At 43.4% G+C, this 121069-nt stretch overlaps 2 protein-coding genes and 2 long non-coding RNA genes across 7 annotated transcripts; 1 reads left to right on the top strand and 3 right to left on the bottom strand.

Moving 5' to 3' along the window:
- Positions 1-6883: 6883 nt before the first annotated feature.
- On the bottom strand, positions 6884-14140 carry LOC122098250. Its single transcript, XR_006145701.1, has 3 exons — positions 13904-14140; positions 11112-11286; positions 6884-6969 (listed from the first exon to the last, which is right to left on the bottom strand). It is a non-coding gene; the product is annotated as an uncharacterized LOC122098250 (long non-coding RNA).
- Positions 14141-70104: 55964 nt separating this feature from the next.
- Rtp2 (receptor transporter protein 2) lies at positions 70105-74455 on the bottom strand. The gene is made up of 2 exons (XM_042669916.1): positions 74292-74455; positions 70105-70615 (listed from the first exon to the last, which is right to left on the bottom strand). The coding sequence occupies exons 1-2, from the start codon at positions 74453-74455 to the stop codon at positions 70105-70107; spliced, it is 675 nt and encodes a 224-aa protein (XP_042525850.1).
- Positions 74456-86004: 11549 nt separating this feature from the next.
- Positions 86005-111318, bottom strand: Bcl6 (BCL6 transcription repressor). Of its 4 annotated transcripts, none has more exons than XM_042667756.1 (10): positions 111146-111318; positions 99919-99957; positions 98676-98847; positions 96518-96739; positions 93134-94105; positions 92321-92505; positions 90829-90996; positions 89201-89331; positions 88947-89084; positions 86005-86402 (listed from the first exon to the last, which is right to left on the bottom strand). In XM_042667756.1, exons 3-10 carry the CDS (start codon positions 98834-98836, stop codon positions 86259-86261), a joined length of 2121 nt encoding a protein of 706 aa, XP_042523690.1. In that variant the 5' UTR covers positions 98837-98847; positions 99919-99957; positions 111146-111318; the 3' UTR covers positions 86005-86258. The 4 variants fall into 4 exon arrangements, with proteins under 4 accessions (XP_042523690.1, XP_042523686.1, XP_042523688.1 ...); XM_042667752.1 differs by having other exon boundaries at positions 86132-86402; positions 93134-94108; positions 111146-111214; XM_042667754.1 differs by lacking the exon at positions 111146-111318 and adding an exon at positions 102525-102888 and having other exon boundaries at positions 86132-86402; positions 93134-94108.
- On the top strand, positions 93367-97488 carry LOC122097302. Its single transcript, XR_006145524.1, has 2 exons — positions 93367-93458; positions 96613-97488. It is a non-coding gene; the product is annotated as an uncharacterized LOC122097302 (long non-coding RNA).
- Positions 111319-121069: the final 9751 nt, after the last annotated feature.

Here is a 121069-nt window from a genome sequence, read left to right as displayed (position 1 = left end):
CATGTGTGATGGAGCAAGGCTGGAGTCTGGACAAGTCTGTGGCATCTGTTGCACTTCCTGGTTACCTGCAAAAATTTCTACATATACTGGTTAAAGACCTACTTTACACTGGTTTTGCAGGCTGGTGCCACTGGTTTCACTCTGGTCCCTTGATTTTAAAGAGAGTTGATGGATGCATGGGGAGAAAAAGGAAAATTAAAACCTTAACCTTAGTTTACTAGCCATAGTCAGAGGTACAATATTTAACTCTTTGCATAGATGGACATAAGAATGACATAAATCAAAGCCAACTTAATTACCAATTTCATTTACTTTGAAAAGGAATGCATCTTTTCTAACTGCTTTCCCAAGGCCTTTTAAAACTGCATGTTTTGTTTTGTTCGTTTGGATTTTTTTGGTTTGGCTTATACTCAGGTCACAAAGTTTTAAAGCAAGTTGGATTCAATCACAGCTTCCATTGACAAAGATTTTTAGTAAGCAGAGTACTTGGTAACCTTGAAACCATACTCATTTACATATAGACAAATAGACGTGTTTTGCACAGATTATAGAGTGCGCTTAGATTTAAAAATCGGCCATTTAAGGTTTTCTGGAATTTTACTTTGCCTAATTATGATGGAACCACGTGGTCAGTTTAAAACACACAACTTTGCCAACAAGAAGTAACTTTTAGTAAAGAAGAGACAAGGCACAGACACATGGCATGATATAATTGACACTGCTGGTTAGGTCAGGAGGTGGGGTTGGGGGAAGTCACAGAATCAAGTTGAGTTGGCATGAAATAGCAGCTGAGCTTCCATGATGCCAAGATGGCGCATCCGCCACATGGTCAATGCTAAAGAGGGCTGAAGATTCTGATAGTGAGGGTACATTGCTTCTGGTACACATGGAGCTTCAGGTTCCACCCCCCCCCCCCCACACACACACACTATAAAGGCAGAGGATGGGTCCTGCAGAAGAAGGGGTGCCTCGCAGGGAGGCTGCAGAGAAGGGGGTGCCTCATAGAAGAGGGGGACTCACAGGGGAGGGGGTCCTCAGAGGAGGAGTTTAAACTTAAACTCATCCATACTTTTACCTTCAGTTGGAAGGGAGAGGTTAAGACAGAATGAGAGTGAGTTCTACCTGCCTGAGCACTTACATAAGTGGAGTTTTAAATTTGGGGCCAACTTTGATTGTAAGGAAATTTAGTTCTGTCTTTTTTTATGGTAAGTGACTCTTCACTTAACTGGACTTAATTAGCTGGTGTTGGGCAGCCGGTAGAGTGCTCGGTCAGGAGAAAATTACCTGGTTGCCCTCTGACGATAGGAGTGTAGGATCTCAGGCTAGGTAGGTCCTGGGAAGCTGGGCAGACCCCCAACCAAAGTGGAGGCAGGGCTCAGTTCCACCAGGGAACCTATTCCCTAGAGCCACCAATGAAAGGATCTGTCACATCCATCCCAGGGGACCACCCGGAGGCAGGCAGGCACAGGAGAAAGATTATTTCAAGCTTTGCTAGAGGAACCATATTTCCCCCAGAAAGAGAGCACATGGCAGCCTCTGCTATTTAGGTAGCAGCAGGGTCTGGAGTAGGAAGTGAGGTAGATGGGAGTTTGGGTAGGTCTGGGCAGAGAGAGGGAGGGGGCCAGCTGTAAAGTGGGAACTCCAGGGCAGGGAGAAGCTCAGGTCTTGGTAGATCTGAGGACCAAAAGGTGGGCATAATGCTTACACTGAGTGCTTTTCCTCAGCTCTCCAGCTTCACTCTGCCACTTTGGGCTCCAAGGCAATTCTGCCTGCTTTTTTGATACTGCTGGCTGATTAGAAATGACAGTCTCACAGGGCTCTTTTTCTGCCTGGGCTTCCTTTGAACTGCAGTTTGCAAATCACAGGTCAATCAGTAGAAAAGGCCACTTACTCTAATAAAAACAACAAGGTGGTCAACATAGAAGTAGCTTTTTAAGCATGCTCTTACCGGAGCTTATTAAAAGCCAAAGTTATACCTCACAAACCTCTAAGACTTCTCTATTCTTTTCTGTAGGCCTGCTAGAACCTGTTACAGAAATCCTAGAAGAGCAAACTAAACTGACAATTAAGCAATCATTTTGGTAGCCTTAACTTTTCTTTTGCTAAAGACTATTTTACTTTCAAATTTTATATCCAGGAATACATTCTTTGTTTTTAAAAAGCTTTTTACTTTAAGCTTTAAGACTTTATATACTTCAGTTTTAATTTTCATTTGAATGACCCTTTAAAATCTTAAGGCACTAAGCACACTCCCTAGAAAACAAATCTTTAGGAAATTTTGAAACCAAATAGCAGTTTTCCTTAATGCAAGAACTGAAAATGCCAAAACTGTACCAAGAATCCAAACTTAACATCCTTTTGTCTTTTAAAACATACCCAATTGTAAAAAAGCATTAAAACCGAATTATATCACACATGTAAATATTTAGCAATGCTGATACATCATCATACCACTCACTTTACCAACGGGTTTCCAGCATTCAGCTGCAAGCAGAAGAAACAGGACAAAGGCCATTTAGCCCCTCCTGTGGAATAGCCTGATATTTATTATACTCCTTAGAGATAGATCAGTTGCCTTTGTGCCAGCTTGTTTCCTCCCACCATGCATGTGCTGCTGAGCTGCACTTCTGTTACCCCTCACCTCCAAAGATAGGTTTTTTTAATTGGCTGGAAGCTTTCCTTTCCTTTTCTCTTGGTTTTAAACTGAGATACCCAAGCAGCTGTAGTGGGGAGGGGCAGTGAGACCACTCAGTACGCAGTGAAAATATAAAAGATTTTATTGAGCGAAAAGTGCTGATGTGCCACTGCGCCTGGAGTTGGGATCCCAGGAAACAGCCCTGAGTGCCAGCCCATATGGGCTTTTAAGCATTTTGGGCTAGGGTGGGGAAAGGAGGAGGCTGGGTGTTGGTTTTAGCCAATGATTGTTACAAGAAATGCACACCTTAAGTTTAAATTTCCCGCCAAGGTTTTGCTTGTGGGAAGCAGGAGAATAGAACAAAGGGCGGTGATGGTTCCACTGGGTTAGGTCTCCCATTGCTCAGGAAACAGCAGAAGCAGAGTTACAGAGTTAGAGGGTTATGGAGTTAGAGTTACAATTACAGTTACTAGCTAAAGTAATGAGTTACCAGGGAAGTCTTATCCATAACACGCTTACATTTATATCTTAAAATAATGCATTATCCATTTTACACAATCCAAGTCAAATATCATATTCCATCTTTATATCTTCCACCATATCATTCCCCCCTTTTTTTTGTCAGGGGTCAAATCCTTGACCTCTGAGTATCCTTAGCTAGGGGCATATATTGGGAACGCAGGGCCATGAGTTTTACAGAACTATTACGATCATGGATATATTCAGTTATGCATTTTAGTGTACAAAGTCCTTTACATAGTTATTTATTTGGTACCAGTTCTGGGGCTTGAACTCGGGGCCTGAGTGCAGTCCCCGAGCTTTTACCTTCATGGCTAGTGCTCTATCACTTGAGCCACAGCACTACTTTCAGCTTTTTCTGCTTATGTGGTGCTGAGGAATCGAACCCAGGGCCTCATGCATGCAAGGCTAATTACCACTGAGCCACCTTCTCCGCCCCCCTATTTTTTTTTTTCCTTTTTATATCAGTGTATATACCAGGCATGGTCCCACTGTCCAGACTATTAAAAAAGCTTTGATAAATTTGAGGATCATCACTGGTTGTCCTCACTGGCACACAGGTCCTCTCTTACTTTGGCTAAAGTATCTCTAATTATATCAGATGGGTTTGTATAAAAGCAGCAGACCTTTCCTAAGGCCATGTATAAACCTTGTTCCATGAAAAGGAAGTCTAGTCCCTGGCCATTTTAGAGGATTACCTCTGCCAATGAGACGACCTGGCTTTTTAGCCAAGAGGGTCTTTGAATGCTTCTAAGACTACCTCAGTGCTTAGTTCTCTGAGGTTGTTATATCCAACTATCAGGGCAGGCATTCCCCATGCTGTGGATCTTGCAATTCCTACTCTCACCAGCAGTTGACCTAAAAGCGGGGGCTGCTCGGTGAACTAAACCAGCATCTAAGTTGAAATGGGCCCATCCCACCATACAGATAGACATAAAGAATAGTTTCACATCAGTGCACCAATCCTGACTCTCTGTATATAAGCTCCATTTTAAGAAATACTCATACCATTTGCTATGTACTTAAACTTTCTGGGGTTTGTCTTCTTCCCTTAATAAGCATTTCAGGACAATCCTTAATTTTAAAATACTTTATTATTTAAAGGAAACCATTTTGTTTTATTAAAAATTCTTTTCCAAGGCTTTCTTTACTACTCTCTTTCTTTACAATTCCTTGAGCTTCTTTGTGGCTAGAGTTTAAAACTGCCCATTTCTCCATTGGCTCGTGGAACCAAGCTATCTCAGAGCTGCCTCAAGTTATCACTGGAGTGGAGAAGCTTGCTAGCTTTTAAGGCTGAGTGGCACTGCATCTCATTCCTCTTACTACCTCCACTGATAAAGATCTCCTTTCAGCCATTGTTGGTAGTTGTCTGGTAGGGGAAGGGAAGGAGATGTAAGGGATATGGTATTCTGGGCTCACCCACAACCAATTAGACAGGGTCTAGTCTGACGAGGTCTACACTTTTAACACCCACCCAGGAGGAAGAAGGTCATTACCACGCCAGAGCCAAACTGGGCTATGACTATAGAGTGGATTTCCAGTTCCCTATGCCTTGAAGTGCTTAAGGCAAGCCAGTGACATTGTCCTTGCCCTTAATATCCACTGTGGGAGTAGAGAGGGTTACCGGATATCATCAAAAGAATGTTTCACAAGATCTTAGTTTCAGGAGACCCATGATGGAATCAGGCAGGAGTCTAGTCCACTTTTACCATGGTGGAGGTGGTCAGGGTGATGATATAGATTTCCCCTCCAGATGACTGTCAGGCTCTCTTTGAACTTTACTCAGCTGCACCAGGGTGTCTCAGCGGCTCCAATGGATTGTCATACTTCATGCTGGGCAGTAGATTTCCACATAGACTATGCATGACATAGGCTTGGCAGGCTGGTGTCCAGCTGGTCTTGAAGGCAGTGGCCTGGGACAATGTACCAGATGACAACTTTTTTTAACTAGATATTCCTTTTGATAAGGCTAGGATTTTTCTAGATAGACACAGAGGGCTCGGGCCTGTACCACTATTTCCCATGCCTCTTCCTTCTGTCTGTTCTGTCTCATTTTTCCAAAAATGACTCCAGTCCCCTGACCCTAAAAACGGATTGATGGGCAAAAGTCCACCTTCTGTAACTTTTTCAAGCTGACCAGGAGCGCTGACCCTGCCTAGCCAGGAACCTATAACCTTAGCCTATTTTACCAAGGGGTTGCCAGGATTAGATGTCACTAGAAACAATATTTTACTCCAGACTATAAACTATATACAACATTTAACTTTTAGCAGCTGCACTGTCCCAACACACAGGATGTCAATGAGGTCAGTGAACCTAAGCGAGAAGGAATGAAGGGACAAGAGACACGAAGAATGACAGCAAGACAGGGATTCTGATCAAGCTGCAAATTTTTATTTTTCACACAGGGATATTTATATGCTTAGAATAAGGAAGCTTTTTCATTGGCCCAAGCAGCTGTAGGATGTTTGCTTAGGGCAAGGTGAAAAGGTGGTCGTTAGTAGCTGCAGGGTGTTTGCTTAGGGCAGGGTGAAAAGTTCGGATTCTGTAAACTCAGCCTCAAGATGTTCCAGTGCGATAGTCTAGCCTATCATGTTGAGAGACTCAACTTTTGGCTCCCGACATCTCCCCCTTTCTTATTTAGAAAATTGACCATCAATTGTTGGCTGCTCTTTTAAGAGGGTGACAGAGGCTCTGTTCCTCTAAGGGCCCAGAGTTTTTCTCCATTCCCGAGTGAGCATCCTCACTCGGAGAGGGGAATTTTACAGGCCTTGGCATGTTTTTTGAGGAGACGGCTTGTGGGTATGCATGCCAACCGTCATGCACCAGAGCTTGCCAGTCAGGGGTCTTGGGTTTTGGGATCTCGCGGATCCATCCCCCTGCAGTCTTACCTGCACCCTTGATTTGAGCATTTTTTCTTCCTCCCATAGGTGTGAAAGACCCTAGCCCCCTAGGATACTTTCGTCAATGGGAGGGCGCCCCAAAAACTCAGACTCCAGGCCGGGAGATGCAATAAACAAGAGGACTTTATTTGACGTTTGCGCAAACGGACTCTCTGTCCCGAGCAGACAGGGAGCCCCGAGCAGCGGTTACAAATCACCATATATACCAACAATCACTTTGCCACGCGGGAAATTTTGTAACACTCTTTGTAAAATGACTGGCCCATGGTTGGTTTAAGGGGGGTTTACATGGTTACAGGCCTATGATTGGTTGACATTTGGCTTAGCTTGTGGTCTTGCCAGGTGGTCGTTATCTCAAGGTCCTGTCTGGGGAATTTCTAAATGGGAACTGAGGAACATGTACTGTCTGTTTTTTATCTACGACCACTGACCTTGTCCTGGGGCCGGCATCTGGTCCCTGAAACTTCTTAACTCATTTCTGGGAAGGGAAGGGTCAGTGCTAGCATAAGCAAGTTTACAGAAGCAGAATCAGCAGTTAGCAAGTTAGTAATGGTAATGGTCAATTTTTAATCTTTCAGGTGCATCCTCCCCCAAGCAGAGGGGCCTATAGGAGGAGGGGCGAACCTATCCCTTACGGCAAGGGCGCAATAGGTCTTGCCCCTTGAATGGTCAGGAGTTATGAATAAGGAGAAGGATTTTCTAAATAAGAAAAAAAGGGGGGGAGGGTTTCCCACTGGAACAAGCTCATGGCAAAACACTAATTAAAAGCCTGGGATAAATCCTAGATCTCAGTGCTGTGGCCTGCCATATCAAGACGATGGTAATGAACCTGTATGGGCTTAGAAGACAAGAGATTAATCTGTTATTTAATAATTCAAACAGGAAGGTCCACGTCTGGAGTTCTAGCTGCATCTGTAAGAGAAAAGGCATCATCCTCAGGGGGAAGGCTTCCCCTGGGTTGTGATAAGCCATTCACCTGTTTTATCAAGCGTTCTGGCAGCCACCTTGGGGCTGCTTGTTCTTGATCTAAAATACAGGCTGAACCTCGCCCCCAGATAAGAACAGGATCTGGCCCTTCCATTTGCCTGTAAGGGGGTCTCGCCACATGACAGACAGATGCCTGTCAGCTGCCGAGTGGCCTTCATTGTCCAGAGTTAGAAAATTAAGGGCGAACAATGTGTGACTAAGGCGATCCCTAGGAGTGGCAAATGAAAAGGCAGAGGCTTTGAGGCGAGTAAGCCAGGTTTTTAGGGTGTGGTGGGCTCATTCTATGACGCCCTGACCTTGGGGGTTATAGGGAATCCTAGTAGTATGACAAATCTGAAAAATAGCACAAAACTGTTTAAACTTGGCACTGGTATAGGCAGGGCCGTTGTCTGTCTTTATGTGGGCTGGTTTTCCCATTACAGAAAAGGCTAAAACAAGGTGAGAGAGAACATCTTTGGCAGTTTCTCCTGAGTGTGGTGAAGCAAAAACAAACCCGCTTAATGTGTCTATGGAGACATGTATATATCTTGTTTTTCCAAATTCAGGAAAATGGGTAACATCCATTTGCCAGATTTGATTAGGTAGCAATCCACGTGGGGTTAACACCCAGGTCTTGTACAGGAAGGGAGACAACACAGGCAGGGCATGCCTTTACTATCTCCCGTGCTTGTTGTCTAGTAATTTTACAAAGCAATCGAAGACTCTGGGAATTTAGATGGTGGAGATGGTGGAGATTATGTAATTCTGTAGCCTTTTGGACAGACCCAACAAAAACCGGAAAAATGGAACGAGTGGCCGCATCAGCTTGAGCATTACCCTGTGTAAGAGGGCCAGGGAGATTATAGGCAATCTGTGTAACAAACTGCTGGGCGATGGCCTCAGTAACTTGGGTTAAGGCATTTCGTGCATTGGGAGTAAGCTCGCGAGGAGAGGAGGGGTCAGAATCTCCTTTTAAAATCTCATTAAGAGGCAAAAGCACTCTGGTGGGCAACCTTAGGTATGGCCTAAGCCATTGAATATCTCCAAGCAACTTTTGAAAATCATTAAGGGTGTGAAGATGGTCTAAACGAAGTTGAATTTGAGGAACCCGAATTTGATTATTTTGGAGTTCTAGACCCAAATAAGTATAGGGATCCTGTGTTTGAACTTTATTGGGGGCAACCTGTAGTCCCAGGGCAGTAAGGGCTTTATAAAGGTCTAAATAGCAGTTTCTAAGTTTGTGGGTGTCAGGTGCAGCAAGCAACAAGTCATCCATATAACATAATATATAGACACGCTGCCATCGTTTTCTCACAGGGTCCACTGCCTGGGCAACATATTTTTGACAAAGGCTAGGGCTATTAGCCATACCTTGGGGGAGTACCTTCCATTGAAATCTTTGCATAGGGCCTTGAAAGTTAATGCGAGGAAGGCTAAAGGCAAAATAGGGTCTGTCCTCAGGATGTAGGGGAATGGTAAAAAAACAATCTTTTAAATCAATAACCATTTTGTAATAGTCCCTGGGAATAGCCACCGGTGTGGGAATGCCTGGCTGTAGTGCTCCCATTGGGCGCATAGCTTTATTAATGGCACGTAGATCTTGTAAAAGGCGCCATTTGCCTGATTTTTCTTGATAACAAAAATAGGAGTATTCCATGGTGAAGTAGAGGGCTCTACATGGCCTGCCACCAACTGTTCCTGTACTAACATGGAGGCAGCCTCCAATTTTTCTTGGGTAAGGGGCCACTGATCCACCCACACAGGGGGTTGGGTTTCCCAAATGATTTTATCTGCATGGGGCACAGAAGGGTCAGGGGCCAATACTAAAAATCCGAATACCCAAGCCCATGTTTATCTGTTTTTTGGGTAGCTTGGATGGGCTCAACGATTCCTTGTCCTGATTTTCCAAGACCCGTACCAGGGACAAAATCCATACGGAGCATTTGATGTGTAACCACAGAATTGGGACTAGCAAGGAGAATTGGGACTAGCAAGGATAACTTCCATCTGGGTCAAGATATCCCGGCCCCACAGGTTAACAAGGAGGTCAGGAACAACAAAAGGAGTAACAGTTCCTTTATTGCCCTCTTTGTCAGTCCAATTAAGAACCCTGGAGCTTACCAAAGGGTTTTTGACTGCCCTATGCCTTTAAGGTCAGTTAGGGACGAGGTAAGGGGCCAATGTGGTGGCCAATATTTTTGGGAAATAACTGTGGTATCTGCACCAGTATCCAAAATTCCCTGAAACACCTTTCCTTCAATTTGCAGGGTGAGGGTGGGTCTTTTTTGAGTGATAGGCTGAACCCAATACAGATCAGAAGAACCCAAAGAAGCAGTTCCTCGTGGTGTGGTCTGAGCAGTGGAAGAACCCCCTGAATTTAATGGGAGCAGTTTCAATTGTGCAAGCCTAGTTCCAGCTGGAATAACTCCAATCCCATTAATGGCCGTGGCCAAAATTTTTATTTCTCCTGTATAATCATTATCAATAATACGAGGAAAAACTTGGACACCTTGTAAGGTAGCAGAGGCTCTTCCAAGAATAAGGGCACACATATGAGATGGAGGGGGTCCCAGGGTCCCAGTGGCTATTATTTGAGGTCCTTGTACAGAGTCTAGTACTGTGTCGGTGGCGGCACAGAGATCCAGTCCTGCACTGCCTGGGGTTGCCCGCTGGGAGGAGGCAATTGTGGAGAGAGGTGGGGGGCTTGTGTAGGACCGGAGTTTGGGAGGGGACAAACCCTATCGCCCCTGGGCTTGTCTTGGGGGATAGTCAGGGCCAGGAGCTGGCCCTGAGGGAAGTTTCCCGAAAAATGAGAGAGAATGGGCTGTCCAAGGGCATTTGTTTTGGATCTACATTCGTTTGCCCAATGACGGCCCTTACCACATTTGGGACAAAGAGTGGCAGGGAGTGGTCTACCTGTAGCTTTGGAGGGCACTGCCCCTTGGCTTTGTTTGCCCAAGGGACATTCACAAGCAAAGTGACCAGGTTGTTTACAATTAAAGCAAATATGCCAGCTGGGGACTGAACCTTGAAATGCCTTGGTAAAAGCAGCACCTATGGCGAGCCCCATGGTGTGAGCGGTCCCTACTCCAGCACAAAGCCTAACAGACTCAGAGAGGTCACCCTTGTTTTTATGTGGCCAGAGGACATCTTGACATGCCAGATTAGCATTTTTAAAGGCAAGATGTTTAACAAAGGCACTTTCACTTTCACTAGGCCCAAGAAGCCTTTCTGCAGCCAAGTTAAGCCGCGAGAAAGTCACTGTAGGGTTCCTCTGGCCTCTGTCTAACTTTTGCCAGGGAAGTAGTAGCTGATCCCTTTTGAGGGAGACGCTTCCAAGCATAAAGGCCAGCGTTTTGAATTTGTGCCAAAAGTCCAGTAGGAAAGCACGCCTGTTTAGCCTTGGTATCAAAGGGCGCATTACCCAAAAGTTTAGTATAGGTCCAGGTTTTAGAAGATGTTTTAGCCAAATTTTTTTGCGAGGTCTCTCTACATTGTTCCTTAAAGTCCACATTCCATAAAAGAAAATCACCCCCACTAAGGGTGGCGCGGGCCAGAAACTTCCAATCATTAGGGGTGAGCCAGCGCGCACTTTGGTTTTCTAATAAGGCTAACGTATAAGGGGCAGTCGGGCCATATTGGGCACATGCATTTTTAAGCTTTTCAACAAACCGAAGGCTAAGCCTCTTATACTCTTGCTGGCCTTTTTTCTGGGTGGGTTGTTCCTTTTCATTCCCAGCAGCCTGTTCCTCATCCTCCTTTTCCTCCTCTTCTGATTCGTCCTCCTCACCCTCTGAGATCCTATCTGTCTGGCTCTGAGTTACTGGAAAGGCGAGGACTGATTGATGGTGTGATCTAATCTTAATTTTATTAATATTTTTCCCTACTTTACTCCAGGTAAGGGGATGAATGTCCGGGCCACTCAAAATTAGCCAAGGACATTTTTCCCTGACAAAACAAAAAAATTTTACAAGATCCTTTCTTTTTACTCTTATTCCTCTCTCCCTAAGAGCTTCCTTCATTTCCTTTATAAATAAAGCCTCTTTAGACAACGTCTTTCCCATGGCTCTTTGAATGGCAAAACTTACCTCAAGACTTCCCACGGTGCACGAGTGATGCGATGTGGGCGTCTCTACCCTTAAATGATTGGGGATCCCCGTCTCCAGCCCCGTCGGGTAGGTCACCGTGCCTCGAGCCCCACGTTGGGCGCCACTTGACCCGTCCAGCAGGTTCAGTTATTCGTTAGGCTCAAGGAGGCACCTCCTAAAAACCAATGGGGGCGAGAGAGAAACGAGACCAAGCGCATAAAGAAAGACAAAGTCAGTCTGAGTCGCGTCAAGGTCTGCTTTATTGAGCTTGGGGTAGGGTTTATATACCTGAAGGGACAGGGGAAGGGAAAGAATGAAAAAGTTTTGCAGAAGCAAGGGTGAGAATTCCTGGGGTCAGGGATGGGTCATGCTTTTCCTTTGGCCATTGTGCTAGTCTTTCTAAGAAATATTTATGGTTAGCCAGGCGCCGTTTGCTTAGGGCTGGAGATAAGAGAAATATTTATGGTTAGTCAAATGTTGTTTGCTTAGGGCTGGAGGAATATTTATGGTTAGCCAAATGTTGTTTGCTTAGGGCTGGAGGAATCTTATCTTTCCATACACTTTCTTGGCTCCCAACAATTCCCCCTTTCCTTTAAAGAACAAATTCTTTAAAGGTAGGTTATGAGAAAACATCCTGTCTTAGGCTATATGGAGAGCCACCGGCCTGTACGCCTCTGGATCTCAGAACTAATAGATGGACTGCGCTGATCTTTTTCTTTTACAAAAGACACCAGTCTGTTGAGTATACAAGGTCCGATTGTAACAAAAGTAACAGTACCAGAGCCCCTTACATTTTTTTTTTCTTCACCAGTCCTGACTCGTGTATCATAGTTAACTTAATTTTATACCAGCTTTACTTGTAAGCTTCAATTTTAAGACATACTCATACCATCTGCTACCTACTTAAACTTTTTGAGGTTTGTCTTAAAGGCAATCCTTACTTTTTAAATTTTCCCAATTCTCTTCCCAAGGCTTTCTTTACTACCCTTTTTTTTTTTTTTTTTTTTATCTATTTTGCCTCATTTCTCCAAAATTTCTGACTCTGGACCCTTGATCTTAAAAATGGGGGTAGAAGGGCGAAGGTCCATCTTCCGTAACTTCTTACAAGCTGACTTTAGGGGCGTTGATCTTACCTAGCCAGGAACCTATAACTTTAGCCTATTTTACAAAGAGGCTATCAGGGTTAGATGTCATTAAGAACAATATTTAACTTTTGACAACTGCACAGACCTTTTTTCCGGCTACAGCAATGTAGCTTGTTTAGCACTCTGGTTTGCAAAAGCATCTTCCTAGATGGCTTAGGAATGTGATCTCTAATGATCCCAAATAATGCCTAAGTTACCTTTGCAGGCCTTTAGACAGATATCAATGATATCAATAGAAACACACTCTCAGGTTTACAACCTTTTTCCTGAGCAGATGAACTTCATGTAACTAGTGTCAGCTCAATTAGAGCTGCCAATTGGCACATAAAGGGGTTGAGATTTAAACTATCCCCCACATTTTATAACATTATCTTTTTACTATTACAGAGGACTGGCAAGTTTCTGTCCCTTACAAGGTAGATGGTCATGGACATTTGGCATGCTTACAAACTCTTTTTATGACCTCCCGGCTCTGACCAGTTTTGAAGGGCCACAAAATGACTCTAGGGTCTGACATTTCTGCCATCCAAGCAGTGGCTTACTGCCTCTGGATGCTCCTCCATTGCTCTTGTCCCAGGAGTGTCTTTTTACACTGGATAAATGCCTCATTGGCATTTTCCTTAGCTGGTTACTGGACTTGAACTCGGGGCCTGAGCACTGTCCCTCAGCTCTACAGCTCAAGGCTAGCACTCTGCCACTTTGAGTCCCAGACTCGGGGCTTGAATGCTGTCCCCTAACTCTTCAGTCCAGGGCTAGTACTCTGCTGGCTGAATAGAGGTGACAGTCTCACAGGAACCTTTTTGTGCCTGGGCTGGCTTTGAACCAGTTTGCAGATCAATGAGTCTTACAAAAGGCCATTTTACTCCAATTAAAAGCAACAAGGTGGTCAACATAGAAGTAGCTTCTAAGCATGCTCTTACCTGAAACTTATTAAGAGTCAAAGTTACATCTGACAATACAGAATCCTCTGTGCTTTGCTTTGGGCTTGCTGGAAACTTAAAAAACCTATAAGAGCAAACTAGAATAGCAATTATTTTGGTAATCCTAATTTTTCCTTTGTGCACATTGAGGCCAATGTTAAGAACAATTTTACAGTTAAACTTTATATCCAAAAATCCATTCCTAATTTTTTTAAAACCTCTTATTAATCACCTTTTGTATTTTATACTTTAGTTTTCATTTGCATTTTGAAAAGATCCCTTGAAATCTTGAGGCCAAGTGTCACTCATTGCCTCTTGGTTGCTTGTTTTAAAACAGACACACATTAAAATTTTTTAACTCAAATGACAATTTTTCCTTAATGCGAAAATAACAATCATCATAACTGAACCAAAAAGCTAGACTTAGAGTCTTTATGACTTTTAAAAGCATCCTAATTGTAAAACATTAAAAGCAAGTCACATTATACAAATAACTTTCAACCCTCTTTTTAAGGCCTTTCTAATTTTAATGTTAACACATCCAAGAGAAAGTTTTAGCAATACTAATCAGATCATCACATCACTCATTTTAACCATCATGTTTTCAGTGTGTATCTGCAGGGAAAAGAGAGAGAACAAAGATGGGCCACTCAGCCCCTTCTATGGAATGGGCACGCACCCAATCTGACTCTTTAGAGTTAGATGAACTGCGTTTGTGCCAGCTTACCCTCTTTCACCATGCGTGGACTCCTCCCAGGGCCTGTCCCACCATGCATGACCAGCTGGACTGCACTTGTGCTTGTTCACTCCTCACCCTTAAAGATAGGTCTTCTGTTGGCTTCTAAGTTTTCCCTTTTTTTTTATCTCTTGGTTCTCGAATGAAATACACAGTTTTAGATAGACAGAACAAGTAACATCTTTGACGGTGTAAAACTAACCTTTACATTTAAATTTTTAATATTTATCCCCAAATTTTAGCCAAGGGAACTAGATCCCAAACAGCCAATGCATTTTTGTTAAGCCAGATAACTTGGTTACAGTATAAACAGTCTTATGCATTTTAAAATATTAGTTTTTAAATACCAGATTTTCTAATTTGCAAGTTAAAGAATCTTTACAAAGCCATTTAAAACAATGCGAAGATTTTTTAAAAAAGAATTTTGGTAATGTCCAAACCTCATAACCTTTTGAATTTTAAATTTAAACTCACTCAATTGTTACAGCATGCTGACAATTTTTATCTTTGAACACGTTCACAGACACACACAAAACACTCACACAGATCTTAAAGCGCGCAAAAATCAAAATCAGTTGTACGTACACCTTTTAAAGTTTTTAAACAAAAATTTAAGACAGTATTTCTTTTAAACCCAGGTACCTTTGTTGGGCTTCATTTTCCCAGAGCTTGCTTATCTAGCAAGGCAATTCACTAATTAGTCTTTTGAATCTCTGTGCTGTTCTCCTTCAGCAAGCTGAATTCAGAGTCTGCTGAGTGAGCCTGTCACACTCACCCAAATCTTCCCTACCTCAGAAAACATAAAACGAACACACACACTAAACAAGACAAACAAGTGGCCACAAAGACAAAATCAGGTCTCAGTGAATGGGGCGACATCTCACCACCATTCACTTACTAGGGGACTCAACTCCCCTACTCACCTCCGGAGGATTTTTCTCTTAGATTCCTGCAGACGTTGACCCAGGGGCCTTCCAAGGTGGTGGAGAATTCCCAGTCATCTTGGGGCAAGGGAAAAGAAAAATCCCTAGCGGCTGTCCCCTCAGACTGACAGGTTATCCCCCACGCTCAGACCTCCTGAGCCAAGGCCCAAGGTTGAGATCTAACTGGGGCCACTCGCAGGTGGTCAGTGGCAATTTCATAATTGACAAACAAGCAAGTTCCTAAAACCTGACAATCTGGGCTCGAGCTGAAACTTTTTTCCAGTGATATAAAGTCAGACTTAAGGGCATGGTTAGTTGTTGACCCATTTCTTTGAGAGTCACAAAACAGACACCAAAAACAATCAACGTTAGACAGACGCAGACAAGACTAGACAAACGTTGCGCCGTCCCCGAGTGAGCACAAATGAGGAGGGAAACTTCAGAAGGGAGAGGCCGGCCGTGCCTTAACTCCCCCGAACACAGAGACACTCGGATCTCGTCCCCCCTCCACGCGACCCTGGAGGGGAGTTTACATAGTTACAGGCTTGTGATTGATTAACATTTGGCCTAGTTTGCTGGGCTCACCAGATGGTCCTTATCTTGAGCCCCCTAAACCAAGAATTTTTACACAGGAATGCAGAGGAACATACTCTTTGTTCCTTGTCTTGGGTCCCCTTTGGCCACTTGGGGAATTTACTTGTTAGTTCTTTATTTACGACTACAGAGCTTGTCCCAGGCCGACATCTAGACTCCGAAACTTTTTATTTATTTCCAGGGAGGGGAAGGGTCAGTGCTAGCGCAAGCAAGTTTACAGAAGCAAAACCAGCAGTTAGCAATTGTAAAATGTAACTCTAATTTTTAATCTTTTATTCCCCCATTTTTCTTTGGGCTAATTTTAATCTTAAAATTTAGGGGCTATTATCTCATTTGCAGGTGTGTCATTTGCCTGTAATACTTGGTATTGTTGAGTTAGTACCATGGCCTGTATGATGGACAGCCCTTTACGAATGAACTGCAATAGCTTTTAAGTCTGGGTTTGTTTGTGTGGCCTCTTAAGACCGGAGGTGTCCTGGAAGGCCTTTTACCAGAGGTAACAGAGCGAGGGGTTTTAATAGTCTCGCTGGTGAGATCTTCTTGTAAATTTTGAATTTAGGAAGTAAGGTCGCGTAATTCTTTTTTTAAATGGAGAACGTCTCTCAATTCTGTGACTTGTTTTAAAAGAGAATCTTTAGTTTTAAGGAGACCTTTAGCCCCGGAAAGGACAAGAGATGTTGTTTCTGACATCTCTTGTGTTGGGGCAGATGGGAGAAAGGGGTCTGCATAAGGTGGAGGGGAGGGCCAACTAAGAGTCCTGGTTTTCTGATTTTTTGTAAGTGTATAAATCTGAGGGGCAGGTTGAGGGCAATATCTTTCTTCCTCATAACGTGCTGCTTGTTCTTCTAAATCTATCCCAGATGAGGGGTCAAGACAATCATCGTTAGGGGGATTTTTGTAAATAACAGGGTATATTTGTTGATAAGGTTTGGCTGGTGGAGATGGCTCTATCTCTTTAGCCTTTTTAGTGGCAATTATCGTTTTGTCCTCAGAGGGGGGCCCAGACTTTTCATTGTTAGGAATTAAAGGAGGTCTTAAGTGAGCCGCAGGGATCGGCTTGTCTATTATAGAAGGAGTACACGAGCCGGGCAAAGCGGGCAAAGCGGCGGTGTTATTTTCATCTTTAGTTTCGCTTTTACGAGACGGACATTGCGACTTGGTTAGATAGTCCTCCGTTAAAATCAATAAGCGGGCACCATCTCTTCCCTTTTCTACCTCTTTTAAAATGTCCCTGATAATCCGATAAAAACTAAAAAAGGCCTCGGGAATTTCTTCTCCTTTAGCCGCTAAATCATTAATATTTTTCCCTACTTTACTCCAGGTAAGGGGATGAATGTCCGGGCCACTCAAAATTAGCCAAGGACATTTTTCCCTGACAAAACAAAAAAATTTTTCAAGATCCTTTCTTTTTACTCTTATTCCTCTCTCCCTAAGAGCTTCCTTCATTTCCTTTATAAATAAAGCCTCTTTAGACAACGTCTTTCCCATGGCTCTTTGAATGGCAAAACTTACCTCAAGACTTCCCACGGTGCACGAGTGATGCGATGTGGGCGTCTCTACCCTTAAATGATTGGGGATCCCCGTCTCCAGCCCCGTCGGGTAGGTCACCGTGCCTCGAGCCCCACGTTGGGCGCCACTTGACCCGTCCAGCAGGTTCAGTTATTCATTAGGCTCGAGGAGGCACCTCCTATAAACCAATGGGGGCGAGAGAGAAACAAGACCAAGCGCATAAAGAAAGACAAAGTCAGTCTGAGTCGCATCAAGGTCTGCTTTATTGAGCTTGGGGTAGGGTTTATATACCCGAAGGGACAGGGGAAGGGAAAGAATGAAAAAATTTTGCAGAAGCAAGGGTGAGAATTCCCGGGGTCAGGGATGGGTCATGCTTTTCCTTTGGCCATTGTGCTAGTCTTTCTAAGAAATATTTATGGTTAGCCAGGCGCCGTTTGCTTAGGGCTGGAGATAAGAGAAATATTTATGGTTAGTCAAATGTTGTTTGCTTAGGGCTGGAGGAATATTTATGGTTAGCCAAATGTTGTTTGCTTAGGGCTGGAGGAATCTTATACACTTTCTTGGCTCCCAACAGACAGGCATACAGACAAATATGTTTGTGCACAAATTGTAGAGCATGCTTAGATTTTAATACCGGCCATTTAAGATTTTTTTGAATTTTAACGGTGATATTTTGCCTAATTATGATTGAACCACGTGGTCAGTTATAAAACAAAACTACCAGCAACAAAAACTTCAGCAGACAGGAGACAGGACACAAACAGAGACACATAGCATACCATAACAAGAACAGAAGAACTTTTTTGCTATGTCTTCTCCTTAAAGTGATGAAGTAATCAATGTTTCAAACTAATAGTTTCTTTCTCCTCTTCTATCCACCTCCATGATGTCATGAAGGAAAGCCCATGTCACCCAAAACTGAGGGTCAATGTGCTCTCCCTGCCTGTGAGCTCTCTTTAAATTGTTCTTCACTTTCTGCCATACTTCTTCATCCAAAGTTCCTTCATTAAGGAACCAAGGATTATATTCACAAACCATGCTGAGACATTCTAGAAGTTGTCCTTTAGACAACTTTGCTCTACTTCTCTTAAGAAAGTGGTAAACTAGATTGACAAACCGCTGAGCTCGACTTTCCGATTGTCCCATAATGAAATGAATTTCACTCACCTCCTTCTATGGGACACCCTGTCCTTCTAGCAGAACTTTCTCTACTTCCAGTGCCTGTTCTGGGCACCACTTGTTGCTGTTCATACAGCGGGATCTGGGAACATGATGTCTGGACATGCCGGTATAGACAGTTTATTGAAACATCACATGCTTATATACAGCACACAAGCAGGAGAAGTAAATCTTCAGTCAGAGGAGAGGTTAATCTTAAACCATTTTATGGGAATACAGACAATGAGAGTTTAATTTTAAGTCAGTAAGCAGGACAAAGCTAATCCTTGTCAACAAATGTGGACCAGTTCCAGTAATCAAGGTTGTGAAAGTAGATAAAGCATGGGTGAATACACAAAGGGGGTCTTGAGGCATTGTTCTACGGGGTTAACTAGGAGAAGCATGAATGGCACTTCCCACAAACCATCACCTGAGTCTGGCACTGGGTGCAGAACCTTTTTCCTGCATGGAGGAAGGGATGTCCCTTCTTGCCCCAGAGGAATGCATGCCTGCATGCACCCTCATGGCACACAGGAGCTCAGATGGGGTTACATGGGTTGATGCCTCCCACACTGGACTGCAGAACAAGAATAGTCAGGAAAGGTTGGGGCATAGGGAACTTCTGACCACTTGCTGTTTCATTTCATTGTGAAAAGTTGTTTATCTAATTGGTATTGGAGGCAAATGAAAGTAGAGGAGGTGACATAACTTCAAGGCTTTTAGATTCTTGATGAGACAGCCATTGGGAAAGAGTACCAGCATTGAAATTTGGGAACCAAGACTGCAACCCTATTTATAGTATTACTCAATCAAAGTATTCAGTCAAGGCCAAAATCCTTTGGTCAGTGAAAGGACATCTGCAGTTTATTTCCAAAGGGGACCGCCTGAGGTCTGGACCACTTCTGAATAGAGGGCACTATCAAATCTATAGAATCCCAGCTCCTATAAATATATTTCCTGCAAATATATCTACCGGCAAGGAGTTTTTATTAGCTGTGGTGACTATGCCCTACTCATCAGGTAGTAAAGCATAGCAATCATGCTTTCTCACATCGTGACTTATATAGCAAAGAGGTCATGCACAGATAGCAGTGTACAGAAAGAGCCCTGTGCAGGTGGCTGGTGTACGTGACAAATAGCAGTTTCCAGTAAAACAAAAAACATCTATTTACTCTAACACCTTTCACACTTCCCAAGTTTCCTATTTACCAAGTCTAAGACCAAACTATCTTCTGGGTTTCTAGGCTTTTCCTGAATTCTGCTATATTTCAGTAACCTGATGTTTAACTTGTTTATTATTTTATTCTTTACTTTGGGTCTTTACCTCTTGAATTTCTCTTTCATGCTTTGCTTATTTTCAATAATTAATAATTTTGTTCTATCTCTGATTTCACATTTTACATTCCCCACTTCCCCTTTCCACAGATATCAAATCATTGATAGATGGGTCCTACATCTTCCTTTCTAGCCAGGGGTGTATAACAAGCCTGTATGTGTAGTACCATGAGTTTCATGGCCTGGACTCCCTGATGTAATGATTAAGGCAATTGAGTATGCAGGGTCCTACTGCTAGAGTGAGAATCATAAGGCTGTTGGGCCTGCCAGGGAAGTGATCAGTGTGGTAAGCAGTTGGTAACCAAGAGAACAGGTACTGATACCAGCAATCAGACTCGTGCCTCCTTCTTTACCTCCTTTTTTAGATTATTCCAGGGCAAGACTTTCTCTGATAACTCCTGATTGATTAGCAGAAAAGCAACAAATTTCCCAAAGACGTACAAAGGCTGCATTGCTTCATGAAGACTTTGGAAAATTACTTCCTCCAATAAGTCTACCTGGATTTCCAACTGGGAAATAGGGTCTTTAAATGCCTAATGTCTATATCTAGCTCAGCACTTAATTCTCTAAAAATTGTTGTCTCCAACTATAAGGGCTGATGTTCCCATGGGGCAGATCCTGCAATTCCTACTCCCACTAGTATGGAACTAAAATGGGGACTGCTTTACTGATCCTTTTCTTTCTCCAGGCTCTAACTAAATCAGCATCTGGTTGATGTGGGCCAGTCCTTCCTCTCCACCAAACAGATAGACATAGTTCCACATTAGTGTGCCAATGATGACTCTATGTGTATCATAACCAACGTAATTATATACCAACTTTACTTATAAGCTTCATTTTTTAAAGATATACCATTTGCTACATACTTAAACTTTCTGGGGTTTGTCTTCCTCGCTTTTTCTACTTTAGAATAAGTAATTTAAAATAATCCTTACTTTTCAAACCCTTTCTTATCCAGAGGAAACAATTTTTTTGCTTCCTCAATTCCTTTCCTGAGTCTTTCTCTATAGAAGGAGATGCAGAGGATATGGTATCCTAGGCTTACCCACATCCAGTGAAACAGGGGCCAGTCTGCTGGGGCTGCTGCTCCTAAATCCATACCCAGGAGAAACAGGCAATTATCATACCAGAGCCAATCAAGGCTATGACTATAGAGTGGATTTCTCCAGTTACCCATGCTTTGAAATACCTAAGGCAGGCCATTGATGTTGTCCTTGCCCTCAGTATCCACAGAGAGGGTGATTAGATATCACTGAAAGAATGTCCCATAAAATCTTAGTTTCAGCAAATCCAAAGCAGCTTTCCACTGGGAAGCAGTCATGTGTGATGGAGTCAGGCAGGAGTCGAGTCCACTTTCACTAAGGCTAATGATGTAGACTTCCCTCCAGATGTGAGTCAGGCTGCCTTCAAACTTTACCCAAAAGTGGGCAATAATGGCAGCATCAGCAGGGTCTTTCAGCAGCTCTACTAGATTGGCACACCTCCTGCTGGGCTGCAAATTTGTACACAAGACTGGTTAAGGATAAATTACATAGGCTTAGGCAGTGGCCTAAGACAGTTAACCAGAGTGACACTTTTTTTAAACTAGATATTTCTGCTTAATAAGGTTAGGACTTCCTAGGCAGATATAGAAGACTTTGGCCTTGTAAGCATCTCCGAAAAGTGTGGTGTCCACACTTGCCCACTTGTTACCATATTTCCCATGTCTTTTTCTGCCTCATTTTCCAAATAATGACTCTGGCCCATTGGTATTAAAAAGGGGAGGTTAATGGGTGAAGGTCCATCTTCTTCAACTTCTTCAAGCTGACCCAGGGGTGTTGGTCCTACCTAATCAGGAACATATAACCTTAGCCTCTTTTACCAAGGGATTGCCAGGATTAGATGTCATTAAGAACAATAGTTTACTTTAAACTGGAAATTTATATAACATTAACAACTACACAGACCTTTCCTTGGGCTATAGCAGTATAGCTTGTTTAGCACCTCTGGTTTGCAAAAGCATTTTTCTGGCTGGCTAAGGAAAGTTGATCTCTAGTGACCCTGACAATGCCTAATTTACCTGTGCACTAAGCTCCCCAGCTCAAGGCTAGCACTCTGCCACTTTGAGCCCAAAGCAACTCAGCTTTTCAGCACTCTGCTGGCAAATTAGAGATGACAAGTCTCACAGAAACCTTTCTGTGCCTGGGCTGGCTTTGAACTGCAGTTTTCAGATCAGCGAGTCTTACAAAAGGCCACTTAACTCACTTAAAAGCAACAAGGTGGTTCTTATAGTTTCTAAGCATGTTCTTACCTGGAACTTGAGGGCCAAAAGTTCTATCTGACAAACTTGTAAGAATCCTGTCCCTCTCTGAGGACCTTCCTACAATTGTTACTGAAAATTTACAAGGCAAACTGGAATAGCAATTAAACAATCATTCTAGTAGTCTTAATTTTTCTTTTTGCACTTTGAAACACTTAGGACAATTTTATATTTAGGAACCCATTCCTGATTTTTAAAGTCTTTTTCAATTTTGGCAACCTTTACAGATCAATCTCGAGACTGCAGAGGGCTACTTCCCAGGGTCCCCTGCTGGGAGGACCAGGAACTCTTACCTCTTGAGAATGAGATGGTCAATGGCACATGCAGGAGACAAAATGGCAAATGGCCCTGGCCTAGAGTTCATGATAGAAGTTAGGTAGCAAAAGAAGGGTAGAATAATGAACTTAAATGGCAAATAGCCTCTGATCTGGAGGTCTGGAGAAGAGTATAGTCAGAAGGGGAAAGAGAAATTCCAGTGATCTTACAACTGAGTTTACCAGTCAAGATAATATAGGTCTAGGTCAAGACCTAGCCTCCCTTACCTGGCAGTTAGGCAGTAAGAGCCAAGGGTTCCAGGTCATGTCTGGCCACCATATAGCAAAAGCAGGAGAGACTAACTGGCTCTCAGGAAGCTGCTGAGGAGGAAGGAAAAGAGGGGGAGAGACAGGAGGGATGAACAGAGTCCTCTGCAAGGGTGAGAGTCCTCCAGGGAACTCTGTCCCAGGCTTTGGCACCATTTAACATGCCTCATTTTCCCTAATCTATCCTACCTCACTTCATTCCTGAAGGGAACCAAGCTTTTCTCTTGATTCCTTCCTTAAATAGGCATTAAAGCGGTTTAGACATAGGAGACAATACCTTTGATGGTGACAAAAAAGTCTTCATACTTAAATTTATGTTAATTAGCCTTAGTTTTTTATAGTGAAGAGAACTGAAATAAAAACATCCTCAAAAGAATTTTTTAGGAGTCTAAATCCATGTCCTGTATTTTTAACTTCCATCAACTACAATTTACAAGGAAACAATTTTTAGGGAAAAGGACAGATTCAAAAGGTGAGAAGAATGAAAGCAAACAAAGATACCAACCTCAACAGACTACTTCAACTTTAATAAAAGCAATGGAAGTTAAAGAGGGATGCCAGGGTGACCTAAGGAGAGTCAGGAGACATGAGGCATACCAGGGGGCAGGGGTGAAGGGACTGAAGTAGACTCCTGAGTGGAGGTTGGGTTTGAATGTGGCTGGAGGGTACAGAAAGTTTGGGGACATGCTTTGCAAGTTTGTGGTTTCAGCCTGAAGTCATTTATGCAGGCCTGGTTCCAGGAACATGTGCAAACCACTAGGCCTGTTTGGGAAAACTGTTGCCTGTTACATAGAATGGTGGGAGAGTGGGCTTTCACATTTTGAGATCACAGATTCCTATCAACAATTTTTTAAGTAGATACACATCAGTCTTTATCATCAGGTAAAGTTTAAGAGGAAAAAAAACCCTTTAATTAAAAGTAGTCACACATCAGCCTGTTTGCTTATAAAGAACTAAGCGGTATAAATTAGGTTTTATATTGCAACAAATACCTAATTAGAGAGAGCTAAATTCAAACATTCTTTTCCCTTAAATCAATACAAAAAATATTTACCAAAGGCAAGGCAAAGCCTAGTTTAGGTGCTGTTTCCTTACCCTTTAAATGAAACCACTGTAGAAAACTACTTCCAGATAAACTGGACTGTATCTATATGAAATACAGAAACATGTAAACAAAACTCTACAATTATTTTACCAAGACAATCCTCAAACAAAATGAAGACAGATTTAAGACTTTTCTGTGGATTGTTATTGGCAAGAAAGTGGCAAAGTTAGACAAGAAAGCTAAAAGGAGGAAAAAAAAAACAACAAAAAAAGCCAACTTTTTTTTAACTGTGGATGTTCTCAAAGCCAGTATGATAATCTCCACCTCCTGTAATGTCCTTTACTGATTACCAAAGAACTGTGCCAGATACAGATGAGGGATTGTGAAGTTTCCCTTTGAAAGTAGGGATTCTTCTGTGATTGACTTCAATCATAGAATAAGAATTTCTGGACAAGTCATAATAGACATAGGGCCTCCTTGGTTTCTGTCCCAGTCTCAGTTCTGGCTCACACACTGTACCATTCCTTCCTCTCATTTCAGGTTTTGCTGTTTATTATTTTCACCACTGAGTTTATCTCTGGGTGGAATAAACGGATTTTACTTGCTGACTTCTTCGTCACTCTCTTCTTTTTTTGTGTGGGGGGGGGGGTCCAGTTGTGGCGCCTGAACTCAGCCTGGGCGCTGTCCCTCAGCTCTTCAGCTCAAGGCTAGCACTCTACCACTTGAGCCACAGTGCCACTTCTGGCTTTTTTTCTTTATGCTTATGTGGTGCTGAGGAATTGAACCCAGGGCCTCATGCATGCAAGGCAAGCGCTCTACTACTGAGCCACCTCCCCAGCCCCTTGTCACTCTCCTGATCAGGAGAGCTGTCAGTATATGACCCTACATTCCTCCTCCATGGGTTCATTTCTTCCTTGATTTTCTTCTATGTGGCTTGTTGGATCTGTACCAACTCATTATAGGTTCAGTATTTCCTTTGTCCCCTCATTACTGTGGTGCTATGTTAGGTGTCCATGAGTTGATTTTTGTAATTTTATTCTTTAAATAGTGCTATCACTTGACACAGTCTTTGCCGGTTTTGCTTGGTTGGTTTTGTTCTAAGACAGAATTTTACTAGTTAGCCCAGGCTGGCCATGAACATTAAATTGTTATGCCTTAGCCCCCTGCATGTTGGGAATACAGTCATTTGTCACCTTGCCTACCGGTTTTAGGCTTGAGAATTGTTGTATACTGATTGTTAGAGTATACCTCACTTTGTCAGAAAACCATGTAGACATCCAGGTAAAAAGAACAAAGAATAGGTTTATTGCCAGCAAAGAAACTGGTAAGACCCCTTCTCACAAAAGAGAAGTGTCAGCTATTATCTGAGATGACCTATGTAACCAATTGAGACTAGCGGGGGCTAGGAGACAGAGACTCTGGTATGGACTTGAGGACCAGAGGCAATATCAAGCAGACTGGGATTTATGGCTACTGTCCAGGTAGTAGATTAGGGGTCCTGTAGCTTCCCATACCTGAAGATCACTCTAAGGGGATCTTGCTGCCTTATATGGTGGTAGCTGCCCTAGAAAAGTGCCATCTTAAAGTAAAGGGAGGTTGGAGACTGACTATTTACTGCCTTTACTAAATGAGTGTAGTGTTGCCTAGGAAAGGAGAATAGTAAGCTATAGTAAGGGAGCTCATGGGGCTAACATTCCCAACTCTTTGGTTCAATAATTGAACCGGGGGTACCAGGTCAAGATTATGGCTGAAGGTCATTTTCTCTGGAGCTGCTTCATGCTGAGAAGGGGGGTTGAAGTAGTCAGTGGGGAACATTTGACTGGGTACCCTTCTATGTTGGGTCTTCGTCTATCCCACGGAAGACAGACGGGGTCCGAGGAAAGGTAAGTCCACCATTCACCCGTTCCCCAGCCTGCCTTAGCCTCAGAGACAGTCAGACGCAGCAGGAGTCAAGTCAAGCAGAAACTCGTTTATTACCACACAGCAAGCACTTTTAAAGCAAAAAAATCACGCGGCATGGAAGGGGAGGAAAAGGAACCCACCAATCACTGTAAAGGTCACCCCATCATGCGCTTAAGCTCTCTATACTATCCTTGCTGTCCGCAAGCTGTTCATGCGCTGACATCACTTTGCCTGATCAGTGCATCTAGTCAGATGTTAATGTAAACAACTTGGGCTCTGCCCACTCAATTTCCTCTCAGTGCCATCTTTGCTGCCCATGTGCCCCACAGATTCCCCCTTTTTGTTTTAGTGGCAGACCAACCCCTTTGCTGAGGTTTGGGTCAGGGAACATCTCATGAGATTCTCCTGTCTGACACCTCTTTTTTTCTGAGGTTCGCCTAAAGTAGGGGGTAATCTTCGGCACTGAGCTTATCATAATGGACGTAGAGAGCCACGAGTTGGATCTCTTGAGCTCTATTCTTTTTGATATAACCGAAACCCCCACATCTGCCCACCTCGCAGTTAGTTATCCTTTTTCCTCCTCTGTAAAGGTTATTTTAACAGGATTGCATTGGTAGGAAGAGCATCAGCCATGCAGGGGGTTCGAGGCAAGTCTTGGGGGCGAGATTCACGGGACAAGGATAGGGCCCTTGTGCATGATCCAAGAGCCCGTCCCAGTTACCTCACATCCCCACCTAGCACAGTAATAAACATCAGCCCCACCACAGTTAGAAATGTCTGAGCAGTTCGATTACTTCCGGGCATATATAAAAGTCAGTATCTTGTAAGGTCGCCCTCTTTAAAACATGGGAGCAGCCTGGCTATTGGGGGTCCCACACATGAGGCACAGTGCATCCTCATGAGACCCCCACACTCAGGCTGTCAATCTCCAACATCCCAGAATCCTCTAGCCAGGTCACAGAGGTCAAAATTAAGGTCAGGCCACCAGATCGAAGGGACAGCTTCTCTTGTGGTGCTATTGATGATTTCTTCATTACCAGCGCTGATCACTGCCCAGGTTACCTGTTGAGGTTGATGTGGATTCCATAGGGCCATTGCTGGGACCGGGAGGGTCAGGAGAGCCAACAGCTGGAGTATCACCATCTGCGATTGTTAGGCAACATCAGAGCTTCTCAAGGGATGGTTGCCCTTGGGGATGGTTAGTAGTTATCTTTTTAGCTTTCCCTCTTTTAAACACAAGCCTCGGCCACCATAGCTGTTTTCTTTCCTTGTTGGGCTTAGGGTTTAGTTGGCCCTAATGTTTCTGAAATCTGGATTCAGTTGCCCCTTTTGAAAAATTTAAAATGTTAATGGTAAATAAAACTATCTGTAACTGTATATGGGGGCTAGCTCCTCTTTTTTGTTTTAATCATTGCTCCTTAAGACATTGGTGATTTCTTTCTATAATTGCTTGACCTTGGGGATTATAGGGAATTCCTGTAGTATGATTAATATGCCAACTATCAAAAAGCTCTGACATTGCTTTACTAACAAAACAGGGTTCATTATCGGTTTTATCTTGTGCTGGTAGACCCAAGGTGGGCATTGAAGAAAATATGCTTGTAAATGCTTAGTTTTTTTTTTCCTGTAAGTGCTGTGGCCCAGCATGCTCCTGAGTAGGTATCTATAGAGACAAAGATATATTTAAGCTTACCAAAGGCTGGGAAATGAGTAACATCAGTTTGCAGAGGACATTGGGTTTGAGGCCTTTGGGATTTACCCTGGTGGTTGTAATGGGGGTACTTTAAAAAATGGCTGGCATGTTTTGCAGGTATGTACTATCCTTTTGAGGTCCTTTACAGGAATCTGAGGGAATTTATGTTGAAGACCTCTCCAGTTGATGTGGGTTAAACCATGTAAATAGGTGGCCTTTTGTTATGTTAATGCTTGTGGGCCGACAGCCAACTGGTCCACCCAATTATTGCCCATGGATAAAAACCCAGAAAGTTTTGAATGCCCTCTCAAATGTTGAATATGAATAGGGGCTCCCCGTCCTTCTAATAGGCTATTAAGGGTAACCATAAGGGGGGAAATAGGGTTTTCATCCAGCTTGATATGTGCTTGGGGAATATAAGGGAGCAAATTAATCATATATAGGCTATCAGAATACAAATTAAAGGGTTTTTTAATGTCCTGAAGGGCCATAATTACGGTGAGCATTTCTTTATATTGTGCTGACCCTTGTCAGGGTTGAAATCTTTATTGGCTCGGGGTCTTTTGTTGCTCTTCAAAGGCTGCATATGCAGAGCCTACTTTACCCCCGTCAGTAAAAATGGGGAGGCCACCAGGAATAGGCGTAGGAGAAAACAAGGCATTTTGAGGGGAAGTGGCCATAACATGACGGTCCATTTGGATGGCCCATAATGGCAGTCAGCGTGGCCTAGAAACCCCTCCAAGGAGAGAGCAAGACGAGCATTGGCTCAAATGAGCCACTGAATGTCTGCCATCTGAAAAGGAAAAACAATGAAGTGAGGGTTGAGGCCATAATGCCTATGGGTTTGGGTTCTTCCCTTGACGATAGCATCGGCAAGTTGGTCTGCCTGAGAGTACACCCAAGGTGAGTGTGAATCCATTCTAATGGCTTCCCCTCTTGAGTTAAAACTGCAGAAATCATTGTAACACCTGCAAACAACCAAAGAGATATGAGCTCAAAAATAGAATACCTCCTCAGGGAAACTTCACCCAGGGCTTTTTGGAACTGTGAAAATATTGCCCGATGCCTGTCCGTAATTGTGATAACTTCTTGGGACGTTCTGTCTTTTAGTAGGGTAAATAAGGGCACAAGACTATCTTTAGGGACGGGAATCCACAGCAATAGCCAATTGATTTCCCCTAAAAGAGTTTGAAATTGGGTTAGGGTCAGAGAGGCTGGGATATCCAGCAAAGGCTTAAGGGGGCTGGCCTGAGTCGAGGTAAGGTGGGATCCGAGCACCTTAAAAGGAAGTACCTTTTGAATTTTATTGAGGGCTCTGGTAAAATCCCCCTTTTTTAATATGGCAAGAACCTGGGCCAGAAGGCCCTCCAGGCGGCCCGGGTCTTGGTGCCCCAGAATTATATCATCCATGTAGGCATAGACAAGGGAGGTATCTGGACCCAGCATAGGCCCTAAAAGTGGGGCCAAGTATTGTTGGCAAAAGACCAGGCTATTGGCCATTCCCTGTGGCAGCACCATCCATTCGAACCTCCGATCAGGCTGGGGAAAATTAAGAGAAGGGATGGAAAAGGCGAACTTCTCGCAGTCATCAGGATGCAGTGGGATAGAGAAAAAACAATCTTTAATATCAATCACAACCAAGGTATATTCTGAAGGTATAGCGGAGTCCAGGGCATACCTCTTAGGGGCCTTCCTACTAGCTCCATCCTTTACTGTACATAGGTCTTGGAGCATACGCCAGGCCCTGGATGCTTTTTAGATAACAAATACAGACTCATAGGACTCATAGAGGGGCGTATGTGCCCAAGATTTATCTGTTCCTCCACCATAAGGTGGAGGGCTGCAAGTTTAGGTTTGGTCAATGGCCACTGCTCCACCCAAATAGGGTTTCCCAGTTACTGGGGGGGGGGGCAGTGGCCTTTAGGATTGGGGGTGCACCCGAGTTGGTCCCTTATGTTCCTCTCTGTAATTATGAAAGCTAAAAAAATCCTTTTCCTTAACTCCCTCTAGATCCCATTTAAGCCTTTGTGGTTCTTCTCCATCCAGAATATTGTCATAGAATGCTTGATGGTTCGTAGTGACCACGGCATCCATTTGTCTTAGTATGTCTTGCCCTAGTAAATTGGTGGTGAGATTTTTTTGCCACTAAAGGGCGTATCTTTCCCTGCTGTCCATCTGGGCTAGTCCATTTCATAAGGGAGACCATCTCTTTGTACTGGGAGTTGACCCCTACCCCCAATATCGGGGGCCCAGGTGCAAGCTTCCAGTCCGAGGGCACTTCCTCCTCTCTGAGTAAGGTTTGATCTGCCCCTGTGTCAATTAGGCATTGAAACCACTTCGCGCCTATAAAAATACTCATTTTAGTGCAGAGTCCTTCCACCAGGGTGATGGTCCAATGGGCCTGGGTCGTCCTGACATGGGGCTGCCTGGGCCTTACAGCAGAGGTGGTTCTTTGAGTTAATGGGGCTGGAGAATGCCACTACCCTAGTTTAAAGGCTTCCCATCCAAATCAAATTTGGATCAACAATCCTTTTTCCAATGGTACCCCTTCCTGCATCTGGGACAGGGCATAGGGGGCGGTTTGGACCCCCCGGGCCAGCTGGGGGGGGGATTATTGTGAACAGTCCCTCTTAAAGTGCCCCTCCTGTCCACATTTAAAACAAGTCTCCCTCCCTGATGGCCTTGGGGTCCCTTGGCCCTGGGCTACCAGTGCCTGGGTGATAGCCTCAGTCATTGATGTCTGAGCTTGTAAAGCTAAAGTTAGTGATTGGGACTGGTGCTGTTGCGTTCCCACATCCTGTGAGGCCACCACCCATCTGCTCAGGGAACTCTCTCTCAATCCTGCACAGGCCATGTAGTGGTCTACATACATCCCTTCCCAAATCAGTAGCTTTACAAATTGATCCCGGAGGTCCTCCGCTGGCAGCTTATGATGAACACTCTGTTGGACTCGGTCTATAAAATCAGGTAGAGGCTCACCCAGTTTTTGTCTTACTCCTGTGTTATGGGGGACTCAGTGGGCCCTTCATCTAGTTGTACCAAGCAGCAAGTCCTGCCTGGCTTACCTGATCATGATATAGACCAGGTATTGCAGCCTGTTGGACGCCAGTGGAGTACCCTTCCCCTGTCCCTGTTAACATGGCGTATGTAATAGGTATTGTGGGTTGAGCCTGCTGGTTATTCTCCGCCTGCACTCTGCATTCCTCCTTAAAGAAGGCACAACATTTAATAAACTGAGAACTGGTGAGGATGGCTTTGGCCACATCCAGCCAGTCCTTAGGGACACACGGGTGATAAGCAATGTCCTGTAATAGGGTTTGGGCCCAAGGAGAGTTCGGGCCATCCTGTACCACCTCCTTGCAGAGCTCTTTAAGATCCTTAGCTTCCCATGGATACCATTCCAAGGGTCTGTTAGCTCCTGGTGCCAGATTGACAGGATATACTTGAGGAAGTGGATCCTGTGGCCTAGGGTCTGGGCTCCCGGGTGGCCCTTCCTTTACAGGGTAGGCCTCCACGTAGGTTACTTCCCTGGCCCTAGGCCCCTCTGTGGAAGGTCAGTCATAGGGATCCAGGTCTCGCAGGTCCCTCTATAGGGCCACGTAGCAAGTACTTTTAAAGCAAAAACCGCGCGGCATGGAAGGGGAGGAAAAGGAACCAACCAATCACTGTAAAGGTCACCCCATCATATGCTTAAGCTCTCTATACTATCCCTGCTGTCCATTAGCTGTTCACGCACTGACGTCACTGTGCCTGATCATTGCATCCAGTCAGATTTTAACATAAACAACTCGGACTCTGCCCACTCAACTTCATCTCAGCACCATCTTTACTGCTTATGTGCCCCACACTCCTAGGAGCATTTGATTGGCAGACTGTTTGGTAAAAAGTCTGATCTTTCCCATGAAGATGTTCCACATGCACTTGAGCAGGCAAGGCACAATCAGTATAAGGCAAAACATTGCAGTTAAAGGACCCAAGATAGGCATGAGCCAGGGAGTAAGCCACCCAAATAGGCCCCATCCCCTTTATTTTGTTGGATATTTTTTGCAAGTTCTTGAGATGCATTATTTGTTCTTTAATGGCATAGCTGTTATTAGTTAAAACAGCATGTGTTTTTAACCTCCTTGCACCCTTGATGCTGGAGTAAGGTTAGGTAACTGATGGCAGCACAGTTGTTAAGGATAGCCTGCCTATGTTCCTATTTTTTGATTCAACAATGCAGTGGCAGAGGAGCTATAGTTAATGCTTTTTGCCACTATGCATGTCAAACATATGACACCCTTATAGGCTCCTACCACCAGCCCTGGTATTCCCATCAAGGAGAAAGTGAGGGCAATGTTCTGTTTTAGATAGTAAGTATAATTTATCAATACAGTTCTCACCCAGCACTAGACTTCTTGTTTCATTGGTCTGCTGTAGCTGGAAGAGCTCCTTGTGGGGTAGTACAATAGCTAGATGGCTTAGGCAGCATCGGGAGTTACAAAACAGATTGGCAGGGGATATAGTTAAAAGTATAACTCTCACAGGTAAAAGTATAACTGTCACAGCCATTAGGTAAGGAGATATGTTTATAGTTGACAGAAGTTCTCTATGGTACAATGTCGCGACCGCCTCAACCCGCAAGGATGACGCGACAACAGGTTCTTCTTTCAGGCGGTTTATTTGGGACCTTTTACAACATCTTCTCTCCCGCTTCTTCTGCCCGCTTCTTCCCGCTTCTCTGTCCCTCCGCCCCCGCACTCCGGTTATAAGCCTCCTGGATGGCCAATCCCGAAGCGCCACGTGGCATATACCGATAGGGCTGCAAACACGGAAGCAAACTAGGAGCCAAGTCATAGCCATATAAGGAGTTGTTTTTTACAGAGAGCACACGTCACCGGGAAGTCGGAAGGCGGGAGCCAGCGCCATCTTTGGTCGTAGCTGCGCCAGCTACAATGTTGCTTTTGTGGCCGCGCCTTACGGCCGCGCCGTCTTTGGTCGCGGCTCCCGCAGCTCTCCACAGCTCCCCCTTTTTTGTTAAGCAACAGGTAAGAGTAGAGGTTGGGCCTCTGTCTAAAACATTAATGAGAGGACCTTGCACTGGTGTTCGCCTGAGGGGCGTCTTCCCCAGTGATGACCAGGCCCGTCCAATGCCTTTTTTGCAGAGGTGGGATCTTGGGCATCAACCCACTTGCAACCCAACATGCTCTTCTTGGGCTCACGCCAGGGAGTGATTCCCAAGTGCAGTGCGTTTGCCTCCCACCCTGTGCTATTCCTTTAACGTGGCAAGCCACGCGTAGGGGGACTGTCCGGCCTCAATGGCAGTGAAGGCCTGGACCACCATAGCCATACTCGTGCGCTGCGAGCTCCTAATCCGGCATATGCACCACAGGCACAGCAAGATCACCAATGCCAGGATACCAATAAGGGAGCCCATTCCCGCCCACTCCTTCAAATGATCCACAGCTGTCAAACTCTCCAGTCCAATTGCCTAAAAGATAAGGGCATCAGTCTCGGGAACACGGACAGGATCCCCCATCTCGGCACTGGTCTTACAGGCTGTATCGTTGTGAGGGCAATCAGAAGAATCATCACCACCCCTTGCATCTTGTGCTTCTTCTCCTTGGACCCTCCTAACGAGTCGTTCAGGTACCCAAACCGGATCCTGTTGGTCCTGTGGAAAAACACAAACAGAACCTCGTGCCCATGTTAGCACGGGATCAGGCCCGCGCCAGAGCCCTATCAAAATATCTTTCCATTTTACCATTCCTTTTGTTAGACCTTGAGACTTGTTATGCCTGTCCGCTGCAGACAGGCCTTGAGCATCCAAATTTAAAAAATTAATAGTGAATAAAGCAAGAGAAAGTCTTTCCTTAGGGGGTACCGCCATGGCCAATTCCCCCTTTTTGTTTTTGTAAAGTCTCCTTTAGCGTGCGATGTGCATGTTCTACGATGCCTTGACCTTGAGGGTTACAGGGCAACCCATGAAGAAGTTGAACATCCATTGCTTTGCAAAAGGAGAAAAATTGATTTCCTGCATATGGAGGACCATTATCAGTTTTGAGCTGTTTTGGTTTGCCCCAAGCTGCCCACGCCTCTAGGCACGCCTCTAGGCACACCTGATGTGCCTTTTCTCCAGTCATAGGGGAGGCATATATAATGCCAGAGCATGTGTCTACAGAAACATGTACGAATTTCTGGCGTCCAAATTCAGGTACATGAGTAACATCCATTTGCCATATTTTAAGAGGCAAAAGGCCTCGAGGATTAACACCAACACTAGGTAAGTGGTGATAAATTACACAATGAGGGCAATCTAAAACTATTTGTCGGGCATCTGCACGGGAAAGTCGAAATTGCTTTTGTAAAGCTTTTGAGTTAACATGAAAGTTATTATGAAAAGTTTTTGCTCTATCCAAATTTGAACTAAAAAAATCCAATCTTGACGGGTATAGCAATCAACAATATCATTGCCTTTGCTTAAAGGGCCAGGCAGACCAGTATGGGCGCGAATATGTAAGGGATAGAAAGGGTATTGTCGTTGCCAAAGCAATCATTGTAAGCGACAAAACAAATATCCAACAGGAGAAGCCTTGTTTTATTGGCCCTGCAGCCTCCAAGACTCTTAAAGCATTTATAACATAAGCAGAGTCTGAAATTAAATTAAAAGGAAAAGGACAGGTTTGAAACACTTTTACAACAATTTGTAGTTCCACTAATTGTGGAGCACCGGCTTGAAACTGGTGGCGGACTGGGTCATGGCCTTCCACCATGTACACGCCGCATCCCGTTTTAGAGCCATCGGTAAAAATATTGCAAGCTCTAGCAAGGGGATTTAAGGAGGTAACTTTAGGAAAAACTACGGGATGTTCTTTTAGAAAATTTAACAGGGGATGTTTTGGAAAATGGTTATCTATCTGTCCTTTAAAACTACATTGTAAGACTGCCCAGTCATCTACAGTAGTACATAATGTTTGTACTTGATGATTAGTATATGGAACAATAATGAAGCATGGAGCATTGCCAAAATATTGGACGCACTGTTGAACCCCCGACAACGCCAGCCTGGCTACCGCAGCAGGGTAATACTCAATGGATTTTGCCGGAGAAACTTTTGGGTAAATCCAAAGCAATGGGCCATCTTGCCATAAAAGCCCTGAAGGTTGAACACATGTAGGGAGAATTCACAAAGTAATTGGCTCACCTTCCTTAACTCTTTTTAAACATGCCTTTTGTAACTCATGCTCTACCTTTTGTAGTGAATCACGTGCCTCATCCATAAGCTGTCTTGGAGAATCTAATGCAGAGTCTCCTTGTAGCATGTTATATAAGGGCTTAAGTTCATAATTTGGCAGCTTTAAATAACATCGGATCCAATTAATGTCTCCCAATAACTTTTGATAATCATTCAGGGTTTTTAAACGATCCTTACTCAATTCTACCTTTTGGGGTACAATATGAGATTTATGTATGGTAGCCCCTAAATATTCAACAACAGAGTGTTGTTGTACTTTCTCAGGGGCAATAAACAAGCTTTTAGCATTTAACAGCTTGGTAAGTTCCTCATAAGCTTTGTGTAGTAATTGCTCTGATTTAGAGGCCAACAAAATATCATCCATATAATGAATGCAGCGCACCTTGGGATATTTTTGTCTAAGCGGCTTAAGAGCCTCGGCCACAAATAACTGACACATGGTTGGACTGTTTGCCATGCCCTGGGGAAGTACTACCCATTCGTACCGTTTGTCCGGTTCCTCATGATTACAGGAAGGGAGGGTAAAAGCAAAACGTTCAGTGTCCCCAGCAAATAATGGAATAGAAAAGAAACAATCCTTTATGTCAATGACTATAACAGGCCAATTTTCAGGTAGGGAAGAAAGAAGCGGTAAGCCCCTCTGAACTGGACCCATAATTTGCATTTGTCCGTTGATTGCACGCAAGTCATGTAGCAATCTCCACTTTCCAGATTTCCTTTTTATTACAAAAATAGGAGTATTCCAAGGAGAAACAGAAGGCTTAAGGTGCCCCAGTTCTACCTGTTCTTGTACTAGAGTTTGAGCAGCAGCAAGCTTTTCCGAGGGCAGTGGCCACTGAGGCACCCATACTGGATCCCCCGTCTTCCAAACTATGGGAATGTCCGCCCCAGTGGCCGCTATGAAAAACCCCGTCCCTGTTTGTCTAACTTTTTTTGTTTGTTTTTTTTTGGGGGGGCCGGTCGTGGGGCCTGAATTCTGGGCCTGAGCGCTGTCCCTCAGCTCTTCAGCTCAAGGCTAGTGCTCTACCACTTGAGCCACAGCACCACTTCCGGCTTTTTTTTTTCTTTTTGCTTATGTGGTGCTGAGGAATCGAACCCAGAGCCTCATGCATGCAAGGCAAGTGCTCTACCACTGAGCCACCTTCCCAGCCCATGTCTAACTTTTGTTTTACTTGGATGGGCTCTTTATTGCCTTGTAGAAATTTCCCTAGGCCAAAGCCAGGATGATACCCCATGCGAGTCATCATATCTTGGGAAACAGCTGAATATTCATTGCTCAGAGTAAACCCCATCTCTTTTAACAGATCTCTTCCCCACAATGATACTGGCAGCTCTAGCACGTAAGGCTGAATAGTGCCTGAGTGGCCTTCATCATCCTTCTAGGAGAGTTGTCTTGCACTCGTTTCAGGAGTTTTTGCGTATCCTAGGCCTTGTAATACTTGAGGAGAGGTCTGTATAGGCCATCCCAACGGCCAATCCTTTTTTGCAATTGTACTTTTATCTGCCTCAGTATCTAGAAGACCTAATATCTTTTTATTGTCTATTTTTAGTTCTAGCACTGGTCTTTGGTCCAAATCAAGAGATATAAATGTCAGATCTACTCCTGTGGATCCGAAACCCTTTTCTGCCCTAGTCTGTTGCTGCGCTTCAAAATGCTCATGGAGGCTAGGTAAAATAAGCAGCTGTGCAATGCGGTCACCAGGAGATATGGCAAAAATTCCTTTTGGTGACTCAACCATGATTTTAATAGTTCCAGTATAATCAGGGTCTATTACTCCAGGGTGTATTTTAAGACCCCGTAGAGTAACAGACGACCTGCCCAAAAGCAACCCTACTGTTCCTGGTTCTAAGGGTCCTTTGAAATCTGTATCCACTAACTGAACGCCCATTTGGGGGGTTAGTACGAGTCTGGTGGTGGCGCGGAGGTCCAGTCCTGCGGAGCCCGCAGTGGCTCTCCGCGGTTCTGTGGGTGCCGTAATGTCGGCCACTGTTCCAGCTTTGATTGTCCTTGCTCCACTGCCCCATATATTTGTGGGCCCTGGGGACGAGGGCCCCGCTTCCTGTTTTTTGTCTGCTCTAGGGGTTGGCCGTTGATGTCCTTAACGGATCTGCATTCATTTGCCCAATGCTTCCCTTTTTTGCAGCGCGGACAGAGGCCAGGCTGTTTTTGTGGTCCCGGGAGCTTGCTACCTCCCTCTCCTCTATGGGGACAATTACGCTTCATATGTCCATCTTTCCCACAGTGATAGCACGCCCCTGTGCTTCCTCCCTTTTTGTGTGTTAACTGCAAGACTGCAGCGGCTAATCCGGCATTGGTTAAAGGCCCTCCAAGTTCTCTGCAAATTTTCATCCAAGCCTCCAATCCCTGATTTTTGTAAGGGGTAATGGCAGACCTACACTCTTTAGTGCATTGCTCAAATACTAGTTGTTTAATTAGGGGCATGGCTGCATCAGGGTCCCCAAAGATTCTTCCTGCTGCCTCAACCATCCTTGCTACAAAGTCCGAGAAGGGTTCAGTAGACCCCTGTATGATTTTTGTTAAGTTCCCACTTACTTCTCCTTTATTAGGCAAGGCTTTCCATGCTTTAATCCCTATCTTGTTAATCTGTTGATATACTTCTACTGGATATCCTATCTGTTGGTTGGCAAACCTTCCTATACCTAGAAGCATGTCTCTATCCCAAGCAGGATTGCCAGCAGCTTGGTTTGCTGCGGCTTCTTCATTTGCAAATTCAACTAAATAAGCTTTCCAATCCAAGTATTGTCCAGGGCTCAAGCAGGATTTCACGAGACTAGCCCAGTCTCCGGGGGTCATACATACAATGCCTTTCTAATGCCTCCACTTGTCCAACAGTAAAGGATGCAGTTACTCCGTATGTACGTACGTACGGACTCAGCTAGAGACTTAATCACCTTGAAATCTAAAGGCTCATGGTATCTCTGCTGATTAGCATCCACAAATACTGGAAAAGTCAGGGGTAACTCACTTCATGCCTCTCTCCATGCCCCTGGGTTGAAGGACCAGCCCGAGACCTTGACACCTTCACTATAAGGTGGAGAAACTGTCGGTGTTCTGGGGCGTCTGGAAGTCCCACAGCAGCACCCTCTATCTTTCCCTAACTCCTTTTCCTCTTCTTTTCCTTTATCTGATATCTTTGTCCTTTCAATTTGTTCTGTGATTGCTTGAACATCCTCGAAGTCAGATTCCTCAAGGGAATCGAGCTCTGTAAAATCGGGGTATAATTTTGACCTTGGCCCTTTTGCAGTGCCGCTAGCAACACTGCCTCTCTCTGATCTTTCTTCCTGCAGTCTCTCTAAAGCTGCTTGCCCAATCCACTACCTCGCTGCAGCGCTGATCCTCCAGGCAACTTCTCACTAACCTCCAAATTGGTCTTACCCCACTCTTAAGTGCACCTTGTTCATAAGCAAAATCTAAGTCCTCTCCCAACTTCTCCCATGAGGCTACCGTGAAGCTCCCGGAGACTATGAACCAAGGAGCTACAATGTTGCATTCATTTAAAAATCTTTCTAGGGTACCTGTCTTTAACTTTAACCTTTTTGCGTATAACAGCTCCTTAAGAGCCACCAAAATTGGGTGTGAAGAGGAAGCGCCCATGTTTCTCAAATAATCTTTTACTTTAGCTTTTAGCTAGTAAATAAACTAGCCCCGGATTGCCGCTCTCTCTTTGTCTACAGAGAAGAGCAAAAAATCCCTCCTGCTTTTATCGCGGATCCCCTCTTACCTGGGGACTTACCGGTGCACCCCCTGACCGCTGAAAGTTCTGAATCCTGTCGAGCCCCACGTTGGACGCCACTTGTCGCGACCGCCTCGACCCACAAGGATGACGCGACAACAGGTTCTTCTTTCAGGGGGTTTATTCAGGACCTTTTACAACATCTTCTCTTCCGCTTCTTCTGCCCGCTTCTTCCCGCTTCTCTGTCCCTCCTCCCCCACGCTCCGGTTATAAGCCTCCTGGATGGCCAATCCCGAAGCGCCACGTGGCATATACCGATAGGGCTGCAAACACGGAAGCAAACTAGGAGCCAAGTCATAGCCATATAAGGAGTTGTTTTTTACAGAGAGCACTCGTCACTGGGAAGGCGGGAGCCAGCGCCATCTTTGGTCGTAGCTGCGCCAGCTACAATGTTGCTTTTGTGGCCGAGCCTTACGGCCGAGCCGTCTTTGGTTGCGGCTCCCGCAGCTCTCCACAGTACAATATTGAACCTGAGCCACGAGTGTTGTTTTCAGGCATTATAATCCAGGGGGGTAGTAGTGATGGTGGTGGTGGTGGTGTATACCATTAGCACATCCTCCAGTTTGCTGTGTGAGGACTTTTCCCAAGACAGTTTAGGTGTGACCCGAGGAGATAGTTAAGTTTTATAAATCTGACACAGATTTGTACACCAGAAGCAGGTAGGATCCGAGCACATGTCCCATTTGCCTCAGACAAAAGCTATAGAGGTATTAGTCATTTGGGCCAGGCGAAACCAGATGTTATAATGCATGCAGTCCTGTGAGGACTCGGAGGAGGAAGTTCCCCCATATTGTACAACACAGCTGTTTAGGGAAAGCAAACAGAGAATTATAGCCTGAGATAGTAAAGACTTTACAGCCATTGTAGGAAGTTGTAAGAAATGCAAGAATTAGGAGGAGATGTGAAGAATATGGTATTTTAGGTTACTAATATTTGGTCAAGTGAGAGCTAGTTTGGTGTGTAAAGAGGTAAATTTTGAAGGGTGTGAAGTCCATAAAGTCTCCTTGGAAATTAAGTCCTGCACCAGATCAAATAGGTGGACAAGGTTAATAGGTTAATAGGAGAGTAATTTCTCTGTAGAGTGTATAGGAAGAGATAAAAGTGATCCAGAAAGAGATCTGTCAGGTCATGGTCTGTGAGACCTGGAAGGGGGAGGGGTTGAGAAATCAGAGGTGGAGGTAGAAATGGGAACCTCTGGGGAAGGCTGGAGGGAGAGCTCTTTGGCCTTGAGGGGGAGAATTTAGCATGTGGTTTAAGGGCTTAAGTATAAAGGCAGAGAGGGGAGTGGGAGAGGATTTTTAGTCTGGAGGCAGAGAGAATGACGAAGTAAGAAGTCCTGGATGTGCTCTGTTTTTCCAAGCATCCACAATAGTTGTATAAATCCTGAATAATGATGGGGTTAAAGGTGCCTTAAGTGCTTTGGATTGGTTCCCTAGGTCATAATCAGGCCCAGACCATGCTCAGTTGTACAGATCAACGGCCTTAAATGCCTGCATTTAAGGCCAGGAGCTAGGTAGAGAGAGAGCATATTGGACAGTATGCATCCCAAGGGGGAGTCAGATGGGATCTTAGACTGAGAATTACCCATAGGTGACTTGATCTAAGGCCAACACAACTCAAGCATTCCGGGACTGTCTCATCTTAGGGGAAATATGGATGGACAGAGAAGAAAGAATTTCACCAAACCCCTGTGTCTGGAAACTAAACTGGCCTTTAGTCAGAATCTCACAGCAGCTTGGTATCTGGATTTTTGGTTAAAAGGAAACCAACACTGTGAGACTGAATAAAAGAGAGAAGAATGACACCATAGGAATCTCAAGTCCACTTACTGCATGTAGATGAGTGAAGGCTGGTGAATTGGATGTGGGAGAGCACTCTGGGGCAGGGGGAGGCTGCATGGTGGCTGTGTCCAGCTGGCAAAGTCTTGGCCTCTGGGGTCATAACACTTGGGATGAGAGGATGACTAACATAGAGGCAATGGAGAACTGGACCCCTCAGAACAGCTATGACCCTCCAGTGAGGGTGCAGGGCGCAAATTCACTGAGATAAACTTAGTTCCTGGTCAATATACCAATATTAGGCTATATTAAACTTTGCCAGAAAACCACAGGCATCCATGTACAAAGAACAAAGAAACAGGTTGTTACCAGTAAAGACAGGCAAGACCACTTCTCACAAGAGAGGAGTGAAAAGAAATGCTGGCTGAGGTGACCATACCCAACTGAGGCTAGCAGGGGCTAGAAGGGGTTAGGAGGCAGAGACCCTGGTGTGGAGATGTGGATGTGGACCAGAGACTTCATCATGGCAGACTAGGATTTATAGTTGCTGTTCAAGTAGTAGATAAGGGTCCTGCAGCTGCCCAGACCTGAAGGTCACTCTAAGGGGATCTTGTTGCCTTATATGCTGGTAGCTGCCCCAGAAAAGTGTCATCTCAAGGTAAAGGGAGGGTGGAAGCTGACTATTTGCTGCCTTTACTAACTGGGCCTAGTGTTGCTTAGGAAAGGAGTATGCTAAGCCATGGGAAGGAAGCTCATTGGCCTAATACTGATTTACCAATTTTTGTATAGATTGTACTTTTATGTTGGAAATGAAAACTATTTTTAAACACAGGATATGAGGTTTCTTCATGTTTTTCACTGGACATTTTGAAGTTTTGTTACTTATGTTTAGATCTACAATGCGTTATGTACTTACTTTTTGTATAAAGTAATTATAGATTTTTCTCTTTCAAATATATGTTCAATTAGTCTGACCAATTTATTGTCATTGTAAAATTATTTGGTATTTAATTTATTTTAACACAATGGTATTAAATACTTCATATCTTTTCATTGAAAACTTGTAGTTTAGTGATTTATGTTTAGACATACAGTGTGTTTTGAATTCATTTGTTACATAAGTTGAGACATAAAGTAACTTTTAAAAATATGTAACCAACTAGTGGGACAGCATTTATTATAAAATTATTTAATACTCAACTCACTTTTTCAAAATTAACTGATAGAATCATTCTGGGAAAACATTTAGAGGATTTGGAGACAACTTTAATTACAAATTTATTAAAGGTTACTTCATTTAGTTATTTTCTTTAGTAGGTTTTGAGTAGTTTGAATTTTTCAAGAGATTGTTATTTTATTTGCTTTGTTGAATTTACAGCTGTCTCTTTTTGTTATATGTGACCCATATACAACAGCTTTATAATTTTAACCTCTAAGGAGTAATTATTTCTCTTGCATGCAAAAGTTTATATATTAAAGAACAGAAGAAAAGAAATACAGTTTCTGATATTTACCTAAGTAATTACAATTCGTTACATTTTTTTTTGTTGTTTAGGAAGTTCCAGTTTTTCTTCTGGTATCAATTTGTAGTATCATTCAGTAATTGATTTATTTTATTTTAAACTCATGTCTAAAAATGTCTTCTCCATTCCCTTTATTCATGAAGTATATTTTCTGTGGCTACATAATCTTTGTTGAAAGTTCTTTTATTTCAGCTTTATAAAATTGTCCTATTACACTTTATTACCCATGGTTTCTGATGAGAAATACTTAATTACTATTCTTCTGTATTTACTGGGTTAGTTTGGGCATGATTTTATGGTTAGTAATACTATGTACTTATATAATTTAAAATAACTGGTTTTCACAGTTTAATTATTATGTGACCAAAAGTAAGTTAAAGATGTACCTTTCATCAAACAAGAGGAAATTTATTATTAGTAATAGTATTTCTTTTTTTCCTGTACTAATCATTTTCTTTTCTTTTTGGAACTCTAATACCTGAATGCTATAATTTTGAGTTATATGAACCTAGAAATGCTATTCATGTTTTTACTGCTGTTGTTAACGATTGAATAATTTCAGCTGACCTGAATCAGTGATTCATCAGTCTGTAGTCTTTCATCTCCATTTTACCACTAAGAACAATTCAGTATTTTTAGCTAAATTGTATTTTCAGTTCCCAAATTTTCTTTTTCTTTTTGTTTTATATAGCTTCTACTTTTTTGTAAACATGCCTGTTTTTATAGTCATTTCTCAAGAGGTTTATCCCTTCCTTCAAAGGCATAAGAGTAGTAATGGCACCTGTATCTGCTAATTGTCCCTTGTTGAGTTTTCCTGGTTACTTTGTATAATGTTTCATATTTTGTATATTTTGAATATATTTTAAGTCTTGAGATCTTATTAAAATTCTCTGAAGAAAAACATTAAGCTGTTTTCATTTGGATCACAAGTGCAATCTTCCTTCTGTGGTTGTGGTTCTATTGTTATTTAATGCTGCTATATGGATATGGATGTATGCTGTATCTTCTGTTTATGATTCACCAAAGGGCCAGCCCTCATCTAGTCTGTCCTAGGCTATCCTCTGCAGATGCATTCTCAAAGACTGTGCTATTCTACTTCATATTTCTTCCATATAATGTCATCTCTTGGATGAGCCTTTGACTTTATGCATAGATTAAAAAGTTGTTCTTTCTGGTTCCCTTGTCTCTATGACTTCTCCTGTACCTTGTAAGACTAATAGAATTTTTATCCTGTACCCCTGATAAAGGAGACTTATCTTCACTGCACTATTTACAATTCTCTTGACCAAGTCCACCACTCCAGGAAACTTCCAAAAGAACAAAAGAGAAATGTTACAGAAACCCCTTTATATGTTATTAAAATATGCTTTTATGTTCTGTCTGTGAGAACGTTTTGTTTCAGAGTTTTGTAGATGCTTGCACATTCTTTTCATCACAGAAGTGAAGTTACACCATCAGATCAGATTTAATTTTTTTAAATAAGTAATTTATGTATGAATTTTTCCCCAGAGACTTGTATTGTATTACCTGGGAAAGAAAATTAACACTTTACCTCACTAACTCAAAGTAAAAGCATTACTATTTTTCAAAACATTTATTTTATAAAATGATATCCATTTGTGACTTAAACAGTTTCATTTATTGCAGCTTTCAGGTATGTTGTAAATTAAATAGATTTTCAGGCTTACTGAACATTTTCACTTTAACATCACTTGCATAAGATTTTTTTTTTTTTTTTTTTGGTCAGGCATGGGGTTTGAACTTAGGGCCTGGGTACTGTCTCTGAGCTTTTGTGCTCAAGGCTAGCACTCCACTACTTTGAGCTATACCCTCACTTCTGGTTTTTTGATGGTTATTTAGAAATAAGAGTCGCACAGACTTTCTTACCCCAGCTGGAATCAAACCAGAGTCCTCAGATCTCAGCCTCCTGAATAGTTAGGATTACAGGTATGAGCCACCAGCACCTGACTAAGAAAATATACTTTGATTCTAAATATAGTAATCATTATATAAATTTTTACTCTGTTGTATCTTCCATGTAACACAGTTTTGAGGGGCTGGGAAGGTGGCTCAGTGGTAGAGCACTTGCCTTGCATGCCTGAGGCCCTGAGTTCGACTCCTCAGCACCATATAAGCAAAAAGAAAAAAAGCCAGAAGTGGCACTGTGGCTCAAGTGGTAGAGCACTAGCCTTGAGCTGAAGAGCTGAGGGATAGCGCCCAGGCCCAGAGTTCAGGCCCCACGACTGGACCAAAAAAAAAAAAACAAAACAAAACAAAATACAGGTTTGAGCTGGTAAAAGTAAATAGCTTTTTTCCCTGAAGATCTTTGTCTCATCATGCTATCTCAATTTGTTCATTCTCTTTATTCTAGTAGTTACAAAGAGATTCTGTTGGCTGATAGCATTATTATTTTCTTACATACATATATATCGTGTATTTTAAATTATTTTTAAGTAATTGTGAAAAGGGTTTCAATTCAACATGTCAGTTTAAGAGTACAATGCATACTGATCAAATTCACAGCTTCTATAATTGTCCCAACTTATCTCAAATTACCTGGTTCTTTTTTCAAATTGAATATTATAATGTATTTGTCTACTCTTTCATTATTGATTCTTCTCTCTCAGCCTGATTTATTTCAAACAACATAATTTCTTCTAGATCCATCCAGTTTTCTAAAAATAACATTAATAGTTGGTTTTTTTCCTGATAGATGAGTAAAATTAAAGTGTGTGTGTGACTCTTAGACTGCCATTCTTCTATAACTTGCTTATAGTAAATAGTACAACAATAATCAAATGACATGTAATGCAAATTATTTTAATGTATTTTGACATGTAATCTTTTGAATAAATGCCTAAGTGGGTATTATTCAAGATCACTGGATCTTAATGTAGTTCTATATTTACATTTTTGAGGAAACACAAAGCTGCCTTCCATACTGGTTGCAACTACTTTATATTCTCAACAAGAGTGTAATAGAGTTATTTTTCTTCTCACCAGGAGTTACTGGTTTTCTTGATGATGGCCAATTCTCTCTCCACTTTGTTCAGCCCCTATAATTCTACTCAGAAGCTCATGTCTCTGGCAATTAGGCTATCAGGTCTGACATTAAAGTTTTTGGTCTATTTGCATTGTTATTAGTACAAGGTTATAGAGAAGGATCCAGTTTCAGTCTTTTACATATGGTTGTCCTGATTTTCTAGAACTTGTTGAAGATGTTGTCTTTTTCCCACATATGTTTTTGGCTCCTTTGTCTATTATGAGATGGTTTGTAGGTAATACATTTTTGTTACTGAGTCTTCTAGTCTGTACCATTGTTTTTTAAATGTTTTTGTGGCAGTTATCACTGAAATATAGTGATAACTATAACTGGGGGTTTTATTTGTTTTTGTACAGGATTGCTGTATTTTAAGCCTTTTGTGATTCTGTATGAAATTTTGGATTGTTTTCTTCATCTTTGTGAAGATTTACATGGAAATTTTTATGTATGTTGCATTGAATTTATAGATCACCTTTGGTAATATGGCCATCTTCATAATATTAATTCTACCAATTCATAAACAAAGGAGGCTCTTCATCCTGGTATCTTATTCAAAGTTTTATCATTTTTTGTTGTAGAGGTCCTTCACTTGTTTGTTTAGGTGTATACACACACACATATAGTTATTTATTTTATTACAGTCCTGGGGCTTGAATTTTGAACTTGAGCACTGTCCCTGAACTCCTTTTTTGCTCAAGGCTAGTGCCCTACCACATGAGCCACAATGCTACTTCCAGCTTTTTCTGAGATTAATTTCTGGCTTCAAACTATGATTCTTCGATATCAGCTTCCTGAATAGTTAGGATTCTAAGCATGAGCCATAGGTGCCTAGGTGTTTTAAATTTTTTTTTTCTTTATTGAGATTAAATGATTACATAAATTTCACAAAATTCACAGTATTGTGGGTTAGTGATACTTATTAAAAGTCACAAACACATGGGGCACATTGTCATTATCATGGTCTATAAAGCTTATGGACTCTACAAACTTTGACATTACAGCTATTTTTCCCAAATCAGGTAATGTGTACATTCTTTCCTTTTGCTTAGTTGTAAGGCAGTCCCTCTTTCTTTCTCATTCCTTTCTTCCTTTTGCTGTGCTTGAGTTGCTTAGTTCACTTTCATCAATGTCTAGTGCAGCTGATGGGCCCCTCTGCTGTATTTTTTCCCGTTTTCCTCTGATTCTGTGCCCTCAGATATGCACATGTATATACCATATATGAGGTCAAAAACACGGAGTCATCTAGAAATAAGTCCTTTGTTTATTGAGTCCTGTTTATTTTTTCATATCTATTTGCATTTTGGATTTAACATTTGCATACCAGGGAGACCATGTGCAATTTGTCTCTCTGATCATGGCTTACCTCTCTCAACATGATTTGTTCTAGTTTGATCCATTTCCCTGTGAATGCCATTATTTTGTCCTTTTTAATAGCTGGATAATATTACGTTGTATATAGGTACCACAATTTTTAGATCCATTCATCTGTAATGGGGCATCTGGGTTGTTTCTGTATCTTGGCTATTGTGAACAGTGCAGCAATGAACATGGAGATGCATGTGTACTTGTGTCCAAGTTCCTGTTGGCCAGGGTAGATGCCTAGCTGGGTCATATAGGGAAGGTCTATATTTCGTTTTCTGAAGAACCTCCAGACTGCTTTCCAGAGTGGTTGTATTAGTTTACATTCCCACCAGCACTGCAATAGGGTTCCTGTTTTTCTGCATCCCCTCCAGCATTTGTCCTTGGCTGAATTTAGGATATGGCCATTCTGACTGGGGTAAGGTGGTATCTCAGGGTGGTTTTTATTTTCATTTCCTTTACAGCCAGAGATAATGAACATTTCCTCATGTGTTTCTTTGCCATTTTTATCTCTTCTTCTGAGAAGTTGTCGGATCTTTGTCCGTCCCACGGAAGACGGACGGGGTCCAAGGAGAGGTAATTGCGCCTTTCGTCCCCTTTCCCCAGCCTCCCTTAGCCTCAGATACAGATGCAGCGGGGAGTCAAGTCAAGCAGGAACTTGTTTATTACCACACAGCAAGCACTTTTTAAAGCAAAAACCGCGTAGCATGGAAGAGGAGGAAAAGGAACCAACCAATCACTGTAGAGGTTACCCTATCATGCTCCTAAGTTTTCTATACTTTCCCTGCTGTCCATGAGCAGTTCACGAACTGATGTCACTTCGCCTGGTTGTGGTTCCCAGTCAGATTTTAACATAAACAACTGGGGCTCTGCCCACAGCGCCATCTTTGTTGCCCATGTGCCCTACAAGAAGTCTCTCTTTAGATCCCTTGCCCATTTACTGATTGTTTTGTGAGATTTGGGAGGGATTAGTTTCTTGAGTTCCCTGTATATAATGGATAGTAGTGTGTCTGATATATTGCTGGTAAATATCTTTTCTAAGTCAGTTTAGCTGTGCAGAAACTTTTTGTTTTAAAGTAGGTCAAGTCTCTCTCCAATTTGTTGTGACCCTGGGACCTCTGTTCAGGAAGTTCCAGCCTGTGCCTATAAGTTCTAGTGTCTCTCCTACTCTACCCTGCAGTAGTTTCAGAGTTTTCAGGTTCGATGTTGAGGTCTTTAATCCATTTTGAGTTGATGTTAGTGCATGGTGACAGGCTGGGTCCACTTTTAGTTTTATGTAGTGCCCACGTCGCAGGACCCCCACCAAGAAGACCACAGAGAGTCAGATGTTCCGAAATGCAAAAGCAAGGTTTTATTAGACGGGCTGCAGCTTGGGCCTCATCCTACACTCCGACACAGCGGAGCCTAGGAGGAGAGCCCTGAGCTAAAGATTTGCAGGGCTTATTAAAGCAAACAACCAGGTGTTTGCATTACCACCATGTGTTGCTAATTGGTGGTCTAGGTTTGCTCACAGGATTTGCTTAAACAAGCAACAAATGGTCACTGCCTCAAAAATGGAGTTAACACTTCATTCCCCCCTTGACTTATGGTCCTGAGACACAATCTTGTGGCTCTGGCCCAAAACTAAACTCCAACAGCTCTCGATCTTGAACGAATATAGTCCCTCTCTGACCTTAGCCATGTTGTCTTTTGCTATTCCTGAATGGTTAACATAAAAACAACACTCTTCTCCTAGGGCAGCACAAAGTTCCCCTTGCACTGAGTGGCTCCCAGGAGTTCTGCAAATGATCAACAATACCAATAACAATCAGTCCACTTTTCTTTTCTTGAGGCTTATGCAGAGTGGTTGGGTAGGATGCTTGGAGACTTCCCATGTTTCCTCATGGTCGTCCAGGGCAAAGGGGTCAGCCAGTCTGGTGTGGGAGCAGTGGATCCAAGCAGCAGTGCCGTCTACCTTAAGGATAGTAGGTGTAGCCAGTAGCACCATGTAAGGTCCCTTCCACAGTGGTTCTAGAGATCTCAAGTTGTGCCTTCCAACAAGCACCCAGTACCCTGGTTTAAACAAGTGGGGGATAGGAATAGAAGCAGAGTCATATAATGCTCTTAGCTGGGGCTACACACTTTTGTGGACAAGCTGTCGATAGTCAAGTTTACATAGAAATTCAATATCACTCAAATCAGCAAGCAATTCAGTCTGAAGACTAGGGATAATGGGTGGAGGGTATCCATACATTATTTGAAAAGGAGTAAAGCCAAGCTGATAGGGTGAATTTCTTACTCGAAACAGGGCAAAAGGAAGGAGCTATACCCAGTCTGCACCAGTCTCGAAGGCCAATTTAGTTAAGGTCTCTTTAAGAGTCCGATTCATTCTTTCTATCTGCCCTGAACTCTGGGGTCTATAAGCACAGTGCAATTTCCAATCCGTCCCCAGTACCACGGCTATTCCCTGACTTACTTTTGAGATGAAGGCTGGTCCATTGTCCGACCCTATGGTGGATGGGAAGCCATACCTGGGTAGGATTTCTTCCAGGATCATCTTAGCCACGACGTTCGCGGTCTCATGCTTTGTTGGGTAAGCTTCAACCCATCCTGAAAAGGTGTCTACAAAAACTAGCAAATATTTATATCCAAATTTTCCAGTTTTAATTTCTGTGAAATCTACTTCCCAATACACACCTGACCTATCTCCACGGAGGCGAGCTCCTTTTGTAACCGGTTGATTGGGGGCATTGGTGAGCTGACAGGTGCGGCGAACGCCTTCTCGGCCAGCGAGAAAGAACGACCACCACACCAGGAGTCTCCTCAGATCACACTTTATTGGAGAGCCTTCTTGTTTGTAGGAGAGCTTGAGCGCGAGAGAGCGTGCACAAAAAACATGGCCGCTTATATAGGGAATAGGGACACGTGTCGTTCTATCATTGGTCGTCTGCCTTTCACCGTCACCAAGTGCCACGGGATTGGCTGGGGACTTTACGTAGCTTGCGCATGCGCAAAGCCCAGGACCCACCATCCCGCCAAGCACTGCCTAATATGGAGTTGTTTACCTCAAAGCTGCAAGGGAGTGGGCGGCGTCTAATTGCGTTCGCCCCGGCTCCCCGCAGACAGGCTTTACAATTTTTAACAATGTCCTCAATGAGTTGATTTCCTTGCCTAATTTTTACTTCTGAGTGTTGGAGCAAGTCCTGCATTCTTCAGGTTCCCATGTGAGAGGCCTGATGGATTCTCTTAAAAATCCCCTTGCCCAATCTTTGTGGCAAGATAAGTTTCCCCTCAACAGTTTTCCACCAGTCTTTATTTTCTTCTCTGCCCAGGGATTTATAGGCCATGGGAGTTTTCTTTATCCACTCCAAGTTGTCTTGGGAGTACTGAGGCTCAGGAGGCTCATTGCCCTGGGTCTACTAGAGTCAGTACTTCCACTCTGGGCTAGAGGGCCGCCTCCTTAACTGCCTGATCTGCCAAGTTATTTCCTTTGGTTATAGAATCAGTTCCCTTTTGATGGCCAGGGCAGTGCATAATGGCAATATTGGCTGGTTCCTATAAGGCCTGGATGAGGGTTAAAATTTCTTGTTTGTCTTTAATAGCCTTTCCCTCAACTGTCAGCAGCCCCCTCTCTTGGTAAATGGCTCCATGGACATGCACGGTGGCAAAAGCATACCGACTGTCTGTGTAAATGTTTAGTCTCTTCCCTTTTCCCATCTGTAGGGCTTTTGTTAGTGCCACTAGTTCTGCTCTTTGTGCAGACTTTCCCTAGGGGAGTGCTTCTGCCCACACTGTCTCAGTGTCTGTGGTGACTGCTGTGCCTGCGTACCTTTTTCCATCTTGAATGAAACTGCTTCTGTCTGTGAACCAGGTATGCTCGGCATGTGATAGTGGTGAGTCCAACAAGTCTGGCCTCTTTTCCTTGGCCCAGTTTCTCTTTTCATGCTCAATTTCATGTTCTCTGTCCTTCCTTTTCTGTCTTTGCTCCTGTCTCTCTCTTATTGTAAACCTTTTCCACTGCGGCTACTAGATCCCTAATAGACTTTACCAAGTCTGTCTAGAGCCTGTAAATTTAGCTTTATGTCTGGTGCAGCTTGATTTATATAGGCAAACATAATCATCTGAGCCGACTGCTGGGTCTCAAGATCATACAGGGTATATTGACTAAAAGCTTCCATGAGCCGCTCAGGATATGCTGCCGGACTTTCTCTTCCTCCCTGTCTAACATCATAAACTTTGGCCATATTAGTAGGTTGGCGAGCCGCAGCCTTGAGACCTGCCAGCAGAGCCTGGTGATAGACGAGGAGTCACTCCCTACCTTCAGCCATATTGTAGTCCCATGTTGGTTGGGTCTGGGGAAAATAGACAGCGATCTGGGCAGGATCCATAATGGGCGCTCCTGTGGGGCCAGGGATATGTTTCTGGGCCGCCTCTTGGATATGGTCTCTCTCTTCGGTGGTAAAAAGGACCTGCAAAAGCTGACTACAATCATCCCAAGTGGGCTGGTGAGTAAAGAGAATAGTTTCAAGCAAATGAATTAAATCCTGGGGTTTCTCAGAAAAGGGGGCATTTTGGGTGCACCAATTGTATAGATCACTGGTAGAAAATGGCCAGTATTGGAATTGCTGTCGACCATCCACATCCACAGGACCTACGGTGCGTAAGGGAAAAACAGCTGCATTAGAAGGGGGGTTGATCCCACGGTGTTGTCCGGACGGTTTGGCTGGCCCCTCAGAAACTTTAGGGGCAGGTGCCAAAGGCTCGGCTGCTGGTTCTGTAGCTCCCTCCTCCTCTTGATCATTCTCAGGCTCTGCAGAAGGAACCTGGAAATGGGAGTATGGGGGAGGAAACATTTCTTCCAAGTTATTGGGGGGAGGGGTACAATTTCTTTTCCTCTTTTTTTTTTTTTGTGAAAATACTTTACAGAGGGGTTACAATTACATGGGCAAGATAATGAGTACATTTGTTATCAAGCATTGTAGCCTCCTCCTTTGTTTCCCCTTCCCATCCCTTCCCATCCTCCCCCTGCCCCTCCACCCAATCCTCCCCACGCCCCCTACCCTCCCCCCCCACCAAAGTTGTAAAGTTCGTTTTCGACATAAAATTGTACATCTTATTGTTGCAATGGGTCCACCTGTATCGCTAGTAAAACGATTTGTTTTTCCCCTTCCCCTCCACAAATTATACCGACATCAAATACAGTGAAAGCAGGGGTTATACTGTGGGGGGGGACATACAAAGCAACAAAGAAATAATCTTATAAATGTGTTAGAAACAATCGCTTGAAAAGAAAACATTTGACTACATCTCTTAGGGTTCATTTCCCTAACATCACCTTATTTGACCTTTTCTGCTTGACTCAGACATATACTAGATATTGCAAATAAGGGAAACCATGGGACCTATGTTTCTTTGGGCCTGACTTACTTCACTTAATATAATTTTTTCCAAGTCTTTCCATTTCCTAACAAATGGGGCAATGTCATTCTTTCTGATGGAGGCATAGAATTCCATTGTTATATATACCACATTTTTTTGATCCATTCATCTACTGAGGGGCATCTGGGTTGGTTCCATATCTTAGCTATAGTAAATAGTGCTGCAATAAACTAAGTTGTGCTGGTAGCTTTAGTGTGGTCTTGTTTGTAAACATTTGGGTAAATGCCCAAAAGTGGCATTGCTGGGTCATAGGGGAGCTCTATGTGGAGTCTTTTGAGAAACCTCCATACTACTTTCCAAAGTGGTTGAACAAGTTTACACTCCCACTAACAATGCAGTAAGGTTCCCTTCTGTCCACATCTCCTCCAGCATCTGTTGTTATTAGAGTTCTTGATTTTAGCCATTCTAACTGGGGTGAGGTGGTATCTCAATGTTGTTTTGATTTGCATTTCTTTTATGGCTAGGGAGGTTGAGCATTTCTTCATGTGTCTATTGGCCATCCTTCTTTCCTCTTCAGAGAAGTTTCTCTTCAAGTCTTTAGCCCACTTATTTATTGGGCAGTTGTTTCTTTGAGGATTTGTTGTTGGGGGATTTAATTTTTTGAGTTCCAAGTATATTTTAGATATGAGTCCGTTGTATGGCCAGTGAAAATCTTCTCCCAATCCGTAGGCTTTCTATTGATCTTGCTAGCTATGTCCTTTGCCATGCAGAAGCTCTGCAACTTCATGCAATCCCATTTGTCCAACCTTTCTTTGATTTATTGTGTTTCTGGGTCTCTATTAAGAAAAATTGGGCCTGTGCCAAGGAGACCTAGGGTTTCTCCTATTCCATCCTCTAATGTTTTCAGGGTGTCTGCTTTGACTCCGAGGTCTTTGATCCATTTGGAGTTGATTCTGGTGCAGGGTGATATATAAGGATCTAGCTTTAGTTTTCACCAATTTTGCCAGCACCGTTTACTGAAGAGGCTGTCTTTCTTCCATTCTATTTTTTTAGCTCCCTTATCGAAGATTAGATGGCTATAGGTCTGTAGGTTCATTTCTGGGTTTTCAGTTCTATTCCATTGGTCCTGAGGTCTGTTCTTGTGCCAGTACCAAGCTGTTTTGATTACTATGGCTTTATAGTAGAGTTTGAAATTTGGTAATGATATTCCTCCAGCACTGTTCTTTCTGTTGAGGATCGTTTTTGCTATTCGGGGTCTTTTATTGTACCATATGAATTTTTGGATTGCCTTTTCTATTTCCTTGAAGAATGAGGTTGGAATTTTGATGGGTATCGCATTGAATTTGTAGATAGCCTTGGGAAGTATTGCCATTTTCACGATGTTGATCTTTCCAATCCAGGAGCATGGGAGTTTTTGCCACTTTCTAACTTCTGTTTTGATTTCCTTTTGCAAGTTTTTAAAGTTTTCATCATAGAGGTCCTTCACTTCTTTGGTTAATTCCTAGGTATTTTATTTTTTGTGGGACTATTACGAATGGTGTTGCTTTCCTAATTTCAGCCACACTTTTCTCATTGTTGACATACAGAAAAGCCATTGGTTTTTGAGGGTTAATTTTATACCCTGCTACTTTGCCAAAGTTTTGAATCAGCTTGAGTAATTTGGGAGTGGAGTCTATGGGATTCTTTAAATACAAAATCATGTCATCTGCAAAGAGGGAGAGTTTTACTTCTTTCCCTATTTGGATCCCCTTTATGTTTGCATCTTGTCTTATTGCTGTAGCTAGGCATTCTAATACTAGATTGAAGAGAAGTGGAAAGAGACATCCTTGTCTTGTTCCTGAGTTAAGAGGAAATGGCTTTAGTTTTTCACCATTAAGTATAATACTGGCTGTAGGTTTGTCATATACAGCCTTTATTGTATTGAGGAATGTTCCCTGGATTCCTAATTTTTCCAAGACCTTCATCATAAAGGGGTGTTGATCTTGTCAAGTGCTTTTTCTTCATCTATTGAGATAACCATGTGGTTCTTATCCTTGCTCCTGTTGATGTGATGAATTATATTAATTGATTTGCATATATTGAACCAGCTTTGCATCCCTGAAATGAATCTTGTTTGATCGTGGTGTATGATTTTTTGGATGGATTGTTGAAGTCGATTGGCCAAAATTTTGTTGAGAAGTTGTGCATCAATGTTCATCGAAGAAATGGGTCTATAGTTCTCTTTCTTTGACAAGTCCCTGCCTGGTTTTGGGATGAGGGTTATGATGGCTTCATAGAATGTGTTCGGTAGTGAACTTTCTCTTTCCATTTCATTGAAGAGTTGGAGGAGGGGCTGGGAAGGTGGCTCAGTGGTAGAGCTCTTGCCTTGCATGCTTGAGGCCCTGGGTTCAATTCCTCAGCACCACATAAGCAAAAAGAAAAAAGCTGGAAGTGGCACTGTGGCTCAAGTGGTAGAGCACTAGCCTTGAGCTGAAGAGCTGAGGGACGGCGCCCAGGCCCAAAGTTCAGACCCCACAACCGGACCCCCCCCAAAAAAAAAGAGTTGGAGGAGTATTAGTGTGAGCTCTTCTTTTCCTCTTTCTTAGTTTCTTTTTGTAAGTCTAGGGGGCTAGATGGAGTGTTGTCCATGGTTTCTAGTCCCATCAGTCGTACAGTCCAAAAAACAATAAATGGGTAGTAGACAAACAAAACACACGCAGGCCTGACAGTTAAAAAAGCTTATGAAGTGGAGATCTCCCAAATTGGTCCGCTGACTCCTGTAACAAGGAAGCAGAAGGAGCGGACCCACAGTGAGTGAGTTGGGCCTCTGTTAGGAAGCCCTTTCTGTCAGTTCCAGCCCAACACCGAACCGCCCCACACCCCCACAATTCTCACAGCGGGGTTCCAAGGACACCCCTTTCCCCCCCCCCACACACACACAAGAGGATCTGGGACGTCCAGTTCCTCCAGGGTTGTCATGCAAGCGTGTCTGCTTCGACAACCCTTTACACAATACGAATCAGAGCGGCTGTCCTCACAAAGGAAAACGAAAGTAAAACCGACAGACGAAGGACAGGACAAGACAAATTTGACAGCACTGTTTTACCTTTGGAGTCTGACGTCTTGGGGGTCTTTGGATGTAATACCCACATCGCAGGACCCCCACCAAGATCACCAAGAGTCAGATGTTCCAAAATGCAAAAGCAAGGTTTTATTAGACGAGCTGCAGCTCAGACCTCCTACACTCCGTCACAGCGGAGCCTAGAAGGAGAGCCCCGAGCTAAAGATTTGCAGGGCTTATAAAGGCAAATAACCAGGTGTTTGAATTACCACCATGTGTTGCTAATTGGTGGTCTAGGTTTGCTCACAGGATTTGCTTAAACAAGCAACAAATGGTCACTGCCTCAAAAATGGAGTTAACCCTTCATTCTGCATGTGGCTGCTTAGTTTTCCCAGCACCAATAGTTGAAGAGTGTGTTTTTTCCACTGTATGTCTTTGGCTCCTTTGTCAAATATCAGCTGACTATAAGTATGTATGATTTTATTTCTGGATCTTCTAATCTATTCCATTGATCTTCAGGTCTATTTTTCTGCCAATACCAAGTTGGTTTTGTTATTATGGCTATATAGTAGAGCTTGAAATCTGATCTCATAATACCTCCTGCATTGTTTCTTTTGCCTAGAATTGCTTTACCTATTCTAGGTCTTTTTTGTTCCACATGAATTTTTGAATTGTTTTCTCTTATTTCAGTAAAGAAAGGTCATTCGGATTTTGATGGGAATTGCATTGGCTTAGTATATCATTTGGCAGTATGGCCATTTTCGTGACATTGATTCTACCTATCCCTGAGCATGGAAGGTCCATCCATTTCCTGGTATCCTCTTTGATTTCTTTCTTTAGATTTTTATAGTTTTTAAGTAGGTCCTTTACATCTTTGGTTAGGTTAGTTTCTAGGTTTTTTTTTTTTTGAGGTTATTGTGAATGGGGTTGTTTCCCTGATTTCCTTTTCTGCTTGTACATTATTGATGTACATACAACTGATTTTTGTGGGTTAATTTTGTCCTGCTACTTTGCCAACATGATTTATAAGTTCTAGGAGTTTGGGAGTGGAGTTTTGGGGTCGTTTAGGTATAAGATATCTATAGGGCTGGGATGGTGGCTCAGTGGTAGAGTGCATCAGCCTTGTATGCATGAGGCCCTGGGTTCGATTCCTCAGCACCACATAAGCAGAAAAGGCTGGAAGTGGCGCTGTGGCTCAAGTGGTAGAATGCTAGCCTTGAGCTGAAGAGCTGAGGGACAAGTACCCAGGCCCAGAGTTCAGGCCCTATGACAAAAAAAAAAAAATCTGCATATAGGGATAATTTAATTTCTTCCTTCCCTATGTGGATTCCTTTAATTGTCCTTCTCTTGCCTTATTGCTCTGGCTAAGGATTCCAGAACTGTATTGAAGAGGAGTGGAGAGAGTAGGCATTTCTAGATATTTTTTGAGTGTATACAATACACTTAAAAGGGAATTGTCTTCCTGATTTTTCTATTTGATATCGTTGGTATACAGAAGAGTTTTTAATTTTTGTAGGTTAATTTTATATCCTGATAATTTACCAATGGTACTTAATAATTGTAGAAGCTTGGTGGTGCAGTATCTAGGGTAATTTTGATTTAAGATCATAGCATCTGTAAATAGAGATAGTCTGAATTCTTTTCCCTGTTTGAAACCCTTACATGTTATTGTCCTGTTTTATTGCTGTGAGTAGGAATTCCAGAATTATACTGAGAATTAGTGAAATTTTTTTTGTCTTTTTCTCAGTTTGAAAGAAAATGGTTTTAGTTTTGTACTATTTAGTATGATATTGCTGAAGGATTGACATAGATAACTTGTTATATGTTCTGACATCTTCAATTCCTAGCTTTTCAAGAGTTTTTTTTTATCATAAAAAGATGTTAGATTTGTTAAAATTTTTATCTGCATTTATTGTGAATATCATCATGGAATTTTTCTCCTTGGGTCTATTAATGTGTTGTATTACATTCATAGATTTTTGTATATTGAACCATCCTTGCTTCTCGGGAATGAAACCAAAATTTTTAGTGAAATTTTTTATTGTTGAATTTAGTTAGCCAATACTTTACTATGGAATTTTGCCTCTCTGTTCTAAAAGATTGGTCTCTAGTTGTTTTTGTTCAATCTTGGTACAGTTTGGGGGTCAGTATAATTCTTGTTTCTTTGATAGTAATTCCTCACACTGTATTTCATTATAACAAGTTTGGGGAGTTGATGTTTGTTGTTCTTTGAAGGTATTAATTGTGTTAAAGGTATTTTCCTTTATTGGTACATTTATTGGTACATTACTTCTCATAATTCTTCTAGAATGGTTTATATCTTCTTGGGTTAGTTTTAGTACCTTAAAGTTATCTAGGAATGCAACTATTTGTACCATAAGTTTCAATCTGTTGGAATAAAGCTTCCAAGGACTTTTTTATGACAGTTTAAATTTCACTCATATTGTTGTTCTATCACATTTTAATCTCAGTTATACTTAATCAGATGATGTCACTTTTGGTCCAATTTGCTAAGAACCTATTCTGTTGTTGTTTTTAAGAACTTTTTGTTTTATTGATTCTTTTTGTACATTTTTTAACCTCTAGTTCATTTATGTCTGCTTTAACCTTTATTATTTTTACTGGTTTGAGACCTCTTTATTATACTGATGTAAGCATTATGGTTATAACCTTTCCATTTAGAACTGCCTTTGCTGTACCCCAAAATTTCTGTTATGTTCTGTTTTATTTTTATTAGATTCTAGGAACTTTTGCATTTCCTCTCATTTCTTTGACAATCTACAGGTCATTCAACAAAGTGTTCAGTCTCCATGAGTTTGAATATTTTCTCTGGTTTCTTTTATTAGGTTCTAATTTTTATTACATTATGTCTGATAGAATATTGCAGGTTATTTCTATTTTCTTAAATTTCCTGAGACTTGTTTTATAATATAGAATATGATCCTTTTTTTAGAATGTTCCATTACTGCTGGAAAACTGTGCATTGTGCAGTTGCTGATGAAAACTTCTGTACATATCTGATAGAACCAAATGGTGGATTTAAATCTGAAGCTTCTTTGCTGAATTTTCACTTACAATGATAAAAGTAGATGTTGATGTCTCAAAGTATCATTTTGCTGGGGTCTATATGTGTTTTAGTTTTCATTTTTTTGTTGGTCATGGAGCTTGAACTCAAGGCCTGGGCACTGTCCCTAAGCTTTTTCCACTCAAGGCTAGAGCTGTAGCACTTTGAGCTATAGTGCCACTTCCAGTTTTCTGGTGGTTAATTAGAGATAAAAATCTCATGGACTTTACCTCCTGGGCTGGCTCTGAATAGCAGTCCTCAGATCTCAGCCTTCTGAGTAGCTAAGATTACAGGCATGAGCCGTCAGTGCTGGGCTATTTGTGCTTTTAAGGCCAATAGTGCTTATTTGACAAAGATGGATTTCCAAGCATTTGGTGAAATGCTAAAAGAAATGTTATTTCTTCCTATAAAAAGTTTATTTTATTAATATGAAATGATCTTTATTTCTTACAATTTTGATTTTGATTTTTATATTTATATATTATACACATATATTTATATACAAATATATTTATACTTATAAACATTTATATTTTTATATTTTATATTTATATTATTTGTATTTTTATATTTTATACAGTATATATATCACTGATCCAGCTTGTTCAGAGGAATCATTTGCTTACAAGTTTAGTTTTTCAGCCTTTTGTTTTAAGGAAGTGTTTATGTCTCTCGTAGATAACATGTATAGAGTAACATGTTACGCTACATCTTTTGGTAGAAGAACTAAATTCATTAGTTTTCTTTTAAGTAATTGTGCAAAAGGGTTTCAAATCAATTTGTCACCATATGAGTACAATGCATCTTCTCCCTCATCTGTCCTGGCCCTGTCAATACCCTCAAATTATGTAGTTCCATTTTTATATAAATATATTTAATAAAATGACTATATTTGGCCACCATTTCTCCTCTATTCATCTGCCCTCCTTCCCTTTGCTCCCCTCACCAAGAAAGGATATTTGATTCTTGGTGTTATTTGTTAAACTGTTCATTAATTCTTCAGAGGAGTTACACCTTTAGAATCCCCCACTGAGTCTAGAAGACTTAATGAGCTTGTATTGTATATATGCACATACTTTGGTATAATTTGCATCTATCTACATGAAAGAAAACGTGTTATTTCTCTGAGCCTGATTTAATTCATTTAGCACTATTTTGGGGCCTATTTAATTCCCTGCAAAGGATACAGTATCCATTTTCACATATATACACTGAATTTTAGACAGTATTTGACCAGCTTTCTATCTCCATTTGTTTATCCCTTCCCCTTTTACCACTCCCCACCTACAGTTTCCTGGTATTCATTTTGTTAAACTGTAAATTAGGTGTTCAAAGAAGTTACATCAGTTGTCTCATTTCCCATGGATGCTCCAGTCTTCAGAAAGAGTATACACACCTACCATTCCCCTAAAGTGATCCACACACTTGAAGCCATTATACTACTCATGGGGTTCCATCTGTCTACAGGACATCCCTGCCCATCTCTTCCTATCAAACTGTACTTGCTACATCAAGGACATTTCCAACTTTATGTCTTCCACAAACAAATAAAGCTAAAAAAAATTGGCATGGAGGTAGTGCTTCAAGAAAAAAGTGTAAAAAATTATGAACAAATAATTCTTACCAGCATGCAGATAGTATAAGAAGAAGAAAATAGTAAGAAAATACTGAAATATATTTATCACTGAGACTCTGAAATAAATACACCAGAAAGGATTGTAAAGATAAATGTAAAATGCTGCTTGGCATCAAGAAAGACAAATTCACCAGGCCCAGGCTCAAGAGAGTTTGTCAGAAGGCGCTATATGAGGTTCTTATGTCTTTCATTCTGTCTAAAGTTGTCAGAGACAGCTTCTTGTTTTTAGATTTTAAGGATAGGAACAAATAGGATTTTACTGAAGGATGGAAACCAGAGAATTCTAGGCTTGGAGGCCAGTATGTTTGAAATCATGGAGGACTTAGGAAACGGCATACTATGCTATGTGACTTCAGCTCCATTGACAAATTGATGATCTGGAGAAAGAGCCTGATGAATCAGTTGTAGTTAGAGCCAACCCAAGTGACAAAAACAAGAGCAAAACACAACTTTTCAAGCAAAGAAGCTTGTTTTTATCTTGTATAAAATGCCAGCTTGATAGTGTAGGCATGCCAAGGCACTTAGTTACATTAGGTGCAACGGTAACTTCTGTCTTGTTTCTCTGCTATTTTGTCTTGATCTCATGCTCTAAGCTGGCAGCACAATAGAAAAATAGATAAAATTTTGAAGAGCGTAAGAAATGTGACCAATACTTATGGGAAATGATGTATTCCCAAAATAATAATAATCCTAGCTACTCAGGAGATGGAAATTTAAGGATCACAGTTTGTTACATAAGTAAGATAATGACTACATTTTTTCTGCAGTTACCCTCCCTCATACCAAGTTGTAAAGTTCATTTCCAACATAGTCTGTTGTTGCATTCATCCTTTATCCAGCTGTTTCTGTGATTCCCTTTCCCTTTCACAGATCAGATAAACTTACCTACATGATAAAGTATACAGACAACTAAAACAGAAAGAAAAAGAAATAACTGCATACAGGGAACCTTTTCTTCCCAATTCTTAGAGTTCATTTTGATATGTTTCATTTTATATGGTAGTATGCACTTAGAAATTGGGCTATTGTGATCCTCAGCTAAGAATATCATAGACATGTTCTAGTTATTACGAATGAGGGAAACCATGAATCTTATGTTTCTTTGGGCCTGGCTTGCTTAATTTTTTCCAGATCTTTCCATTTCCTTATGAATGGGGCAATGTCATTCTCTAATGAAAGCATAGAACACCATTGTGTATATATATACCATATCTTCTTCATCCATTCATCTACTGGGGCATCTGGGTTGGTTCCATATCTTAGCTATGGTCAGTAATGCTGCAGTGAACATAGTTGTGCTGGTAGCTTTAGTATGGCCCTGGTTGTGGTCATTTGAGTAAATGCCCAGGAGTGAGATTGCTGGGTTATAGAGGAGATCTATGTTTCGTCTTTTGAGGAACCTCCATACTACTTTCCAGAGTGGTTGAGTGAATTTATATTCCCACCAACAGCATAGTAGTGTTCCCTTTTGGCCACATCCCCACCAACATCTGTTGTTACTGGATTTCTTGATAACGGCCATTCTAACTGGGGTAAGGTAGAACTCAATATTGTTTTGATTTGCATTTTTTTATGCCCAGAGATGTTGGACATTTCTTCATGTGTCTGTTGGCCATTCTAATTTCCTCTTCAGAGAAGTCTCTCTTTAAGTCTTTAGCCCACTTCTAATGGGCAGGGGATGTTTCTTTGAGGATTTGTTTTGGGGGGGGGGATTTGATTTTTTGAGCTCTAATTATATTTTAGATAGGAGGCTCTTGTCCATTGTATGCTTAGTGAATATTTTCTCAATCTATGGGTTTTTTATTTATCCTGTGAGATATGTCCTTTGCCATGCAGAAGCTCTGCAGTTTAATGCAATCCCATTTATCCAACATTTCTTTGATTTGTTGTGTTTCTGAGTCTTCATTAAGAAAGTTTGACTTGTGCCAAGGAGTCCTAGTGTTTTCCCTATTCCCTCCTGAAATATTTTCAGGGTATCTGCTTTTACCTCGAGGTCTTTGATCCATTTGGAATTTATTCTGGTGCAAGTGATATATAAGGATCTAACTGCAGTTTTCTACACATATATAGCCAATTCTGTCAGCACCATTTATTGAAGAGGCTGTCTTCCATCCTGATTTGGTTTTTTTTGGCTCCTTTATCAAAGTTTATGTGGCCATGTCTAAGGGTTCATTTCTAGATCTTCAGTTCTATTTCAGTTCTATTAGTCCTCAGGCCTATTCTTGTGCCAGTACCAAGTTGTTTTTATTACTACAGCTTTGTAATAGAGTTTGAAGTTTGGTATTGATATTCCTCCAGCACTGTTCTTCCTGCTACGGATTGTTTTTGCTATTTGGGGTCTTTTATTATTCCATATGAATTTTGGGGTTGCTTTTTCTCTTTCATTAAAGAATGATGTTAGGATATTGATAAGAATTGCATTGAATATATGGAAGAGGATTCCATGGATCCCTGTTTCTCCAGAGCTTTCATCATACAGGTGTGTTGTATTTTTAATATTTTTTATTATCTTTTTGTTGTTGTTGGTGGTGGTGATGTGATGGTTGTGGGGCTTGAACTCTGGGCCTGGAGCTGTCCTTCGTCTCTTCAGCTCAAGGCTAGAGATCTACCACTTGAGCCACAACAGCACTTCCAGCTTTTTTCTTTTTGCTTATGTGGTGCTGAGGAATCAAACCCAGGGCCTCATGCATGCAAGGCAAGAGCTCTACCACTAAGCCACCTTCCCAGCCCCGTGTGTTGTATTTTCTCAAATGCTTTTTCTGAATCTATTGCGATGATCATATGCTTCCTGTCCTTGCTCCTATTGATGTGTTGAATTACATTAATTGATTTTTATATATTGAACCAGCTTTTCATCCCTGGAATGAATCCTGTTTGATCATAGTATATAATTTTTTAATGTCACTCATCCACTTTAAGACATTTCTCCTTAATACATATAACTACTGTGTAATTGGCCAGAACTTAGTGGTATTACCACAGCTAGCTATAAAAGTCTAGGATAAGTAATCCATTCTGTAAGGCCATGTGATCAGCTGCAATCCTGTTACTTGGGGGAAAAGAAACAGTGGAATTAAGAAACAGCATATAGCCTGCTGTAGCAAGGAAAGGAACACTTTACTGGTACTGATTTATGACTACACAATACTAATTTTAATGAAATAATTATTTAAAGATCACTTAACATGTCTCCAATTCTGTATCATTTATTTGCTTCTAAATAACTTTGTTCTAATTGAAGGTTTAAATTAATTTATTTAAGGTAGTTTTAAAAGGACATTAAAAAAATAACTTCTTTTCTAAATAGTGAACACAGTCTATTACTTACTCCCTAAATCTTCCAAACTTTCCAAATTCTCTAGTGACATAATCAAAGACATAATGCAATAGTGACATAATGCAAAATAAAAAGAGGGCTGGGAATGTGGCTTTAGTGGTAAAGTGCTTGCCTCACATGCATGAAGCCCTGGATTCAATCCTTGGTACCACATAAACAGAAAAAGCCAGAAGTGGCGCTGTGGCTCAAGTATTAGAGTGCTAGCCTTGAGCAAAAGAAGCTCAGGGACAGTGCCCAAGTCCTGAGTTCAAGCCCCAGGCTTGGCAAAAAAAAAATTGAAAAAGAGCTGTTTTCTGGAAACCACTGAAGACCAATAGCAACATGTCTCTAATGTTGGGAAGTGATACAGTGGCAGTCATGATAAGTTTATGAACTAATCTAAAATTTCTCTTTCAGACTAAGCAGAAAACACCACTTCTTCCACTCTAGCAGGCTTTTGCAATAGCTATGTATAGTTGATGTTCCTCTTTATTTTCTGGCATACTTCTAAAATCCTTGAATATATGAAATGATAAGAATATTGATACATGAGCTTGAAAACAGGATGCTTATAATTGGTATTCTATGACTTGAACTACACCTCCAGGTAAGATTTTTGTGATTAATTGGGGATGGAGTTTACAGACTTTCCTTCTTGTGTTGGCTCTGAAGCAGGATCTCCCCTGATGTCTGTTTCCTAGCTGAGCTTACAGTATGAGTTACCAATACCAGCAGGACTGTCTGGTATACTAATGAGAGGACTAGTAGCTGGGCCTCTAAGAACTTCAAGGTAGTGATTGTTCATTGAAAAAGCCTTGGCATGATTCAGTGGTTGTGACTTTCAGCCCCAGTCTTCAACCTCTAGGAAGGTAAGAAAGGATGAAGTTTAAAGTGACTATCAATGGCCAGTGATTTAATCAATCATGTCATCATAATGAGGCCTCCATGAAGCTTATTAAAAAATAAATAGGATATAGAAGGCCTCCAGATAGCTGAATTCATGCAGGTTCCTGGAGAGAGATGTAACAGGAGAAAATAGGAAAGCACCACTATGATCTCTTCTATGTAGCTCCTCATCTGTATCTTTTGTAATATACTTTGCAATAAAGAAATAAACATAAGTAAAGTATTTCTCTGAGTCTTGGGAGCCACTATAGCAAATAAATTAAAGTCCAAATAGTTATGTAAACCCCAATGTGTAACTGGTTATCAGAAGCATGGTCCCCAACATCTGAGATAAGGGTATTCTTATGAGTCCTTGACTTGTAGGATCTAACACAGCCCCATGGTAGACAGAGTCAGGATTAACTGCAATCAGAGGACACTCAACTTGTCCATTGAAGGATCTCTTATATCAAAAGAACTGACTGATGGTTGGTAGAGAGAAATCCCTTCATTTTGGTGACCAAAAGGAATCAAAGTTGTGACATAGAAGCTGTGTGTTGTACTGAGAGTAAAACAGGAAAAAAAGCATTGATTCCGCCTCCCTATCCTTCCCCCATTTCCTACAAAAGGACTAGAGGTGAGGGTGTATAAAGAGTAACAGTGGTTGAGGGGAATATATTTCCATCCTTCTTCTTGAATTGGACTGGTTCCTTGGACAAGTTGCACCTGGTCACAGCATTATTTTCCAGATTGAGTCTTCATGACATTTAAACCGAGCTGCTAAAGGTCTTTGTACAAGTCAATGAAAGAAGCAATACCTCTGTAAGGTGACCTACAGCAAAACCTGGTCGGAAAAAAAAAAACAAAACCCTTTTTGCCATCTTCCTATGGAGGAAGGCAGCATCACAGTAGGTCCCCTCTGTCCCCTCATCTCCTTTAGCAACAAGTTCTTTCTTCCAGTAAAAAACAAAACAAAAAAATGATAGTGAGCTCAAACAGTTTTATTATCCCTTTATCTTCTCTAAATAATATGAAGACACATTATATAGTCTGTTAAGATAACTCTTCAATAAAAGTCAACAGGGGAAAGCCATTAAGCACATTTTAAACAAAAACTATTGCTCAAACACATAAACAATTTAAACAACCTAAAAAGTAAACACCCTCTCTTCCCACAAGAACAAAATTGCTACAAGAAGTAACAAAACAAAAAGTAAACAAGCATCACCAAAAAAGAACTTACAAATTCCCTAGAATTTCCCTTAGCAACCCTACAAAATCCATTAGGCTTCTACATCAATGAGTTTTTTCTATTACATTAGGCAATATAAAAGGGGAAAGGATCAGGTTAATACCTGATTTTTCTCTGCAACAATAAATTCCAGAAGACATTGCATTGATATATTCTAAGTTTTCAATACAAAAGGGTAGAGGGAAAAGGCCTTGAGTTTAATTCCAGTATTGCAATCAGTATCCTACCTCTCACCTTGTAAAACAAAAAAACAAACACACACACACACACACACACACACACACAAAATTCCAAAGCTGTATACTGATTGCTCACACCTGTAATTCTAGTTACTCGGAGCCTGAGATCTGAGGATTACAGCTCAAAGCCAGACCAGAGTAAGACTTTTCTATCCAATTAACTACACACAAAAAAAGCTGGAAATGTAGCTGTGGTTCAAGAGGTGGTAAAGCATCAGCCTTTAATGGAAAACTCACAGATGAGTTCAAGCCCCCAAGACTATCACACACACACACACACACACACACACACAATCAACTCCAAATGGATCAAAGATCAGTATCTGATTTTTTGTAACTACTACAGGAAAACATAACTGAAAGTTATAGGCACAAGGTAACTATTTTCTGAATGAGCCCAATTTCCCAGAAAATAAGAACAAGAATTGATAAACTAGACTTAAATTTTAAGTTTCTGCATATCAGAAGAACTAATTGCCAGAATCAGAGACAAAACTACAGAATGGGAAAAAGTCTTTACCAGCTATCATCAGTCAACAAGAGAAATAATATTCAGAATATGTAGAGTGTTCAAATCCCAGGACCAGCACAAAAGAGAAAGAAAGAAAAGGAAGGAAAAGGAAAGAAAGGAAAGGAAAGAAACAAAAAAGAAAGAAAGAGAGTGAGAAAATTGCCTAATCTAATGGAAAAATGAGCTGAACAGATAGTTCTCAGGATGAAAAGAATACAAATGGTTAAAACACACTGAAACTATATGGGGATTTTTTGTTTTTTGGTCTGGGCATTGCTCCTCAGCTCTTTAGCTCAAGGCTAACGCTCTACCACTTGAGATATAACACCACTTCTGGTTTTCTTGTGGTTTTTTTGGAGATAAAGAATCTCATGGGCTGGGAAGGTGGCTCAGTAGTAGAGTGCTTGCCTTGCATGCATGAGGCCCTGGGTTCAATTCCTCAGCACCACATAAGCAGAAAAAGCCAGAAGTGGCACTGTGGCTCAAGTGGTAGAGTGCTAGCCTTGAGCTGAAGAGCTGAGGGACAGCACCCAAGCCCAGAGTTCAAGCCCCATGACCGGCAAAGAGTCTCATGAACTTTCCTGCCTTGGCTGGCTTTGAACTGTGAGCTTCAGATCTCAGCCTTCTGAATAGCTAGAATTACAGGGGTGAGCCACCACTCCCGGCTTTATATGGGGATTTTTGAAAACCCCTTTTCCTTCCCTTCATCCTCCTGCCTTCTTCTGGCAGTTGCTTAATTTCTGCTTCCTGAACATGAAATAAACTTTGTTTCTGGGGCTTTTATTTTTCATCCCTTGGCATGGAATGTACCCAGCTCCCTTTTAGTTCAGCAAAGGCTTTTAGGCCTACTTTTACAGATCTTTCCAAATATATTCACTCATGACTTCTCCTCCTAGGGAACCTAGTACCTGTCCCCACCTATGGTCAGGGAGTCCCCAATGCAAGTACAACACTGACTAGCATATATTAAGACTCCCCACCCACTGCAGTAGCTCCAAATCAGGAACTATTTCTACTTATCTTTTAACTAAGTATATCAATCTAGAGCTAAGCATGTAAATGTTGAATTGTAAATAAAAATGCACAACAGAATACAACTGTATTCCTGAGAACATACTCCATTCCCTGTTTTTCCAAGGATGGCAATGATTTGGCTCATCCCACTGTATTGTTGGACTGGTACCCAGATTTCTGAAATTCCAGCACAAATTCCTTATTATTTCCAGCAGTAACTAACCAAGAAATCAGTAAAAGCTAAACGTGCACTGCTAGATAATGAGCAGAAAGATGCACAGGGGAGATAGCAAACACTGCCCTTTTCTGACACCAACACCACAGAGGCAGTTACAGGATACATAGAGAAACAAGAAAATTAGAAGCCTCTCGACAGATCACAGTGTGCTCATAAGAAGTAAGGTGTCACATTCCATTTTATAGCCACAAAGGTACTTGGGCACTGGATTCATCCTGCACCAGGTGCCCATGAGCAGTCCCTCTGAAACTTCTGTAATTCTAGCAGGCAACTGATGCACACTTCTCTAACATCTCTATTTCTAGACTTTCAGATGTTCAGTTGCTGACCTGAAGCCCATCTGTTGTCCAGATGTTAGTGAGTTGATTCTGCCCCCTTGGCAATATGCCATGGTCCTTGACATGGTCCTTGAACTGTGAGCATCATTACATGTCTTAGTTCTTCATTTTTTGGCAGTCTGGGCTTCCAAACCACATTTACAACTACTAGCTTTCTTGTAAGCCTTACAGGACTCATCAAATCAGTTTCCTATCATCTGTAACTGAATAATTACATTGTCTAAATCATGGTTTGCTATTGAGGAGGAAGTAAACATGAAAGTGAAAAACATAAGTTCACTTAGAAATAATCAAGGGATTGGGAAGGTGGCTCAGTGGTAGAGCGCTTGCCTTGAATGCCTGAGGCCCTGGGTTCAATTCCTCAGCACCACATAAGCAGAAAGAAAAAAGCCGGAAATGGCGCTGTGGCTCAAGTGGTAGAGTGTTAGCCTTGAGCTGAAGAGCTGAGGGACAGCGCCCAGACCCAGAGTTCAGGCCCCACGACCGGACCCCTCCCCCCAAAAGAAATAATCAAGATATCCTTACCATCCATATTGGAGAAATTATAATACATGAAAAATACACATTCTGGGCAGGAGTGTTGAACTAGGTAGGAAACATTGCATCTGACTAAAGTTACTTGGTGCCTGTTACCAGGTCAGAAAGATGAAAGCTGGCAGTGATGGACAGACTTGAGCAAAAAAACAGTAGCAGATGTGTTCTTAAATGTTAAGACCCTGCCATTGTCCATGGCTATGAAAGAAGGCTTTACAGGGGAGCTAGTGCTCAAAGTCTAGACTGAAAGAAAACTTTGCAAAGAAGTTGGCCCCAGAGTCTCAGGGAGACTGAATCACAGAAGAGTATTGGCTTGATTCTGGGGACGACTCTGGATTACCGTATACCATCTGGGAAATGAAGTGTACCTGGCTAAGGTAACTATTTCATTCCTTAGCAGAAAGGTACTCTAGTTGATTCTAATAAGAAAGGGAATGTGTAGGTCCTATCTGATTATTAGTAAAGAACCCCAGAGAGTGGCCAAGTGTATATTTTTAAGGGGAGAGGTTATACGTACAAAGATTATTAAAACAGTTGCTAAGGCAAGAGACAGTAAATGACTGATTTAGGCAGCACAGTAAGTAGGAAGGAAAGAGAGAAAGATCAGCCCCAGACTCTTGAGAAGACATGACATGGTAATCATCCAGTAGAGTAAGGAAATGAAGAAAGACTAAGGAATAATATTGGCACTTCTAAGCAGATTTTGATGGGAAAACTGATTCAGCATACTACATTTAAAGAGTAGTCCCAGTGGTTTAATTAGTGTGTAAGTCTGGAGGTTCAGTAGGACTACTCAGAAGAGCCATAAAGACCATGAACTTTAGCCCTCAAGAGGAGGGTGGGAAGAGAATTGAGTGTTCAAGACCATAGCAAGACTGTCTCAGAAAAACTTGGAGCTTATATGTGGTAAAATGTGAGTAGAAACTATTATGTTACTGAGGGGAAGGAAACAGTAGACGAGAATTTCCTGGGAACCTCAGCATCTGAAGGATGAATAAGAGAAAGTTACCCATAGATAATAAAGGTAAAAATGAGCAGCAAGTGCTGTCATACAGTCTTTAAGAATGAGCATGAAATGTTTCAAATATATCACATACAATATAGACTAAAAAGTAGCCAATGGCTTAGCAGAAGAATACAAGGAGGCAATTTTAGGAATATACAAATAAGAGTTCTGTAGATCAAGAAAGAGAAAAGAGGTGGAGGTAATCCTTGACCTTTGAGAAACTGGATTTTGAAGATAATAAGACAATATATAGGAAGCATGGAAAGTTGAAACAGATCATTCTATTTAAATTGAGGTAAGTAAGTTAGTGGAAAAGAAATTGAACATGTTTTTCTTCTGGAATTTTCTGCAGACCTCATTTTAACTTCTAGGCTCACATGTACTCACAGCTCTCACCTCCAGTGCCCCAGCTCTACTGATCCTCTGAGACATGATCTTCAACATAAATTGGGCAGTCTACCTCAAGACCCACAAACCTCAATTACAGTAAGCAATGCTGGCTGGTGCCACTTACCTCAGTCCTGTACCTTCCTGTCCCCTTGAGGCTCTAAGGGTGACTACAGCATGGAGTGGTAGTCCTTGGTGGGAGGAAGGGGTAGGCACTTGATTGCCACGTTCCCCAGTTAATCAATGATCCTGCGCAAGTACACACTCCACCAGCCCAACTCAGCCTGACATGACTGAGAAACAGTTTATTTTATTTCATTTTTCTTTTCTTTTTGGATCATATTAAGAATTGTTGGGAAAAAATTTTTTGAGGAGGGGCAGGTTTGTGGGGTGGTGGAGAAAAGACCCTATGTTTGGAATTGTGCTTCTACTTACTTTTTTTTTTTTTTTTGCCATAGGGCTATTTTCTATTATAAGTTAGTTTGACTGCCTTTATGACGTTCTTGATGGTTCTTTATATTTGAGGGTATGTTATTTTGTGCAGATATCCTTATCTGAATTCTTTTATCTAAGATCAGAGATTAATATCTTTTATTTATTCAATAAATATGACATACAGGTAATACATTAAAAGACATACCATAATTAATGAAAGCTTTAATCAGTTAAAAAATGACCCAATACAGAATGCATACATTGGCTGGAACTTGTTTTTTTAAATCCAATTTGCTATTCTTCTTTTGATTGGAGAATTGAATCCATTAATGTTTAGGGTTGTTATAGAAATGTGTCATGTTTTCTGACGTTTTCTCGATTTCTTGTATTTCATTTTTTCCCTCTTTCTGTGTTTACTAAATTGATCTTTTGGTGATTTTTGTGTGATGTGTTTATTTGATTTTGATTGTTTTCTTCAGATTGTATATGAAGAAATTAGATGCTGAAACCAAAACCCTCCATGACAAACAAAAGAGGAATTCATGATCACTAAACCAGCATGACAAAGAATTCTAAAGGGAGGGATACAATCTGAAGAATACAATCTTACTACATTTTAACTAAATTGAAATAGGCCTATATGGCCAACGATTACTACATGAGATGGTGACTCTAAACAATCAAAACCAAGTGGACCCTAGCTAGCAGTAAAGCAAAACATGAGCATTTCAAGATAGTAAAAGAAGGCTTTCCAGAAGGGGGATCTAGTGACTTTGTCCTTAAGCACAGGATACAAATCAACGCTGTCTCCAAGGGGAGCCATAACAGGACAGTCAGAACTGATGATAAGCATGAGAGTGAGGCATGGTGCAGAAAGGACCCAGAGAAGTCTTAACAATGTGTTGGATATGGAAATAAGGCAAAAGGAGGATTCTAGAGATAGATCTGGGGGAGGAAAAAGAAGGAAGCTTCCTGTGGACATGGTACCAACTCTAAACCTAGCAAGCTCCAAAACCTCCATTAGACCCTTTCTCTTTCTCCTAATCACTGTGTAATTTAATGGAAGGATCCCTCATTTACAGCGGAATAAACTGATGCCAGGAACAGTAGCTGAGTAGTCAAGGGAACATATATTGAATGTGTAGCAGACTGAGTCTTTGTAATTCTCAACCCCGTATCCCCACCTTCCCTGTTCCTCACTACCTTCACTACAGAAAGGCAGAGCCTCGGAATGAAAACTGAAAGTAGACAATGAGCAGGCAGAGGGAGCCCCAGAGGAGGCCCCAGCGAAGAGAGAAGAAGTTGTAGCCCAAGCCACCCTGGGCTTTCAGCTTGGAAGTATCCGAGGTATAAGTGGCCTCCTCCTCCAGCAGCTTCTCGCTGGGCTTCCAGTGCACAATGCCCTCCTGGCAGGCCTCGCAGAACTCACTGCGGTGTGATCCGCTGTCTGGGCGGCTGGCCACGTGGATGCGGTACTGGCCTCCATCCTCATCATAGCACTGCTCACGCAGGCTAGTGATGAGGTTGTCCACCAGCCCTTCAATGTTCTCTTCCAGCATGCTTGACTCGTCCAGCCGTGCCGTGCCACACTGGTAGCACAACTGCTTGAAGACACGCATGCGCACGGAGCCCATCCGCTGGGTGCGGTCCAGGTACATGTGGAAGAGGATGACCACGCTGGCTGACTGCCAGGTGTGCCAGCACCAGGAGCAGTGGAACCTGCGGGGAGGTGAAGGTGGAATAGAGAAGGTGAATCTCCCAGTAATCACCTGCCCTGAGGAGCCCAGGAAGGAAAGGATTATATACCTAAGCCTGGAAATAGAAGTCAAATTTTTACCACTCTTTGAGTTCACTAGTGCTCCAAGGCTGACTGCTACTGGTGAATGCTCTTGGGACCAGAGCAGCCTCCCCAGAAGCCTGGCCCTGGAGCAACCTGGCAAGCAGCCGTGCTTAGCATTAGCATGCCTTCCTGCAGCCTCAGCATTGAAAGCCTCACACATGCAAGGTTTGCACCTGGATGCTGCACAGGTCACTCCCCATCTCTAAGCCTCTTTTCTCATCTGAGAAATGCAGTGGCCTGCGCAGACCTGCTATGGTTCTGAATAGGGGAGGGGGATGAAATGCACTATGGGACTCATCACTTTCTCTGAGGAGAAGAGATGCCAAGCACAGACCCCAGCACACTGTAGATCCTTAGACTATGGTCAAGACTGATGGGCAGGTGTACATAAACCGAACAAGATAGGGTCTACCGAGTATGGTCCCCAATGAACACTCTCCCCACAATGAACAGCTCATCCCTAGATTCCACTCCAGCCCTGTAGACAGGATGGGAAAAGTGGCTTCAGGTCCCTATTCCCGCCACTCCTGTCACAAAACATCCACTTACATACACACATGCAGTGTTGTCTAACTTCCCTTGAGCTCCAGTCTCTAAGCCTGTGGGGAGGTGGCTTGGGGCTCATCTAGCCAAGCCCTACTCCCCAACCTCTGACACCTTCAGTACAGAGCTCTCATTACTATGGCAGCTCCCTCCTCTATTCTAGAGATTAACCTCTTCCAGGGACCTATTACAAAGGCTTCACACTTCAGAATGCCCACTGGGCTGATTCTGCCCTTATCACTGTTCATTTCAGGCCCAGTGATTTTGAAAGATATCTAAAGAACTTGTGTCAGTCTGACAGGCATCTCTCAGTACCTGTTGTATGTCAAGTACTACTCAGCTCAGGCTGAGGAATAGAGAAGCCAACTCCTGACCCCTGGAAGCCACCACCAATGTGAACTCAGAGCAATACCAACACCACCCGTGTCAGAGGAGCCTGACTGGTTCTGAGCCAGAATGGGTCCTTTTCCCCGTCCCCCTGACGGGATAGTTTATAGGGCACCGTTCATTAACATTGAAGGCTTATTAAAGACAATGAATCTGTGTACTGAATGAGCACAGTAATCATGCTGAAGTCCTACTTGAGGCCAGCGGGGAGCCAAGAGTTACTGGCCACCTAGAACCTGAGGCAAGAGGAGCCAGTAGCTTCTGGAGATCAGTCCCCAAAGCACTGAAGCCCCTGTAAGATATGCCTAAAAGATGGCTTTTGTGGTTGGGTTTTGGGATCTGTTGTGGTTGCTGGGTTTTTTGTTTTTTGTTTTGTTTTTCTGAGAAGTGATGTGGGCTTACAAATACCAAGAGCAAAATTAAAGCTAAGCATTCTAGACTCTTCCATTTTGTATCTATGTCCACTTCTCTGAGCCATTCTTTCCTGTGGTTACTTTGCAGTCATCTTGAAAGCCAAGAAGAAGTGGACAAGAGACCTGACTACTTGCCAGTGTTTGTTATAACAAGGCCTCAACTAAGACCATCTCTGAGCCAATTCTATTCACCTCTGACCACCTCTGAGCATGTTTCTGACTGGGACTGTTTTATCTGTATACACTGCCCCTACTGCCTCCAAGGATGGCTGTAGATGTACTGAAGTGCTTTCTCTCATGGCATACTTTTTCCATGTAGTAAATCCTTCTCTGCCCTTCACTATGTCTCTCACTTAATGTCATGTGGAGTTCATAGATGCTAAAACTCATTTTACCCCCCACACTCAAGTGGCTTAGATGCTTCATGTTTTCAGCTTCTGCATCTTTTAAAATAAATCAGTGCAGACCTACTTCCTTTTTTGAAAGTCAGATTTCAGATTGTAAATTTGAAAACTTCAGACCTGGGTAAGCTAGAAATTAAAAAATCACTATAATCTGAGTAAAGTGGTTCAAACATGTAATCATAGCTACTTAGTAAGGAAAGAATGGGATGTCAGTTCCAGGCCAGCCCAGACTACAAAGTCATTTGTGAAACTCCATATCAACCGACAGATGAGTTGTAGTAGCTTGTGATTGTTATCCCTGCTTTGGGGGAAGCCACTGGTTGGGTGCAGTGGCGCATGACTGTCATCTCCAGAGGCATGGGAAAGCACAAGTAGGAGGTATGAAGTTGAAATCCACTTCAAAAATAATCAATGCACCCAAAGAGACTGGAGGTGTCTCTCAGTTGGTAGACCCTCCTGCCTAGTAATTTCAAAGTCCTGCCTAGTAATTTCAAAGCCCTGAGTTCAATCCCAACACTGCTTACACACACACACACACATACACACACACACACACTAGTGGGACTAGAACACAGAGTGAGAGAGCTGTTGTACATACAGCTAGATAGAGCCAGTACCCAGCTCTTAGCAGGTGCTAAACAGATGCTTCTTGAACTAATTTGAGTCAATCAGCTGTTCTCTGCCATTTATCAAAAAGGGTTGAAACAAGAAAGAGCACAACATAAGCTCCCCACCCATAACCTGTCTCCTTCTGTTCCCATCCTCAGCACCATTCTGCCTCGTGAGAGGCTACATGTACATACATATGTAAACAACTCAGACTCCACATCCAAGTGTTGCCCACCTTCCAAAATACAACTGCTTAGCAACTTCTCTTAAGGCCAAAGGCCCTCAAAAGACTGTGGAGGTCTTGCAGATGAGCCTGAGGCAGTTTGGGTCAGGAATGCCCTGGTCTCAGTCCCAAATCACAGCTCAGAAGGTGAAGCATGTGATCCTCAAGATCCCCTGGCGATACTCACAAGACAGTACATTGAAAATGATCTTTACAACTTCAGCAGGGAGAGAAGTTGGTGGGGGGAGGATAGTAGGAAAAAACAAAGGAGGTGGGTAACTATGTTCAACAAGAAATATACTCATTACCTTAATCATGTAAGTGTAACCCTTCTGTACAACATCTTTACAATAAAATAAAAAAAATTAAAAAAGATCACCTGGAACGCTGGAAGGTATAGAGCCCCTAGAAAATAGGGGGCTGTGGGCCTAAGGACAAAATGGAAGCCATGCTTAAAGCTAAGCCTTTTAGTCAGAGCTAATAGTAAAAGAGCTTTGAGTGATAGTCCAGGACCAGCCCCTCATTTTGCAAGGTTTGACCTGAGAGCCAAATAGGGAAAGGGGCATAGCCACGTTGACAAATATTTTCTGGCTCACAGGAGGTGACACAAGCTTTTTGTGTTCAACGCAAGTTTCCTTTAACTGAACAAACAACCCCAGACCCAGATCACAGGTCCACCTGCTTTCAAGACATGGTAGGAACATGAATAACAACAAAAGCTCATTACTGAATGTGGAAGACTAAGACCAAAGAAGGAATATAACTTGGCCAGGCTCGCATAGGAGTGTACAAAACAGCCATGGTTAGAACCATGATTAGGCATCTGTGACTCTCCTGGCAGTATTTTTCTCTGTTCTTCCAGGGCTGACACAGAGGGGGACTGACTGCAAGCCCAGGCTCTGTCCTTCTTTGGAAGGCACCCCAGGGCTGTGACCCAGGGGCTCTTTGTGTAACCCTCTTCCACAGGGCCTCTCACCTCCCTGAGGCATGTTGCTCCAGATACTGCTTCCAGCCAGGAGCCAGTTCGTTGGGTTTGAGGTTGGGGTCAATGATGAGTTCCCAGCTGTCCGCTGGCTTTGCTATTTCCATCTTCTCATAGAAGACCTTCTTCCACTCACAAGTCGTCAGGCTGGTAGACATGGTCCTGACAGCAAAAGTGGAAATCTGTACCCTGCCTGAGTGAGAACCCAGAAAGAACCCAGATAGGTACCGGGCAGTGCAGTTTCTCTAGTGTGAAAATCCCCATCCACAGAACTCAGCTTCTACCTTTGTTACCCTGGAACCTGTTGCTATGACATCCAGGCAGGTGCCCTGGCAAGCAACATTCAGGGCTGGGGAGGAGAGAAGCCCCAAGGGGAAAGGCCAGGTCTTAAGCTAAGCTGAAGAGACAAGGTTGCCTAAGTGGAGTAAGCAGCATGAGAGGCTCAGAGCCAGTGGGGGAGTGAGAAAGTACCCTGGGCCTCTAGAGGTCTCTGTGATGTAAGGTCTAGCCAGTGGTCCAACTCCACCCCACTGTTCTCCCCGGCCTTCTCCATGTCATCCTAGGAAGTTAAACAGGACAGGGAGATGTAGAACCTGCTACACCCATACTCCAAATGTGCTATGGGCATCATTTTCCATGTGCTAGGCACAGCTGCTTGCTCTGTAGCTATCCAAGGCACACCAGGGAACACCAGGTTTGTACAACCATCATCTGTAACCGCATCCCTGAATTACTTTCAAACCTTTCAAAAAATGTCCATTTGTTCATTTATTGCAAAATTATTGTGTTCGATCAGGGAGCTGGAGAGAAGTAACTTGTGGTCTCTTTTCTTGGGGAGATCTTAGAGTGGTTGGGGAGATGGAATGCAATTGAATTCCCTATGAGAAGTACAGTAGTAGTATTTCAGACTCAGACTCACAGAATTCTTAGAGTTCATGTTCAGTTCTGGGTCTTCACTGTAGCTAAGGCTGCTGCTGGAAGATACAGTTTGCTCAGAGCTGCTCTAACTACTATAGAACAGGCAATGGAGTATCACAGCTCCTGCTGCCTAATTTAGATACTTTAGAGACTAGAATTTGCATACTCCTCAGTGAGCAATTCCCTGGTGGAGACAATCTTAGGCAGAGAAAAGACCAGGCATGTGGTTGCTTACCTAGTTCTGCCCCGATGGCTATGAGGTTTCTCAACCTGGAAAATGACCCTTGGATATACGAAGACACACCGAAAGTGTTATCTTGCATCAGGACTTGTCACTTGGTTTGAAAATTTCCTATGGGAAATTTTCTTTGAATTTTCACTGAATTTTCTTTGAGAATGGGGAAGTATTTCTCCTAACATTGTGCCAAAGACCTAAGAAAGGACAAGTCTCACCAGCAGAAGGATCTAGAAGTGATCTTGTCAAAAATTTGGTTTCTTCATTGAGCTCTCCATTTTTTAACCAAAATCTTTTGGCATGAAGACAACTGAGGCTCAGAAATATGAAAGTACTTGTCTAAGGCCTCAGGACTGAGCTGCTGATGTTATCACTGCAGACTCAGAATTCAGCAACCAGCCTGGTGATGCGGAGGATCCTTGACTTCCCTGGCAACTGAGTGAAGCTAAATGGGGCATTGGCCAGGCCTAGAGCTGTATGTCAACTGAGAAATACTGTGCTATACTTTTCTACAGTTGGCAATGAGGGAAAGACAAAAAGAGGGAGATTTGTCAGGGTTTATTTGCTTTGTTATGCTTTGTTTCTCTCTAATGATGCAATCCCCTTAGGTTTACTCTCAGGTTTAATTTAGAGTAGGAACCCTGGGAGCTGAGACCAATATAATCCAACATTCTGTACAGCAGTACTGTTTTCACTCAGAATAAGATTTTATTGTGATACTATCAATGGATATTACTCCCTTAAAGTTCTGGGAATGGCACCAGCTGCTCCAGAACCCACAAGTTCCTAAGTGACAGTTTAATTAATGAGGGCCACCTTATTTTTTTTCTAATTTGTGTGTGGGGGGGTAGAGAGTGAGGTTTGAACTCAGGGCCAGGGTGCTGCCCCTTAGCTTTTATGCTCATAGCTAGAGCTCTACCATTTGAGCCACAGCTCCATTTCTGACTTTTTGCTGTCTAATCAGAAATGAGTGTCATAAATTTTCCTGTCCCAGTTGGCTTTGAACCATGATCCTCAGATCTCAGCTTTCTTAGTTGGTAGGATTACAGATATGAGTTACCATTGTCCAGCAAGGCTGCCTTATTTTTAATCTGGCTAGTAATTAAAATAAATAAAATATAAAATACTGTCTGCCCATATTCTTCAAAGTTGGCTACTCTTCTCCAATCTGGACTGTGGATTGATAACTACTTCTCTTTGTAAAGTATTATTTAATTTTTTTTGTTGGAAAGTCACGAGACACATCAATTTTGGAGCATAAAGCAACAAAGTAATGAAGAATCAGGAAAAATAAAATCATCTGGGGTTTTCACCCCAGAGATTTCAATACAAGTTCTTGGCAGAATATATTTCCCTCTTCCCCAATCCAGTCTTGAGAAGAATCCCTGCCCATGCTGACCATTATTGCTGATGGAAATAAGCTGTTTGCACAGAGTAACAAACACCAAAAATAAAAGATTGAATAAAATAAGTTAGTGGTCAAGAAACAGATCCTAGGTGGGAACAGGAGCTATGTGCTGCCTTCTCCGTCTCTCCACATGTCAAAGAATAGAAGCTGCTACAGACAAACTTAAGGTCTCCTGGGGAAGCCTTTACAGGAGCTGTTAGGAAGGCTTCTCCCGCCACAGCAGCAGCACTCAGAAGCAGCGTAGTCCAAGCTCCACTCCGTGGCTCTGAGTCTGAGTGTCCCCATGATTAGAATTCATGGCTCTTCCAATGGGGCTCATAGGGAAGAAAATATTCCAGGGAAGATACGCTCCTCCTTCATCTGTTAACAGCATTCACAGTGACTGTAAACAGGCAATGTACTATTTCTATAAGAGTTTCAGGTTCCAGGGCTGGGAAGGTGGCTCAGTGGTAGAGCGCTTGCCTTGCATGCCTGAGGCCCTGGGTTCGATTCCCAGCACCACAAAAGGAAAAAGAAAAAAGCCGGAAGTGGCGCTGTGGCTCAAGTGGCTAGCCTTGAGTTCAGCTGAGGGACAGTGCCCAGGCCCAGAGTTCAGGCCCCACGACCGGACCAAAAAAAAAAAAAAGTTTCAGGTTCCAGTCTACACACCATGATTCCTCAGGGGCCCTGCGGTTTGTGTCTGGAGTGCCATTTTCACAGGGTGCCCGTGGCTCACGCCTGTAATCCTAGTTACTCAGGAGGCTGAGATCTGAGGATCCCAGTCCAAAGCCAGCCTTGGCAGAAAAGTCTGTGAGACTCTTACCTCCAAATAACTAGCATAAAGCTGGAAACTGAGGTGTGGCCCAAGTGATAGAATACCAGGCTTGATTGAAAAGCTAAGTGAGAGGATGAGGCCCTGAGTTTCAGCTACTATTCTGTCTGGTTCTTTGCTGTTTTGCATGAGTTTTACGTGTTGCTTAAAATATTATTTATGAAAACATCAGTGATAGTATAGGTGATAAAAGATCACCAAGCTAACATTACATAAAGAGGAATCCAGTGCTACTGAAGCAGGGTCTGAGTCACAGGCCCAGCTAACTCCATGTGCCCCTCTCTGCTACTTTAATCTTACTTTTTTTCCTGAGTCTCTCCTTACCTTAGACTCAGAAAGGACAGGGTTAACAGATAAGGATCTTGTGACAAAAAGCTAAGTTGGTCCTTGGACAATGCTTTCTTATGACCTGATGCCACTCAGAATGGAATGTTTGGATAATGACACTCAAACATCTTGGGATGATGACCAACTGGAGCACATCTTGGATAAGCACCACATAATTACACATACCAATATAACAGTCACATGGCAGCTACTCTGTTCCATGATTCTTATTGTAAGAATAAGAATTGGTCCCATCTGATCAATCCTATGACTGCTGTCCACCAACATGACCACAGAACAAATGTACACCTCTTGCCCTGTGCCCCCAACTTCTGGATTAACAAAAGGTTTTCAAATGTGAAGCCCAAGAGATAGGAGGACATGAATTATGAAGGGTTATTTTTGTTTGTTTGTCTGGTCATGGGGCCTGAACTCTGGGCCTAGACGCTGTCTCTCAGCATTTCAGCTCAAGGCTAGTGCTCTACCACTTGAGCCACAGTGCCACTTGTGGCTTTTTCTGTTTATGTGGTGCTGAGGAATCGAACCCAGGGCTTCATGTATGCAAGGCAAGCACTCTACCACTGAGCCACCTTCCCAGCCCCTGGGTTTGGTTTTGATGTCATTTGAGTTAATATTTGTCTTAGAAGGGATATGATATCACAGAATCCTTTAAAACTTGAGCTACATGATAATATTGGTATATTGATACTGAGCCATTTCAGAACATTACATTCTCACTTACTCTCTTTCTCTCTCTCCTTCCTCCCCCATTCCCTTCACTCTTTGCTTGCCCTCATGAATTGCTTGACACATTTACCTTGGTTTCAGCTTCATCTTGCTCTCTACAAATCTAGATTGGGATGAGACAGCATAAAGACACGGTAGCAAGCACTTTCACTACATTATCCAAAACTACCACACAATGATCTCTTGTTCTCATATGAGACCTGCTGAATTAAGTGGCAAGGATGACTTAAAAATAAATATGTTTGACAGTAAGTAATATTCAGAAGTAGAACATTAAATTTAATTAATGTTCTATTGTCCACAAAGCTTTTATGAACCATTCCCCTTCATATAGAGGTTCATATAAGAAATAGATATATTGAAGCTTGTAAGTCTACATCAGTACATCAGCATTTTGCCAAGACACTGCTATGATTTGAACAAGTCTCTCAAAGTTCATGTGTTGAAAACTTTGTTCCTAATAAGAGATGATTTGGCTCTGCCCTCCTGAATGAATGGATGCTGTTGTCCGGGGATGAGCTAATTGGCATGAAAGTGTGTTTGTTATGAAAGTGAGTTTAGTTCCCTCTTGCTCCCTAGATCTCATCCATTCTCACTCTTCAGACTTCTACCATGGGATGAGCCAGGTGTGGGCTTCATACTTTTGGAAATCGTGGACACACCTAGAACTTTCTGACTCATCTAAAACTCTGAGTCAAATAAACTTGTATTGTTACCATGGTGAGTTTAGGACGGGGATCCACATAGACTTGATGTTCCTAGAACATAAGCTGCTGCTGGGTACCCTGCTGCAGACCCACTGTGTCCTGAGAGACAAAATATTCAACAATAGAAGATCAGAAGGAAGTCGAGAAGAGAACTGTGGAGGTGGCAGTATCAAGTTGCACAGAAACCCAATCACACACATGCATGCATACATACTTACACAAAATTGGTTTCAACCCCAAGAGAATTCCAATTCTGAAAAGTTGAATCCTCTTCTTCAACTGTTCCGTTATTGAGAAAACTGTGTACCGGGCTGCATATGATGGGAGCATAGAGTACAAAGGTACTGGCTTGATATTTGAGACCTCCCAATTTTCAAGAAGTAGAAACCTGAATCTCAAAGGAACAGCAGAGTAGAAATTTATACATTCAAGTTAAGTCTCCAAGGGAGAGATTTGGGAGCAAAAGGACCTAGATTACAACCTGTGGTTCCCATGCTTCACTAGCCAAGTCTCTGGTACAATTTCCCCTAGAACCAGAAACACCTGCACCTTCACTGCTTTGCCTCTACTGCCACCTTGTGCCTATTTTCTAGATTGCATCCATGAAGTGGCCTCAGGTAAACCAGATGCCAAAAGGGCTGCACTAATGCAAGGTGGTGATTTCAAGTCCATCCTGGGATATGTATTGAGAACCTTTATCAAAAACAAAACCCTGAAGCCTTAATGGAAAATTACTCCCGACCCACTACTCAACAAACCTGAAGAGACGTTCCTGTTCTTTCAAGCTGAGAAGGTTCCCAGCCTTAAAGAAGGGAGTTGGGAAAAGAAAAAGGGAAAAATTTGACACTGGATCCTCTCATAGTTTTACGAATGGTGCACCTTTCTGTGTGAGGGAATGGATAACGGTGTACCAAGGAGAAATCACAGGAGGAATGAGATCATCCCACTCCCCCAACAATGTTACATAGGAAGCCCTAACCCAGAGTGCACAGGAAAAGAACAAATAGGCCCACCTTGGCCCAAGTTAGGGCTGGCAGCTCTGTCCAACAACATATGAAATGGATCCAGACTCCAATAAGGATGGCCCTTCTCCCTTGAGCAGCCAACCTGTACACCCCTCATGATGTACCATCACAAGCTAGAAAGCAGCGAGGTGGGGTGGGGGAGAAGGAGGAGTAAACCACCCTTGCAAATTCATACTCCTGAAGAGGTGGCTCCTGTGAGTAATGTCAGGAGGGCAGTTTCTCCCAGACAGAAAGAGGTACTGCAGTCCCACAAAGGGCAGAATATTCTTGAAAACCTGAGAGTGCATCTCCCCAGGCTGGCAGTGCAGCACATCTGTCTGTTTACCACCCACCACCCAGAGGGAATGACTTGAGGTATGCTCAGATAATCTGTGGCATGCGCAGGATACCTGTGGATAGCCGTTTCCAAACTCCCTGAATTGTTAGGTGCATCATTTCTTGGCCATAATTTTCCAGCTTTGGGTGTTTCCTTACATCATGTCTACGTTGTTTCCCCAACTTGACAGCAAGTCATTTGAAGGCCAGGGCTCTGTTATAAACCTAAAGAGCTGAATCTTTCTCAGCAGAATTGTTGTCAGGACTTTTTCTGGGCTGTTTTCAATGACAATATAAAAAGATAGCAATCCCTAAATTCAATTCCCTCAGTAACAATGTTCTGTGATTCTGACTCCATGCATGCTTGCTAGTTGAGCAAACTTCCTGAGTAGAGGGCCTGACTCATTTCATGGATGTACTAAGCAACCAATTGTGTGGGGATAAATGAATAAAGCAATAAGCAAAGTAGACCACCAAACACTGGGAAGACAGTATGGTAGGTACTCCGGGGCCTCCAAGCCCCCCTGAATACCCTACCTGGACTCCAAGGCTCTTCTGCCTTAGCATGCATCTTTCTAAGAGCCCAGCTTCATGAGGATCACTGAAGTTTGCTTCACTTTGGATGAAGGTTCAGAGCTGCTGGGCACCCTGGTCCTGGCACACTGAGCTCATGACTCATCTTCTCTGTAGGGGACTAAAGGAACATTCTTTCGAAGGCATCACAGTCGTTTGGGCAAATTTTTGTGTTTTACCTAGGAGGAATCCTAGACTCTACTATCAAGAAGCTTAGATGTAATCAAAGGATATGTAAGAATCCTTCCAATGGCAAACACTCCAGAGGTCTGGATGTCTGAGTAAATTGTGGGTTTTGTTGTTGTTGTTCTAGGAAATGGGGACCCACACAGACCAGGACAAAGAATTGGAGATAGGGGCACGGATACTAAGATCTTATTACAATGTAAGAGTAAGAGAGGTGGTGGTCTAGAAATTTAAGAGCAGGCTGGGTGCCAGTGGCTCATGCCTGTAATCTTAGTTACTCATGAGTCTGAGATCTGAGGATTGTGCTTCAAAGCCAGCCTGGGCAGGAAAAGTCTGTGAGACTCTTATCTCCAATTAACCACCAGAAAACGAAGTGGTGCTGTGGCTCAAGTGGTAGAGTGCTTGCCTTGAGCTGAAGTGCTGAGGGACAGCGCCCAGGCCCAAAGTTCAAGTCCCAAAACTGACAAAAAAGAAAAGAAAAAAAAAGGAAGAAAGAAAGGTAGAAAGAAAGAGAAAGAAAGGAAGAAAGAAAGAAAAGAAGGAAGAAAAAGGGAGTTCCGGGAAGATGGCGGAGGCTAAACAAGCTCTCACATAGAAAGCAGTTTTAGAGTTCCAGTGAACAGTCCTAAGCCAGAGAATCACACCAAGTGTGCCATCACAGGACAGAGAGTTAGGCCAGAGAGGGAAAATCCAGGCAAGGAGACAGCTCTGAGCGCTTGCCAGTAGCTGCTGCAGCAGCGGCAGCAGCACGGTGGCTGAACCCGCCATACCTGAATCACAGAGAGTCCGGGAGGAAGGAGCCAGACGCAGCAGGCGGGCGGATTCTATTCACCACCAGCAAGAACCGACAAGGAGCGGACATCTTCATCCTGCAGTTCGCAGACCAGAGATGACCCAGGAACCAAGACTTGGCTATAACCCCTGCTTTCACTATATTTGATATTGGTATAATTTGTGGAGGAGAAGGGGAAAAACAAGTCGTTTAAGGATACAGGTGGACCCGTTGCAACAATGAGAAGGACAAGTTGTCATGTCGAAAACGAACTTTACAACTTTGGTGGGGCTGGGGGGAGGGGGGGAGGCTGGGAAGGGATGTGAAGGGTAAACAAAGGAGGAGGCTGCAATGCTTGATAAAAAATGTACTCATTATCTTGCCCATGTAATTGTAACCCCTCTGTACAGTATGTTCACAATAAAAAATTAAAATTTAAAAAAAAGAAAAAAATAAGAGCAGAAATCTGGTACTAGAAAGTCACTCCAGTTCTGAGGACCTCTCTGGTGCTCAGCAACTAATGTGACCCAGCTGCTGTGGAGAGGTCAATTTCTCTCTGCTTCTCTTCCGTATTCCAGTTTCTTTGTATTTTCTAAAGTGTACATCTGATAAAACATGAGACAGTGTATCACTAATCACTATGGTGAACAATACATAGAGAGAAATGGAAACCCAAGAAGCTGAAGTAAACTAAAGTTCTATGAACTTTATTATCTGGATTCTTCTAGCAGTGTGACCTTGGTCAAGACTCAGCCTCCACTTCCTCATTTCTAAAATAGAACCTTTGCATCTCTTTTCCATACTCACCCAGCCACTGGATGGCATTAGGCCAGTCTCTCCTCTCCTCCCTCCAGTCCTCATAGCTCAGACAAGACATCTGAACTACAGGATACATTCTACCCCTACTCATCCTTTCCAACTCCTAAACAGTTCTGCTCTGTCTACCCATTCACAATGCTGTGATGGTCTGGCTATGAAATGTTTGCCCAATAGGCTCATGTATTGAAAGGCTGGTCCCTAGTTGGTGGCACTATTTGAGAAGGTTCTGGAATCTAGGCAGTCAGACCTACCTAGAGGAAGTTGGTCACTCAGGACCTGTTTTGGGGAGTTGTACCTTGTCTCTGATCATTTCTGTCTCTCTGTGTCATTTTGCTTTGTCTGTCTGCTTCTTGTCTACCATAAAGTGAGTAGCCTTTGCCACATGCTTTGGTCACCATGATATTCAGACTTACCACGGATCCAGAATTCATAGAGCTACCATGGACCTCTAAAACCATGAGCTAAAATATATCATTCCTAGCTTAAGTCATGTTAGGCATTCTGTCACAGTAATGACAAAGCTAACCAATGCACTTCCCTGTTCCCAAAGTCCTCAAAACCCTTTTGTCTTAGAGGAAGAGACAGGGAAGAACATCCTAAATACCTCGTTTAAGGAAACATATTTGTGTGAAAATTTGCATTCATGCCATGCTTTTGTAATGAAATTCTATTCTCTTTGCCCCAATTTATCTGTTTAGAAATGTTTCCTTTTAAATATTATTGATCATCAATTGACTTTCAGTCACTCCTCTGATCTCTCCTTTTGTTCAGCCACCACCCACAGTGCCTGCCCTGGCCCCTCTGTCTCTCCATTAAACTGTAATAATATATAAACAGACTTGGGGACGCTCTGGGAGCAAAGGGACCCTGGGGCCAGCCTCCCTTCGGACTGTGAATTGTCATTCCTGAAGCTGTCTGTTTTGTAAGTTCTTCTGCCAAGTTTCTATGGGAGCAGAGGGATCATTTTCTCCCTTTTCAAAGAGCAGGGTGAGTTGAGGCCTTGAGCTGGCAAGTCCTTTAAAGTCATTTTCAAAGGAAACCTGAGCTGAAAGGCCATGCAGTTGGCCCAGGGTAGTGTGACTTTCTGAAGCTCTCTGGGGGCTTTGGGTGGTCAGCCTCCCTCAGCTTCCCAGCACGTGTTCAGAGGCTGCTGGAAAGTCACTGCCTAGGGACACCCTTCCCCAACCAGTGGGACCATGACCCCTCCCACTGCCACCCAGGAACAAAGAGGGAATTAGGTATTTCTCCTCCTGGCCAGTTACCCCCACCATACTTGTCCTCTCTGCTCTCAGGGCCTGTCAATCAAACTTGGTCCCTGGGGTTTTGTGAGGTAAAATAGAAGTGGGTGCCAAAGCAAGCTAAGGGTGAGTTTATGTTCTCAACTGTGGATTATAAATGGGCTACTTAGCCCAATCCCTTCCTGGATAGATTGGGAAGGGGATTTAGAGGGAAAATAGAGGTCCCAAGCCACTCAAGAGGGGGTGGCTGAGTTCCAGCAGACAGCTCTTTAGACAGCGAGTACCTCTGCAGGGGTGGGGGTTGGCTAGGCCTCTAATCTTTGGAGTCTACAGATGTCTGTCAATCTCCAGGAGACACCAACGATTCTAAACACAGAAGCCAAGAAGTGTGTGTTGGGGCTAGTTACCTTTGATTTCCTCCGATTTTATAGAATAGCCACATAAAGGCCTAGGGAGGGAAGAGGCTCAGAGATGTTTGTATCAGAAGAGTGAGAAGTGAAGGTATTGAAAACTCAGCCCGGGGCTGAGGGTCCATCCGAATTCTCCACTTGGCCTTCATGAGCAGGGCCTGGGGTCTTAGTCCATTCTAGTGCAGGGGAGAAAGGAAGACCCAGGCCAGTCTCCCAGGAACAAGCCCCCCACCCCAGCCTCATCTCCAATAGGGATCCCTTCTGACACGACACCCACCAACAGCCTCTCCCTTCTGAGACCGTATCCCACTAGAGCAGCTAAGGAAGCTGCTACCATTGCATGTCCAAATCTCATTCCCATACAAGACCTCCAGACCAAGCCGGCTTGACTTTTCAAGATTTTATTCTTCTATTTGTACAGCTATATTTTACAATGCGGTAATGCAGTTTAGACACAGCCAAACCCTGTCTCCGGAGTAGTTATAACACAAGCATGACGCAGAATGGGATGAGACAAATGTTCTCAAAGAGAGTTTAGTTAGTGACAACTTCAAGTCCTTGTGTCTGCCTACGCTTCAAAAAGGGATGGCGCACACTCGTCCATCATTGAAAACTTCCGTGAAAAAAGGCACCGGGAGGACACGTTGTATATACAAACTGAAAACTAGAACAAAATTACACATTTTTCCTTCTGCACTTTTTTTTGTTCTTTTTGTGTTTTTTTTTTAATACACACTTTGTAAATTGTAAACCTTCACTTGCAAAAAAAATACAAATACAGAGGCATTTTAGACAAAATATTTTCTTACTTATACAGATGCAATACTTAAAATATTCTCTTAAGTGCTCTTTCTCAATAAAGATTCTCAGATCCGTGTCTGCCTGCAGATACAAAATCGAGCCTTTGACGCAATTTATATTTTTAATATATCTTTTTTTAGGTTTATATATATTTATATTATATATATATTTATATATATATATTTATATATTTACAACTCTGCCATATATTCCTTCACCTTTGGTTAAAAAAATTAAAGCCCTCTCTTGGATAACATACCAAAGTCTTGTCTTTGAAAAGAACAGCACATTTACATACAAAAAAAGAAACATTTGTTCCCACAAAACATATACATTCCTCATTTCGCAGACTGAGTCAACTCAGAGTTTCTGCATACTCCCCAAACTGTGAATCTATGAAATGGTTTTGCTTGTGGCTGACGTAGTTTGCTTTTACACATAGGAGAAGAAGCAATATTATTTTCTTAATGGTTCATGGCAGTTGAGGGAAGGGGAGCTGCGCTCCCATTCTCCCCAGGCCCCGCCCCCCACCCCCCCCACCCCAGCTACGATTCGCACTAGTGGATGAGAGAGGCACTACATCATGGGATGAAGGTTGTAAAGTGTTACAGTATCCTTTGGGTCGATTCTGAGAAGGGGCTGGAGAGGAAAGCATCAACACTCCATGCTTCAGCAGGCTTTGGGGAGCTCCGGAGGCAGGTCAGTGGTGGCCACACGGTATTGCACCTTGGTGTTGGTGATGGCACCGTGCTTCTGGCGCAAATGAAGTCGCAGCTGGCTTTTGTGACGAAAATGCAGGTTACACTTCTCACACTGGTGGGATACAAGAGGCCAACTGTGAGTTATGATCAACCCAGGAGACAGGTCATTGCTCAAAAACCCCCACCACTCCCACCCCAACCCCAGGAAGAAGGTTCCCCCTGCATGGGCCTCCAGGAGGTCTTCCCTCTGAAAGGCCTGGTGAAGACTTCCTCTAGAGATAAGCAAATATTGTGCAATTGTCCCTGCCCCACTTTCCAAAGTGTCACTCATGCTTTTGTCTGGCTTGAGACATTTCTTCCCTGACATGAATTTAATGTCTTAGCCAAAAGATAAGTTCCCATGTAAACTTCCCCAACGGTGAAGGCATTTCTGAAGCAAAGATTAAAAATAACAATAATAATCCCTCTCTCCTTGAGAGGTCAGCTTTATAGCCTTATCACAAAGCCATCCTTCTTAACTGGTATCCTCAACAGGTAGATAATACTTTGAGGGCAAGGAGCACTTCTCACTAATCTTCATTGTCTACCTAGAAAAATCATCACTCAGGCAAATAATACAATGACCTGGAATGCACTTAGACAAATGGATTGGACCAATCTGAATTCATGGAAATGCTCAAGTCTAAGATATGTCTTTAAAATACAGTTGTATTCCTTCCTAGGAGAAATACTTTGCTAAGCTAGCAAAGCCTTAGTAAGTTGAGTTGTGTCTCCCTTTGATTCGATAGTGTTAGCAAGGAAAGTCACTTAAAAGTAAAGTAGTTAAGTGTAATGAGGTAATGGGACAGAAAAACAGGCATTTGGGAGTAAAAAATTAAGACTAAATTTCATTTAAAAAATTATAAACCCCCACCCAACGTAATATGAACTGTAATTTTATAATTGTGTATCTGCATTGATTCATTAATTGTGACAAGATGTATCTAAAAACAGTGTAAACAATAGAGGAAGCTGGATGCATGATCTTCACAATCTTTCTATACATTTTAAACCATTGCTATAAAACAGTATTATTGGGCTAAGTGCAGTACCTCATGCCTATAGCTTCAGCTGCTCAGGAGTTAGTGATCCAGATCACCGTTCAAGGTCAGCTTGGGTAAAAAGTTAGCAAGCCTCCTCGGTCAACAAACAAGCTGGGCATAGTAGTTCCTATCTGCAATCTAAACTGTGCAGGAGGCATTGGTGGAAAGAGCATAGTCTCAAGCCAGCTGGGCAAAAAGCAAGACTCTATCTTAAGACAATAACCTAAAACCAAAAGGGCTTCAGATCCAGCAACAGCAAGACACTGAGTTTCAAACTGGTTTCAAATTCTTGAATGATAATAATAATAAAGTGACCTATTGGGATGGAAAGCATTTAGGATAAAAATGGAAATAGATTTAGAAAATAAATGAACCAATATTGCAATACGGTAAGAAGCCCTGGCTCTTGAGAGGCCTGGCCCAGAGAGGTATCCACTGTCTCTCCACCACCCACGGTACTATGTCCTGAGCGTGTCCTTTCTCCCCCTGGGTCTTGGCTCTTGCTCTGGAAGGATTAGGGCCATAAATACTAAATCTTCCCTCTCAACTACAATATCCTCTGCCTTCAAAATTCTAGCAAATCATGACATAGTGGGTGATTATTATACACTTGCTACATGCATAAGCTATCCTGAACAGTTGAATGAATTAGTTAACTTAGTATTACTACTCCAGGCAGGAGAGGCCATTTTCAGGCTCATTTTTTCAGATGGGGAAATTAAGTCACTGAAGAATAACTAATAAATAAAGAGCTAGTATGGAGATAGTCACCCCAAGCCAACACAAAAAAGCGAACACAAAAAGGCCCATTTTGCAAGTCAACCTATGGGCTGTGGAAAATCACTTGTAGACTGGTTCTTGTGCCTGTTACCACGGAAAGTAATGCATACAAACTCCTCAAAAGCAGCCATGCACAGAATAGAAACAAATTAGTGTGGCCATCTAAAGCCCTCTACAATTGAAGTTTCATTATACTTTTGCAATTTCATAAATTATTACTTTTGTTTTATAAAGCATTTCTAGTTTGTTCAATATTCACAATTTAACCTGCAAGCTCCAGTTTTTCTGGACTCTGCTCTAGAACACAATTCCACCAGCCTGTTCACAGCAGGGTGCTACATAGCTGGTTGGCTGCTCTTGCTTGGAATGGTCTTTTCTTCTTGTTCTTTGTCATTGTTATTTGTTTGTTTTTCATTACATCACATTTTGAAGTCTTCCTCCTACCTTTAACGCTGCTTCTTTTCAAATACCTTAGCTGCTCTGAAATGCACATTTAGCACAATATAGGAGTGTGTTATAGGCTCTCAGTAAGTATTTATGGAATGAACAAATGAACCTAACAGCTCGATTTCCCTTGTCTGGACTTCTTTATATGGTTCAGGTAGCCCAGCCCAATGCCTCCATTTCAAAGATGAATACATTGAGACCTGGGATTGCCACATGGGTGTCTGTGGCTTTCTGGCTCAGAGCCAGATCTCCCAACCTGATAGGAGTGCCCGAGTGCTTGCAATTGGTGCACACAGTTCCACCGCCCCGCCCTCCACCTTCTCCAGAGTCCCCAGGGCCTTACGTACATGGTAAGGTTTCTCTCCTGTGTGGATGCGCAGGTGGCTCTTTAGAGTCTGAAGGTGCCGAAAGCGGGTGCCACAGATTTCACAGGGGTAAGGCTTCTCTCCAGTGTGAATAAGCACGTGGGCACGGAGGTGGGCCACCTGAAGGAAGAGCCCAGCGTGAAAAGCTCTGCTAAGAGGAGCTGCAGACCTTCGAACAGGTCCTCTCCTCTGCCCCTCACCGCCCTGGATGGGCTCTCGCCATGTTGCCTGCTTACCTGGACAAACCTGGCTCCACAGGTTTCGCATTTGTAGGGCTTCTCCCCCGAGTGGATTCGTGTGTGGGTTTTCAGGTTGGCTGGCCGGTTGAACTGGGCCCCACAGATGTTGCACCGATAGGGTTTCTCACCTATTTCCCAGAGAAAAGGAAAAGACAAAACCATATTCCAGGAGGTCATCACTGACACTGGCCCCAGGATTTCAAGGCAAACTGCTCCTTTCCCACACCTCTGCTGCTTTCTTGTCTATCTCTCTCTCTCTCTCTCTTTGGAAGTATTTTTTCCTATGAGCCTCTTTTCTGTTTGCTCATCTCAGGTAATAAAAAGTGTTACTATCTTTAAACAAAGGGGGTTTCAATTCAACATGTCAGTTTATGAGCACAATGCATCCTTCTGCTCCATCTCTCTCAACCCTTCATCCTGGCTCCATTTTCACATATGTACATTGAATATTATGCCTCCATATGCCCACCCCTCCCCTCACAATTCATGTCTCCCAGCCCCCCCCCAAACTCCCTCTAGCCCCCACAACACATGTTCTAGCTTCCTGGAATTCCTTTTGTTCAAAGGTTTCTTTCCCTTCTCTTGAGGGAAAAGAAAGAGAATCAAAAAGCCTAGTGTTTGACCTATACTGCCTTCTCATTCTTACTCTCACATAACCTCTCATCTTCCTCCTCCTCTTCCACCTTTTCCTCCTCTTCCTTCTCCTTTGCCTCTTCTCTCTCTCTCTCTCTCTCTCTCATACACACCATCATCTCTTGCAGAGCCAGAATCAAGCAGTGGCATGGTAGGGTAGAAACAAAGCTAGGTATGGGACAGGAGTAGGAAGTTCCATGAAGCCAGCACTTCAAAACCAGTGTTTTCATCAGGTTCATCTCCCTGTAGAATGTGGGCAAGACAAGGTCCTTCTCTGGACCTCAGTTTCCCTCTCCGAATGAGTGGGACTAATTGAGGTGACCTGGAATGCCTGTTCTGGCTTTCCCTTGGATAGAACTGATGCAATATCCAACTCCCTCACCAGGGAGATACAATCAGGCTGCTCTAGTTTCTCTCTTTCAGAACAAACATACTTTTCCATTTGTGGCAGCTACAGCTGTATTCCATTTGCTGGAGGGGTGGGGCAAGGATGTGAGTAGGGCAGGCAGAGGAAAGCGAACGAACGGCTGAGCCTTCCACCATGGAAAGTTTCTGGAATAATGGGGCCACCAAAAGGTCTAAGAGACAATAAACACCCTACAACAATCAGATCGCAAGAAGCTACCTAGTAAGGAATGCGAGCTGGTTGATGAATCCGTCCATAGAGGACATCAAAAGGCTCCCCCCACCCCCCACCCCCACTTTAGAAAAATTCACTTTGTCTCTGTCAGCCTCAGTTTCCTCCTGAATACTGTAGGATGAACCCACTTCTAACCCCAGCAAAGGTAGAGAAGTAGGACAGAGTCTCAGAGGAAAGACAAGGAGCACAATGTGTAAAAAAGTCCCTCCGTGAAGACCAGACAGGCTGGGATGGGTCTGCTTCCTGCCTGACCCTACTAGCTGCCAAGGCCCCACTCTGCGCCCCTAGAATTCTCTCCCTGTCCTTCCCTTGAGAATCCTAGAGAGCCCTGGAAGGTGAGCCAGGGCCATACCTGTGTGGACGGTCTTGTGGCTGGCAAGGTTGCCCTTGTAGCGGAAGGAGGCCTGACAGCGGTCACACTTGTAGGGTTTGTCACTGTGGGTCTGCAGTGTGTGCCTCTTGAGCGAAGCCTCCTCAGAGAAGCGGCAGTCACACTCATTGCAGAAGAAGGCCCCGTTCTCTGTTGGAAGGTCAAAGGACACCATGTCAGCAGGAGGAAGGGAGACGGGGCTCTAAGAACTCCCTCCTCTGGGTCCCCCAGACTCTCTCAGCATCACTCATGGGAGGCCAGAGCAAAGGAGGGTGGGACAGGATTTTTTTGAATCATATATAGAGGCTCAATCATGGTGGAAAGGGAACCAAGACAAACTAATGGGCATTGGTAGCCTGCTCCTGTTTGCTGAAGTACTCTTCCTCTTCCCAGGAGCTTGAGAACCTTTCTTGTCTATTCACTAATTTGCATTTATCCACAGCAATAGCTCACTCATTCTGTGTCTCATTCTCCAAAGGGAGGATCACAATTGCTATCCTACCTACCACATAGAAGCATATTACATAACACAAAGTAGAAGAAAGCATTCTAGGGACATGAGCTAGAAGCCCAACTCAATCATACTTTGAAGCCACAGTGAGAGGGACTGATGATAAGTGCTCAGTGGCCATCCTCACATCTGTCTGGATTTCATATCCCTGAGACTGGGTGAATACCAATAATGGTAGAAGTAGAAACAGAGGCCCACAGAGAAGGAGCCAGAAAATGGAGCAAGGCAAACAGCCAGGACACAGAAGAGGACAGTCTCTGCTCTTGCTCTGACTCAGGATCTAGGACCCTCTGCCAACCCTCTCACTACAAACATTTGTTTTTCTTTGGTTATAATGATTGGAATATGTCAGTGTCCTAGTGATTTACCCTGTGTTTGACTGGGCCAGTGCTAGGTCAATAGTGAGACTTTTTTTTTATCTGGTAAAAATTGGGGATGCAAATTATTGACTATGCAGAAATGGTAATTTAATAATTTGATTTAACTAACTTAATTCAGCTACTATTTTTCTAAGTATCTCCTCCGTACTAGGGACTTTCGAGGACCTATGTAGGATACAGAAATACATAAGGCCAGACACTTCCCCACGGAGAATCTGAGCCTTACAAGGAGCTCTGATGCACAGAGACAGGTCAGAATGATGGTTGTGGCACAGGGAGACTGGAAAGCTCTGGGAGTTACAGTCAGTCCCGCAAGCTGCTTTTGCTAAAATTATTCTGCAGGTGGTTCTGCCCATCTCAGTTACCCCCAGATGAACTCCAATACCCACCCCTTGTTTTGGTCCCACCCAGTTCCCCAAGACACGAAGAATGGGTGATCTGCTGGTGATTTTAAGTACTAGCAGACTTCTCATTAGGAACATTCCCAAATAAATACACAGATAAAATGGAAACATACTACCCATGGAACAAAGGAATTCTCCTTTTCCCTGTGTAAGGAGGGAGTGGACAGGAAGGGACTCACCACAGCTGGAATCTGAGTACTCAGACTGAGTCTCTCCCATCTCCTCCGGGAACGTGGGGCCCGCAGTGTGCAGGCACATCTCTGCATGCTGCGGGGACTGAGAACCGCAGGATGTGCACTTCGGGGGGTGCATGTAGAGTGGTGAGTGGCTCTCACTGCTGCTGCGGGGTGAGCCTGTCAGGGACCTGTGGACAGGAGCAAGGAGACTCAGAAGCCAGGTCAGAGGAGACAAGTCCCCATGCCCCCATGCTAACCTCTCCTCCCTGTACTCAGGCAAGCCTACATTCCAAAGCCACTCTACTCCACTCTGGGCTCAGCATCATCCACAAGCATACCTCCAGAAGAGCAACTGCACAAGACCATTGGCCAAGGTCAAATCAAGGGCAAACCCCATTTCCCAACCCAATGGCTTCCCCTTAGTACTGCAGCCCACAACCTCTCTCAGTCTAAGCGAAGTAGGAGGGTCCCCTGATATACCAGCACCATGGGCAGTGCCTTTGCAAACTGTGGCTGCTCTTCTCCCATGGGAAAGATTAAATGGGGGAAATGACGAGAGGTGATACTGATCAAGAAGCATTGTACTTTCAGACTATTTGTGGAATTGAAACCCATTTGCATGACTACTTAAATATAATTTTAAAAATGAATTTAAAAAGTATTTCAGTGTAAGTACTTCCTACTTTAGGTTAATTTGATCACGTGCTAATTCAGACAATTTTTTTTTTTTTTTTAACGCCAAGCTCCTGCACCCATCAAAAGAAATGACGCAACCCATGCCTAGGTAATCTCTAATCAGACAGCCTCTGAAATTACCTATTAACGAGGTTATTGAGCCGGCTGGCTTGGGGGATGGTGGAGTCCTCCCCACTGGCACTGAGCTTGGTTGGGGACTGGAGATCAAGGTTCTCAGGCTCCATGGGTGGCTGGCAGGCAGGTGGGGCAGGGTAGGCCCTCGGGGAGAGGCGGCTCAGCTCAGCCTGCTCTGGCCCCTCTGGTTTGGCATTCTGGTTGAGGTTGTTGAGCACGATGAACTTGTACTTCTTCCAGTTGCAGGCTTTGGGATCCGTGGGGCTCTTGGCTGGAGGGGAACCAGAAGCCTGGAGGATGCAGGCATTCTTGCTGCTGCAGGACTCTGTGGGTGAGTTGGGCTGGCAGTCAGATTTCTGGGGGCTCTGTGGACTAACCAGACCCTTCCGGTTCAAGGGCGCATTGGGGGGCTCGAAGTGCAAGGCAATCTCATCCTCTGAAGAGGGTCTCTCTTCTTCTTTGCTGGTCTTGTCACAAGGGAAGTATGGGGCATTTCTAGCCGAGGGGGCAGCAGGCTTGGGGCCCTCTGCCACACTGTAGTGCATGTCGCTTCGTGCTTCATCTGGGACTGCATCCTTGGGTGAGTAGATGTTGCTGTGGCACACACTGGGCGGCATCTCCATGGCTGGCCGGCTGTACTCACCATGGACTGGCCTGGTACTATCACAGGGAAGGGCCCGTTCCTTGGGAAAGGGGTTGGCCACAGGCATCCGGGCATCTCGCAGCTCTTCATCAGGGAAGAGGAAGCCATTGACTGGGAGGTGGCTGTACATGGGATAAGAGGCTGGTGGTGTGGACAGACCACTGTACAGGCTGGGGGCAAAGGGTCTGCTCTCACACCCGGGGGTATTTCTTAACGGTAGGCTGGTTTCTACCACTTCCCGGCCCCGAAAGGCCATGATGTCTTGGGGCATCAGCATCCGGCTGTTGAGGAAGTCTTCCCGAGGAGGCTTCATGGTAGGAACCATCTCTGCTTCACTGTTGGAGAAAACAAAAAAGAGAAAAGCCACCAGACCCAAAATTAGAACTGTTAGGCAGATGACCTTGCAGTGGCACTGTTATGTAACCATGTCTGTGCTTGAGTCAGTTGGACACCGGGGAATGTTGCACTGAAACATGGCTTCAAGGCATCTAGGCTACAGCTGAGGAAACTGAGGCCCAGAGAAGGCAGATGAGCTACCTATACAATCAGTAGCTGATCAGATATGATCCTGTAAATTGAAGGCACCTATACATGAATGTCTGTGAGTCTATCATATTCTGATGTTACTTTTATGGCTTTTATGGCTTATATAAAGCTTTAAAAGTCCCTGTCTCCTGTCAGACACGCAAAAGATTCCTACAAGGAAGGAAAAGCAGGTACCTGACATACATAAAACCAGAGAGGGGCAATATATACAATATATTCAATGCAGGTACCATGCAAAACTTATAGTTCTTTATTAAATAAAGGAGCTGCCCATGTGCTGAATGGACTCTCAGGGAGGTTAACGGTGGAGAATGGATAGCAAATGCTAATACAAGAAGCCCTGATTCTAGAGCAGACAATCCTCTTTGGAAAAACTTATCTGTGCCATTTAACAACTAAGTGACTTGTAGCAAGTTATAGTTCAGAGCACAAGACTTGGCCTATACAAAGTACTCACAGATGACCTTCATGATGAACTTGCCACCATGATTACCCACAGGAGAGCTCTGACCGCAAAGACTTGAAGGGACATTATGTGGGTGTAAAAGTAGGCCAGTTCAACATGATCACAGTGAACAGAGCTAGAACTAATATGTGAAAGCTAAAGGAGCCAGATTTTTCAAATGGCCATTAAGAAGAGCTATCTAACTGTCCAGTGTGGAATGTGCAGCTCTGGGAATACTGAGTTCCTAGTCACATGTTGGAGCACACTTCTGTTGAGTAAGGACACAGTCATTCTAGAGCAGCTGGCTCAAATGGTTCCAAAGAAGTTAAGCCTTAGTCTCTGTTCCATTTTGAGAAGCTCTTTACTTCTTTGGTTCTCAGGATCCTTCCCTTTCAGTGATGATTATATCTACCATTGCTTGGGGAAGAAGTTTAGACCACTAAACTAAACCAGGTTCAATAAATGTTCTTGCAGGGGCTGGGAATGTGCCTGAGTGGTAGACTGCTTGCCTCACACGCATGAAGCCCTGGGTTCGATTCCTCAGCAGCACATAAATAGAAAAAGCTGGAAGTGGCACTGTGGCTCAAGTGGTAGAACAAACAAAAGAAGCATAGGGACAGTGCCCAAGCCCTGAGTTCAAGCCTCAGGACTGGCAAAAAAAAATGTTCTCCTTAATAGGAACAGAGTGATACAAAAGTTGAGCAAAGCAGTTCCTATCAATTTAAATAATCCACAGTTTGGTAGGGAAATTGGGGAAGCATGTGTACAGTTGTAACAGAAATCTAAAGAACAAAAATATATAAATTTTTTAAAGGAAGGCCTAAAAGACAAGTAAGATGCTGTAGAACATAGAGGAAGAGCTGGAGGAGGAAGAGTAGTAATCAGAATAATAATGTCTAAACTGATCTCTAGCTGCCCATGCCTGTAATCCTAGCTTCTCAGGAAGCTGAAATCTGAGGATCATGGTCCAAAGCTATTCTGGGCAAGAAAGTCCATGAGACTCATCTCCAATTAAGCACTAAAAAGCCAGAATGGAGTTGTCACTCACATGGTAGAGCACCAGCCTTGAGCAAATAAAGCAAAGCAAGAGCCTGAGACCCAAAGGTTTGGCTTTTGCAGGATCCTAGAAGAAACCAAGAGGGGATAATGAACTGGGTGCACCTGGACAGCTATAAGGGGTCAAGTCTGCATAAAGTGAAAGAGCTAAGAAGGACAGACACGGGCCATAGTGGCACATGCCAGTAATCAGCAAGGAGGATGAGACAGGAGGATGTTGACTTCCAGACCAGCCTGGGCTATACATTGCTGGGCACTGGTGGCTCATGCCTATAATCCTCGCTAGCTACTCAGGAGGCTGAGATCTAAGGATCATGGTTCAAAGCCAGCCTGGGCAGGAAAATCTGTGAGACCAGTATCTCCAATAATCTACTCAGAAAAAGCTGGAGGTGGATCTGCGGCTCAAGTGGTAGAGCGCCAGCCTTGAGCACAAAGAGGTGCAGGGACAGTGCCCAGGCCCTAAGTTCAAGCTCCAGGACCATCAACAAAGAAATAATAATAATAATAATAGAGGAAGAGGAGGAGGAGGAGGAGGAGGAGGAGAGAGGAGAAAAGGAGGAGGAGGAAGAGGAGGACAAGGATGACGACAATGACAGAAATGCAATCATAGTAGCAATGTAGACTGCTGCATATTATATTAGATTATTTTTTGAATGCATGAATTCTCAAGGGTTTCTGATCGAGAAGCATCTCAGCTCACCTAGCTTTGATGAACTTCCGGCACGTGTCCACAACGTGCTCCATCTGCAGGTACATGGCTGTGGCCATCACAGCCATGATGTTGCCTTCTCGCAGATTGAGCCGAGATGTGTACATGAAGTCCAGGAGGATACAGAACCCTTCAGGGTTGATTTCAGGATCCAGATTGATCACGCTGAGGTTGCATTTCAACTGGTCTGTGAAGATGCTATAGAATAGGCCACTGTAAAACAAGCAAATGTCCCATTATAGTAGACAGAAAGAATCTGTAGGATGTTAATAGCAGCGTGGATGAGCTCTCCTTCCCAGGGCCTATATTCTGAACTTCCATGGAATAAATAACAGCTTGGACTTGGGAGAGCTTACCAAATACCAGAGAGTCCTAAGGCACCTTACATACATTTGCCTGCCTTCTTCACAACCCTGTGAGATAAACATTACCATGTTTCACTTTTACAAAGTGGTGACTGAGATGACAGAGGTTAAGTGATATGCTCAAAGTCACAGTGCCTGCTGTTCTTTTAGTCTTAACTGTGTGGATTACCAAAGTTAAATTTAGCATTCATTCCTAGTATCTATTCTTAGTCTACATTTCTGGGATGGTTCCCCTCTTGTTCTATCACCTTATTCTCTTCTCAAAAAAAAAATGTGCTGTTTGTTTTTAGGATAAGAAGTTGGGTATAGATGAGAAACAAATAAAATGATGCCTTCACATACATCCTACCATTTTTCCCAAAAGCCCAGAGATAATCAAGTCAATTGTTCCATGTGATCATCTCACTTCAGGCTGTCACCTATAAGTAGTTGTGCAGCCTTGGCTAAGATCAATTAGGGAGAATAATAGCATTACTTTGGAATGGGCATTAGCGTATGAAGGGCATGAAATGATGCCTACCTGATAAGCATGGCACACACTTACTGAACATTGGCCACTATTGTTAGACCACTATAAACCTCTGTCCTCTACACTATTTGTTTTTTTTTTTTTTTTTTTTTTTTTATGGTACTGGGAGTTTTAACTTGGAGTCTCACACTTGGTATTCAGGTGTTCTGTTACTTGAGCAACATCCCCAACCCATTATTGCTTTTAGTTCTTTTTCAGCTAGGGTCTTTCAGTTTTTCCTGGAGCTGGTCTGGGACTGTATCATTCCTACCTACATCTCCTGTGTAGTAGAAACTACAGATATGCACCACTATATCTGGCTTATTTACTTATAAGGTGTCTCACTAACTTTTTGTCTAGCTAGCCTCAAACTGGGACTTCAACACTATTTTTTTAAGTGCTGCACAGGAGATGTTGGATATGTACTCTAATTGCAATAGAGACCCTGATTCTAGGTGAAATGATATAGAATCAAAGCTAGTGCTTAAAAAAAAAAACTTATCTATTAAAATGGAGGTATGGTTGGGCATTGGTGGCTCACACCTGTAATCCTAGCTACTCAGGAGGCAGAGCTCTAAGGATCACTGTTTGAAGCCAGCCAAGCCATAAAGTCTGTGAAACACTTATCTCCAACTAACCAACAAAAAGTCAGAAATAGAGCTGTGGCCTAAATGGTAAAGCCTTGAGCAATGAAAAGCTCAGATACAGCACCCAGGACCTGACTTCCAGACCCAGGACTAGAAAAAATTGATAATTAAATGGAGGTATAGTGCCATCTTAGCACACATGATTACTAGAAAGATCTAAGGAGACAAATTAATATAACACATCAATATTGAAAATATTAAAGAATTAGCTCTCAAGTCTCACACCACTTTATACACTCATGGAAACATACTCCCAAGATAAAACAAACACAATTATAGCCCCCGCCTCACCCCAAAAAGCACAAAAGTTCAAATTACGTTGCTTATACTAGAGACTCTTCCTTTTTCACTGGTTAACTGAAGTTATTCTTCCTGCTCACACTAAACACACCCTTCCCTGTTGTAGTCTGTGATTTCCTCCTTCTATGTCCACAAAACAGAAAGTGTTTCTCTCCTGAAAGTGCGTAAGGGCACACATTCATTCACATCCATACCGGCTGCAACACCAGGCCCTGTGCTGCTATCTAACAGACAAGCCAGGAGTCATTCCATACACAGTTCTGTCTCCACTGGCTGCCAGCATGGTCAGCCCTCTTTTCTACAATCCCCCTTCCCTTAAGACCACTCACCTGCAGGCCATGAGAACTGTCTTATGGGCTCTGAACTGCTCACGACTAACCACAATGACAACATCCGTCAAGATGTCTCGACTTCGGAGGCGATTAAGGTTGAGAAGGACGTCGCTGGCATGGCGGGTGAACTGTATACAACTGTCAGCCGGTGAGGCCATTTTGTCTTCACCTGAACAAAAGAAGTCAAAATTCTATGAGTCCTCAAGAAACTGTTTCTTGCCTACCAAGAGTAACAAAGCAGATAGATGGTTTAACCTGCTCAGGTATGAAATATGAAATGCAACCTAGGTCCTCTGTGTTTCATCTTTGAGCAACTCATCACCCACCTCTGGGTGTTCTACACAATGAGAAGAAAAACCTTTATCAGAAGCTGGCATAGGAAGTTCTTTAGGTGGAAGGGAAGAACTGTTGTTGAATGTTTTCCTAACGTACCAAAGACCTTGCCAAGCATTGAGAGGCAGGGAAGTATGTTGCAATGGAGAAAGACCATGAGGCTAACTTTTCCTTATGCTAGCCCTGTGGCTTGGAGCCTGCTGCTGTTTCTAGGCTTTGCTCTTACCAAATAGACACAGGAATACCCACGTAGTTGTAAAGTTTAGAGATTTGTGCCAGATCACAGCAGGTTCTCAAAAAATTGCAGCCATACCCAGGTCCTGTTGGCTTCTGCCTCTAATCCTGGCTACTCAGGACTAAGATCCAAGAAGGGCAGTTCAAAGCCAGCTCAGGCAGGAAAGCCCATTACATTTTTATACTCTATTAAACACACACCTATTAAACACACACACACACACACACACACAAATCCAGGAATGGATTCGTGGCTCAACTGATAGAATACCACCCTTAACTAAAAAATGCTAATATATGGCCACAGGAAAAAAAATATATAAACTATTTCCATCAGTACTTTATTTCATTTCATTATCCTGATCATAATCTAGTTCTCCCACAACTTGGATTCAGACTTGTTTTGCTTTTTATTTTAGCACTGACTGGGCCATTGTTGGGGCACAGCAGGTGGCTACCTTCTCTAGGGTGAAGAATGAGAAAAGAAGGAATCACCACGCAACAGTGTGAAGTCTAACCATGTAGGAGTGAAAGCTAGTTGCGAGATACAAGGAATTCATTTTTCTTTGTCTCTTCCAATGCAAAGTTCATCAAAACACATGCATTTGCAAAATGAAAAAAAAAGAAACAATTTATCCACAAAATTATAAAGCATAGAATTCCATCCACTTACCCAAGGCTTTGCTTCACAGTTCAAAATTTTGCTTAAAACCTACAAAGAAGAAAGCCAAGAGAAATTGATTTAATGAATGTTAAGGTTGTCCACTGTAGTCTTATTTTAGGATACACGTAGTTAGTTTTGCTTTGATAGTTGCAGCCTGCCAGCTGGTGTGGTTTTACCACAAGCTAGCAAACATACTCCAGTTCTGCCCTTTTCAGAAACAATGGGACTCTGAAGCTTTGAAATCATAATATTTCTACCCTCAGTATTGAAAATACATTAATTACAAATACATGTACACATATAGTTCCTTTCTCTAAATAAAAAATTTATACATCCAAAGGCCACTTGAGTTTACGGGAAATAAAAAAAAAAAAAGTAGTTCTTTCAATATTAATGATAATGATCCTTCAGGGACCCAAAAACACTGGACACTATTCAAAACCTGCTAAAAATATTGTCTTTCAAGTCTTAAAGTGATTTCATGAAGCTGATAGGTTCGATATCTCTATCCATCCTTCCCTGGTGACAAAACTGAAACTTGATGGTTCGAGTGACTTGTTCAGGACAAATAGCCAGGAAGTATTTCCTGAATCTGAAACATTGAGGACTAAATACGGAGTCAACAGAATATAACCAGAGAAGGCACTTCTATGCATTCCTTCATTATCTTTGCCCTCTTTTTCAAAGTTTCCTCTCCATTCCCTCTGAAGTCTAAGGCCAGATACAATGCCCTGGCTTCCAAATTTGTACTTCTTCCTGGTAGGAAACGATTTAACTGTGTAGTTAGCTGAGAACTAGCCTGGGGAGCACTCATCTTTAAAGAGATTTAATGAAATATGTGCTCTCTCCAAATTGGTTTCTCTAAAACAAAAATCATTAAGAGCCTGGGTGTAAGACATTTAGGAGCATAGGTAGACAGCAAAACAGAACAAGATTGGAACTCTCTTCCTTCATTTTAAAAAGCACAGCCCTTTGGAGCTATTTTTCTGGGTAAAGGGGCCTGACGAAGGCCCGTGAGGTCATGTTGGGCCACGTAGATGGCTAATGGCCTGGCCCTAGGTCTTCTGGCTCAAATTCCTGTCCCCTTTCCAAATCAGCCTACGTGCTATGGAACATGAGACACAGCACCCTGAGGTGGGTGAATCTCGTTTTTAAGTTCCTTCCCCCACACAAACTTTGCCCCATTCCAGGCTGCTGAGTCTTACCAAATGAGCACTCTAAAATGAGAGGTTTTCTTGAGTCTGTAACCAAACACTGACATTTCTCTGTGGTCCCAAGTGCCAGTCACTCAATCTCATCAGCTTCAAGGTTAATGTGCGCATGTGCATGAGAGGGGATTGAAGAAGGAAACAGGGGAAGGGAGAGAACAGAACAGAAAAATACAACAGAACCTATCTCCTCCTCTCCTCATTCCAAGTCAAAGGTAGGTAGAGAGAGATACACTAAGCCCTAACCAGAGTGCAATGAGTATTTCCTCTGAAAAACAATGCTGAAGACAGCGTGGAGTTTATGTATACGCTTTCTCCTCGATTCTCAAACACTTCTAGAATACCCAGGCTGTCTTTTAACCGGCTTTAACCACTGGCTCAATTGTGGATTTCCAGTCACAGACTTTTGGAACCACAGGAAGCTGGGATTTGCCATTTCACCATGGCAAGTGGCTGTGACTCACTCAAGATGCAGACTGTAGCAATCAAACAAAAGACAAATATTTGGGACCGCCCAGCCTTGGGCTGTCACCTTGAACCTCCTCGTGGCCTGAGCAAAAGCAAATGCACACCCAGGTAGCCTGCTTCCTTAACAAGTTCAGCTAACTCCAGTTTAGTAGCCCACAGCTTCCAGAGGTGAGAGCAAAGATGTGACAGATGCAGAAGCATCGGTTTTTCTACAAAACACAAGCTTTGTCCCATCTATGACTACATCTTTTTTAACATAGCCCTGATCTACTGCAGAGGAAACAGAGGTTCCAAAAAGAAGCCTTGTCCAAGAACTCAAATCCAATCTCTAAAAAAGTCCTTGATAACCCTTTTTTTACCAGGTACAGTCACACCAATGCCTCTCCAAGACTCAGACATTCAAACCACCACCCAGAGTATGGGACCACCATGCAACCACCAAGAGATCAGGATCATCAAGGAGAAACTTAACCACTAGGAGTCCAGCCCAGGACCTCCCCACCAAACCTCAGCGCTGAGTGCAGTCACCACCAAAAGGAGAGAGAAGAGTTAAAAGTTGTCAAGTCTACCCACTTCGTCCCTCCTTTCGCATTTTCCTTGTGTGTATTCAGTGAGACACAAGGAGGTACTCCAAATGCGCTTCCCGTGGTTGGGGGAGGAGAAGGCCAAAAGAAAACAAAAACAAAACGAGAGCAAAGAGGAAAAATAGCACACGCAAACGAGAGGGGAAAAAAGAAATCTAAGAGGCGAGGTGAAGAGTAAGAAAGTGCTCCAGTCAGAAAGACCCCATTCCTTTTCTCCACTGGGTTGGTATCAGACGCGCGCGCGCGTGCGCGTGTGCACGCCCCCCCCCCCCCCAGCACAAACAGAAACCCAGCAGCAGCGGCAGAGCCAGAGCAAGCCTGCGCAGACTCGCCCACCCACCTCACCTCACCATACCTGTCTTCCAGGGTCCGCCCACCCCCTGGCAATCAGCAGGCTCGGGGATTGAGGCTGCCCATTTACTTCCAAGCTCCAGAAGGCGCGGTGGAAGCCGAGTGGTAGGATGGTAGCGGCGCTTAATTTAGAGACATCCAAATAAAAGTTTTCACGCACTTCGGTAGCTAACATTGTGCATATGCCTTTTTTTTTTTCCTGTTAAGCCTTCAAGGCAGGGGGTAGTTGAGGGGAATAGCACAGCCCTCTCATTCCCGGAACCTAGTCGATCTCAGCTCAGTGGATTTCACAGAACACTCTGCCCATTGCCCGGCTCCAACCAGAAGTAACTTTCCAGGAAGCTGCTGGTCCCAGAAGGCTGCCAGGATCGCTGTGCGGCGCCGGGATTCACCCGGGGACGGAGGTGGGGGGGGGGGGGCGGACGGGGGCGGGGGGAAGGGAGAGAAAATAAGTCCCCCTTTCCCCAGTCGACTCGGGTTCCAGGGCTCTGAGTTCACCTAATCCCACCCCTCCCCAGCACAATTTACAAGTAGGCAAAGACAGACAAGTTCGTAGCCGAGCCCGGGACGGAACTCAGGAGTTTGGATCCAATCAGAGGTTCAAGTCTAGACTTAAGTTGCCCAATTCTGCCGTTTGTTTGCCTGATGTGTCCTGTTCTCTCTTTTTGCTTGCCTCCCTTTCTTTCCCTGCTTTTTTTTTTTAAAGGGGGACATTTAGACGAGATGTTAAAAGTTTCAAAGACGAAATACTTAGAGTTCATAAGGGTCCAACCTGGGATACCCAAAGGAATTGGAGAAAAATTAATCTACAAAACCCCATCCGGGTATGCTGGCTACAAAGTCTACCAGGATCTGGATCCACCAGGCTGAACCTTGGCCGGGTTTCGGGATTTCTGAATCCAATTATCCAGAAATCCTAGAGATATGGTTCCCAGTACGCAGAGGCCCGGGGAGGGCGCGAACCCCAGCATGCGCGCTGGCTGGCTGGCACACTCCAAAGTTGCCTCGCCTTTCCCAGGAATTAAAGCCTCTGAGTTCCATCTCCCAAATGATCTCTATGACCACTCAAGAGGCTTTGGGGCGGGGGACTGGGGGGACGGGGAGGAAATCAGGCTCTAGTCCTAAAACTAGCGGAAGGCGTCACAGTGCGCCGCGCATCCCTTCTGAGGTGGAGGCGGGGTGAGAGTTGGTCCTCAAAGGACTGAGGACTCTCAAGATCCCTGTTTTTGTGGTTGTCTCATCCTTTTACCCAAAAGCAAAGCGGGGGAGGAAGGGTGGGGATTACAAGAGGTTAGAATGGGATAGGAATGAGAATCTAGGGCGTTAGATTGGGCTTTTATTGGAAATGGGGAGTCCGGTGGTTCCCCAATCATGTCTTTACCGCTGCCTAACACTAGAGGGCGCTCTCCATCAACTCTTGAAAAGACAAGCCTTTCCTCGCCCGCCTCTCCTTTTCATTGACCTAGTTTAGCCAGAGTCTTGATTTGAAGAATGCCTTCTCCCTGCTCTCCCCCGTCCTTTCTATCCAGGCCGGCTGTTGGATTGTTGGTAAACTAATAACTCCAATAACTCGCTGGAAAAAAAAAGCCAAAGGGGAATTTTGAAAGTGCAAAGCACTGTTTGGGGACAGAGACAAGGAATTTTAATAAGATTGGAGCTGCTGCAGTGAAGTGCCCATCAGGACTCCTACTGGGGGTCTGCAGCAGCCTCTCAGCCAACAGGCAGCGGCCATAGTCACCCAGGTCTTGGCAGTAGGGGGTAGGGTCAAGCTGTTGGGTTGCTTTTGTTCTGGGGGTAATGAAGGACACATTGTGCTCTGGGCTAGGGGGCCCGGGAAGGCAGGAGAAGGGACAGTAGATAAAAAGCAAGTTTGACAGCACAAGGGTGTGGATGAGCTACTTGGGGGAACCAAGGTGTTCGGGACTTTCTGTCCTGACTTTCCTTTCCATCACGTTTCCTGCCTCAGCGCACTAGCAAGCCTACAAGCTTCGAGGAAATGCAATAAAATGAAGGGATGTGTTTTATCAGCAAGATCTGAAGACGAGCAGCAGAAAGTACACTTCTCCCCCCCCCCCGCCCCCCTCCTTTCGCCCAATCGAAAATAGCCTTCCAGAAGGCCTGCAGTTAAATGCCAGCAAACCACGACCCTGGGCAGAGATCTCTTGACCATCCTACTGGACTGAACTCCGCCTTAGCAAGAAGAAAAAAAAAAAATTGGAGAGGGAGGGGCGGGAAGCATGATCTCCACAAGCAAACAATGCCGTTTAAAATTCGATCTGGACAGAAGTCAGCCAAGGTCTTTATTCACGTTAATGAAGATGGAAGGCACTAACTGTCCTTGGAAAGCGATGAGTCAAACTTGACCGCGCTTCAAACACGTCCCCAGATTCTTTTCCAACCCGAAACAGAGGCGCATTTCTCCGACTCTGCCTCCGACAGCTCCCGCAGAGGGAGAGGCTGAACTTGATTCCGGCAGACTTGGATGGGGGAGGGGGGTAAGCAGTAGGAAGGGGGAGGCGGGTAGACTGCTGTCTGGGGCTGTTGAGCACACAAGCCGCCACTAGAGGTCACCAGCGGGCTGATGCTCATTTTGCCACCTTAAATCAAGAACTCAAAAATCTTTACTGAGACGCTGTGGCACACATTCCAGGATGACGTTCTGCCTATCCATATGCTACGCTCCCCCCCCCTCAAAATCCCACACACATGCACACACATGTACACACTTGATTCCTCGCCAAGCTACTGAGCAAAGGATAGAGGAATTAGGAGGAATGATGTCAGGGTCCAAATATGAACCTCTGGAGTCGCATGGTGCATTTCTGCAACCTGACATACTTGGTAGGCATTAAGCACTCACCCCCGACTCCAGTATATGCATACCTCCAAGATTCGAGACACGTCACTCCTCAGTACCATGACAACTCTTCTGTCCATCACCGAAATCTTAGGCCATGCTTTCTGAACAATCTCCTCTAAGAGTGATAGGAAGCCATTTGTAAGGTGCACTGCCTACTTATAGAGACCTATGTGGTTAAACTAAGCGCTCTGAGCTAGACACTGACAGTTTAAGCCTGTAACCCTAGAAACTCTGAAAGTTGAAATCCAAGGATCACTGTACAAAGCCAACCTGAGCAAAAAAAGTCTGTGACACTCTTATCTCCAATTAAACACCAAAAAGCCAGAGGTGGAGCTGGCTCCGGATGTAGAATACCAGCCTTGAACAAAAAGCTATGGGGACAGCGCCCAGGCCTTGGGTTTAAGTCACAGTACTGGCACACACACACACACACACACACACACACACACACATGCACACTTTAAGGGGAGGGTGTTTTCTTCTTCCACTTGGATACTTTAAAGAAGCAGAGGTAAATTTTGCCTGTGACTTTGTGCCACTGCCTAGGCCTGGTTAGGTTGCTGGCAAGTCTATTTTCTCATCTTCAAAATAGAAGTCGAGCCCTTAAGCTCTTGGGTTTTGGATGACATCCTTCCATCATCCCAGAGAGGGGCCACAGCCACAGGTAGATATCCTCAAAGAGTTGAATGTTTCTCTTGGCTGAGATAAATGTGGATTACGGAGTGATTATCAACAGAGGCAAGCATCTGGGGTCTTTCTGATTCCTAACAATCCATTAAAAAACAAACAAACAAAACAAAAACCTCTTATATCGGACACTGTCCCCGGTGGAGCGTCTCCTTCCTCTGTTCTAGACACAAACCCCAAGGTGAAAGGGTCGACCTCACGCTCACTGCAGAGGCAGTGACCACGATTCGCCACTAGGTGGCAGACGCAGTCCATCTGAGGATCATTATTCGGCCACGGTCTTCCACACTGGGTCCCTTCCTTTTATTTATTTATTTTTCTTTCTGTCTCGTGGGGGTGGGGATAGAGATGTTTCCAAAACCAAAGCTGGAAAACAATTTAGTGAATATAATCCCTTCTTCCTGACGCTCAACGCCTTTAGTAATCACCACGCAGTTTCTGGAACTGCTTTTTATGCATCCTACGTGGATCTCCCCACCCCATTAAAAAATAGCTATCTTGGGAAGGGAAAGAAAAGGTGCGCTTTTCTTCAAATAGAACCCTGGGTGGCGATGTTAAGTGAGATTTTTGCAATTTCTCTCTATTTTTAAATGCTATCAGCCAGCAAAGAAAGTCGGGAAAACATTCATCATCTCTCTCCGTAAAGGAAAGGGATTGAGGGGGAGCCAAGGCAGGCAGGCTCTCCCTGGGACTGCCAGCGCACGACCAAGCAGGAGCTGGGCAGGGGAATCTGGTCTTCTGGGTGGACTAGGTGGTGGGAAGGGTTTGGAGAGCGGTTGCTGGCTTCCTTTGGAGCTAAGAGAAGCTGGCCGCTTGGGCTCTGCGCTTCGCGCTGCTCCTTGGGCTGCTGGCAGCGCGGTGGTGGCGTTCCCACTTGTTGCGCAGTTCAGTAAAGAGACCTGCGTATGTGCGCCGAGCGGCTTGGACCCACACAGCCTGCCAGCCACAGCTCCAGGCCATCCACAGTCCTATCCCACCGCCACGGCCAGCTAAACGGCAACACTTCACACACACACACACACACACACACAAGCACACACACACACACTCCTGCTTATCTGTCAGACAGAATTTAGGTGTCCTGAAAAGTCAAGTACAACTCCTCCGCCCAGAGACCTAGTCTTAAAGTCAACCATCATACACACACACACACACACACACACACACACACACACACACCACGCCGCCATGCCTCTTATGCCACTTTCCCTACATGGTTTCTAGAACAACATCTCCAAGTGTGACACTATGCTAGCTGGCAAACAATGCTTTTCTTCCCTATTGGAGAGATCAACCTGCCAGGTTTTCCTCTTCAACGTTTTGTCACCTTAGACTTTTTCCATCTCCCCAGATTCTATACATAATATATGGCCCCCATGAAGGTAATTTCACAATTATTTTTTCCAGTATTTGACTTTTGCTAATAGTTGTATCCACCGAGGGGTGGCGCTGCCGCACCATCTCCTCTTAAACCTAAGTTTTTTCACAACCAAGTGGGTTGTGAGTTTTGCTACCCGGCAGGGGACAGAGAGAGGGAAGGAAGGATTTTGACATCTGGTCATGGCTACCATTTACTCAACCCATAACTGGAACTCTTTCAAGGGTTCAGCAAAGGGCAACTTCAGAATTTAGAGCTCTATCCCTATGCACCAAACCCAGAATAAACAGGCTTTTCAAGAAAGCATTGGGGGTAAAACCCTTTCAAACTGAGCAGGAGCGGGGAAAGGGCAGTTGCAGAATCCTTGCTTTCTCTAGCTGCCCCCTCTTCCAAGTCACCTAATATCATGTATCACATCTAGCCTTATCCCATTAAAAGACCCTTAAAAATCAGCTCGTGCTTGAGCTTGCGATATTAGAAATTCTTCCAAAGAGGATATTGGAAACTTCTATTTATAAACTGGGAGGAGGGGCACTTATGCCCGGGTTCTACTGTAGTCATCTCAGCAAGAGAATGCCAAAGTCCTAGTGTGCTGCTTCTCTCCCTCCTCTCTCTCTCTCTCTCTCACTTGCTCCACCAGAGACAAATACCTTTCCTTTTCTTCTTAAAAATAAAAAAGCATATATATTTTAAAGCAAGAAGTGTGATTTCACCTCCCTGCTTTGAGCTGGAGTTTGCTACCTCCAGGAATAGTGTGTGGACCAGGGCCAGATGAACTTCAACTTGTCGAGTTTCTGTTCCAGTGCCAAAGGCTCTTGGTAGTAAATAGTGAGCAAAATAGATACCTGTCTCCTGATGAATGTTGCCGGCCTTTTTCTTATTTTTTAAAGTTATTTATTAAAACCACACACACACACACACACACACACACACACACACACACACACCTTGCAAAGAAAAAGGGAAACTGGCAATCTCTGTTGAGGAAGCCAGTGGCATCGCCAAGAGCCACAAACTGAATTTCTAAACAGTTCTTTCCCTAGCGCTCTCTCTCTCTCTCTCTCTCTCTCTCTCTCTCTCTCTCTCTCTCTCTCTCACTCTCTCTCTCTCTCTCTCTCTCTCTCTCTCTCTCTCTCCCTGCCCCCAACCCTCTTTTTTTTCTGGAAAGTAAATTTTTTTTAATCTATTACTGACATTTTATTTTTTTTTTAAGTTTTACAAGGCTTTCCTCCTGGAAACTATAAACGGATTGAAAAAGAATCCATAAAAGATTATATCACTTTTCTTTGGGGAATGACGGGCTCTCTGGGGCCATCAAGGACTCTGTAAACAGCTTTGGACTTCCAGCACTCAGTTCGGGGGTCATTCCCTCTCCCCCAAGTACCCGGACGTCCACCATTCCCACACCAAGACATTAACCTTGGCAGGAAGGGGCGCACCACCACACAGAGGATCTTCCTCTCCCCTCCTCTTAAAAAAATCTGCTGGTTTGTGTTTTTGTTTTCCATGGGGGAGTTTTAAAACTTATTATGGCAACACTAGTTCCATATCCCCCCCCACGCACACACCGGGGTTCCAATAACGCAGTATCATAAAAGCAACGCAACCCACAGTTCTCAAGCCATTTACCAGTGTCACAGCGTCTGAGAGGAGCCGGGGAGGGGGGGCGGGGGACCCTCAGTCCTGCTGCCCCCACCCCCACTCCTCCAGCAGCCGAATTCCGAAGCTCTAACTCCCTACCCGGCTCCCACCCCGGGGCCGCCGCCGCCACTACCTTCCCCAATCCCCGGGGGGAAGAGCCACAGGTTGCACATCCAGCCAACCTCACCATCTATTTGTGCAGGACCACTCACAACGACCCCTCCACTACCACCACCTCTTTGGCGCCCGTTCTCGCTTCTCTCACCCGGGGTTCCCCACTCCCTCACCCCCTAATCCCCCAGCCAGGGAGCCACAAAGTGTCCTTGTGTCTCCTCCCGGGTCTTGCAGGTCAGGAACGCGGGCCGCAGCCCGGCCGTTTCCCCCTGGCCCAAGTGTAAAGACCTTGGGAATCTGAAGCCCGGCGTCCGCTACACTCAGGCCCACAGTTGCCTTCCTGGCAGAGCATTGCACCACGGATTGGGGATAAGTACGGGAGGGGGGGGGGAGAGGAAAGAATGAAATAAAAAATGTAGGAAGAGGAGGGAACAACCGTTGAGATCCAACTCCACAGTCACGAAGCGCCCGAAATACAAACAGCGCGACCGCCAGAAATCCCACCACCTTCTCGCTCCGCTCTGCCAGGCTGTCCCGCCAGGGAGCCCCGAGCTGTCCCCACACGGACAGGCGCCGCAGGTGCAAACGCGCACCCCTTTGCCACCCTTCCCCACCCCTCAACCCCCCGTCCCGCCGCCGGGCTCCCGTCCCCGGGATGGGCAGGCCAGGCTAGCGCTTGCGGGGATTCCCGATTCCCTAGACTACAACCAAGAAAGACTAATTTTCAAAGTATTCAACATCTCCGCTTCCCCCCCCCTCCCCACCACCACACACACACATACACCACCTCCCTGGCCACTACCGCGCAAAGCTGGAAACCTCTCCAACACACCAGGGAAAGGGACATCAACACATTGCGTCTCTTCGGTAGGAGGATCATGATTCTCAAAAGACACAGCAGACAAGATATTTCATCTGGGTTTATGACCAAAAAGGAGACAGAGAAAGAAAAAAAAAAACAAGAACACCCGAAGAGTTCGCTTGCATGTTATTATCCCCCCCCCCCACGACATACACACACCCCCTTCCAAATCTCGGCTCGGCTTAGAAGGCAGGGGAAATCTGTAAAGGACCGAGGCCGGTGGAAGGCAGCCAGCGGGGCGAGCGCGAGCGAGCGGGCCAGCTTCCCCCCCACTGGCCTCCCGGAGTTACCCAGAAGGACGGCAGAGGGGAAGCAGGGAGGAGAGGCGAAGGGGAAGGAGGAGGGCGCGAAGGGAGGCAGGAGCGAAAAGAGAGCGAGCAAAGAAGGCAGTTTGCAAGCGAGCACAGAGTGGGGGGAAACACACAGCCGCACGAATCCAGCGAGATCACAAGCCGTACGCAAGCAGCAGCAGCAGCGGCGGCGGCGGCGGCGGCGGCAGCCAGAGCCAGAGCGCGAGCGCGCGTCCGTCCTCTCCGCCGTCGGAGGCCACACGGCCCCCGGACGGGTCCGAATCACCCCCGACACCCGGCCCGGTCCTCTCGGCTCCGGCCGCTTCCCCCACCCCCGACTCCCCTCCTGCTCTCCTCCACCACCTCCTTGCAAACAAAAACAAAAACCAGAACCACAGCCAGGGGAGGGTGGCCGAGCCTCCCCGCACCGGCCGAGGCGCTCAAAGGGAACAAAAATCCTCAGCATCAAGATCGCTTTTTTTTTGTTGTTGTTGGTTTTTTTTAAAAAAAAAAAAAAAAGAAAAAAAAATCTATATCCTAAAGTGGGAGAGACGTGGGACTCATCTTCGGCGTTTATTTTAACACCTGACAGCTAGAATAAATCAATAGATACATTGATATCCATAGATACACGTAGGAAACTTGGAGCCAAAGCAATTGGCAAAAGCGGGGAGGGGGGGGGAAAGAATTAAAAGGTAAAATCATGATTATGAGCAGCGGCGGCGGCGGCAGCGGCAGCGGCAGCGGCGGCGGCGGCGGCAGCAGCAGCGGCGGCAGCAACAGCAATAATCACCTGGTGTCCGGCCTTTCCTAGAAACTTCTTGCATCACCACTTCTAAGAACCCCAGTTCTAAGAATCAACAGAGCTCAATTCTCGGAATTTGAGCTGCGGACTTTACCACTGGCAAGTAGCAGGGGAGGACTCGGTGTCAGGTCTCCGCACACTGGGCCCCCCGGGGCCCTCCCCTCTTCCCCACAGCCCCACTGCTTTCTCACGGGTCGTCATAATGAGGGGTCTGCGCCACCCACGGGGCCCGTCCGGGAAGGTTTGCGCCCGGGTCTGCGGAGCACCGCGGCCGGGCTCCCCCTCCGCGACCCCCGCGCGATGGTACGCTCCGCTCCACCACCGTCACGTGGACGCCTGCTCTGTGACGTCGGCCGCTTCGCTGTAGCAAAGCTCGGCCTCTGGAATTCTGAGAACTAATTTGCTAGTCGGTGACATAAGAGGGGGAGTGCGCTTTGCTTTCCTGGGGTCTGGGGCTGATCCCTCCTCTCCTTACCCATCCACTCGCTCGGCTCCTCCAGCAAACACACTGAGCGGAGGAGCCAGAGATTTGAACCATTGGGACAAGCATGTTATTTATATAGATATGCAATATAGATCTATATAAGTAGTAGGGAGAGACAGAGACAGAGACAGACAGACAGACAGACAGAGAGACAGAAGTAAGGGGTGGGGGAAGCAACACACACAGCAGCTCTTTCCAGCTAGAATTATTAGGCACCACGAGAAAAATATTTGCCAAGCAGTTTTCGGTGGGTTCGTTTGCTTTTTATTTTTAATTTTGGACAGAATTGTGTGTGTGTGTGTGTGTGTGTGTGTGTGTGTGTGTGTGTGTGGTGTGTGAGGGGAGGGTGTTTTTTGTTTTTGAGGGTTTTCCTCTTTCTTGTGGTGGCTTGGGATTTCTGGTTGTTGTATTTTGAGGATTTTTGGGATTTTTGCTTCTGATTTTCGCCTCTTGCAAGTTTGTGGTGTTATGTAAATCATAGGATCTGTCAGCGGTTGGTTTGTGTTTTTGTAATTTTTTTTTTCCTTTTCCAATCTTAATCTCTCAAGCATTTCAAAGATGATGATTTTTCCCCCCTCCCAATACTGATCCTATTGAGAGAAGGTTACATTTGGGGGTAAATGTGACAACCGCAAGCCCCACGTTATGTCCCGCCCCTTTAATACAATTTCTTCTCTTTTTAATTTTAACCCTTGGACTATTCCTGAAGGGAGTCTCTTCTGCACTGGAGAGAACTGTTCAAAGGATTTATTTTGGTTTGATCTGTTTCTTTCCAGAACAGCCACTGGTGGGTTTACTCTTGCTGTTACTGTTGATTCTTAGGAAATTTCTCCTTGCCAGAAATGTGTGTGTTTGGGTATGGGGATGTGCGTTTTCTACAAAATTCTGTGAGCCAAATACATGTTTGTGTTTTGCTTTTCTTAAGATCATGATTTTTCTTTTCTGGGCTTTTTCTCAAGGTCATTGTAAAAAACAACAACAACAACAAAAACCCACCTCTTCAGTCTGTGTTGAAGGGATCTTGCTGGACAGAATTCTAAGGGCCTGTGTGCCGGTATCTCAGATACTGTGTGTATTTAGAACAGAGTGTGCTACAACTAGACTCACTGCACGCAGCAATCTTTAACTGTGAAGTTGAAGGGAGCAAGGGGGGGGGGGGGGGAGAATCTTCCTCTTTTTTCTTTCATCCTTTCTTTTTAAAGGCAATTGCAGTACAGAATCATAGCACTGTGGGCCTTGGTTTGTTTGTTCAAAGCTGCCAGTTTCCCTATTTAAATGTTGGTTGGGGTTTTTTCCCCTCCTACTCATCCCTGAATGAGGGAGACTCTTGTTTCTTTTATGTCTCTCTCTTAAAAGAAGGGTGTGAGGGGAAAATAATATTTCAGATTCCTCAAGAATTAACCCAAAGTGTTTGGACCAGAAGCAGCTCTCAAAGGTCAGGCTGTTCTGAGCTTTGGCTCAGAGAGTCCTTCAAACGACTCATTAAATCACAGATGACTTCTTAAAGGTTCCATAAAATTTTCTTCACATATTAATTACTAATAAAGAGATATATGAAAACAACCTATCTATCACAACCCCGAAGTTGAATTTCTAATGGAGAAGCCGGTAGAATATTGGGAAGATCGCTTTTTCTTGCTAGGATATTTTGGATTTCTCTCCCTGCAACCCCATAAGAAGTTTCATCTGCGGCTGAGAGTGCAGTGTTCATGCACAGCAAAGGGCTCTGACAGGTTTTAGAGCTAGAAGTCCAAGAAGCTGATTATTTTCCACAGGGGCTGGAGCTTAGGAATATACCTAAATATCTGTCTGTGTGAAATTTGAATATTTTAATACTTATTGACAGATGGATTACTACAGCTTCTACAGAAAAGCTTGTCTTGTGAAGGATTTCTGAAAAATATACATAGGCCTAATCCTGTCTCCATTTGTTGAAATGAACATTTTACTCCCAAAGACACATGACTTTGTCAAGTGCAGATTCAGACTGCCAGAAGGCAAGAGTTCTTTTGTCAATTGGAGCCCCCCTTTTCATTTTAAAGAGTTCACAACGAATCCCATCGGACTCAAAATGGTATTCCGATTTTGCTGAAGTGCTTTATTTGCTTTGTGTATTTGTATTTCTGATTTGTCTTTTATAAAGCAATGCCACTTTAGGGATTCTCAGATGGATCTGAGAATTTGATATGTGAAATGTGAGACTCTGCTGTGTTGTTGGTCCTCGAGTAAACTTGTTCTTAGGATTTTTGGTCACTTTTCTTGTCAAAGCTTCCATCTGCCTCATTTCCCACCCCACCCCGGGCTTTAAACACATTGAGCAGCTCCCGTTCCCTCTGCTACTCCCCTCTTAGCCCCATGGGGGCGCTGCAGAGCAAAGGGAAATCTGCTCCCTCAGGCAGTAGAACCAGCGAGAGTGGGGGCTGGGCAGAATTCACCCTTCTATCTCAGACTTCTTCTAATTCTCTTCAGGGAGCCTAAGGAGCAAGAACTCACCTGGCCTGCTTCACAAATAGGTAACCCGCATCACCACGGACATCAAACCTTCTGAGTATATTTTTTCTGAGCCTATGTGTCAGGCTCCCTCATTTCTATTAGTTTGTTTTTTTTTAAACCAAATCAGTATGTTTACACTGAAAGAAATTGACCCCAAATGAGGTCCCATTAACAAAAAGAGGGGAAAAATGATTATTGGACATATTCTTAGAGACACTTTTAGGTATGAGTCCTTTGCTAACAACTGAAAGGTGAGGTAAACTGTGTCCTTCCTTCTCCTATCAATTCCTGCAAAAGTTGCCATCACATTATGCACCAATTTAGTTATTGTCTTTCCTTCTCTTATTCTTGGTCTCACCCCCATCGGTCCCAGCTAGCAGCATCACTGTCTGGACCTTCCTCAACTGCACATTGGTAGGTTATACGAGGGACTTGAGTATATTTTAATTCTTTTAAAGCATCCTTAAGAAGCCCTTAAGAATGATTCTCATATCTGGGGTCCTATGAATGACTTGCAGACTAGAGGACACCATCTAGCAACAAGTGCCCTGATTTAATGGCTACTAGTTGCTAATCCTTAGAATAAAGAACCCAGGCCAGCCTCATGGTCTGAGCACAGGAATAGGCTCTCGGTCACAGCTGCTGAGTCAATATATAAGCTTTATCACAAAACAAAATAGCCTGGTCCTAATATTACACCTATTTAAAGAAAGGAACACATTTCACATCCAGTTCCACTGACAAACCTTGCCCACATAGCCAAACAGGGCCCTGTCTTCACTTTCAGCACTGGTCTGTCGTCTTTTTTTCTGAGCAACTAAAAATGGAAAGTGGGCTTTACCTGTCAGGAATTTCTGATGCCTAGGAAGGTCTGTAAGTTATCTCATCACAGAGTTTCAGAAAAGACCACTGAAAATGGTGATCGGATGGCCCTATGTCCTTTCAAAAGGTTTGACCTGATCATCTGAGTTTGGGAGCAGGTATATTGTTTCTCACAAGATCAAAGAAAGCAAGTCTACATGGAGCTCTGCGCACACTGTAAACGTTTTGGATTGGCGATGAGGATGGGACTGTTTGTTGTGAGTTTTAGGGTTTGGTTATGTTCGTTACCTATGCTACAGTCCATGGACAGGAACTTAATTAAAGTTTACCCTTTTGTCTTATTTCAATCCATTTAGAATTACTATGGACAAAAGGAGAATTTCTGAGTATCTTTTAAAAGAAATAGGAGCTGGGGATGTGGCTCCGTGATTAGATTCCCCAGGAATAAATAAGCCGAGCAGAAAGTGTTAAGACATGAAAAGGAAAAAATCAGAATACTTTCCAGTCACTACCTTCTGAAAAAGAAGCATAAACATTTCATTTTAATCCATATGCTGCCTGCTCTGGGCCTTTATTATTATTCAGATTTTCCCCCTTGGAGCAAGCCTTTGCAACCTGTTTTCTCCCAAACATTGATTGTCCACATAGTTCAAACTAGGAATAAATATCTGGAGCTTAAAATAGGGAAGTGATGGGGTGGAGCACGTAATCATTTGTTTATGGCCTTCATCACTGTTTTGAATAACAGGGCTTTCACTTCCTCTGAAACCTTAGCATGAGGGAAAGCAGCAGCTGGACTAAGAGAGAGAGAGAGAGAGAGAAGGAGATGAAGGGAGGAAAGGACTGGAGTGTTCTAAACTCAGGATGGCTACCCTGTCTGCCTGCTGGGCTGCCTGCCTGCTGGACTGCTGTACCTAGCTGTCTGTGCTACCTCAGGCTAGAAGTGGAAAAACTTGATTTGCGTGTTGTGCCTGCATTTCCCCCCCTTTCTTCCCCACACCTCCCTGTGTACACCTGACCATGCACAAGCCTATCTGAAGCTGGCTGGATGGCAGGGAGAGCCTGGGGAGCGGAAGAATGTGTGGAGGGAGGGAGGGCTGGTACTTTTCCATTCACATCTCCACAGTGGCTTTTCTTGTTTATTTCAACCTCTACTTGCAGAAACCTTTCAGCTGCCTGAAATTTAAGTCATTAAACCGTTCCCTGAGGTCACGCTGCACAGGCTGGGTGCACAGTTCCTACATGTCGGTGTCTCTGTAACCCATGGACTTACAGAGACACACAAACTTAACTCCTTGTTGCACAGTGTGAAGGAGAATGGAACAGGGATAAAAGCCTTGGTTTCTTATTACAGTTCTGCCTGAACTTTTCCGGGACCTTGAGCAAAGCCACTTGTAAGGACTTGGTTTCCTCGGCTGTATGAAGGAATTACCTAGGTGGTTTGAAGGATGTCTGTCTGTCTGCTCAAACTTTTAGGGCTTTATGTGTCGACACAAATTATAACTTTAAGGGGGATGGAAAGGAGCTCTGTGTATTTGTGTGTCTGGGGTAGGACAAGGGGTTAAAATATAAACTTCTAGGTAAAGATGACAGTCCTAGAATGCTCACCTCTATCAATATTTAACCAATTGTAGTCCAAAGTCTGGGATTATGCTGAATGAGTCCAACAGCCAGTTGGAGGTTTCATACACATTAAGGGTTGGAGAAAGCTGGGTTTAAGACCTTGGACTTTTGATCTCCAGCACTCAGATATCAGTTGTAACAGTTCCCAAGTGTCTTTTTTTTTTTTTTTTTTGCCCCACTGTTAGTTTTGTTTTGTTTTTGTTCTTTCCTTTTCTGTTTGTTTTGGGAGACTGTCCCCGTAATGGGAAGGAGATGACACTTGTAAATTGGGTAGTAGTTAAGCCACTGGCTCCATGTAGTTGTGGAAAACATCTCATAACATTTGAAAGCAGGGAGGGAAGAAGGACCAAGAGAGAAATAAGAAATGAGAAAATGAAGTGGTAAGAAATGAGTGTGACTCAGCTTGTTGCATTAAAGGTAATTATCAGAGTAAATACCAGATGAGAAGTTTGCTCAAGAAGAAAGAGAAGGAAAAGGAAAGAGACTGAGAAGAAGGAAGAAGAGGAAGAAGCTGTGTTGCCACTGCCAAGTGCTGATGACTCAAGCCTGTAATCTTAGCTACTCAGGAAGCTGAGATTTAGGATTGAGGTTCAAAGCCAGCCCTGGCAGAAATGTCCATAAAATTCTATCTCCAATTCTATCTCCAATTAACCACCAAAAAGCTAGAAGTGGAGCTGTGGCTCAAGTGATAGAATGCCAGCCTTGAGTGAAAAATCTAAGCAAGAGCATGAGGCCTGAATTCATGACCCAGTATCAGCATACACACATACAGAGAGAGAGAAAGAGAGAGAGAGAGAGAACGCACGAGGAGAGAGAGAAGAAATCAGTATCCATTACATCAAACTTGTAAGCAATGAAATAACACTTTCTTTCCAAATTTTCTATGTGTTTTCAATCTACAGTCTTTAAAAAGAAAGGTCTAAAGTTTCTCAGGCCCAATTATGTAGATAATCTAAGACTTTACAGACCCCAGCATCCTCATAAAATAGCAAAACAGCCCTTATTCATTATCAGTGACCTCTTTACCACTTCCCCCTCTAATTACTAGATTGTCTGGGATATTAGACCTATATACAAGAATGGACGAAACTAATGGCATTCCTTTAGTGTGAAACTGTTGAGTGTTATATTACAACTGGGAAGGTCCTTAGCATTATTTAAGTCAATGCTACTAATTTTATATGACTGGAAATTAAGCCCCAGACAGAATATTTTTACCATACACATTATCAGCTAACAGAGCTGGATTCTAAACTTTGATGGCCACATTCTAACCAGCTGTGCTTTCCCCAGGGTTCATTACAGATAGATGCCATAGATGGGCAGCCCTATAAGAACCCTTTTGTGTGGCTTCACATTCAGAGAAGACTCAAAATTTAGACTCTTGGCTTTATCTCCACTGGTTTTACCCATTATTTTTAGTAACTACACTGACAAGAAAGACCACACCACACAAATTTTACATGTAGATTCCAGTAAAGACCATAGGGTCTCAGGCTCCTGAGATTTGATATTATTAACAAATCCATAATTGTCTTTTAATTGTGTGTAGGCTGCTGTTAAAAATGTAAGATTTGTCAGGCACTACAGATCTGTGCTGTAATCCTACCAACAGGAGGCTGAGATTTGAAGATCAAGATTTGAAGCCAGCCTGGCCAAATAAAGTTTGTGAGATTCTTATCTCTGATTAAGCAGAAAAAGCCAGAATAGAGGTATGGCTCAAGTAGTAAATTACCAACCTAAAGAGAAAGGGCCAAGTGAGAACATGAGGCCCTGAGTTCAAGCCCCTGTACCAGCAGCAAGGGGAAAAAAATGAACCCAGGCACCAGTGGCTTGTGCCTGTAATCCTAGCTTTTGAAGAGGCTGAGATCCAGATGCTGAGATCAACAGTTTGAAACCAGCCTGGGAAAAAAGTTCAAGAGACTCCATCTCCAAAATAATCAAAAGCAGAACTGAAGATATGGCTGAAGTAGTTGAATGCCAGCTGAATGAACAAGCAAGCCTAGTGAGGGCCCTGATTTCACACTCCAGAACTGGAGATATATAAGGAGATAGAGAGATATATAGGTCACTTTCTCTTTCCCTCAATCTCTCTCTATATGTGTATATATAAATCATGTATGTGTATTTTTGTATGCTCTAAAGTGTTTAAAGTGTATTTGGACTTGAAGAAACTATAAAATGCTCAGATCCCATGCTAATACTATTCTCTAGTAATAGGAACCAAAGATTCTTAGAGAAGTGACTGAGTTTAAGACTGGGATAGGAAGTCTATAGCATGAAAATAGAATAACCCCTGTTTTCATTGTATTTGGGGTTGGTATAATTTGTGGAGGGGAAGGGCAAAAACAAATGGTTTAAATAGGGATACAGGTGGACCCACTGCAACAATGAGATGTACAAGTCGTTATGTCGAAAAACGAACTTTACAACTTTGGCTGGGAGCGGGGAGGGGGAGGGGGGCAGGGGGGAGGGGGGAGAGATGGGAAGGGATGGAAAGGGGAAACAAAGGAGGAGACAACAATGCTTGATAAGAAATGTACTCATTACCTTGCTCATGTAATTGTAACCCCTCTGTATAGTATTTTCACAATAAAAAAAAGAAAATAGAACATCTTGGAGTACCATGAAGTATGAAATTTCTGAAAACAAAACTATTGAAGCCAGGTGCTGGTGGCTCACACCTGTAATCCTAGCTACTCAGGAGGCTGAGATCTGAGGATCACGGTTCAAAGCCAGTCCAAACAGGAAAGTCCATGAGACTCTTATCTCCAATATACCACTAGAAAACCAGAAGTGGTGCTGTGGCTCAAGGGGTAGAGTGCTCACCTTGAGCTGAAGAGCTGAGAGATAGTGCCCAGGCCCAGAGTTCAAGCCCCACAACTGACAAAAAAGAAAAAAAAAGTACATTGATAGAGAACATTTCAAGAACACACAGAAGCTACTTGAAGAGTTCCAATGGCCAAAGCTGGAAACATTTGTGCAAAAAAAAAAAAAAAATACTATTTTGGATTATAGTCCAAAGTATAAAAGTAAATATCGTAAGTCCATACTTATATAAATCTTTAAATAAATTAATAAATGGCAAATATCCTATGCAAAAGAATTCCAAATAATTTATACAGACATGCTGCCTTCAAAGAGAAAAAAATATAAATCTCTACTCTTTAAAGACTGGATTGAGTAACTTCTGACTGAAGAGTACAGTATGGAAGGGGAAGGAGAGGAGAAATAGAGAAATCTAACATAGAGAAATCTGAACAGCTCCATCTCAGCCAGACATTCAAGGTCAACCTCAACAAGGTTAAACCATGTTGATGATTATGCACCCTTGATATGACGTGATGAAAATGGTTATCTCTGTGGTCTTCTCATCATAATTGTTTTGTAATCCTAAGAAAAACATCAGACAGATTCTAGTAGAGGAGCATCCTACAAAATACTTGACCAATAATCTTCAAAACCGTCAAGGTTATCAGAAACAAGGCAAGTCTGAGGAAATCCCACTGGCAAGACTAGATTGACGAGAGGACAGCAAGGTAATTTTGGAAAGGTTAGAATTAATTAGTGTAGGGAAACCTAAATAAAACTGAATCAAGGGTGGGCTTGTTGTTTCATTGTTACAAGTCTATTGTACTAACTTAAGATGTTCATAGTAAATGCACTTGAGTGCCAGGGGCTCACCCCTATAATTCTGGTTACCCCAGAAGATTGAGGATCTAAGGATCAAGGTTTGAAACCAACTCAAGCAGACAAATCTGAGAGACCCTTAGCTTCAATTAGCCAGCAAAAACAAAACAAAACAAAAAGGCAGAAGTGGATATGTGGGAGCAAGTGTTAGAGCACCAGCTTTGATAAAAACTAACCAAGAGCGTGAGTTCAAGCCCCATTAATTGGCACAAAAAGTAACATTAAACATTTTCAAGGTAGAAAATGTAACTGGGTAGAGTATTCCAGTGTCATCTTTTCCATGTTTTTTTTCTAATTGAAACTTCTTTTTCTGTTCCTTGGAAAAACATACACAGGCATTTTTTTTCCTTTTTCAGTATCAGAAACTTTCAAAAAGTGAACTAGGACTCTTGAAATCAGAAAGGTTTTGCTTCCTTCCATTCATGTTTGCGGAATAGAGTCAAGGGAATAAGTGCACCTTATTAATTTCTTATTTTAATTGAAAGCATTTGAGTTCACTTCTGTATGCTGTTCTCTGGATAAGAGCCATCAGAAAAACATGGGGAAAGACACCAAAAGCCAGATATGTTTATGGGAGTAGATGACTCAAGCACCTTAATCCAACCACATATTCAACATTTGCCTATGGAAACTCTCCATGGAAACAAGGCCCTCAAAGATCTTGCCATCAGTCTACATGGGATATCTTGAACTTGGATTAATGACGGAGATTGAGGAAGACCCCAAGAGCTTCCAGAGAGTCTGCAATTGCATTGCATGACTCCAGAAGAACTGTGGGACTCGTCAGAGTCATAACTCTG

This window comes from Dipodomys spectabilis, unplaced genomic scaffold, assembly GCF_019054845.1.
Source record: "Dipodomys spectabilis isolate Male_0828 unplaced genomic scaffold, ASM1905484v1 ptg000017l, whole genome shotgun sequence".
Taxonomy (NCBI): Eukaryota; Metazoa; Chordata; class Mammalia; order Rodentia; family Heteromyidae; genus Dipodomys; species Dipodomys spectabilis.
Note: the sequence above shows the minus strand (reverse complement) of the source record. Positions and strands in the feature narration are given on the sequence as shown.

What these genes read in the sequence shown, in the direction of transcription:
- Rtp2 (XM_042669916.1), bottom strand. Translation starts at nt 74,455, where the DNA reads ATGTCTACCAGCCTGACGACTTGTGAGTGGAAGAAGGTCTTCTATGAG. An exon ending in GAGCAACATGCCTCAGGGAG is followed by an intron (nt 70,616 to 74,291) that starts GTGAGAGGCCCT and finishes ACCTCCCCGCAG; the next exon opens with GTTCCACTGCTCCTGGTGCT.
- Bcl6 (XM_042667752.1), bottom strand. Translation starts at nt 98,836, where the DNA reads ATGGCCTCACCGGCTGACAGTTGTATACAGTTCACCCGCCATGCCAGC. An exon ending in GTACTCAGATTCCAGCTGTG is followed by an intron (nt 90,997 to 92,320) that starts GTGAGTCCCTTC and finishes ACCTTCCAACAG; the next exon opens with AGAACGGGGCCTTCTTCTGC. An exon ending in GTGGAGCCAGGTTTGTCCAG is followed by an intron (nt 89,085 to 89,200) that starts GTAAGCAGGCAA and finishes CTCTTCCTTCAG; the next exon opens with GTGGCCCACCTCCGTGCCCA.